The 144,179-nt window shown below is 42.5% G+C and overlaps 2 protein-coding genes across 6 annotated transcripts; one reads left to right on the forward strand and one right to left on the reverse strand.

The window, feature by feature from the left end:
- Window positions 1-42,808: 42,808 nt before the first annotated feature.
- POLD3 (DNA polymerase delta 3, accessory subunit) lies at window positions 42,809-103,831 on the reverse strand. Of its 5 annotated transcripts, none has more exons than XM_036324978.1 (12): window positions 103,692-103,831; window positions 102,043-102,098; window positions 90,597-90,699; window positions 85,107-85,146; window positions 83,459-83,591; window positions 78,415-78,670; window positions 77,737-77,809; window positions 72,817-72,982; window positions 70,341-70,447; window positions 50,056-50,162; window positions 48,853-48,931; window positions 42,809-43,623 (listed from the first exon to the last, which is right to left on the reverse strand). In XM_036324978.1, exons 1-12 carry the CDS (start codon window positions 103,749-103,751, stop codon window positions 43,421-43,423), a joined length of 1,383 nt encoding a protein of 460 aa, XP_036180871.1. In that variant the 5' UTR covers window positions 103,752-103,831; the 3' UTR covers window positions 42,809-43,420. The 5 variants fall into 5 exon arrangements, with proteins under 5 accessions (XP_036180871.1, XP_036180870.1, XP_036180872.1 ...); XM_036324977.1 differs by having other exon boundaries at window positions 78,406-78,670; XM_036324979.1 differs by lacking the exons at window positions 48,853-48,931; window positions 50,056-50,162 and having other exon boundaries at window positions 78,406-78,670.
- A 27,390-nt stretch (window positions 103,832-131,221) lies between these two features.
- LIPT2 (lipoyl(octanoyl) transferase 2) lies at window positions 131,222-132,882 on the forward strand. Its single transcript, XM_036321679.1, has 2 exons — window positions 131,222-131,705; window positions 132,181-132,882. Exons 1-2 carry the CDS (start codon window positions 131,240-131,242, stop codon window positions 132,408-132,410), a joined length of 696 nt encoding a protein of 231 aa, XP_036177572.1. The 5' UTR covers window positions 131,222-131,239; the 3' UTR covers window positions 132,411-132,882.
- The last annotated feature ends 11,297 nt before the right edge of the window (window positions 132,883-144,179 follow it).

The raw sequence follows: 144,179 nt of genomic DNA on the forward strand, positions 1-144,179 counted from the left end.
ACAGGCTAGAGTCCTCTCAGCACCCACCATTCGACCTCGGGAGTAGCTGTTGCAGTGGTAGTGATCTGTTCAAGGTTGGTGCCTCCCTGCCAGGCTTGGGCCTCTGTCTGGGTCTTGCTCACCTTTGCCACCAGTACCCTCTTGATGAATTGGGCGGGGAAGATGCATTGGGAAGTATTTCCTCTGGTTGGAATAGGCTCAGTTAAGGCCTGGCTGGGGGACTTGGGGTGAGGGTGGGCATCGTCACAGAGATACAGAACCTTGGTTGGGGACCCATTTCACTGCCTAAGGCAGTGACAGACCAGGCCCTCTCTCATCCAGTGACGTGAATGCTGAGATGTCTGTGCTGCATGTCCTGCCGCCCCTCTGACGCTGGGCCTCCAGCAACCTGCGCTCTCAGCCTCTCCAGCTTCCTCTGCCCCCACTCCCCACCCGCTATGTTCCCTGTCTGCAGGCTGATAGCTGGGAAGGGATCGGACCTGGATGGGATCTCCCACTAATCCCAGCCACCTGTGAGGAGAACTCGAAGGAGGAGAACAGGGAGGGAGCGTTTCTCAGACTCTCTCCCTCCCTAAGCCCTGAGAGCCAGAGCTTGGACAGAGACACTATTAACACAAAATTTGCAAACATGGCTTCTAAAAATAGCTCCGCTGGCAAGACCCACCTGGCACAGGCTGCACCTTTGCGGCTGCTGGCCTGGTCCCCTCAGAGCGCCGCCTCAGTCTGTCAGCAAGTGTGTCACCCTGCCTTCCCCCCACCCATCATGAGGGCGGTCACAGCCGTGAGTCCAGTCCAGAGGAGAGACCCAGAGAGAAGATGAGGATTGTCCCCATCCGAAGAGGGCCTGGGATGTACAGGCTGAGAGGGAAGATAGCATTGCCCATAGGGAACTCCCTAGATGGGGTAGGGGTGGGGGTAGGAGCCACATGTACAAAAAGACCAAAAGAGGGTTTAAACTCCTGAAAATGAAAATAGCCCAATCAGAGTAAAAAAAAAAAAAAAAAAAAACACCAAGAGAATGAAGAAAGAAAACATGAAGGGAGGGAGGCAGGCCAGGAGAGTGGGTCCATGGCCATCATGGACCCAGACGGGGGAGGGTACATCCTCCGGACCAGACAGCCAAGAAGCTAGCTGAGCTCTCCTCTCACCCAAGCCTGTCATTGAACAAATGATGAAGTGAGGCCCGACTGGCGATGACTTGCCCCAGGCACCCCAGCAAGCCAGTGGCCGGACGGGGCCGGGACTTGGGTCTGCTGGCCCAGTGCCCGTTCCAGCAGGCCCCTCGGTCTCCCTCGCTGCTGGCTGATGGAATGGTCGTCATTAATAATGAGTCTCAAAATGCCCCCAAATTGTTGGTTTCTTGAGAAAAGATTTACTGAGCATCTATTGTGTGCTAGATACTGGGTACACGAAAGTGAACTGGACAGACAGGCTTCTGATTTCTGGTACGTTCCATTACAATCGCATGTCAAGAACTGCTCAGGTGTGCACAGCGCTCTGCTGGCTAAACTCCCACAACAGAATATACACTGTGTTTCCCAGGTTACAGTCGAGGAAACTCGGGCTCAGGCTCAGCCAGTCACTTGTCCAAGGTCACCCAGTAATGCTGGGACTACAGCTTCCTCGTGTTGCCTCAGGGGTCTCGGGTTCCTGCTAAACCAGTGAGGACGGCTTGTAGGAGGCCAGCACTTGCTCCTGGAAGCCTCCTGCCCTGGATGCCCCCATGGATGAAGGTAAGAGGCACTGGGAGGCCCCGTGACCAGATCGCCACACAGATCGCTTCTGGTTGGATTCAGTGACTTCCCCTGGACACATTACATAGGTAGCTCCTGGCCCTCATAGAGCTCTTGGGAAGCCTGACTGCTCCCTACTAGGCAGCTGCTACCTGCTCTCCCAAGGCCTCCCCTGGATCAATCCAACCAGACACACATGCCCATTCCTGGGACGGGAAAGTGGAGTCAGAGCTGTAAGCTTCCTGGTCTTCACACAGGCCTCACTCGGGTTCTATGGTGGGCGGTCAGGAGATGTGAAGGCATGTGACCTCTCTGGCGGGGCGGGTGGTAGGGGGGGCGAGTGGGGAAGGGACTTGCTGTGCTGGGTCCTTCACTGGCCACTGCCCCCCTGTGGTCTCTAGATCCCTAGGCTCACCCGGGGTGGGGACCTGTGTACATTTCTTTCTCTTTTGATGCCACAGTGAATTCTATTCTGCAATGGGCTCATTCTGGGTGAGCTCATCTGAGGCCTGCCATTCACTCCAACCACTCCCCCCACCCACAGGGGCACATTCTTACATGTGCACCTTCCCACTTGCTGCCTAGAACTTTCCAGAACACCATGCTGCAGTGCTCTCCTTGGGTCTCCATCTATTACACACCTTGTGGGCTGACAGGGCCCTGACCATGGATGGACCCAGGTGATAACTGGCTGGGATCTGCTTACACTAGCGAGGCATCCCCTGCCTCAGAGAGTCTGCTACCCACACAGCATTGTCTGACCAAAATGGCTGCTCTAGACACATACATTGCCAGTTTTGAGTTCTATCCCCCCTTCCACCCCAGCCACACCTAGAACAAAGGCGCCCATCTCTGGGCTGGACCTAAGAGAGAGTGGTGCTCTATAGATGGCTTCGCTCTGGAATGCTGCCCCCTAGGGCACTCCAGGGTAAGTAGCGGCAAACCCAATCTGAAGGCACTAAGGATGTGCCTTCCCTGGCCAACATTTCATTCTGGCAACTATACTGCCATACCCTCTTTTTAAAAAAAAAAAAAATATATTTTTTATTGATTTCAGAGAGGAAGGGAGAGGGAGAGGGAGATAGAAACATCAATGATGCCCTTGCCGGTTTGGCTCAGTGGATGGAGCATCAGCCTGCGGACTGAGGGTGTCCAAGGTTCGATTTCAGTCAAAGGCACATGCTGGGGTTGCGGGCTCAATTCCCAGTGGGGAGTGTGCAGAAGACAGCCGATCAATGATTTTCTCTCATCATTGATGTTTCTATCCCTCCCTCTCCCTTCCTCTCTGAAATCAATAAAAAAATATATTTTTTTTAAAAAGAAACATCAGTGATGAGATAGAATCATTGATCAGGCACTTCCTGCATGCCCTCTACTGGGGATTGAGCCCACAACCCTGGCATATGCCCTGACTGGGAATTGAGCCGTGCCCTCCTGGTTCAAATGTTGACGCTCAACCACTGAGCCACGCCGGCTGGGCCCTCACCCTCTTTTAAGGAAGCAGTGATGGGCAGGTGCTCGCCCAGCAAAGGTCACTAATGGGACCAGAGGTAGGGAGAGCACCAGCTCACAGGTTCCCTAGACCCCCAAGGTGGCCTCTGGGCAGAGTCGGCACCGTGAGGTGATAAGCTCGCCAGTGGTGAATAGCTCAGCCTATCTGGACGCTCCCTCCAGGGGTCCGGACTGAGGCCCACCAAAGCAATGGGCAGGTGAAAGTGGAGGAGGGGAGAAACCAAGATGGTGGCATAGGTTAACGCCGGAGATTGCTGCCTCGAACAACCACTTCAAAAAACAACTAAAAGACGGAACGGACATCATCCAGAACTACAGGAAGGCTGGCTGAGTGGAAATTCTACAACTAGGAGGAAAGAGAATATCATACCCAGACTCAGAGGAGGCACAGTGCTGAAGTGAAATACTAAGGTGCGGAGTGCACGCGGAGCGGGCTGGAGGCGGAGGGTGTGGTTGTTGTTTTCAATCAGGAGGGAGTTTCAGACTCTGAGCTCCAGATCCGGGCGAGTCTCTAGGGACCCAGACTCAAACGGGAGAAGCAGGACTGTCTGGCTTCGGTCGGAACTCAAAGGCAGCTTTCTCTCCAAGGTTTGCAGCGGTTGCTGGGACTCTGTGAGGCAGAGCCCCTAGGGACGGAACTGAGAGCAGCCATAACTGCTCGCTCCGGCCCGCCCTGTAGATCCCCGGGGACCCGCTCTGCCCAAGCCCTGCACAGAGCCATTTGCCGGATAGCCTCAGGCAAACACTAGATTAGCACCGCCCTAGAGATCCAGCACAGAAGCTCTCCCACTGCAGACACAGCTGACTCTCATAGCCAGTTAGCCTGGAGGTCAAATCACCCCCGGTATTGCCGACAACAATCAAGGCTTAACTACAACAAGACTGCACACAAAGAACACTAGGGGGTGCACCAAGAAAGCATAAAAAATGCAGAGACAGACAGAAGCTCTCCCGCTGCAGACACAGCGGACTCTCATAGCCAGTTAGCCTGGAGGTCAAATCACCCCTGGTATTGCCGACAATCAAGGCTTAACTACAACAAGACTGCGCACAAAGACCACTAGGGGGTGCACCAAGAAAAGATAAAAAAATGCGGAGACAAAGAAACAGGACGCAAATGTCAGAAATGGAAGATATAGAGCTCAAAACCACACTTTTAAGGTCTCTCAAGAACTGTCTAGAAGCTGCCGATAAACTTAGTAAGGCCCTTGAAAAGACTGGTGAGACCGCCGATAAATGTAGTGAGATCCTGAAGAAATCTAATGAGACCCTTGATGTTGTGATAAAGAACCAACTAGAAATTAAGCATACACTGACTGAAATAAAGAATATTATACAGACACCCAACAGCAGACCAGAGGAGCGCAAGAATCAAGTCAAAGATTCGAAACGTGAAGAAGCAAAAAACACCCAACCAGAAAAGCAAAATGAAAAAAGAATCCGAAAATACGAAGATAGTGTAAGGAGCCTCTGGGACAGCTTCAAGCGTACCAACATCAGAATTATAGGGGTGCCAGAAGATGAGAGAGAACAAGATATTGAAAACCTATTTGAAGAAATAATGACAGAAAACTTCCCCCACCTGGTGAAAGAAATAGACTTACAAGTCCAGGAAGCGCAGAGAACCCCAAACAAAAGGAATCCAAAGAGGACCACACCAAGACACATCATAATTAAAATGCCAAGAGCAAAAGACAAAGAGAGAATCCTAAAAGCAGCAAGAGAAAGAAACCCAGTTACCTACAAGGGAATACCCATACGACTGTCAGCTGATTTCTCAACAAAAACTTTGCAGGCCAGGAGGGAGTGGCAAGAAATATTCAAAGTGATGAATACCAAGAACCTACAACCAAGATTACTTTATCCAGCAAAGCTATCATTCAGAACTGAAGGTCAGATAAAGAGCTTCACAGATAAGGAAAAGCTAAAGGAGTTCATCACCACCAAACCAGGATTATATGAAATGCTGAAAGGTATCCTTTAAGAGGAGGAAGAAGAAGAAAAAGGTAAAGATACAAATTACGAACAACAAACATGCATCTATCAACAAGTGAATCTAAGAATCAAGTGAATAAATAATCTGGTGATCATAATAGAATCAGGGACATAGAAAGGGAATGGACTGACTATTCTTGGGGGGGAAAGGGGTGTGGGAGATGCGGGAAGAGACTGGACAAAAATCGTGCACCTATGGATGAGGACAGTGGGTGGGGAGTGAGGGCGGAGAGTGGGGCGGGAACTGGGAGGAGGGGAGTTATGGGGGGAAAAAAGAGGAACAAATGTAATAATCTGAACAATAAAGATTTAATTAAAAAAAAAAAAAAAGAAAGTGGAGGAGGATGGAGTGTGTGGAGGGCTGTCTTGTTGTTTGAGCCCTTCCCAGTTTCAGACCATGTGCCCTCCCTCCCCCCAAAAAAGGATTCCTAAGATGGCCTGAGAGAGAGCCTGTGCTTCTTTCAACCAAAATGCTTGTCTAGCTGATAGATTCTGCCTCTCAGGAGGTTTAAATGGGAGGTCCAGAGCCATGGGACCAGGAGTGGCTAAGGCTGGAGCTGAGAATGCACCCCCGGAGGGCGCTGGAGGGGAGGCTGGGCCAGCTGAGCTGCATTTACATTCTGATATCAAAAAGGCTCTGCCACCAGAGAAGTCCTTCTGTGCTCCCTCGCCGTCCCCACGTGCCCTCACAGTGCCTCGGTGCGTCCCTGTTCCTTGCAACCTGAGCAATAGAAACGTACCCGAGGGACTCCTGCAAAAACCCCTGAGCTGGAAGGGAGGAGCCCCAACCATGGCATCAACTGCCCGGTGGCCCAGACAGGTCACCCAGCCTCTCCCAAGCTCAATTTTCTCATCTGGACATTGGGGAGACCAATCCCAGTCTGTCCATATCCTCCCACTAGACATGATGTTGGCAGGGGGAGGGGTTGTACGAATGAAATGAGATCACAAATTGGAAGCCACACCAAGACTCAGCATCCAGTTACATGTGATTCATCATTTATGACCTCACCAGCTTGAAAACACCAAATGGCAAATCCTCGCCTTCTCTCTCCCACCTTCCCCACCCCCACCCCCACCCCCGGCCTAGGTTGGCATATTATTCAGCCACTTGGTCCGTGAATACAGAAAAAGCCCCACTTGGGTGCCTGGCACCACTTGGGTCTGGGGAGCACAAGAGAAAAAGACTCCAAGGGCTCGCATCACAGTCTGTCTGGGAAGATGAGGTTCACACAGAGCATAATCGCTGCCATTCTCAGAAGCACCTGCTCTACAGTGCGGTGCAGCGTGCTCTCTGCATGACATGCCATTGAGTAGACATCCCATCAGGTGGGTGCTACTGGCCTCAGTGTAGACAGGAGGAACCTGAGGTTCAGTGAGCTGCTGGGGAGGCTGGTGCAGCGTCACACAGTGAGTGGCACTGGGCCGGAGCCCCGGAGGAGCGACCTCTGAGGCCGGGGTCTTTGCCGCATCCCTGGCTGCCTGGGGACGCTGTGGAGCGGGGTCTGGGTGCCCCGGGAAGGGCTGCCCACTGTCACTCCCGAAGTCTGCTCTTGCCTGGCCCTGAGCTGGGCACTGACATCTACAGCACAGCCTCGAGCTTTAACTCTGAAAAATACATGGTGTGGCCAGAACCGCCTCTCAGACCCTCACTTCCCAGTGTACCCACCCCTTCCCTAGCACGTCTGACCCTTCACCTGTAAGAATTGCAGCTCCTGTGTGCACACAGCCAGCTTCCAAGGAAAGACTGTGAGCGCTACGTTTGCAATGAATCCCCCTCACCTTTGTCTCTCTATGGCAGCGGTTCTCAACCTGTGGGTCGCGACCCCTTTGGCGGTCGAACGACCCTTTCACAGGGGTCGCCTAAGACCATCCTGCAGATCAGATATTTACATTACGATTCATAACAGTAGCAGCATTACAGTTATGAGGTAGCAACGAAAATAATTTTATGGTTGGGTCACAACATGAGGAACTGTATTTAAAGAGCCAGAAGGTTGAGAACCACTGCTCTATGGGATCAAGTCCTTGGTGGGGGCCTTAGCAAGGTCTAAGGAATTGCATGCAGTTCAAGGTCTTAGCAGCAGTGGTCCAGTATGAGCCCCGGGCGTCTGCGATAGTCATGCAGCTGCTATTTCCTGTAGCTAGATGTGCGCCAGGCTCTGTGCTGAATTATCTTATTTAATCTGCACATTAAATATTATTGTCCTCCAATTTTACAAATGCAGATATGGAGGCTCAGAGCAGTTTAGTGACTTGCCCAAGGTCATTCAGCTGGTAAATGATGGAGCTGAGCCTCCATCCTGTCTCTTGACTCCCTGCATCCCACAGCAGCCTTTGGGTAAAGATCAAATTCTTCACCTAGCATTCAAGACTTTTTGCGGGATGACCTCAGAACCATCAACCAGACAGGTCTCACTCCTTCCAGTGCCTAAGCAGGCCTGTTCCTTCCCACCCACACCTGTTCACACCCTTTGCCACCAGGATATCTCCCCCTGCTCCTCCCCATCCTGAGCACATAAAGGATGGGGAGTGGGCGCTGAGGAGGGGGAGAGCTGGGAGGGGAGGAAGAGAGCAAGGTGTCTCAGAAAACTAGAAACAGGGGAAACATGAGCAGGTGAGGGGAGGCCAGCTCTCCCCTGGCCCATGGCTTTCTTGCTCCCCCGCGGCATGCTGGTGTGGGCAGACACTGAGTCAGTCGACTGAAAGCCACAGACTGTGCGTGTTACCCTGGTCAAAGCCCAGTCTCTCTGAGCTCTACCTTCCTCCCGCCTGGAAGGAGTGGGCTCTGGATGATCGCTGAGACCTCACCAGCTCTGATCTCTCCTGAAAGGACACAGCTGCCAGGTCCTCACGCACCCTCTCGTATCCCTGCTCAGGCGCTCCTCGCTCCAGACAGGACAGTGGCAGTGAGCAGCAACACCCCACCAACCCGCCCAGCACACAACACACCAGTCCTCGGGAAGCAGGCTTCAGGAGGGGCCCAGCCCTGGTGGGTGCTCTCCAGTGGGAGGGGTCTCCAGAGCACGGTCATCACAGGATCTTAATAAAGTAAAGAGGGAAGTAGAAGAGGGAGTGTCAGAGTGGTTCCATGTAAGAAAGACCTGACCAGTCAGTGCTGGCTTTGAAGATGGCAGGGGGCCGTGAGCCGAGGAATGCAGGCAGCTTCTAGAAGCTGGAAAGAGTAAGAAATGGATTCTTTCCTGAAGTCTCCAGAAGGGAATTTCAGACCTGCTAATGTCTTGATTTCTGCCCAGTGAGATCCATTTTGAGCTTCTGCCCTCCTGGACTGTAAGATAATAAATATGCATTGTTTTAAGCCACCAAGTTTGTAGTGATTTGTCCTAGCAGCAATTGGAAACTAATACACCCATGTAGGCTCAGTGGGTCTTTTCAGCTGACTGCTCCATGAATGGTCTCCTTGGAGTGTAAGAGAACTCGTCTAAGCTCCAGGAGCGCTGGGTTCTAGTCCCTGCTCTGATACTAGCTCACCCTGGGACTTTGAACAGCTCAGGTGAATCCCCTCGGGCCTCAGTTTTCTCTCCGTAAAATGGGAGCCAACACTCCTTGCCTCATCTCTCTTTGTGGGGGGTGAGGAGGCTTGTCCAACATTCAATGATTCATTCTATGCTAGCTCTGCACTGAGGCTGGGAAACCAAGATGAACCCGGTATCTTAATTTTTTGGTGTGACGGTAAATGGGATTGCTTTTTTAGTCTCTCTTTCTGTAAGTTCACTATTGGTGTATAGAAATGCCATCGATTTCTTGGCATTCATTTTGTATCCTGCTACCTTGCCAAATTCATTTATTAAGTCTAACAATTTTTGATGGAGTCTTTAGGGTTTTCTATGTATAGTATCATCATCTGCAAATAAGGACAGTTTGACTTCTTCTTTTCCAATCTGGATGCCTTTTATTTCTTCTTCTTGTCTGATCGCAATGGCTAGCACTTCCAGTACTATGTCGAACAGGAGTGGTGAGAGTGGGCATCCCTGTCTTGTTCCTGTTCTTAGGGGAAATGCTTTTAGTTTTTGCCCATTGAGTATGATGTTGGCTGTAGGTTTGTCATACATGGCTTTTATTATGTTGAGGTATGATCCTTCTATTCCCACCTTGCTGAGAGTTTTGAAAGGGTGTTGGATTTTGTCAAATGCTTTTTCTACGTCAATTGATGTGACAGTGTGATTTTTAGACCTTGTCCCAACCCCTTCCCTGCTCTTGAGACGCTTCCATTCTGGATAGGGATACAGGCAGCCGTGTCAGCAGGTAATTTTAACTCAGGATGAACACAGAGATAGGTTATTATGAGTGTGCAGAGAGAAGTATAGGCCACATGCTGGGGGTGGGGAGATGGCCAGGTAAGGCTTCCTGGAAAAGGTGAACCAGAGCTGGGCCTTAAGGGATGAGTAGGAATCGCCAGGCAAAGCAGACAAGGCGACAGGGGGAAAGGAGGAAAGAACAATTCAGGCAGAGGACACAGCAGAAGCAAGACCCCAGAGGTGTAGGTCAGCACAGCGTGGGGACAGAGGGACAAGTAGCTTGGAGTGTTAATTGGAAAGCCTGAGTGTAAAGAGGATGCTGTGAGGATTAAGTGGGATGATAGGCAAAGGCATGATGTGAGCATAAGATCATGTTATCGGTCTGTGTATCTCTCAGACCAGCGATGGGTCAGGAGATGGTTCGTAATGTGCAAATCCTCTCAGGCTGGCTTAAAGTGATATCTTCTGGTTGTCTCATTTCCCCTACATGTGCCAAAGGCCTGGCAGCTTCCCCAGCCTACCAGGGGGGTAGGGTTGGGAGATGGGGCCGTGCAAAATTACAGCCACTGCAAAGAGGCCGGCATGACCTCAGGAGCGTGTTTCCTCATTCTGAAACCATGCTCCTGGCCTTAGTCAGAGGCTGAGCGGTGGGGAGGAGAGGGTGGGAAAACAGAGTGGGTGGCAGCAGGTTTGGGCAAGATGCCAAGGCTGGAGGACAAAGCAGCTGGGACCAGAAAGGGGTGAGAGTCCAGCTTGGATGCTGTGTGACCGCAGGCCAGGTCCTTGTCCATTCTGGGTCTCTCTGGGCAGCATGGGTTCTTGGTGCCATTCCTGAGAGCTGCTCCCACTGGAGCCTCTTTGTGGGGGGCAAGAACCTTGGGGCCCTTCTGGTCATTCCCTTGGATGAGGGTCCAACCTATAGAGATGTAACAGTTGGGAATTATAACCCACCCCACCATTCTTTTGCCATTGTTTCTGTAAAAGCTGCCTCTGACTAACAGGTAGCTTGCATGAGAATCCTAGGAACTAACTTTAGAAGATATAGACTCTGACCTGCCGTCATCCAGCTCTAGGAGAATTGCTGACCTTTAACCATAGAACCAGGATGACGAAGGCCAGGATGACCCACAGCAGGCTTGGCCAGTTTCAAGATCCTTATCAGAATGGACTGTGCTGGTCTGCACATAGAGAGCTTTACACACACACACACACACACACACACACACTTGATCTCTTTGTTCTGCTTTGCCTCTTCCTCCTTATAAAAACCTCTGCCTGCACTGAGATGGAGAGATGGGCTTTGGACAAGAGACCCCCATCTTCTCAGTGGCTGACTCTCCTTTTCCACCAGCACCGGTCTCGCCAGTTTTCGTGGCAGCAGGCAACAGAACCTTGGTTTCAGTTACAGAGATATCTTGAAACTTAGTATAACTGAGCTCACAAAGGCCAGATGTGCCTCCCTTTGCATTCTTCATCCTTTGCCAGTTCTTTTAAGCAGTAGTTACTGGGCGAGGCTGGGTGTACTAGTTTGCTAGGGTGACCATTATTGAGTACCATAGCCTGGGTGGCTTCAACAACAGTCACTTATTTTCTCACAGTTTTAGAGGATAGAAGTCTAAAATCAAAGTGTTGGCAAGGGTTGGTTTCCTCTGAGGCATCTCTTTTTGGCTTGTAGATGGCAGCCTTCTCCCTGTGTCTTCACCTGGTCTTGCCTCTGTGTCTGTGTCCTAATCTCTTCTTCTTCTTTTTTTAAGTTTTTTAAAAGATATATTTTATTGATTTTTTTTTTTTTACAGAGAGGACGGGAGAGGAATAGAGAGTTAGAAACATCGATGAGAGAGAAACATCGATCAGCTGCCTCCTGCACACCTCCTACTGGGGATGTGCTCGCAGCCAAGGTACATGCCCTTGACCGGAATTGAACCTGGGACCCTTCAGTCTGCAGGCTGACGCTCTATCCACTGAGCCAAATGGGTTAGGGCCTAACCCTAACCTCTTCTTCTTTTTTTTTTTTTTCTGCAAAAAGCTTTATTGTTTCATTTGGTTCAATGCATGGGAGAGGGCTTTAGGGTAGTTAAAAGAATGGCTAGTAGTTCAAGTAAAAGCCAGACCCAAGGGAATGCATAGGGGCCCCTCAAAGGCTCCACAGGCTCCTAGTCCACTTGAGGGTGAGCCTTTCGAAGAGATACCCGCCCAGCCCAGCCTGGGGGCTGCCAGCCTGCGGAGGTGAGTCAGGTGTCGCCCATTCTCTTGATGAGTTTCACCTCCTCACCCCGGAAGTTAACCTCTTCTTCTTATAAGAGCACCAGTCATAGTGGATTTGGCTCCCCCCTGACCTTGTTCAAATACAGTTACATTCTGAGGTCCGGTGGTGGGACTTCAATATATGAATTTTGAGGAGGACACAATTCAGCCCATAACATTGGGCTTTAAAATCACCAGGGGAGCTTTTCTAGATACAGATGTCTGGCTCCCAGAGCTTCTGAGTGTAAGCTCCAGGAGGGCAGGGTGAGGGCTTTGCCCAGTGCTGTATCCCTACTGCCTAGAACTGCGTGCAGCACATCGTGTGTGCTTGACACATATTTGTGGAATGAAAGGATGACTTAGGAAGGTGGGATGAGGCCCATGTATTTGTCATTTAGAAAGTTCCATGGCTGGATGGGAAGCGTAGGGCTCGGTAAGGAAACGAAATACCAGGCCTGGCACGCCACACAAAATTGCGGGCTCACTGGCCCTGATGGGCATCTCTCAGGAGGCCCAGGGCAAGAGGGAAAAGGGAGGGTTGGACCTGACATCACTCTTTGAACCTCTTTGTTTGTCTCTTCATCTGTTTCTTTTATAATATCCTTTATAATAAACAGGCAAATGTAAGTAAACGCTTCTCTGCATTCTGCGAGCCGCTCTAGCCAATTAATTGAGCCCAGGGAGGAGGTCATGGGACCCTCCAGTTTATTTCCAAACACACCTCATTAGCTTGTGCTTCACTTTATGCACTGCACAGGTGTTGCGTTTCTACAGATTGCAGGCCAGACCCTCCACCGGCAAAAATATTAAGACTCCCTTTAGGCGGGGCCTCAGGAACCAAAACCACAATGTCTGCAAGGTCAGAAGCACAGGTGGGGGCAGTGTTGTCGGACTGAGCCCTTAACCTGTGGCATCTGACGCTATTACAGCGTCAGCATTCCGTTAATTGCTCGGTGGTGGAAAACGCACTGGGACCTACCTTCAGCACCCTTCCCATGTGGCCTCCGCGACCCCCAGCCTCACCCGCCCTGACTCCTGCACAGCCTGTGGTTCAAACCACCCAACCTAGCACTGTCTCCTGGCTCTGTCATCCTTTTCCCCTTCTCCCTTCAGTGTGGGCTTCCCTGGACCCTTCCCCCACCTTGTTTGCCTAGGAAATGTCTTTTCAAGCTCTGCTTGAGCTCCAGGCCTGCTCTGAGCGGCCAAGGCTGGGGTAGAGAGGCGGGGCCTCTGGGCCCTGCGCTTCCTTCTATCATCTGCTGGTCACACCGGTTGCAAAGGCGCATGCTGCGGTCTCCTCCACCTGACTGGGTCCACCGAGGGCAGGACTGAGCTGGTAAGTGCTGTCTGAGTCCAGGTGCCCTGAGCTGTGCAGGGTGCTGAGTCCACGTTCCCAGCAAGGTTTCAGGGAATGAAGAATGAATGTTGAAGGGGAAAACGGATGCTCTGGGAGGTGGCTGAAGGAGGGATAGTTGAAGCTCCATCCAACACAGGGTCCTAATGGAAGAGTCGTTTTTCAAAGGGTGACATTCTTTCTCTGCCTGCTCATACTCGTTAGTGGCAGAGCCGGACCTGGTGTTCCAGTGCCTGACCTCACCTTGACCTCCCCTGTGCTCCAGCCCCCATGTCCCGGGAGCATCCCTGGGGCAGCTCAGGGCAGCAGTGAACTGGACAGGGCAGAGCAGATGCGGGAGGCAGAATCTGAGCCTCAGGTGGAGACCTTGGGTGGCAGGGCTGGCCAGGAAGCTCAGAGAGAGGTGAGAGGGCAGCGGCCCCAAGGGCCAGAGCCTGGAAAATACCAGTAATGGGGAAAGGAGGGAGGGCAGGGATGGACAGCTGGGAGGCCGGGGGCCTGATTTCTGCTCTCAGTGCCGTTGTTCGGCTTCAGAGAATCTCCCCTGATCTGACCTTTCAGTAAGTTCTTGACTCTCCGGGCCTCAGATTCTTTACCTGAAAATGGGGTGGGCGGGCTGGACTAGAAGGTCAAGGTCCTCTCTAGTCCTGGCCAAGCAGGTTTGAGAAGCGTGTGGCTGCCTCCGAGAGGCCTGTCTCCGGGCTGGCACACATTGCAGGGGCTCACATCTAGCCACGCATTGGGGGGATGTGTCTCTGGGCCTGGAAAGAACTAGAAGCAGCCTCCTGCGCTGGACCTTATCCCACAGTTTGGCAGGCCCATGTGGCCCTCAGGTCTACTGAGGCTGGCCACCTGAAGAGCCATAGAAACCCAGCCTGGCCTATTTTGAAACCACCAAACCCTGAGGTAATACTCCTGAACGTGGCCTGAGGGCTGGGCAGCACCCTTCATGGGCCACCTGGGACTCCAAGGAGTACATCTGGCTGGGGGCTGGGGAGGAAGCTCCAAGCTGCAGGGGTCCAAGGACAACCTCTGTTGGCCCCACACTCCCTGGGTCCCACCCTGCCAGGACAGGGCCTGCTGTCCTGGGCTTGTGCCTGCAGCCATTCCCCGGGTCATGATTTCAGATTCAATTGGTGAAGACAGGCCTCCCGGGATGAGCCAGTTGGCCCCGCTGTTATTTGCTTTTCAAAGTTGGAAAAACTACACTGTGCACCTGGCAGTACTTGCTGCTGCTGGGTTTTCTTTTCTTTCCTTTTTTTTATTTTTATTTTTTTAGAAACAGAAAGTAAGCCCTGTGCTTACTGCAACCAAATCCAGTTTATTGGCCTTCTGAATTTCCCACTGCAGTAATAATAATCCCGTACATTTGATGAGTCTTTACAGTTTACAAAGCACTTTCTTATGCATTCTCCCTTTGGTTCCATGTCACAGTTTGGGGAGGGAGGGCTTACATTATCACCCCTATTACAGGTGAGGACAGTAAGCCTCACTCACTCAGTAAGATCAGCTGCCCAAGGTGATGCAGCAGAATGAAGCTAAAGCAACGAACCTGGGCCATCCGACTCAAGGCCTCGGTTCTTTCCCCTGCCCCACACACCCCTCGTGTCACTTAAATGCCCAGGGTCTCGGGCGCCTTCTTCTAAAAACACGAAAGGGCAGAAGGCTCAGCTGGCCCTGACTCTGCTCTTTTCATTTCTGAACTTTTCCCCTTGGTGAACTGAAATCACCTCTAAGCCAATGACTTCAATCTGCGCTTCCCCCTGGGACCTGAGAGCTTTAGGTTCTACCCTGCTTCTCTAGGCCTCTTGAATGTTCCCTCCTGCCCTTCACTCATCCAGCTTGGAGAACTCAGCACTAACTCAGTTTTGTTTCTCTTACACCTTTGAAATCCAGTTGGCCAAGTCCTGGGCATTTTATTTAAGTCACTTACTCATCCAGCACATACTGATTGTATGCTCTACCGTACCGGTCTACTCTGCCTCCCACTGCAACATCATATGTAGTCTTGGATGTCTGGCTTCTTTTACTTAGTGTGATGTTTTAAGGTTCATTCATCTTGTAGCATGCACCGGTACTTCACCCCTTTTTATGGCTGAATAATATCCCATTGTATGGATATACCACATTTTATATATCTTCTCATCAGTTGATGGACATTGGGTTGTTTCTATTTTTTGGCTCTTATGCATAATGCTGTTATGGAAATTTGTGTACAGGTTTTTGAGTGGACATATGCTTTATTTCTTTTAAGTATATACCTAGGAGTAGACTATCTGGGCCCCATGGTAATTACAGATTTAACATTTTGAGGAACTTCCAAATAGTTTTCCAAATGGCTGCACCATTTTACATTCCCACCAGCAAGATATGAGGGTTCCAATTTATCCATGTCCTCCTCAGCACTTGTTATTGTCTGCCTTTTTTACTGTAGCCATTTTAGCAGGTAGAAAGGGGTTTCTCAATGTAATTTTGATTTGCATTTCCCTAATAACTAAGGATACTGAGCATTTTTTCATGTGTTTATTGGCCATTTGTGTGTGTGTGTGTTAATCCTCACCCGAGGATATTTTTCCCATTGATTTTTAGAGAGAGTAGAAGGGAGGGGTAGAAACAGGGAGAGAGAGACACACCTATGTGAGAGAGACACACCAAAGGGTTGCCTCCCGCATGCAGCATGCACTCCTATTGGGGCCAGGGTTCAAGCCTGCAACCCAGGTACATGACCTTAACTGTAATGGAACCTGGGACCCTTCAGTCCAAGGGTCACTGAGCCAAGCCGGCTAGGGCTGTATATATTATTTAGAGAAATGTCTGTTCAGATCCTTTGCCTGTTTCTCAGTTGGGCTGTAATAGTTCTTTATATATTCTGGATACAATTCCCTTGTTAGATAAATGATTTGTAAATATTTTCTCCCATTCTATAGGTGGTCTTTTCATTTTTGAGGCTGTCTTTGAAGTCCAGTTTAATTATTTTTCCTTTGGTCACTTATGATTTTGATGTTTAAGAAGGCTTTGTCTACCCCAACATCATAAAGATTTACCCCTGTTTTTTCCTATGATCCATTTTGAGTTAAATATTTTTATTAAAATTTTTAATTTATGGTAAAATATAACCTAAAATCCACCATCTTAACAATGTTAAAGTTCAGTAGTGTTAAGCACATTTATATTATTATGCAACCAATCTCCAGAACTTTTAATCTTGCGAAATTGAAACTGGATATTCGAAGAACTTCCCATTTCCTTTTACCCTCAGGCCCTGTTGAGCTAATTTTTATGTATAATATAAGAAAGGGGCCAACTTTATTCCCTTGAATGTGAAAATCCAGTTGTTCCACTACCATTATTGAAAAAACTATTCTTTTCCCATGAATTGTCTTGGCATTCTTGTTGAACAGTAATTGACTATAAATATGAGTTCAATTCTCGACTATCAACTCTGTCCCATTGATCTGTATGTCCATCCATATGCTGGTATCAGACTGTCTTGATCACTGTATCTTTGCAGTAAATTTTGAAAACGAAAAGTATAAGTACTCCGATTTTGTTCTTCCTTTTAAGATTGTTTTGACAAATTTTGTTCCTTTGCATATCAGTGGTTCTCAACCTTCTGGCCCTTTAAATACAGTTCCTCATGCTGTGACCCATCCATAAAATTATTTTCGTTGCTACTTTATAACTGTAATGTTGCTACTGTTATGAATCGTAATGTACATATCTGATCTGCAGGATGGTCTTAGGCAACCCCCGTGAAAGGGTCGTTCGACCACCAAATGGGCTGCGACCCACAGGTTGAGAACCGCTGGATCTGTATGAATTTCAGGATTAACTTGTCAATTTTTGCAAAAAAAAAAAAAAAAAAAAAAAAGCCAGTTGAGATTTTGATGGATATTGCATTGAATCTATAGTTCAATGTAGTAACTATCACCATATTAACAATACCATTAAGTTTTTTGATTCATGAACATGAGATGTCTTTTCATTTATTTAGGTCTTCTTTAATTTCTTTCAACAATGTTTTGTGTGTTTCAGCATATAATTTTTGTACTTTTATTAAATTTATTTCTGAGTAATTTTGTTCTTTTTGATACTATTCTAAATGGAACTGTTTTCTAATTTCATTCTCAAATTGTTCATTGCTAGTTTATAGAAATATAAGTGGATTTTGTATATTGACCTTGTATCCTAAATCATGCTGAACTTGTTTAGTAGGTCATATAGTTTTTTTAGTGGATTCCTTAGGATTTTCTATATAGATCATGTCATCTGACTATAGATATAGTTTTACCTTTTCCTTTCCAATATAGGTCCCTTTTATTGCTTTTTCTTGACTAATTGCCCTTCCTAGAACTTGCAGTACAATGTTAAATAGAAATGGTAAACACATATACCCTTTTCTTGTTCTTGAACATATGTGGAAAGCTTTCAGTTTTTTACCATTAAGTATGATGTTAGTTGTGGGTTTTCATAGATGCCCTTTATCAGGTTGAGAAAGTTCCCTCCCTCCTATTCTTAATTTTTTTAGTGGGTTCTTAAAAATCATAAAACGGTGTTGAATTTTGTCAAGTGCTTTTCCTGACTCTAATGAGCTGATCATATGGGTTTGTCCTTTGTTCTGTTGCTTAGGTGTGTTACATTAACTAATTTTCAGGTGTTAAACCAATCATACATTCCTAGGAATAAATTTTACTTGGCCATGGTGCATAATCCTTTTTATGTGTTGCTGGATTCAGTTTGGTAATATTGTGTTGATAATTTTTGCATCTATATTTACAAGAGATATTAATCTGTAGTTTTCTTCTGAAGTCTTTGTCTGGTATCTGGGTAACAACCTCATAAAATGAGTTAAAGTGTTTTTTCCTCTTATAATTTGTGGAAGAGTTTGTGAAGAATTGGTAGTAAATTTTCTTTAAGTGTTTGGTAGAGTTCATTTCTTTTTATTGCCGAGTTGTAGTCCAATATATGAATACTAGAGGCCTGGTGCACAGATTGTGCCCTCTCGCAATTCAGGACCCCTCAGGGGATGTTGGACTGCCAGTTTCGGCCCTATCCCCACAGGCCAGGCTGAGGAACCCCACCAGTGCACAAATCTTTGCACCAGGCCTCTAGTATGCACATAAGATCTTTGGTTAATCTCTTCCTGCCCTCCCCCTGCCCCCCATCCCTCTCAGATTCATCAGTCTGTTCCATGTTTCCATGCCTGTGCATTGAGCATTTGCCCCCTGGTGGTCAGTGCACATCATAGCTACCGGTCAAACAGTCAAATGGTTGCTTAGGCTTATATATATATAGACTAAAGGCCCAGTGCACGAAATTCATGCACTGGAGGTGGGGGCTGTCCCTCAGCCCAGCCTGAACCCTCTCCAATCTAGGGCCCCTTGGGGGATGTCTGACTGCCTGTGGGATCAGGCCTAAACTGGCAGTCAGGCATCCTTCTCACAATCTGGGACTGCTGGCTCCCAACCTCTTGCCTGCTTGCCTGCCTGCCTGCCTGCCTGCCTGATTGCCCCTAACTGCTTCTACCTGCCAGCCTGATCACTCCCTAACTACTCCCTTGCCAGCCTGATCAACGCCTAACTGCTCCCCTGCTGGCCTGATCGCTCCCAACTACCCTCCCCTGCTGGCCTGGTTGCCCCTAACTGCCCTCCCTTGCTGGCCTGATCACCCACAACTGCCCTCCCCTGCTGGCCATCTTGTGGCTGTGGGCGCCGCCATCTTTGAGGATGTGGCAGTTAATTAGTATATTCCCTCCTTATTGGCTGTGGGAGCCACTATCTTGAGGGTGGGGCAGTCAATTAGCATATTCCCTCCTTATTGGCTGTGGGTGCCGCCATCTTTGCGACAGCATGAAGGTCAATTAGCATATTCCCTCTATTAGAATAGGATAACACAATTTGTTTATTCATTCACCTGTTGATAGATATTTGGGCTGTTTACAGTTTTGGAATAAAGCTGCTATAAGCATCAGTGTACAAATCTTTATATGGACATATGTTTTCATTTTCTTGGGCAAATATTTCCAAGTGGAATTTCTGGGTCATTTGGTAGGTGCATGTTACTTTTACGAGAAAGTTCCAGAGTAATTATCAAAATGGTTGCATCACTACACTTCACACTCCCACTAGTAATAATTTTGCTTACTCCACATCCTCACCAAATTAGGTGTTGCCAGTCTTTAATTTTAGCCATTCTATGGGAACATTGTGATATTGCAGGGTTGTTTCATTTATATTTTGCTGATGAATAATGATACTAAACACATGTTCATGTGTTTACTGGCCATTTGTATATCTTTCTTTGTACAGAGTCTGTATCTTTTTTTAAAAAAAAAAGGACTTTAATTGTGTCTTCTTACACAAGTTGTCCAGTTTTAGGAGTTGTTAATAAATTCTGGATAGAAGTTCTTTGTCAAAAAGATAGATAGCTAGATAGGCAGGCAGATAGATTGATTGATTGATTGATGATAGATAGATAGAGAATATTTACTCTTTGACTTCCCTACTCATTTTCTTAAGTGTCTTTTGAGCAGCAGAAGCTTTAAATTAAATTTTGAATTTTGATTAATTCCATTTTATTGATTTTTATGGTTACTACACTCTGGGCCCTGGCCAAGAAATATTTGCCTATCCAAAGATCATGAAAATAATCTCTGTCATAGCCAGTGTTTTTAGAAATTTTTGTTGAACAAACTGTACTCTCCACACTAAGCTACTTTTGCCCCTTGGATGAAACTCAATTAACCACTCAATATTTCTAGGCTAACTACCCTATCCCGTTGATCTTTATTTTATTTTTTTTCTAGCTTTATGCCAGTACCACTGAAGAGGAAAATTAAAGCAACTTATTGTAAGCCTTGATATAAGGTAAGGTAAATTCTTCACCGTTGTCTTATTACAAGACTGCCTTATTCTAGATCTTTTATATTTTTTTATATTTTCATATAAATTTAGAACCAGTTGTAAATTTCTTTAAAAAGAACTCAAAATTTTATCAGTATTGCTTTGAACCTATTGATCAGTTTGGGGAACATTGACAACTTAACAATATTGCATTCATTTGATCCATGAACATGGTATATTTCTCTCTTAGTTTAAGTTGCTTTAATTTTTCTCTTCAGTGTTTTGTGGTTTTTAGTGTAGAGGCCTTGCAAATACTTTGTTTTCAGTGTTATTATAAATGGTATTTTAAATGTTTTATTTTCCAATTGATTTTTGCTAGTATTTTTAAATACAATTGATTCTTGAATGTTGACCTGGTATCCTGTCACTTTAGTAAATTTATTTATTGGTTTCAGGAATTTTTTTGTAGATTTTTAAAGATTTTCAATGTATATAATCAAGTTCTTAGAAAGTAAAAATAATTTTACTTCTTTTTCTATTTATATGCCTTGTACTCAATTTTCTTATTTTATTGCATTGGCTGGAAGCTCAGGGAATATAATATTGAACGAATTAATGATAAACGGATGTTATTGCTTTGTTTCTAAACTTAATGGAAAAGTCAATATTTCACCAAGAGTATCATACTTAGCATGGGTTTTTGTAGATTCTGCTTTAATGAGGATGTTTTGTTCTATTTTTTAGTTTTGGGAAAGTTGGCTTTTTTTCTTTATCAAGAATAGGTGTTGAGTTTTGTAAAAATACACATGGTTTCTCTTCCAAGTGCACTTGAAAAGAACAGGTATTCTGAAGTTGAGTGTAGTGTTCTGTAAGTGTCAATCAGATCAAATTGGTTGATAAGGTTTTTGAAGTCTTGTCTATTATTGTACTGACTGCTTTTTTTTTAACCAAATGTGGGTCACATGCCACACTTTCCCATTTCTTTGCATATCTTGTTTTTCAGTTTTGTTAGATGATATATTCTAGCTATTCTGATATCTGAAATCTACCCCCCCCCCCCCCCCCCCGTGAGGGGTGGTTGTTGCTTTTGCTTGTATAATAAATTTTCTGAACTAAATTTGTGGCACCTGTAGTGTGTAGCCACTGGTGTCTTTTTTTTCTTTCTTTTTTTTTTTTTTGGTTTACTTTAATTCTTGTCTTTATTTTTAAGCCTTTCTTCCTAGGGATTGCCTCTGTGTCAGTATTGCTACAGACTCAGTCAATGATTGGTCAGGGGTTGTGCTTAAACACATTGAGCCCATAATACTTCCACCTTCTTCGATGGCTCTGTGATAAATCTTTTGCATGGGTTACATAGTACATTCAAAACTTAGGTTGTTTACAAGTCTGCCCAAGGTTTTGCTTCCTCTTGGGCACTTCCATGTTCCCCTTACCTGTTTGCATGATCTCAAGTTACACCAGGAACATGTGATAGCCAGGGCACTCTTTGGTCTGTCCTGCTCGTGTGCTTTGCCAGAGATGTGGGAGCTTATCAAGGCCCACTATGGCTGTCTCGTTCCCTGTATATCCTGCTGAATTTCTGGTCCCTTGTTTGCCTGGACCAGGATCTCAACCTTAAGCTAGCTGAATTGTTGGCCTTCCTGGTTTTTTGTTTTATCCCTGAGATTGTTGCTGTTTCTTTCAATGTCCCTGGGCATGGTATTGTTTAAGCTCTGCTCCAAATCAAGTGATCCCCTCCTGAAGCAAAGCTGCCGTGTTTTTCATGGCTTGCCTCTCTCTGTAGAACCATTACCATGGTGACTGAGCTGGGGTGGTGGTGCGAGGGGAAAGGGCGAAGAGCAACCACAGGCTCAGATGTCACAGGCTGCCACTGTTCTTACAAGATATGCAGTCGTTTTTCATGAATAAATGCTTTTCAGTTTGTTATGAGCCTTTAATCACTTTTATTTTTGATAATTTTGTCCAGTTTTAACATTTTGGTTTTTCGTTTTTGTTTTTTTAATGAGGATTTTCTGAGCTCCTTACTCTGTCGTTCCAGAAGTCCTGCCTCCATCATTCCATATCCTTCTAAATTGTGAATGTATCTACTTTTTTTTTTTCAGTTCTGTTAGCTTTTACTTCATGTGTGACTAAAGCTGTCCCAAAAACCCATGCATAAGGTTTTGTATGTGGACATAAGTTTTCAACTCATTTATGTAAATATCAAAAAGCACAATCACTGGGTCAGAGGGTAAAACTGTTTAGTTTTGTAAGAAACTGCCAGACTGTCTTCTAAAGTGACTGTACATTCTGCATTCCCATCAATAAATGAGGGTTCTTATTGCTCCACAACCTTGTCAGCATTTGGTGCTGCCAGTGTTTTGGGTTTTGGCCTTTCTAATAGGTGTGTAGTGATATCTCAATGTTGTTTTCATCTGTAATTCCCAAGTAATATATGATATGGAGCCATGTGTCTATAGGAGGCCTTCGAATAACATCATTTTGTTCAATGTCACTTCATTATATTGTTGATAAGAAAACAAAAACAATTGCTGGCCAGGGCTATTGTCTGTGTGGAGTTTGCATGTTCTCATGTCTGCATCTCTGGGTATTTCCGTTCCTTCCCACATGCCAAAGACATGCATGTGAGGTTAATTGGCCTGTCTGAATTGTACTAGTCTGAGGGAGTGAGTGTGTGTGTGATTGTGAGCGGCCCTGCGATGGGATGGCGTTCTGTCCGGGGTTGATTCCTGCTGGGATAGGCTCAGCCACCTGCAACCCTGAACTGGAATAAGTGGGTGGGAAAATAATTATATTTGTTTTTCTTAATCTTTCTTAAGTGTATGTGTCACATTTATTTCTGTGTTTAATATTGGAAGTGTTTTGGGTCTTTATTTAGAAGTTTGGTGATGTTTTATGACTGGAAATATGCTGTAGGAACCTAATTCTTGTTTATATCAATTAGCCTATGGTAAAATTGGTTTTGCTATACATTATTTTGCTTAAAGTCATGTTTCTCAGAACCTATCAATGACTTACTGTGAGGATTTACTGTGTCTTCTAGATGACGTGTCTAAGTCTTCTGTCCCCCTTTTAAAATTGGGTTCTTTGTTCTCTTATTATGAGTTTTAAGAGTTCTTTGTATATTTCAGATAACAGTCTTATATCAGATATAGCAACTGCAAGTATTTTCTCCCAGTCTGTTCATTGTTTTTCATTCTCTTCATAGTATTTTTCATAGAAAAGAAACTTTTAATTTTGATAAATTAATTTTATATAAATTCTTTCTTTCATGGATCATGTTTTTGATGTTGTAGCTAATTAGTCATTGCCATATCCACAGTCATCTAGATTTTCTTATATGTTTGCTTCTAGTAGTTTCATAGTTTTATGCTTTATATTTAGGTCTATGATCCATTTTGAGTTCATTTTTTTTTCTGCGTGTGAATGTCCAGTTATTTCTGCACCATTTGTTGTCAAAGATCCGTTGATATATTTATATGAGTCAATTTCTGGGTTCTCTATTCTGTTACATTGATTTATTTATCTATTATTTCACTAACATCCCACTATCTTGATTACTATAATTTTATAGTAAGTCTTGAAGTCAGGCAGTCACTCTGAATTTTGTTCTTCTCCTTCAGTCATGTTTTGAATATTCTGGATCTTTTACCTCTCCATATAAACTTTATAATCAGTGTGTCCTTGTCCACAAGATAACTTCCTGGATTTTTATTGGGATTTCATTAAACCTATAGATCAAGCAGTACATTTTAAAGAACATTTTTGTATTTTTCAGTTCTGTAATTTCTATTTGATCCTTTTGAAAATAATTCACATGTCTACTAATATTTTATTTTCTGCTGGACAATGTGGATGCTACATTGTTGGGTGTCTGAATTTTCTTGTCTCCCTTAGTGGGATGTTGAGTTTTGCTCTGGCGGGCAGATAGTTTACTTGTGGATAAGCTTGATCTTTTTGAGGCTGGTTCTAAAGCTTTGTTAGGGTGCATCTAGAATAGCCTTTAGGACTAGATTAGCCATGGCCTTTCTGAGAGCTCTACTGATTGCTTGGAGTAATGAGATCTCAACCACCTGGCCAGTTTTAATTCAAATGTACCTCAGTTCTCTGCATGCAATGGTAATTGCTTATCTCCAGTAATTCTTCTCTGCCTGGCCTATGGAGTGTAGGGGACTACGAATGTATAGTGGGCTATGGATGTGTAGGGACTCCTCTGAATATTTCTCGAGCTCCTTTTCTGTGCAGCTCTGTTCTCTCTAAAATTCTGCCTTACAAATTTCAGCAGCCTCAGTAGCCCTGACCTCTGATTTGTCTCCTCATCTTAGCAAATGTCTTGTTTGGCTTCTCCTTCCCTGAATTCAGGTCTAGAAAATGCCTCTAAATTAGGTGATGATGAGGCATATTGCATCTGTTTCCTTTCTATTAGGGTTCACATTTTTATTCTGCCTGTTGTCTAATGTCTGAAAACAATTATTTCATATTTTGTATCCAGCATTAGAGTTGTTATGGTGGGAGGGCTAATTCAGTACCAGTGACTCTGCATGACCAGAAGCAGATATCCCTTTATCATTTTTTTAACTGTGTGATCTTGGGCAAGTCACTTAACTTCTCTTAGCATCAATTTTTTTCATGTCAAAATCAGGCTCATAATAGCTACCTCAGAATATTCCCGATGGTGCCTGAGCATGTGCAGAAGCTCCCACGTGAGCATTGTTTATTGCTGTGGCGATGTTACAGTGTGTTGAGATCTGTGCTGGGCCGATGCAAGTGAAAAGGCTAACCGGAGAGCAACACTGTCAGGTGAAGAATCACACCTGAAGCCACAGCCTCGCACCATCCTACCCAGCAAAACGTCAGCAGCAATGACACAGCCTGTGGGCTTTGGGTCATGCGAACCAGCTACTGACTTGCCTGGCTAAAGGATGGTGTTCTGTAGCCAAGGACCAGGTCAAGGCCATTGCCTACAACGAGGAATGAAAGTGAGAGCATCAGGCACGAGGGCTCCCTGGGATATAGTGGAAAGAATATACAGGCTTCGGAGTCAGGCCTGGAGTTCAATCCCAGATGTGTTATTTGATCTTAAATAAGCCACATCATTTCATGTATGAAATAGGGAATGATATGTACCTTTTAAAATAAATACTGTGTGTAAAGTCTCTGGTATATAACTGTCATGTAATAACTAACTACTGCTATTATCTTTATCGTCTGATTATATTACTTCCTATCTTAATAACTTCCTTAAGAAAAAAAAAAATCCAAACTCCTAAATATGGCTTATTAGACCCTCCATGACCTGATCCTCTTATTCCTCTTCAGCCTTGAATCTTGCCTCTCTGAGCTTCCTTGACTTCATTTCAGCCACATTAAATTACTTTCTTAATCTGTTCAGGCCTTCGCACTGCCTTTATCTCTCCGTGGAACGTTATCCCTATCCTCAACTTGGCTTACCATTTAGACATTACTTCCTTCCTGCACTCTTGTGTTCATTTATTCATCAAATATTTAGGGAGAACCCGTCATGTAGCAGGTGCTGGGATACAGGAGTGAACAGGGTATATACTGTCTGTGTCCTCGTTGGAATGCACCTTGTAGCCTAATCACATCATCCACGTCTGGACTCAGGGCTCCTTACTATGTGCTTTCATGGTTCCCTGTACTTCTCTCATAGCCCTTCTCTTGATATATTACAATTTCGTATTACCTGTCATTAACCCTCACTAGATTGTAAGCTCTATGGGGACATGAACCATGTTGTCCTAACTTTCACTTTACTTCCACTGTCTAGCACAGCGGTCGCCAACCGGTGGTCCGCGGACCACTGGTGGTTCGTGAGGTCTGAAAGATTGGCGACCGCTGGTCTAGCACATTAAATATTTGTTGAATTATTGGCAAATTACTGAAAGCTCACTGGGCTCTGAGTCATACCCAGAGCGCCTACTGTGTGCAAAACACTGGGAAATAAAGATATGGGCCCATCCCATTAGCCCAAGTAGGGGCAACATCACAGGTTTCTGAGTCTTGGGCCTGGGTTCCCACTTGCTGAGATAATCAGCCCATGCTGTTCCTCTCTCGGTTCTGCTGGCGGTGAAAGCTCACTGCTGCTTTCCCCGGGGCAGCTTCTGCTGGAAAAGAGTTTCCTTCCTCCTCAGTACTTTTAAGGCCCCACTTCAGAGTTCTGTCAGCTTCATAGACCCTGCTTACGTCTCCGGGAACCACACCAAGTTCTGAGCAGCAGCAGCATCTGCACATGCAAGTGCCTCCCTGTGAGTGAATGAGCAGACCCCTTCAGGCACCTCTGGCTTCCTCTGAGGCCTCAGGGAGTTTCTGCCTCACTTGGTTGGACACTACGTCCCTAGCTTCCTCTTCTCTCCTCAGTTAAAACTGTCAAAACCTAGTTGTGTTTCCTGACTCGAAGTGAACAAAATAAGTACGGCGGCTTTATTCCGTTTTGCTTAGGTTACATTACATTGGCCTCTGCTCCCTGGAGCAGAAAAAACGTCATTCGCATGCACTGATGATAAGCGTCAAAACTGGTGAAACCTGAGGGAGGGCGATTTGGCAATATGTGTCAAGAGTGTCTGAAAATGTATATCCTTTGACAAAGCAATTCTCTTCCTAGGACTCTATCCTAAGGATAAATTCAAAATACATCAACGATTTGGTGGTAGTTACCCAGAATGCAAGCATCACGTTCCGGAGAAATGTGTCTTTCTCAGATTTGCCTAAAAGTTGCTCACAAGACATTCAGTTTTCAGATGGGCGTTATTACTACAAGGTGTTCAGCTCCCAAATGTAGGCATTTGGAGGTTTTGAGGGGGAAACTCTCTCAGCTCTGCAGTGAGGTGTTGAGAGGCGTGGACCAACCTTTCAAAGACCAAGCTCCACCCTGTGCGGCGGTGGTAAGTCCTCTGACCTCGCTGGGCCTGTCTTCTCATCTGAAAAGGAGGTAAAATCTGGGCGACCTGCCTCGGACAGGCCCGTGAGGAGGGGCTCCCGCTTCCCCTCCTGTCTGTGCTGGTGAGCTCTCTGTAACAATAGGAGCTGCCTTGGTTGGCTTCCCGTTGCCTTTAGAATGACAGAATCCTAAGGTTCTCGACATGGTTGGTCCCCTTACTATACGCTCTCTCAGTGCCGTCTGCAGATCCCTGGTGAGGCCCATCGCAGTGGTCCTTACATACCTATTCACGCCATCATTTATTTGGTTGCCTCTCCCTTTCAAAGCCCCATGAGGGCAGGTTCTGTTTCTGACTTGTCCCTGCCTGTATTTTTAGGGCTTGGCAGAGTGTCCAGTGCAGAGACATGAGGTACTCTGTTAAATGACTGAAGGAGTATCAGAGATAAAGATGGAAAGCCTTCATTTCACAACTGACAAAAACTAAGGCTCAGAGTAGAGAAATGACTTTTCTGTGACCACATGGCCAGTTAGTAGAAGTAACTGTTTTAGAATTCATTCATTCATTCATTCATTCATTCACTTATTAAATATTTTCTAAGCATCTACTGTGCTCCAGGCACTGCCTGGAGATAGCTGCTGGAGCTCAAATGATGGCCAAGACAGCCCCTGACCTCCTAGAACTTACTCTGTGGTGGAGATGGCCAATGAGCACTTATCACCACCTCAGTACTGTATATCTGTGAAGAAAGAGGTGCTCTGAAGACAAGATCACACAACCAGTGAGTTCTCATACCCATGTTTTCTGCTTCAAAGTGCAAGGCTCTTTCCACTACACCACGCTCCTGCCCTGAGTAAACAAACAAAACCATAATTTATGAGCTTCCCTCAGCGGCCTGTGTGTGTGCCCGGTGGGGTGAAACCCTCATGCTGTTCATGAAAAAGGGCCAACATCAGCAGAAGCAGCAGCTGACTGGCTTCCCCGCGAAAGCAGGTGTCACAGTGTTCGCCAGCCTGGCCTCTGCTCTCTTGAAACTTCACATCTGGCGCCCAAAGAGAGACGGAGTGTTTAAATAAGAGGGCTATTGACCAAGCAAACCGAGGAGCGTTGGAGTTGGCCGGCCTCTGGGAATGATGCAAACCACAAGGGGACGGTACTCAGGAGGTGACCAGAGAAAACAGATGGGCTCCAACTGCAGGCGTGACTAGCGCCTGAGCACCCAGACATCACCGGGGGAGCGAGAGGAGGCTCCGCCGCTGGAGATCTGTTTGTTTGTTTTTGCATTTACAAAGGCGCCCTCTGATGCCTGTGCTTGGGGAAACAGAATGTCCACTCAGACCACTGGCTTACCTCTAAACTGTTTGAAGTAGGAACGTGGTTGAAACAAGAGTGTAGAACATGTGCAAAATGACACAGCAGCCCGCCCCAAAGGGATGGTGCTGGTGGATCAAAGGGGGCGGCATGCATTGGACAGGTGACCAGAAGCACAACGATGCCCACTGAGACGCTGGGCCGATCAGCACTCCCTCCTCACGTTGTCTTGGCATCCGTTTTAATAGCCTCGTGTGTTGTCTGTAACGTTAAGTGGACCCTCTAGTAAAGAATACTTGAAAAAAAATAAGTGAAGGCTGACAACTTGTTCTTCTCACATGGGTAAGGTTAAAGCCCAAGGAACTGCTTTGAAAATGATAATATTATTCACTGACCAGTCACTGTGCACCGGCACTTTGCATTTATTGTCTCGAATCCCCACAGAAATCTTCAGGGAGACACTGCCCTCATCTTCCAGGTGAGCAGCGGAGGCTGTTCCAAGGTGAGTGACTTTTTACAGGTCACACAGGCTGTCCGACTCTAACGCCCCAGGACTTGCTACAAAACCGAGAAGCGGCAACCCCGCGCCTGAGAGCAAAAAGCGCCTGCCGCTGGCTGCTCTCTGCTTCTAATATTTTACAGGCCGGAGGCCAGCCAACCCCCACTGAGAGCTACGCGCAGTTCTACGTAAGGGTTGGGGGCTTCATGCAGGAGATTCGGGACAGCGGTTCCCTTATTGTAGGGGCGAGCTTTTTGCAGCAGAAAACGTACTGCTTGAGAAGCGTGTCCTTATACAGTCCCAGGTATAATGGCTGTTTAGCGAGTGCACCCTGATGTGCACCCTGATGACGGCATGCAAGACTGTTTACTGCACTCCACACCAGTGGAAAAGAACCCACGTCAAGAACAGATGACGACAGGACACTCGCCGTCTGCCCCTTGAATCTGAGCTCTACCATGTGCTCCTTAGCTGGCAGCCTCTCTGCCAGCCAGCCTCCTTGTTCACAAAATTGGGCTGACAGCTACAGCTCACAAAATTGTTAAGATTAAGTGACATAAAGCACATGAGAGCACCTGGCATGGACGAGGTGGACAATAAATATGACTTGGGGTGAATTCAGTTGGCCAGTCTGGGACTCTGGGTCATTTTAGCCCAGAGAATTCCAGGGAGATGCAGTCAGCTCCAGGTCTAAATCAGAGTGTGTTTGTGCGTCAGAGAGTGGCCTGTACGTATCCTTAGTGGAGCTGTGGAACCAATCCCATCTCCATGGTTTAACCAGGACCATGGCTCAGGCAAGAGCCAGAGGATTTCCAAGCATGAGATGACCCAGCAGACATCCTGAGTTTCCGGGGGAATCAAAGGAATCGTTTGCCTCAAACTGAACTAAATCCAACTCCATATTATTTTCTTCTGCTTATTCTAGCTCAAGATGCAGGTACAATTGGACTCTTGGGGACTTATATCCTACGTCATACCCATCTCTCTTCAGGCTACAAAGGGTGATTTTTCAAATGTACAAATCTGACATTACAATTCTTCAGTGGCTTCCTAGCAAGCATGTCAAACTCACGGCCAGTGGGCCACATGCCTTGTTTATTTAAATGAGGCATATGGCCCGCTGGCCGGCTGCGAGTTTGACATGCTTGCTAAGCTGCTTAGCTAAGACCTCTGTGATCTGGGCCCTTCCTATTTATTTGGCCCCATAACCCACTATGCTACCTCTCACCAAACGGCTTATAACTCTAAACACTCCATGATTTTTCTTGTGCCTCTTATGTTGTATGTCCCATTCCTTCCGCCTGGGATTACCTTCAGTTTGCCATTTGGCAGATTCCTGTGCTCAAGACCTGCATTTAAGCATGTCCTCCTCTGTGAATCCTTCATCCCCAAGCAGTCGCAGACAACTCTTCCCTGGGCCCACATTGACTTGTGGGTCCAGACCTCCTCTAACAGAGAAGGAAGGGCATGGTACAATAGAGAAACACCAATATAGGCTTTAAGTCAGAAAGCCTAGCATTCAAATTCTGGCTCTCCCTCCAGGCCAGCAGGGACACCAGCCAGAGGAAAGTCTTATTCTCCAGCCTAATGTATAGCCACTGGCGTGGCTTCCTTTATGTCAGCGTTTCTCAACCTGTGGGTCGCGACCCCTTTGGCGGTCGAACGACCCTTTCACAGGGGTCGCCTAAGACCATCCTGCAGATCAGATATTTACATTACGATTCATAACAATAGCAACATTACAGTTATGAAGTAGCAACGAAAATAATTTTATGGTTGGGTCACAACATGAGGAACTGTATTTAAAGGGCCAGAAGGTTGAGAACCACTGCTTTATGTGAAGGTAGATGCGGGGGGTCACAGCCAAAAGATTCAGGATCTGAACCACTGGCAAGATCATCCCGATCTGGGATCGGCAATTTTAAATGTGTAATTCATTTTACTCCTTTTGTTCCAACTTCCATGCTTGATTACAAACCCATCAGACAGGGAGCCAGCTTCCTATACAGGTTTGCTAATCATAATCATTCCAGTATTCTAGTTCCTCCAATTTTTCATTATAAATGTATTATTAAAAATAAATACATCTCACCTCTGGGAAAATCATTTAAACTCTGTGACCCTCCCTGTTTTCATTTGTAAATGAAAAATGTGACGTTTAGAGAAAATGCATTTAGGTACCTAGCACACGTTTTGGCCCATGGTAAGCACCCATCAATATTATATTACTACTATAGCACATTATAATGATTTGTCTATGTCTTCCCTCCACCAGGCAGTAAATTCCTCAAGGACAAGAACTTCATCTCTGTATCCCCAGCGTCTAACACAACAGTGCTGAGTACATAGTAAACTTATCCAAAAAAATCTTTCGTATATGAACACGCACATGACAGTCCCTAGAAGGCGAGGACTTGTCATGTGCTTCTCTTATACCTTTCACAGCAGCCGCTGTGGTTCTTGGGCGAATCGGTAAGCATTCATTCAAAGCAGCTTTTGAGTGGACCAACATCTCTCTTTCTTGGGAGTTGCTAATCGGTGGAAAAGTCACATGGTGTCAATGAAATCTGAAGACCTAGGAGCTAGGCCCTGGCTCACTTCCTGACTGTGAGATGTTGGGTTAAACAACCTAGACTAGTGTTGTGCAAAATGGGTGACGGAAATTCTTATGGGATGAAATAAGATGAAGTAAAGCACCATGTAAGTAAAGGTAGGGCAGCCCTGGCCAGTGTGGCTCAGTTGGTTGGAGTGTCATCCCATACACCAAAAGGTAGTGGGTTCAATTCCTGGTCAGGGCACATACCCAGGTTGCAGATACGATCCCTGGTCGGGGTGCATGTGGGAGGCAACTGATCGATGTTTCTCTCTCATGTTGATGTTTTTCTCTCCCCTACCCCCCGCTTCCTCTCTCTAAAGTCAATTTAAAAATAAAATCAAAGCAAGGTATAACTACCTTTTGAAATATTCCTTATCTTGTGAGCCTGCAGCATGGCTTAAATAGGAAAAAGAAATGCCAAATTTCCTCTTGCTTTTCTTACAAAGGCTAAGTCAAAGACAAGAACAAGAACTCGAGAAGTTTTTCCAAGGAAAAACATTGTTCTTGATTTAAATTAAAACCAATTAAATGGATTACGTAGGAAACTATGCTCTATTTAGAAGCGTTTCCTGGTGATATAAAATTAATCAGAAAACTTTATTTTATTCTAGCCTCTCTTTAAATTCTTCTTAACATTTATTAGTCTACTTACCTAACTTTGTGATTTACTAAGTATGGTATACTGAACATAATTGAATCTTTGTTTATAGATTTCAAGACCACTTGGCAGGGAAACTGTAGAGAAGACAAGCAGATGAGTGGTTGAGTTAGATAAATATTAAGATTGCTTTAAAATCTGACAATCTGAGATCTGCACAGCTAGTTGTACTTGTGCTTATAAACACAGACATGAATCACCATTGAGCAATATGGAAGTGTGAAATAATACACAGCCAAGAGCACTATGGCAGGCACTGAGGCCAAATTGTCAAGATTTATATCTTCCTGGCTCTGCTGCTTGCTAACTCTATGACCTTGAACAAGTTACTTCTTGGCCTCAGTTTCCTCATGTGTAAAATGGGAATAAAAGAACCTATCTTATAGGATTGTTTTGAGGATTAAGAGTTAATACATCTAACAGACTTGGAACAGTGCCGGCTACATAGTTGGTGAGCAAAAAATGTGAGCTATTCTGCTCTGTTTTAGCTTAACATATGTCAAAATACTAGGGGCTGCCCATGCCGTGTTTCATTAAAGCCTTAAAACACCCCTTTAAGGTGGGTGCTAGCTCATTACAAAGGCGAAGAAACTGAGGTTCTCAGAGTACTTACAGGTTTGCATCCAGAGCTCCCTGAACCCCAAACCCTGTGTTGTTTCCATCCCCGCACCCTGCTTGCCCAGTATGCTATAGTTGTGGAGGGTGTACACATAGGAGTTGAATTTATGCTAATAAATCTTATAAGGTACCCTTTAGGATTTTCCTTGGTACCTGCTTGTTGTTTTGTTTTGGTTTTTGGTTTTTGGTCAATATTCTCATTCTTAAGGAAGGATGGACATCATTAAGGGTTCACTTAATCACGGTTTACTTACACCACAATTGTGTAAATGGTGAGTGACATTCAAACAGCTAATAAAACACACTCAAATGCTGGACCTTCCTCAGCCTGTGTCTTGCTTTAAATCCTTCGTTGCTCTTTGCACAGGACTATAAAGTTTTGCCCATTATTATTATCCCAGTTCTTCCCTGAAAAATTAAGTCCCTCGTCTACCCCTTACCTAAGCATCTTCTCAACTGCTCTTCAGTGTGTACGTCTTGTCGCTCCAAAACGGTAACCTCTGAGCTCTTGCAATCCCTCAAGTATCTTATCCGGGACTACACATAGCTAGCTTTCAGCAACTGCTTGACACTTTGGATTTGGATGATCCAAAGCAGATACTAAACGACGTGGTTTTTCCCTTCTTCAAGAGCATTCCAGTGAAAGATATAAAACAAGAATCTTGAGAAAGAAAGCCTAAAAGGCCAAGAAGGAAGTTAAAGAAGGACTAGCCATGAAAAACTTTAGTAAAAAAATATAAATAAATAAAAATAAAGGAGAAGGAGATGAAGCAGAAGAAGAGAAGTGAAGGTGAGGCCTCAAGAAACAAGGAGTCTGGCAAGAGCAAACGAGAAAAAAGAGGGGAGGGGGAGGGGAGCTAGGCAGTATTTAGCATTTGAAATGGAAGTGAAGTCCAGAGTTAAGGTGGGTTTGGATCAGAAGCCTGACCAAGCTTCTCTGGCTGAAGTGCCTGGGTGGCCATCTGTGGGTGGCCCACACTGAGGAAAAACAACAACAAAAAACACAGACTGGACACCGACACAAGTGGCGAGAAGTGTCGTGCCGCAGGGAGTGGCAAGCGTCCATCCGCAATGCAGTCATTGGGGTACAATGTGCCCTTCAGAGAGGGCATGGTGACAGCAGGGGCTAATTTACGGAGCTGCCAGGGCAATAACTCAGCGAGCAACACCGCCTCCTCACAACAAAACGAGGCAGCCCCAGAATGTCTCCCGGTGGTAAAAGCTGCATTGCAGCACAGCGAGATCCCGGAACCCATGAAAGGAGACAAGTTTACCAAAACGAGTCTTGACACAGAGTACGTTTCTGGCAAATGCATTATGCACTCATTCTACTCAGGTCCTGGGGAAAGTATTTCGTTTCCTTATATGGCCCTGCTCTTCAGCTCTCTCCTGTATAATCAGTAATGTCTTCTTAGAGAAACGAAGATAGAAAAGGAGGGGAGCTGTTCCACTTGCTCCCTCTCCCCCCGCCCCCACCGTTTATTCCAGGGAGGTGGGTAGGGGCTCCTATCACAGAGTGCAGAGAACGACTAGCTTTTAAAATCACTTTTTTAAAACAAATTATTTCTGCTGGAGAAATCTATGTTGATGGGGGGAAACAAAGCAAATACTGCAATTGTCTAAACTGGCTGCCAAGCAGCCTTATTTTAACCATGACATTTTGCTTTAATCCCATTTGAACTTTCATTTTAATACTACCAGAACTAAGATCCAGTGTGCATGTGTGGGTAAAACACTCACAATATAGCACACAAAGTCAAAATGCCAGCTGTCACTCTGTTAAAATATTTTTTTTTTTCCTTTTTACCCATTCTCCCACCCCCTCCCTTTGGGCAACCATCAGCTTGTCCTCTGTACCTATGGGTTTCTCTCTGTTTTGTATGTTCATTTGTTCTGTGTTTTGCTTTAGATTCCTCCTATAAGTGGTACGTGGTATTTGTCTTTCTTTATCTGACTTATTTCACTTAGCATAATATCCTTTAGGGCCACCATGTTGCAAATGGCAAAATCTCATTCTTTTGTATTGTTGAGTAGAATTCCGTTGTAGATATGTACCACATCTATTTATCCATTCATCTATCAATAGACACTTAGGTTGCTTCCAGATCTCAGCTATTGTGAATGATGCTGCAATGACCATAGGGGTGCACATATCTTTTCGAATTAATGTTTTTGCTTTCTTCCAGTGAATACCCAGAAGTGGAATTGGTGGATCACATGACAGCTCTAGTTTTAATTTTTTGAGGAATCTTTATATTGTTTCCCAAAGTGGCTGTACCAATTTACCATCCCTTTTCTCTATATCTTCACCAGTACTTGTTGATTTTTTTATTGTAGCCACTCTGTTAGCCATCTTGATGTTGAACATTTTTTCATCTGTCGGCCATCTGCATGTCCTCTTTGGAGAAATGTCTACTCAGGACCTCTACCCATTTTATAATTGGATTTTTTTTGGTGTTAAATTGCACGAGTTCCTTATATACTTTGGATATTAACCCCTTATCGAATTTTCATTGGAAAATATCTTCTTCCATTCAGTAGGTTGTCTTTTGTTTTGTTGATGGTTTCCTTTGTTGTGCAAAATTTTTTAGTTTGATGTAATCCCATTTGCTTATTTGTGCTTTTGTTTCCTTTGGAGGGAATGAGACATATCCAAAAAGATACTGCTAAGACCAACGTAAAAGAGTTACTGCCTATGTTTTCTTCTAGGAGTTTTATGGTTTCAGGTCTTATATTTAAGCCTTTAACCCATTTTGAGTTTATTTTTGTATATGGTGCAAGAAAATGGTCCACTTTTTTTTTTTTTTTTAACATGGATCTGTCCAGTTTCCCAACACCAGTTATTGAAGAGCCTGTCTTTACCCCATTGTATATCTTTACCTCTTTTGTCTTAGATTAACTGACCATATGGATTTTTTTCTGAGCTTTTGTTCCATGAAAAGGTTGTATATACAACGTGGCCCCCAAATGCTAACGGAGCCAAGAGACCAAAGAATGAGGCAGAGAAGTCCAGCTTGTTGGTTAATGAGTTTAATAGGAAATTTACTTACAGAAATGCAGTCCTGGGTAGCAGCAAGTCTTTCATATCTCCATGTCTTTTACCCCCTAGACCACCCATTTTTATTCCCACTCAGATATGAACCCATGAGCTAGGAAAGGAATATGTAGGTGATCAAGGGAAACAGAGAGTGGATAGTGGGAGGCTCCGGCACCAAGGTGAGCTAAGAGTTAGATAACTTCAGGGGCGTCTTGGCCCAGAGGAAGCATCAATGGAAATACCATGATTAACCCAAAGCCTCTGTACACAATCCAGAGTCCACCCAGGGGATGTGGAGGGGTTCAAAGAAACTGGTTCATTCACTCACAAATTAAGCTGGTGGATTAGCTTCAAGATGGCGTCAGTTCTGTCAGCATAGCTCTGTAGTCTATTCCATTGATCTATATGTCTGTTTTTATTCCAGTACCATACTGGATATGTTTTGATTATTGTAGCTTTATAATACAGTTTGGAATTGGGGAGCATGATACCTCCCAAGTTCTTTCTCAAGTTTTCTTTGCCTATACAGGGTCTTTTGTGGTTCTATGTACATTTTAATATTAGTTGTTCTAGTTATAAGAATGCCATTGGTATTTTAATAGGTATTGCATTGCATCTATACTTTGCTTTAGGTAATAAAAATATTTTAATATTAATCCTTCCTATCCATGAGCATGGTATATCCTTCCATTTATATGTATCCTCTTCAATTTCTTTTTCAATATCTTACGTCTTTCATCTCTTTGGTTAAATTTATTCCTAGGTATTTTATAATTTTTGATGATGCAGTTGTAAATGGGATTTTTAAAAATTTCTTCTTCTGATCATTGGTATTGATGTATAAAAATGTAACTGATTTCTGAATATTAATTTTGTATCCTGCTGCTTTACTGAATTATTAGTCCTAATAGTTTATTGGTGGAGTCTGTTGTATATATAGAATCATCTTATCTGCAAATTATGAGTTTTACTTCTTCCTTTCCAATTTGGATACTATTTACTTACTTCCTTATTTATTGTCTGATTGCTGTGGTTAGTAACATCCAAAACTATGTTAAATAGAAGTGGTGATAGTGGGTATACCTGGTTTGTTCCTGGCCTTAGAGAAGCTTTCAATTTTTCACCATTGAATATATTAGTTGTGTTTGTCATTTATAGCCTTTATTCTGTAATGTTCCTTCTATAACTACCTTTTTAAGAGTTTTTATCATAAAAGGATTTTGAATTATGTCACAAGTTTTTTCTGCATCTGTTAAGATTATATAATTTCTATCCTTGATTTTGTTGATTTGATGTATCATGTTAATTGATTTATATCAGATGTTGAGCCATCCTGTGTCCCTGGAATAAATTCCACTTGGGCATGGTATATAACCCTTTTAATGTATTGTTAAATCCAGTTTGCTAATATTTTGTTGAGAATTTATTCATCTATGTTCATTAAGAATTTTGGCCTGTAATTTTTTTTTATCATAATGCCTTCATCTGGTTTTGGAATCAGGGTAATAACTGGCCTCATAAAATGAGTTTGGTAGCCTTAGCACCCTTCAAGTTTTTGGAATAGTTTAGGAAGAATAGAAATTAAGTCTTCTTTGAATATTTGGTAAAATTTACCTGTGAAGCCATCTGGTCCAAGACTTTTGTTTGTTGAGAGTGTTGTGTGTGCGTTTTATTTTCACTAATTCAATTCCATTAGTAGCTATTGGTCTTTTCAGATTCTGTTTCTTCCTGAGTCAGTCTTGGAAGATTGTATGTGTTTAGGAATTCATTCATGTCCATTTCTTGTTGTCCTATTTGTTGGCATAATATTGTTCAAAGTATTTTCTTATCCTTTGTATTTCTGTGTGTCAGTTGTCATTTCTTCTCTTTCATTTCTGAGTTTATTTGGAACCCCCCCTTTTTTTTCTTGTTGAGTGTGGCTAAAGGTTTATCAATTTTGTTTCTCTTTTCAAAGAAGCAGCTCTTGGTTTTATTGATCCTTTCTATTGTTGTTGTTTTTTAAGACTCTATTTATTTCCACTTTTATATTTATTATTTCCTTCCTTATACTCACTTTGGGCTTTGTTCTTCTACTTTTAGTTCCTTTAAGGTTAGATTGTTTGAGGTTTTTGTTGTTATTGTTATTTCTTGAGGTAGGCCTGCTATGACTTTTCCTCTTAAACTGTTTTGGCCATGTCCCATAAATTTTGAGTCATTGTGTTTTTATTTTCATTTGTTTCAAGGTGTCTTTTGATTTCTTCCTTGATCTCATTGTTAACACATTCATTGTTTAGTAGCATGTTTTTTTAGCTTCCACATTGTTTTCTAATTTTCTGAAAAAATGATTTCTAGTTTTATATGATTATAATCAGAGAACATGCTTGATATCATTTCAATCTTCTTTACTAAGATTTGTTTTCTGTCCTAATATGTGGTCTATCCTGGAAAATGTTCCATGTGCACTTGAAAAGAATATATACTTATATACTCTGCTGCTTTGTGTGAAATGCTCTAAAAATATCAATTAAATTCATCTGGTCTAGTGTGTCATTTAAGGCTGCTCTTTCCTTGTTGATTTCTGTCTGGAAGATCTATCCATTGATGTCAATGGGTTGTTAAAGTCCCCTACTATTGTTGTCAATCCCTTCCTTTATGTCTATCAATATATGCTTTATATATTTAGGTGCTCCTACATTGTGTACATAAATGTTTACAAGAGTTATATCCTCTTGTTGATGTCTTTATCATTATGAAATGCTCTTCGTTGTCTCTTGTTACAGCTTGGTCTCCAGCAGCTCTCTATCTCACTCAGCCACAATCCCTGCTGGTTTCCACAGCCATTTTTGTGGGGACTTCTCTTCCTGGCATAGAGTTGTGGTCTAGGAAGACAGGTCTGGGACTGGGAAGCCTTGCTCCTCTCGGGGGATCTCCACAGCTGAGATATACCTCCTGCTTCTTAGCCACCACACCATAGGTATGGGACCTGCCTGTTTCATGTCTCTGCCCCTCCCACCAGTCTTTACATAGCCTTTTCCTTATATCCTTTGGTACAGAAATTCTGTTCAGCTAGTATTTAGGTAGTTCTCAATGGTGTTCTATAATTTAGTTGTAATTTTGATGTGGTCATTGGAGGAGACAACACAGCTTTTACCTACTCCACCACCGTCACCAGAAATTATCTATTTATCTTTAACTTTTACTACAGTATGTCTTGGTGTAATTTTGGATTCATCTATTTGGACCTCTCATGTTTCCTGGACCTGGATGACCATTTCCTTCCCCAGGTTAGAAAAGTTTCCAGCCATTATTTCTTCAAATCAACTTCCTGCTCCATTATCTTTCTTCTCCTTCTGGGAATCCCTATAAATGCAAGTGTTTGTGTGCTTGATGTTGTCCCAGAGCTTCCTTAAATTATCATTTTTTTGAAAAGAAAAAAAAAGTACTTATATTTTGCTGACTTAATTGGTTGATTTCCATTAGTCTGTCTTCCAGGTCACTGATTCTTTTATCTGTATTAGCTAATCTGTTGTTTATTCCTTCTAGAGTATTTTTCATTTCAGTTACTGCATTCTTTAGGTCTGCTTGGTTCTTTATTAACTCTGTTGTTTTCCCTAAATTCCTCTATTCCACTCTCAAATTTGGTGAGCATTCTCATAATCATTTAAGCCTTTGTCAAGCAAATTATTTCCATTTCATTAGGGTTTCCCTGCCCCCACTTCTCCTGCCCTGGGGATTTTTCCTCCTTTTTTTCACTTGAGAACTATTCTTCTATCTTCTCATTTTGACTTCCTATGTTAATTTCTGTCATTCAAACAAAATAGTTATCTTTCCCAGTCTTGAAAAACTGGCCTTGTGTAGAAGTGATCTCTATGTCAGTAGTTTTGACAGGCAGGTTGGAGCCAAGAGGGGACCTATGCAACTGGTGCACCAGCCTATTGGGCTGCAGTTCCTTCAGGTGGGGAGATTGGGTGCATGTAATAATGTATTGATCCTGCTAGTTCCCTTTGTTCAGAGACAAAATGTGTTTGGACAATGTGACTGGGAATGCACTGTGGCAGTCTTACAGGGCTACTGTACCTGGAGAGAGCTCCTGCTCACTCTATGAAAGTAGAAAGGAAGTAAGCAATGATGCTCACCAGCACTTCGGCTAATGGAGATTTTCCACAGATCCTGGAGAACTACATCTCCCCAGTCTTCTCTATAAGGCATCTCTCATTTGTTGTGAAGTGATCTTGTGTAGAAGCAATATCTGTGTGGACTGTGTGCCAGGTAGTTATGGCAGGCTGGTTGCAGCCAGGCAGATGCTTACTGTGCATGGGTGTTGGCTTGCCCAGCTGGAGCAGCTCTGGGCAGAGAGACCATGTGCATGTGGTTGATCCTGCTTGTTCCGTTTGGGCCAAATGGATTCTGAGCAGTGTGGTTGGGAACGTGCTACAGCTATCTTGCAGGTATGCCAGAGCACCTGGATAGAGTTCCTGCTCACTCTACCAAGGTGGAGGAGGTTGTCAACAATGGCGCTCACCAGCTCCTCCAATCGTGTAGAGCTCCAGTGGTTACGCAGCCTTCTCTACTTGGTTTCTTAATTCATTTTTTTGTGCAGAAGGTGTTCAATCAGTCTTTAGTTGTCTCTCAGGAGGAACTGCTCTCTATATAGGTATACATTTCAGGTACTCGTGAAGAGGGAGCAAGTTCAGTGTCCTCCTGTGCCACCGCCATCTTGTACCTGTCCCAGTTGTCACTCTTAAATGAGAATCAACTTGTTACTCCTTAAAATTCTTTACTTGGAATCATATTTTTCAAACAAAATCCAGACTCCTTAGCAGGAACCCCAACTTCATTTCTCAATAGGTTTTCTCCCTATTCCTAAATTCAACAGTCCATTTCCCCCGCAAAGCCATACTCCTCTGCCTGAGAAATCCTTTTAGAGCCTTTGCTTGGTAAAATCCTACTCATCTTTCAAAAAACTGCTTGGCTTCTCTCCCCTAGGAAGACTTCCTCCACACCTCCTCTCCTATGAGCTCTCAGAGGACCCTGTGCTAACTTGTCGCTGCACTCACCACATTATTTTATATTACTGGCTTATCTTTTCCACTAGTGAGGACAGGGGCAAATCTACGATTCTATTATATCCTCTAGTAACCAGGTCAGAGGCCTGACACAGAGTAGACACCCAATAAATGTTTTAATGAATAGTAAATACAGCCATCTATAAATCTCACTTTCTTTCAATTGGAATATATCCAATTTCTCTAAAACCTTTCCAAAATCAGACCATTGTGTTCCCCCTTTGACCACATTTATAGCCAGAATGATGACTCTGAAAGACTAACATCTGGGTCATATCCTTGATAACATTTCAGAGTTAGGAGCTAAATGCATCATTTATGACATCAGGAAGGAAGCCACCATTAGTAGAGCACCTATGTGCTGCCATTGTACACTAAGTGTATGCTGTACATTATTTCAGTCTTGACAATTCATGGTAAGTCTTTTTAGCTTTTCTGGTAAAGAACCTGAGGCTTAGGAATTTGCCCAAAGTCACACAGCTAGCAAGTAAGGAAGCCAAACTAATACAATGTGCAAGATCAGGACTAAATTTTCTTCTAAATGAACTTAAAAAAATGAGTTTGGCTGGAACTAAGATTTCCCACAGGGCTGAAAAAATGATGAAGGCAGCAAATAACTTGTCCATCTCAGACTATGGGTATGCAATTTTTAACAATATAAACTAAAAAACAGCCTTGTTCCTGTTCAGTTTAAATAACTGCACACTGTTGCCATCCTGTCAAATAACAGACTCATCAGACATTCAGTTTGAACTATTTTAAAACAACTTCTCAAATTTATTGAACTCATGGGATAATATGGTAGAGTTTTGTGTAAAAAAAAAAAAAGCCACCACTTACTAAATCTTGCAGACAGCTCAGAGGTTAGGCAGCATGTTGGGCACAGTAATCACAGGATCACTATCACAGAATCTGCATTTTCCTTTTAACCAGCACCAGAGGTTTCCAATTCTAAGTTTAGTTTACTACAGATCTCAGCATAACAACAACAACAAAAAAGACTGAGTTGATTTTTTCTTCACTTCAATTTAGAAAAATGACCAGAGGCAATGATAATCACAGGATCACTATCACAGAATCTGCATTTTCCTTTTAACCAGCACCAGAGGTTTCCAATTCTAAGTTTAGTTTACTACAGATCTCAGCATAACAACAACAACAAAAAAGACTGAGTTGATTTTTTCTTCACTTCAATTTAGAAAAATGACCAGAGGCAATGACAAAAATATCCATTTAAACGGGATCCCTCTCTAGAAACTTTTTGTAAAGGTCCAGGCTTTCCCTCTTTTTCTCCATCCTTCTGGATTTAAAAAAGGAGAGGTTGGAATATGTCATCCTTTACTCAGCTTGCTACACAAAGCCTCTGCCTTTACAAGTCCTAGGTGTAATGCCAGGACTCATCCCCCAAACCTCTGGGCTTAATCAAGTCCATGGGTGCCTGGCTAGAGAGCCCTGGTGACTCCTGCTCAAGAAACTGCTCTTAATCCAAGGTCCCTCACAATACTGACTTTAAACAGTAGATGGCTGACTGCTCACTTAGGACACACACCGGGCCAAGATGGAAAGAAGTCAGACATCCCTTGTCTCTTCGCAATGAATCACACCAGCAGCCACGCCTGTGCTTCCTTCCCAGAGCCCACTGCAGCCACTGCCACACCACCTCCATCCACTGAGCTCACTGTGCGGCCAGAATGGAAGTTGTTAAAAGCTATCACTGCAATAGATGACTTTCCTTAAGTAACAAATGAAAATATTTTATTTAATAGCAGTTTAGTCCTACTAACAACTCAGTCTCTCCATCTCTTTTGGGGGAACCTGGACTTTTAGGCAAACGGGAGGGTTAAACATACAGAGGAGCAACATCTGTATAATGTGTGCTTTTATCTCTTCCTCATGACCTTAGGAAATTCTTGTTTCTGAACATTCAGTTTCCTCAAGAAGAAATTTTACTTAACTGTTACATACTGCATGTGGGAAGGGACAGAGGGGAGGACACAAAAATCATAAGAACAGTGTAAAGTGCGCGCTGTGTCAGCAACAGGACCTTCCTCTAATGCTGTCAGTGCTGACTCTAAGTAATTTCTGGTGGAGTTGAATACATCGTTGTTTCTATTTGCGCTCCGCCTGAGGCTTTGCCCTAACCACTAATTGCGAATGAAGGTCTAGAGAGCTTTTGTGAAAGGGGTAAAACACAAGTAGTGAGCTGGTATGCAGCCAGGTGTCAGTGTACTTTATAATGGAGGAAAAGAGGATTACAGGGAGATTTCTGTTTCAGCCTCAGTCCAACCACGATTTAAAAGACTTACAGAACACGGCTTCACACAGAACTGTGTTAGTGGGGAAGGGATGATAAGGGGAGTGGTAAACACATCCAGTAAAATTCAGGGATAAAAAAAATACCCACACAAGTCCATGGAATACAAAGGAACACAGAGGAATACTCCCTGAGCCGTAAGTGCATCAGGGCACAAGGTAGGTCGGGTGCAGTGGATTAGCCACTAAATGGCTTCAGTGATAATGATAATTCTGAAACCTGTTCCTTTTTTTTTTTTTTTTGAGAAATTCTTCTCCTGGACAGGTCAAAGATTGTGCTTTAAAAATGTCATTAGAAGGTAACAGCTTTTTAAATATTCTTTTGCCTCTTGCTTCCAGGTGATTTCTTTTTGGTTAAAAGCCAGTAGTATAAACCTTTCAAGATGGAAGAACAGTCTTCTGACATAGGTGAGGTGAGGCGCTGGATGAACTTACACAGTAAGTGAGAGTCTGTATGTCTTGGTCGTCTCCCTGACCATCCACATCTCTGACCTACAGAGACAGCAGTTCATTTCCTCTGGAAGAAGCCAGTAATGGACACTTGTCTATTGGCTTTGCCCAGAGCAGCAGTCCCTTTCTTGGGGCCCTTTCGTTCCTCTTTGGGTTCTTTTTTCACAGTCATTGCTGGGGGTCTGTGTATGGAAGATGTCTTCATCTTAAGTTCTTCTTCACTATCTGTGCAGGATTCACTCTCGAAGACTTTTTCAGTCACTGGTAGAATAAGGGGAAAAAAATGAAACATGAGTGGGCTGAGTCATTTAGAATACTATTCTATCAAAAGAATGAGAAGTCTTGTTCACCCAGATCCCCCCCGGACACTCTGATCAAGGAAGGTGTGCTCATCTACCACCAAAGTTTCCTCCCACTGGGAGATCAGATCCAGCCTCAGGTAGCAAGTATGTGGCATCTTGAGATCACAGTCTCTAGTTGGGGTTCAGAATCAATACTCACCCTTATTCCCTCACTGCTATGTCCCATATCTTTATTTATTTAAATATATTTTTATTGATTTTAGAGAGGAAGGGAGAGAGAGAAACATCAATGAGAGAGATCATTGATTGCCTGCCTCCTGCACATCCCCCACTGGGGATCAAGCCCACAACCCAGGCATGTGCCCTGACCAGGAATCAAATGGCAGCCTCCTGGTTCATAGGCCTACTTTCAACACTGCGCCAGGCAGGGCTGTCCAAGGCCTTCATCATTTGACTGCCCCAGTCCTGCTTTTGGGTCTTGCTTGATTTCCTGAGCTTTCAGTGGTGCTTGCCTCTTTCCACTGATCATTTTCCTGGTCTTAATCTCTGCTCTATTTGCCAGTTTTGATCCTGTCTAGTCTCTGACTAGCTCTATCCTGATGTCACTCATTCTCTGCACATCCTAAGTACAGAGAATTGGAGATCAACTGTTCAGTTCTTGGTTTTGAATGACTACTAATTAACCCAAGATTTATGTGGTCTAAGTTTACATCATAAAGAGAACTGTCCCAAGCAAATTCTATCAGATGACAAACTTGATAGTTTTTTTTAAATATATTTTTTATTGGTTTTTTATAGAGAGGAAGGGAGAGGGATAGAGAGTTAGAAACATCGATGAGAGAGAAACACTGATCAGCCGCCTCCTGCACACCTCCTACTGGGTATGTGCCCGCAACCAAGGTACATGCCCTTGACCGGAATCGAACCTGGGACCTTTCAGTCCACAGGCTGACGCTCTATCCACTGAGCCAAACCGGTTAGGGCAAAACTTGATAGTTTTACGGAAGGACCATGATACAATGAGAACCATAGTTACCAATTCTCTTACTCCCTATCAGCCAAAGGCATATTTTACTTTTCCCCCTGCCAATAAAACTCAATGAAACCTGCCTAATGAAAAGCATTATACTAGTGAACAGACATTATAAGAAAGCCCCAAAGGGCACAGACCATATCGCAGAATTGATGAGGTGTCTCTCTAATATTATTGCAATGTATATACCAATACAAGAAACAGAACAATGCCACCTTCCTGTGACTTTAGAGAGCTGAAGCAGCTGTATAACCAATGTCATCTAAATTCTTCCTCAGCCTTCCTGGTTGCAGCAAATGGTAGAAAAACATTTTTTCTTAGCTGACTAGAATAACCCAATATACATAATAAAAGCTCAGGTGATTAAAGTGAAAGGTATTTTTTCCCATTTAAGAACAATGATCATTTCTAATAAAATATATTAGTCACATTGTTCTACAGGCATAAGCATTGGAATCAACATATCTATGTTCTAATTCCTAGTCTGGCATTTATACAATTTCAAACTTCAACGTGCATCAGAATCACCGGGAGGGCTGTTAAAACACAGGCTGCTGGACTCTGTTTCCAGAGTTTCACATTCAGCAGGTCTGGGGACCTCGTCTTGAGAGTCACTTCCCTTTCCTTCCATTAAGTGGGAATAACACTGCCTCAGAACGTACAGGTGCACGTAGTAATCTTTGGTAAGCTCCCTTCAATGCTATTTCCTCCCTCGCAGTGGGCTATGCTGGTGGTCAACTGGCTACTCCTTCACTTTATTCCCTCTCATGTCATTAAGGTTGCATAATTAACAGTCCCTTCCCCAAGAGTTGCCAAGATTTGTCATTACTTTCAAAAGCCCAGAATTTACTTTGCTGCCTCCTGCCAACTTAGAGGCTAAAAACACTGATAAGCGTTAAATACGTATTAAGTGTTCTCAAAGGCCTTCCTACTCAACTTTGTTCCACAGACAAGAGGGCATTAGAAACTCCCATGAGCTCATTAGAAATGCAGAATCTCAGGTTCTACTGAATCAGAATCTGAATTTTAGCAAGGTTTCAAGTCATGCATCTACTCAAAGTTTGAGAAATGTTGCTCTAAAATACTTAGGGAATTTCCTTGATAAACCTATTCAGCAATTACAATCCCATAACACCACCCCCATCTTGTACGCAACTTCAAAAGCATTATGTAACTAGGTTACTGGAACAAAATTAGAAGCTGTTATGTATTTACTCAGTATCTCAAAGTCTGAAGAGCATCTATACAGAGAGAAGAAACAACTTACTAATTGCTCCTTCATAAGCTATATTCTGTATTCAAATGGCAGCATGTCTACAATATTAAGCTCCAGCATCAATTAGCTCATTATTTCATTACTTATTAATGAAACCACTGGTTGTCTCATTGCCAATTTTGCACAAGAGATTGCTTGAGGGTGGGGGTTAAAAACCAGTCAGGGCAACACACTGAGTATACCTTATGAGCTAAAAGGAACATTTTCTATACTCAAAGCTGTAGCTACTTCAAACTACAGGACAAAAGGGATTTAAGTTAAAAATACAGGATCTTTATTTTAGCTGAATAACAGGCCATTTTTCTCAGATACCATTTAAAAAGTCCCGGTTTGAAAAAAATAAAAAGGCCCATTTTGCATGGGTTAAACATCACAATTCTTTTCAATCAACTGTTTTGCTTTAGAAATTCACCTTGTCCAGAAGTCCACTACAAACTTATCAGTCCCTGCACAAACCCAGAGACCAACCCTGATCAAGCACAGGACAGGGCAGGCCACTGTGCCGATACATCTGAAACAGTCTGAGCAGAGAGAGGAAAGCAGAACTCCTTTGTTGGTAACAGAAGCCAAGATTCATTAGGTTGAACTTGGACTAAAAACCTTAAAAAAAAAAAACACACCAAAAACAAACAAAAAACACCAAACTGCTATGTGAGCATAGTTTTCATTGTTGCATCCAAGGCTCTTAAAAGTCTTGTCTGGAGACAAGACTGCAAAAAGGTCCACATCCCATAACTGGCCAAAACTTGAGTACAGTTTTTGAACAAAACACAATAGGTAATTAGCCACAAATTCCCAATGAACACTCACAAAGATTTGACATTTTTATTTTGGAGTAGAAAAAGAAAGAAACTAGCACTGATGCTTTTGTCCTCTTATAGTTAAAAGAAATTTAACAGAAAATACCTATATTACCACTAACAGTCAAACTAAGAAGCTTGAAAATGCACTATTAGAAGACTCAAAACAAAAAAGACTACTACTCAAAGTTCAGAATTCATAGGCTCACAATAAATCTGGCACTGCAAAGACAGAATTTGCACATGTAAGGAATTTTATTCCCCAATCACATGCTACAATTAAAATGTCAGAGGTCTTTTCAAAGGAATGGGAGGTGGGACATAATGAAACCTGGTTCACAATTTATGTCCTCACTAGTTTTAACAACCACAATGCCTAGGAAAAACTGATTCTTCAGCCAATCAATATTTTTGAGACAAAAATTTGAACAAGAATAAAAGTAAAAAAAAAAAAAAAAAAAAAGGAAAAAATACTTCTCTAGGAGAACCAAGCTGTGGCAGGTGCCACAGAAGAGAAGAAACAACAATTATGGGCTAATCCAACTAACAACAGGTTTAAGAGGCTCACCCATAACTCTTTCAAGTATAGAAATATAGTACTAGGATCTGAGCATACCATCAGGCCAAATTCTAAAAGCCCCACAGAAGTCTGGTTCAATTGTGGAAAAGGTACAACAAGCTGAAACATGGCCGAAGGATAAGCCAATGACTCAAAGCCTGAATTCTTAAAATTGAAGTACACCACTGTATATTGTAAAATGATAACCACTGTAGGTTTAGTTAGTAGGTAGCATCCATTATCTCATATAGGTAAACAAAAAGAGAAAGCAAAAGTTATTTCTTTGTGAAGAAAACTTCAGGTACATTCTTAACTTTCATATACATCATACAACAGTGGTTAACAGTATCATCACACTGTACATACATCCCTAGTACTTACTTATCCTGTAAGTAGAAGTTTGTGCCTTTAACCACCTTTTTCCTATTCCCCCTGCCTCTGGTAACCACAAATCTGATTGCTTTGTCTGAGTTGTTTCTTTAGGTTCCACATGTAAAAGAGATCATACAGTATTTGTCTTTCTCTGTCTGATTTATGGTTAGCACAATACCCTCAAGGTCCATCCATGTTGTCACACATGGCAGGATTTCTTCATGTTTTTTTAATACACATATTTTTAATGATTTCAGAGAGGAAGGGAGAGACAGAAACATCAATGATGAATCATTGATCAGCCCCCTCCTACACACCCTGTGCTGGGGATCGAGCCCACAACCCTTGACTGTTCAGTCCACAGGCTGATGCTCTATCCACTGAGCCAAACAAGCTAGGGCTTCATGTTTTTTATATGGCTGAATAATATTCTGTACACACACACACATCCCAACTTCTTTCTTCATTCATTTATTCATTCATCTGTCAATGGATACTTAGGTTGTTTCAAAGCCTAAATTCTGTTCCCCTCTAGCCCTCCATAAAAAGCACATTCTTTTACCCAGCATGGCTTACAAATAGGAAATATTAAGGAAGTGAATTGGAAGAGTCAAACCTCTATGAAAAACAAATGGAACAAAATACCAAAGGCTCATGACACTCTCTTCAGTCTAATCATCTGTAGAAGCTTCTTTTCCAACTGTTCAAATGTATAAAACAACCATTCTAAAAAAACCAATGTTTCTCAACATCAATGATAACATCTTAAACTGGTATTGTAATTTCCATCTCGAAAGTGTTTTTAGATATATTACCTCACCTGAATCTTCACAATAACCCACATGTAGGCAAAATGGAAAATTTACCTCCATTCCATAGATCAAGAAATTCCCCACCAGAGGTGACAACTTTCATCCAAGATCTCAAAGCTTATTTTTATAGTGTATGGTCCAGACAAGACCAGGTGTTCTACCTTTACTTGTAGTGGTCTCATACCATGCTATTCCAAGTGTGGGCCACAGACAGGCAGCACCACCGGGGGTGAGTCACATGCACACTCAAGTCTGAGGCACGCTGCTCTATGAAGGATCATGGTGCCTATCCGTGGTAATAACTACCTGTGAATTTAAACCCAAAATGTTTCTTACCTATGCAGCCTTCCTCATCCACAAAGGTTTTAGATTTCATCACCCGCTTTCGTTTTCTTTTGTTTTCTCCACTTAAGCTCTGAAAGATCAGAGGTTATAACATTAAGGTGACCAATAAAACTACAAAGAAAAATAGAAGTTTAATTTATAACAAGCAACCTCCAATACTCCATGATGGTAAGCTGAATGAGGAATTCTACACATTTCCTGTTAGAGGGCCAGCCCTACCACACAGACAAGTTATGGTAATTGTATGTGCAGGCTTGATGTTTCATTGTTCATGAGAAGAAAAGTAACATATTGAGCAAAAATCTGAGTTCATTCAACAACATACTTTTGTTGAGCAGTACAGGCACCATGGGTTAAAAAGACCAATAATACAAGAACCTTAATGGAGAAGACAGACAGGAAAATAGACCATTTTGATAAAGGCATTACTGGAGGGCCAAGGCAGGTATTATGGGAGCACACAGGGAAGGCCCCTAAACAGACCAGAGATTTCCACGACATCTGTCCCTGCTGTAGATACTTGCTATTTCAGCCTTGACACTGTAACATAGGCCTGTCTAATTTAGTCTCAAACTGGTATTTTACTTTCCTTTATCTCCACTGGTCTTTAATCCCATATGCTCTTCAGCTAATGAAGAAATCAATGCAAAATTTAAATGACAGTCTTAATACAATGAATTCAGGAAAAATGATAGACATAAAGGAAAAAGAAACTTGACAGCACCCATCTTCTCAACTCTTCATTATTTACACTAACAGATACAGACAAGATGCGGCTAGAGATCACTATAAACTACATTTCCCCATTTGTTGCCGGCTTTTCTCATCCAGCCCTTTTCCGGAAGAGTAACCAACATGCATAAGCTGTTTGTTCTATCTTTCACACACTTTGCTCTGATGCAGGCAAGACCTCATTTTGCACAATTCCAACGGGAGTTGGGTAGCACAGCAGCCCTGATGCTGGAGGTCATGGAAAACAAAGAGCTCCCTCTGAAACTTTGACCGACAGCTGAAATCTCATGTCAAGTGAGAAGACATATTACCCTGTCTTCTTACAACCTATAGGAGAGAATGAGACAAGAGCCATCTACTGGCACTTGTGAAGTATACAGCAGAGAAGATTTAACACAGCAGTTTTAGGCCCTTGGGTGAAAAAGAACACATGGAAAGGTAGCCATCCCAGTAAAGCTGTACCTTGACAGAAGGAGGCTCTGGCTCAGTCGCTGGTTCAGGAGGTGGAGATGCAGGAGGTGGTGGGGATGGTGACTCAGCTTCATAAACCCCAGGAGAATCTGGTAGGACTGAAATTATGAAACAAGCTTAGGTAAGAGAACTACAGGCACTATCTGGTACGTCGCCTTCTCCACTGGCTCAGTTTCCATATCCAGCAAAGGACATTTTGCAGGCAGTAATTCATGACAACCAAGGACTTTGCAGTTACATATCTCTACACAAATATATCCTTAAAAAATACATATTTTATACAAAGAAAATTAGAGAATCAAGAATCATTAGAGCTGGAATGTACCTTAGAGATGACCTTAGCTAAATCTTATTTTACAGATATGTCAGGTATGAAGTTGTTTTATAAATATCCGCTGATCACCTCCTATGAGTCATGTATATCACATTGTTTCACTTTATCCTCACAACAATCCTGAGACAAATATTATTATTCACACATTAGAATTGAGTAAACAGAGGTTCAGAGAGGTTAGTTAGACAAGGTCACGAGCTTATAACTGAGGCAGAAGGTTTTAAAGCAAGTCCATCTGATTTCTCAACCTTACTACTCCAACTATCCCATGCTGCCTCACCATTCAGGACCAGACATTTTCTCTTAAGATCAAGTAAGTGGAGATCATCTCAGATCATACCCATGTCCCATGCCAGAATCTTTGTGACTGTGGTCTGAGGATTCTTTGCAATCACTTGAGATGTTTGTTAGACTAAAACTTTCCAGCTGATGTTAAGAGCATAAACTTGGGGGGCGGGGGAGGGGAGTCATCTTTGAAATGATTACAATTAGAGCTCTAACAACTAAGACCTGCTTATTATGCTGTATGGCAGGTGTGGGGAACATCTGACCCATGGCTATATAAGGCCTACGAAATTATTTGGTCTGGCCCCGCCAAGGTAATAGGGGTGAGTTAATTAAATGTTTGACCCAATATAGCAGGCTAATTTTTAAGTTGATAATTTTATATGGCCCACAAATTATGTTATAAATATCCAACTGGTCCTTGGCAAAAAAAAAAAAAAAAAAAAAAAAGTGCCCCACCCCTGCTGTATAGGAACTATTTCTAGTGATGGCCCCACTGATGAGGCCAGTTTTGCTATACTAAGAACACTTTTCTGAAAGAAACATTGCTAAAGAAGTGATATCACCGAGAGGAGAGCGCCACCAGGAGGATCCCATCATTTCCAAATAGTTCCAAAAATAGTGGTCTTAGAAGGTCCATGAGAGGGGAAGTGAAAATCCTCAGCTGACCTATTGCTTAATCACCACAAAGAAATTGCTGGTCAAGGGACTGGGTAGCTGCTTAGCCACACCTGCTCTCTGAATCTCCTGGCTGTATTCAAATTCTGAGCACAAGTCTTGGATCTGAAATCCTCCCAACTGATTAGCTCAGTGTTAAAAATTATGACTGGAGGGTTCAAGGCCAAATGACCTAAAGAGGTGAAGCAGAACGAGAGCCAGAACAAAACAATAAATATACACTTCAAGTAGTATGAAATGGGCCCCCAAACTTTATAGGCTCTGGGACACAAGAGAGAGACACAAAAAGAAAGTGGTCCAGCTATCAACCCGGCTCTGGGAGGCTAGAACCTGATGGGTGCTCAAGCAAGCAAAAGGCAAGTTAAACCACAGAACCAAGCACTCATTTTTTCTGACCTGTAACTATTAAGAAAGCTGTGTCCCAGTGTGTTAGAGTGGTAGGAGAAAAGTTTATGCAGTAAGGAAGCCAAAGAAAAGGAATTCTGAGTACCCACAGTAATAAACTCAGGAGTACTTACACTATTTACAATTCTGTTAAGTACCTGACTTAAGCAAGGAAAACACTAATGCTAGGGGCACCTTCTAAGACCCCGTTTTCACTTCAATGTATGAAACTGTTCATCTAGATTCCCCCTCCAGACTCTAAGCTCCATAGAGGTATAGGTACCATGATTTCACTGGCACTGAACACACAGTAACAGTAACTTCTTATTTTTAAATAAAAACAATTATTTTCTGAACTAAATCTGAGATGAGGGGCTTCTCTGTCAAGAAGATTCAGCATGCCGAAACTGGTTTGGCTCAGTGGATAGAGCGTTGGCCTGTGGACTGAAAGGTCCCAGGTTCGATTCCGGTCAAGGGCATGTACCTGGGTTGCGGGCACATCCCAGTAGGAGATGTGCAGGAGGCAGCTGATCGATGTTTCTCTCTCATTGATGTTTCTAACTATCTCTCTCCCTTCCTCTCTGTAAAAAAAATCAATAAAATATATTTAAAAAATAATAATAAATAAAAAAATAAATACACTCTTAGTTAAAAAAAAAAAAAAAAAAAAAGAAGATTCAGCATATACCTCCCTCTTCACTCACCCCAGAGAAAAACATTATAATGATAAAGGAATGAAATGTAAATACCCCACCCCACGCTAGGGAAGAGAACAAAAGAGAAGCCAAGCACTCTTAATGAGTAAGAAATTTCAACAAATCCCTGGAAGACAGAAGGCAGATGGCTGACTGAAGGTTAATAGAAGCACCAACCAGTTAGATGAGTCAGATGGAAGATGTTACTATCTATTATAAAACTTCCGTTTTATCTGATTTTTGAAATTGTATTAAGGTATTTTAAAAAAATTTTTAATGAAAATATTTTAAGGAAGAAATTATAGGGAAAACAACTAAAATTTTCTGGACTTTGCAATCATTCATTCTCATAATAACCCATTATTACTGGGTTAACTCAAAGTCATTATTATTTTAAACTGAGGTTTCATCCAAAGACATTAAAACAAAACAAAACAGAAACAACAAACAAACATGCCCTAGCTGGTTTGGCTCAGTAGATAGAGCGTCAATTGTGAATTTGGTTAACACTTCTATTATAGAGAAAGGGCGAATAGCGATATTAAAATATTTTTTCTAATTAATTTCCTTTCAGTGTGCACGAATTCATGCACCAGGCCACTAGTCAATGATGAGAGAGAATCACCGATTGGTAACCTCCTGCACACCCTACACTGAGTATCAAGCCTGCAGCCCAGGCATATAGCCTGACTGGGAATCCAACCGTGACCTCCTGGCTTCTAGGTCGACACTCAACCATTGAGCCACACAGGCCAGGCTGAGTTTATTCTTGTATTATTCATTAATTATTGTATTATTTTCTATACAAACAATTGTAAACCTACTTTTGCCCCGCCCTGTATAACTGTAAAAAATATGCAGTTTTTCAGTAGCGAGACATCACTTACAGTGCTCTCAACAAAAGAAAGCATCCTTTAATGAAGGCAGAACAAGACTGTAGCAAAACAAATTTTAGGGATCCAGCAAGGTAACCACTGTTGATCAGAATTTTCTGGCAGAGACTGGTAATTAGAATTCCTGGAAATCATAGCTTCCTAGGAAATTTTTTTTACTACCGATCTTAGCCTTCCAAAGGGGGTCATTTGCTTAACATTCTCCATAAGCAATCTGGAAGGACTGAAAATGTTTAGCAAAGACAACATATTGGTTAAAACTATTTCTTCCTAACAATGTAGTTCTTAATGTTACTTCTTTCTGGGTTCAGCCTTCTCTTACTTTATGAAGAGAGTAATTGTTAAAAGTGCTGACTGCCAGGGAGAGAAGAAAGGAATAGCCTCTTAAGTAGAGAGTTAAGGAAATGAAGGTGGGAACTTTCTGAGAGAAGGCAGGATGACTATCTTACTTATTACTACTGTTAATTACTGAGCACCTCAACAGGAAAAGTGGAGGGAGAAGAAGAAAACCTCGTCTGTGTCAAGCACTCTCCTGGCACTTTTTTTTTCCTTTTTTTTTTTTAATATGATTTTTGATTTTTTAGAGAGGAAGGGAGAGATTTAGAGATAGAAACAGCAATGAGAAACATCATTGATCAGCTGCCTTCTGCATGCTCCCTACTGGGAATCTAGTCCCGCAACCCGGGCATGTGCCCTGACAGGGAATCGACCAGGGCATCTCTTGGTTCCTGAGTCAACGCTCAACCGCTGAGCCACACCTGTCAGGCTCTCCTGGCACTTTTGACACATTATCTTATTTGATGTTCATAAAAAGCCTACAGTTTCCAATAATATCTCCATTGTAGAGCTGAGAAAACAAGGAATTGAAGTTGATAATATGTCTAAAGCAGTGGTTCTCAACCTTCCTAATGCTGCGACCCTTTAATATAGTTCCTCATGTTATGGTAACCCCCAACCATAAAATTATTTTCGTTGCTACTTCATAACTATAATTTTGCTACCGTAAACAATATGTAATTATATATGTTTTTCGATGGTCTTGGGCGACCCTTGTTAAAGTGTCATTGGACCCCCAAAGGGGTCGCGACCCACAGGTTGAGAAACCGCTGGTCTAAAGAGTCACACAGTAAGTGGTGGAGGTAAGATTTAAATGCAGACTGTCTGACTCCAAAGTCCCTGCCAGCAAGTCCACTCTTGCTGCTTATGTGCTAACTTTGAGCTCAAAACAGCATACTAAATGGCACATATTCAGTGTAACAGAAATAAAACAAGAATAGGTTAGAGACTGTGGAAAGGTTTAAAATAAAATCCCTCTGGCTTTGAGACAAAGAAATTTAGAAGTAAATTGGCCATGGTTTATAAATTTAGTCAGATGCCAAAAATTATTTTTGCCAGAGTAAAAATCTGAGAGCCTCTGCTTTACATCATCTGTTACTATAGGTTGTCCATTTCTATCACATTTCTTCTCACTCATTTCCAAACTAAATAACCCTACTCGTATTTCAAATCACCCATGGGTATAATTGTTGTGGGCTAAGGGTCAGAATCACAGAGATTATTTCAAAAGTATGTAATGAGTGCTCAATCAACCACAGTAATTCTTTGACTTAGAAGCTGACTCCTTTACTAATACTAGAGTATCTAGTTTCCCTTTCTAATATACATTAGGCTCATGGCTTCAAAGACTTTTCCAGAATCTTCCCCAAGTTCTTTTCCTGGTTGAAAATAGGGAAGACTGTTCCAATTAACATATATCCCTAAGTTACTTCCAAATTATTTTCCCATGTGTCTGCAGAGAGTTGCTTCTATTTTCTCAATTCTTAACTGGGCAGAATGTTTCTTGATGGTTGTTTCATCAGCACACTTGGGAGTGTTCCTTTAAGTAGTCGTGGTCAAAGCATTTTGATAAATGTCACAGAATGAGTATCTAGCAACTGCCCCTCTGGGATGCCCACAATGCATTCTCCCTACCCATTCCAAGGCTTCATTAAAAACCATGGCTCTGTTGGGCACTATACCTCTCACTTACATAAACTTGAACATGTAAGCATGACTTGGAGGATCTAAATCCATGGAAGAGTCAAAAGATGTACCTCCTGTCATAGCCAGATTCAACCTTTTGTACAGTTTCTTAGATCTATTTCTTTCTTTTGCATTACTGTCATCTATATATACTTTTTTTTTCCCACTCAACAACAGGAGTTATGCTTGAGCTCATACCCCCTTTTGGAGAACTTCTGTTATCATTTTCAGTTCTTATAGTAGTTTCTAAAAGTAGAATTAACAAGTTTAGTTTTGTCCTTCAACAGCATAGCAGGTTCTTTTTTTTATTTCCCCACTCATTTTTCTTCTTTAATATCGCTCAGCATCGATTTGTTTTTGTCTATGTATCTTTACATGATACTGAATTCCTTTGGACTAGCATTCCTCGCTCCCCTCCCATTACCTAAAATGTTTTATACCCATTATGTCAAGAACTCATGGAGAATCCTAGCTAATAAGAGGGAATATGCAAATTGACCATCACGCTGTAACACGATGGCAGCATCCAAAGCAGAGGCAGGGGATCCTGTAACACAAGATGGCGGCACACACAGCGGAGGCGGGGTTCCCGTAACACAAGGTGGCGGCACCCACAGCGGAGGCTGGGGATCCTGTAACACAAGATGGCGGCGCCCAAATCACACCGAAGAGAAGGTGCCTGTGTAAACTGTGAAATGCATGTCCTTAACGAAATTCAAGAGGCATTCACGTTGCATGGAATGAAATGTTCACATTTCAAACTTCCAGACTATCCTTCATTATGAATACAAATACATGTGATGAATCGTACGAGTGACAACAGGCACAGGTTTTGATAAATTCTCTGCATGATGAACAGTTGGCAGCCTTTCAGCCATCGAATATCAAACTCTACACCCCAAATGCTTTTTCTTGGATAGTCCAGGTGGTAGTGGAAAAACATATCTGTATAAAGTTTTAATACATTATATTAGAAGTTGTGATGGTACTGTTTTACCCACAGCGTCTACAGGAATTGCTGCACATTTACTTCTCGATGGAAGAACCTTTCATTCCCAATATAAATTACCAATTCCATTAAATGAAACTTCAATTTCTAGACTCGATATAAACAGTGAAGTTGCTCAAACCACAAAAAAGGCCAAATTCTCATTATTGATGAATGCACCTTGGCATCCAGTCATGCTATAAATGCCACAGACAGATTACTAAGAGAAATTATGAATTTGAATGTTACATTTGGTAGGAAAGTTCTCCTTCTCATAGGGGATTTTCGACAATGTCTCAGTGTTGGGCCACATGCTATGCGATCGGCCATAGTACAAACGAGTTTAAAGTACTGCAATGTTTGGGGATGTTTCAGAAAGTTGTCTCTTACAACAAATATGAGATCAGAGGATTCTGCTTATAGTGAATGGTTAGTAAAACTTGGAGATGGCAAACTGGATAGCAGTTTTCATTTAGGAATGGTTATTATTGAAATCCCCTGTGAAATGATTTGTAATGGATCTATTATTGAAGCTACCTTTGGAAATACTATATCTACAGATAATATTAAAAATATATCTAAACGTGCAATTCTTTGTCCAAAAAGTGAGCACGTTCAAAAATTAAATGAAGAAATTTTGGATATACTCAATGGAGATTTTCACACATATTTGAGTGATGATTCCATTGACTCAACAGATGATGTTGAAAAGGAAAATTTTCCCATCGAATTTCTTAATAGTATTACTCCTTCAGGAATGCTGTGTCATAAATTAAAATTGAAAGTCGGTGCAGTCATCATGCTATTTAGAAATCTTAATAGTAAATGGGGTCTTTGTAATGGTACTAGATTTATTATCAAAAGATTACGACCTAACATTATTGAAGCTGAATTATTAACAGGATCTGCGGAAGGAGAGATTCTTCTGATTCCAAGAATTTATTTGTCCCCATCTGGGCCTCCCATTTAAATTGATTAGAAGACTGTTTCCTGTGATGCCAGCATTTGCAACAACTATTAATAAATCACAAGGACAAACTCTAGACAGAGTAGGAATATTCCTACCTGAACCCGTTTTTGGACATGGTCAGTTATATGTTGCTTTCTCTCGAGTTCGAAGAGTGTGTGATGTTAAAGTTGTAAATACTTCAGCACAAGGGAAATTAGTCAAGCACTCTGAAAGTGTTTTCACTCTTAATGTGGTATACAGGGAGATATTAGAATAAGTTTAATCACTTTATCAGTCATTGTTTGCATCAATGTTATTTTTATATCATGTTTTTGTTTTCATATCATATGTTTGTTGTTTTATACCATGTTTTTGTTGTTAAATCATTTTGTTATTGTTTATTAATAAATTCATATATTATTTTCATATACATTTTACTCATTTCCTCTCATCTCTGACACTTCTATTATAGAGAAAGGGCAAATAGCAATATTAAAATATTTCCTCTAATTAATTCCCTTTTAATGTGCACGAATTTTGTGCACCAGGCCAATAGAATAAATATATTATAGCAACTCAAGCTTTTCACCATTGGTTCTCAAAGCAGGCTTTTGAGGGTAGAAGTCATCTGGCATATCAATTCAAACCAAGGGTCCTTCTCTTAAGCCTCTTTCTCTGCCTATACACTTTCATTAACACAACTTGGAAAGAGATTTTGGCTCTTAGACTACTTAATACAGTCAAACCTCCATTCTTGAATGTCTCCCATCTCAAACAATTTGGTTCTCAACCGAGTTGTTCATGGAAAAAAATGTCTCAGTTGTCCAACAAAACTTCAGTTCTCAACCTGACAACTCTTTCATGCTGGTACATCAGCATGACAAAAAGCATCTCAGACCACAAACAAAAGAAAGAATGCACCAGTATTAGTCAGTTTACAGCTAAACCTTGCCTTGTTAACATCTCAGGAAACTCTGCTGTGAATATATTTATGGTGAGGTTTTTTTGTTTTTGTTGTTGGCCAAATGGATGATTAGCACAATTTTAAATCATAAAGAGACCATTAAGAGTGCTAATGCTGCTAGGGTGTGACAGAAACAATTATCAAAGGCAATTGAAGAGGTAGAAAAACTACTGATTTGGATAAATGAAAAGCAATTAGCCAGTAACAACATTTTTTAGTCCATGATATATGAAAAAGTGAAGATGCTGCATAATGACCTCCTGAAAGACACCCCTGGAACAAGTGCTGAAAAGAATTCACTTAAGGCTAGTAGGGGTGGTTCAATCAATTTAAGAAAAGCAGTGTTTATAGAGTAAACAGTACATTAGACATACCCTATATCAGGGGTCCTCAAACTATGGCCCACGGGCCACATGCAAATACAAATATTGTATCTGTTCCTGTTTTGTTTTTTTACTTCAAAATAAGATGTGTGCAGTGTGCATAGGAATTTGTTCATAGTTTTTTTTAAAACTATAGTCTGGCCCTCCAACGGTCTGAGTGACAGAGAACTGGCCCCCTGTTTAAAAAGTTTGAGGACCCCTGCCCTATATAATAAAAGGCTAATACGTAAATAGACCGAATGGCAGAACAACCAAACAACCAGTTGCTATGACGTGCACTGACCACCAGGGGGTGCACGTAGAACATGGCAGATGTTGGCCGCAGCAGGATGGTAGAGCAGGTGAGCGGGGCGCCAGACGAAGGTGGGACGCTGGTCACTGTCATCAGGGTGAACCTCTGGTGGTTATTGAAAATTCTTTGCTCCTGTATGCCACGGTCCCACTGGGTGCTCACACCCGCTGCTGGCACCTGGCACCAGCCCCAATCACTCGGCGCCATCAGCAGGTGTGAGCAGCAGCTGCCAACCCCGACTGCCCCTCAGGGCTTCTCCACCTCCCCTGCTTCTGAGGGGCGATGAGGGCCAGCAGCCGCCTCTCGCACCTACTGCCAGTGACGGTCCCGCTCGCACACACTGCTGGTGCCAGCCTCAATTGCTCCACGGCGTCAACGGGTGCGAGCAGGGCCAGCCCCATCACCATGTGGGAGTGGCAGTGGCGGGAGCAGTGCTGCCAGCAGACAGGGGGCTGGAGGCCGCAGCGGGAGGGGCCAGGCGGGGGCATGGAGGATGGGCCAAGACCCGCCCCTATGCCAACCGCAGCCTCGCAGCCCACAGTTCCTTTCAAGGTGCATGAATTCGTGCACTGGGCCCCTAGTACTGTATATAAGAAAGATTAAAATGGAATCATTTGGGGGGTCTGGAATGAATTAATTCATTTTACACTAATTTTCTAGGTGAGAATCTCACCTTTATTCTGTTTATTATACAAGAGTGTCCATGGAAGGGCCCATGACATCATTCTCTTTCAATGATGACACTATAGATTCTTCATCTTAGCATGGTTTTACTTATATGGTGTGGAACACCACCAACACCCTTGATGCCTACAATATAACCTGTTTTTAAAGATTCACATGAATGGAACACCTCCAGTTTATTTTTTGAAAAAGGAAAGGTCTTCAGCTGGTCTTGGTGTACCCTGAGACTTCTGCTGAGTGGCCTCAGACCCACTGGTGTCAAGTCTGAATGTTTATATCATTCTGGTGTGAAAACTATGTGCCCCTACCTGGTGTGACTCACTGAGAACCTGCTTTAAGTAATTCATGTACCACTAGGCCAGTTCTCAACCTTCCTAATGCCACAACCCTTTAATACAGTTCCTCATGTTGTGGTGACCCCTAACCATAAAATTATTTTCGTTGCTACTTCATAACTGTAATTTTGCTACTATTATGAATCGTAATGTAAATATCTGATATGCAGGATGTATTTTCAGAGGTCGCAATCCACAGGTTGAGAACAGCTGCACTAGGGGCTCTTTTAGTGACTAAACCTGATAGATAGCCACCGTGTGGCGCTGGACCCAGGAGTACCTTGAGCCTCTTGATGACCTACCCCAGGCTGGGTACTGGTGGAAGCAGGCCTCAGTATGAAGCGTGGCCCTTCCCACATGCAGCTTGGCCCAGCAGAGGTAGCCACCAACTGTGGATCACTTTGTAGCTCCTAACAGGTAGCTCAGAGTCAGTCACAGGCAGTGTCTGACACTGACCTGCACCAGAGTCCTCTCCATGGAGTCAATGCTTCAGTGAGTGATAACTGCTGTTTTGGCATATGTAAAGATTTAAATTTCAAGATAAAGTGATCCAAAAAAGGTCTGACTTTGTAAAGATCGTCTGTTACATGCTGTTTGTCAATTGTCATTCAGATGGAAGAATATAAGTATATGCTCAAACCTCTAATAGGTTTTGGAAATATGGGTGATTCAAATAAAGGATAAGTTGACCAGTAATCTTTCCATTCTGGCTTCTTCATTAGTCCCATCAATAAAATTAAACCAAGAAACTTCTTTATATCCACATAAGTAATGTCCATCCATGGTGAAGTTTTAGTCGAGGTTTTGTGGTATATTTCCATTTGGTGATGGTATAAATTGGTTTGAGGAGTAAGGAGATTGAAAAAATCCTTATCAAAAATAAATTGGTTGCCCTAACTGGTTTGGCTCAGTGGATAGAGCGTTGGTCTGTGGACTGAAGGGTCCCAGGTTCGATTCCGGTCAAGGGCATGTACCTTAGTTGTGGGCACATCCCCAGTAGAGGGTGTGCTGGAGGCAGCTGATCGATGTTTCTCTCATTGATGTTTCTAGCTCTCTATCCCTCTCCCTTCTTCTCTGTAAAAAATCAATAAAATATATTTTTTTAAATAAATAAATTGGTTACTTCACTTATACTTCGTGGGTCTTCAAATTGAACAGTTATGCCTAAAATCCTATCTAATAATAGACAAACATGGTAATTGACCATACCTTCGCTACGCTTCCCATTGGCTAATCAGGGTGATATGCAAATTAACTGCCAACCAAGATGGCGGCCAGCAGACGGGCAGATGAAGCGAACATGAGGCTTGGCTGCCCGGGCGATGGAGGAAGCCAAGGTTCCCCGCCTGCTGCGGCCCAGCTCTGAGCTCCAGATGCAACAAAGTTTCAATTATAGAAGCTAAACAAACCCCAGGTACCTGCTTTCAGCCAGCTGGCCTTGGAGCTAGAGCCGCAACAAAGTTTCAATTACAGGAGGTAAATAAATCCCAGAATAAAAAAAAAGAAAAAAAGGAGAGACTGGGAGCTTCAGTTGCAGACTTGGTCTGTCTGAAAACAGCCTTCAGCCCCTCATCCAGACTGGCCAGGCACCCCAGTGGGGACTTCCACCCTAAACGGGGTGTGGCCAGCCTGAAAACAGCCCTCAGCCCCTCATCCAGACTGGCCAGGCACCCCAGTGGGGACCCCAACCCTGAAGGGGGTGCAGGCAGCCTGAAAACAGCGCTCAGCCCTTCATTCACACTGGCCAGGCACCCCAGTGGGAATACCCACCCTGAAGGCGGTGTGGCCAGCCTGAAAACGGCCATCAGCCCCCCATCCAGACTGGCCAGGCACCCCACTGGGGACCCCCACCCTAAAGGGAGTGCAGACAGCCTGAAAACAGCCATCAGCCCCTCATCCAGGCTGGCCAGGCACCCCAGTGGGGACCCCCACCCTGAAGGGGGTGCGGGCAGCCTGAAAACAGCCATCAGCCCCTCACCCAGGCTTGCCAGGCACCCAAGCAGGACCCCCACCCTGATCCGGGACACCATTCAGGGCAAACCAGCCGGCCCCCAATGGTGCACCAGGCCTCTATCCTATATAGTAAAAGGGTAATATGCAAACTGACCCTAACAGCAGAAAGACTGGGAATGACTGGTCACTATGACACACACTGACCACCAGGGGGCAGACGCTCAATGCAGGAGCTGCCCCCTGGTGGTCAGTGAGCTCCCACAGGGAGAGCTCTGCTCGGCCACAAGCCAGGCTGATGGCTGCCAGTACAACAGTGGTGGTGGGAGCCTCTCCTGCCTCCTCTGCAGCGCTAAGGATGTCTGACTGCAGCTTAGGTCTGCTCCCCGCTAGCAAGTAGACATCCCCCGAGGGCTGCCGGGCTGCCAGAGGAATGTCTGATTGCCAGCTTAGGCCCAATCCCCTGGGAGCAGGCCTCAGTCAGCAGATGATCATCCCCCGGGGGGTCCCAGACTGTGAGAGGGCACAGTCCAGGCTGAGGGACCACCACCTCCCCCCCCCACCCCGAGTGCACAAATTTTTGTGCACCAGGCCTCTAGTATTTATATAAACCTCTAAGGCTGGTAAATGTCTTTTTCTGCCCATACTTCTTCAGAATCACTTTTGCTGTCAGGTATTATCACATTTCTCTTTTGTCTTTGTGATGGTCTAATGTCAGACTCATTACTATCTTCCAACAAAATACTGCTATCTTCCAGTACATAATTCACTCAAAAGTTCTTCTCTGCCGCAACATGTCTTTTTTAAAACTTCTGCCATAATAAAAAATGGATAGAAAGAATTAGATGTATTGCTTGTCACATCTCTTGAAATACTGACGCACGAGTTGAGAAAAAGACACAAATAATGAAGAGGAAAAGTAGGGACAGCCAATAAAGTACCAAGTGGTGAAGTGGTTTATATCTTGCACCTCTTATAATCTGAGCCTAAACAAAGATAACTAAGAAAACAGTCTAGAGCTCTCTTTTAAAACTCTATATTGGTTTCAGATCTTAAAATTACTTAAATTAATGTAAGTGCAGACACGAGTTATCTGTGACCAGTCAATGCAATTTGGGAATGGAAACACAAGTTAACCCGTGACTGGTCAGCAACATTCAGACGCAGAAACATGAGTGTACTCATGATGGATCAGCAAGGTGCTGGGATGCTCAAGGAACTTAGGGGATGAATGGAGGAACTCAGTAAAACTGTAACAAAGAGATAGTAAGCATAAACAAATGATATAGAAACCACAAAAAAGAGCTAGTCAGAAATGAAGAATACAATACCTGAAATGAATAATGCACTAGAAGGAATGAACAGAAGATTAGATGAAGTAGTGAGTCAAATCAGCCATTTGGAAGACAACATAACAGAAGACACACATTCAGAACAGCAAAAAAAAAATAATAATTTTTAAAATGAGTTTAAGAGACCTCTGGGACAACATCAAGCATAACAACATCTGCATCATAGGGGTAATGGAGGAAAAGAGAGAGACAAAGGAATTGAGAACCTGTTTGAAGAAATAATAACTGAAAACTAGTTTCCTAACCTGATGAAGAAAAAAGGCACACACGTCCAGGAAGTACAGAGAATCTCAAACAAAAAGAACCAGAGAGGCCCACCCACATCAAGACACTTCATAATTAAATGGCAAAGGTTAAAGACAAGAGAATTATTATAAACAGCAAGAGAAAGACAGTTAATTACCTACAAGTAAGCTCCCATAAGTCTATCAGCTGATTTCTCAAAATGTAACACTAGAAGCTGGAGGGAATGGCACAAAGTATTCAAAGTAATGAAAAGCAAGAACCTGCATCCAAGACTACTCTATCTAACAAGGCTATCATTTAAAACTGAAGGTGAAGTAAAGAGCTCCCCAGACCAAAATAAAGGTTAAAGGAGTTCATTACCACCAAACCAGTATTACAAAAAATGTTAAAGGGACTTCTTTAAGAAAAAAAGAAAACATAAATATGAATAATAAAATAGCAATAACTACATACGTATAAATAATCATTTTAAATATAAATAGATTAAATGCTACAATCAAAAGACATAGGGTAACTGAGTGGATAAGAAAACAAGAGACTTCAGATAAAAGACACACAGACTGAAAGTAAGGGGATAGAAAAAGATATGTCATGGTAATGGAAATAAAAAAAGAGAGCTGGAGTAGCAATACTTATACCAAACAAAATAGACTTTAAAACAAAAGCTATAGTAAGAGACAAAGAGAAGGACATTACATAACGATAAAGGGAGCAATCCAACAAGAGTACATAACCCTTGTAAACATTTATGCACCCAACATAAGAGTGCCTAATATATAAACAAAGCAAATACTGGACATAAAGGGAGAGGTTGATAGCAATACAGTAATACTAGGATTTTAATACTCCATTGACATCAATGGATAGATCTTCCAGACAGAAAATCAACAAGAAAACATCAGCCTAAAATGACACAGTAGACCAGATGGACTTAATTTATACTTTCAGAGCATTTCATACCAAAGCAGCAGAGTATACATTCTTTTCAAGTGCACGCAGAGCATTTTCCAGTATAGACCACATATCAGGACACAAAACAAGTCTCAATAAATTTAAGAAGATTGAAATCATATCAAGTATCTTCTCCATGACTACAATGGTATGAAACTAGAAAGCAAGTATAAGAAAAAAACAACAACTGAAAAACACAAACACATAAAGGCTAAATAACATGCTACCAACCAATGAATGGGTTCATAATGAAATCAAGGAAGAAATCAAAGGATACCTTGAGGCAAATAAAAATGAAAACACAACAACCCTAAATCTATGAGACACAGTGAAAGCAGTCCTAAGAGGGAAATTCATAGAATTACAGTCCTACTTCAAGAAACATGAAAAATCTTGCCGACCCGATTTGGCTCAGTGAATAGAGCGTCAGCCTGTGAACTGAAGGGTCCTGGGTTCAATTCAGGTCAAGGGCACACACCTCAGTTTTAGGCTCAATCCCTGGCCCTGGTCGGGGTGTGGAAGGCAACCAATCGATGTTTCTCTCTCTGTCTCTCCCCCTCTCTTCCACACTCTCTAAAATTCAATGGAAAAATATCCTTGGGTGAGGATTAACAATAAAAGAAACATGAAAAATCTCAAATAAACAATCTTACCTTACACCTAGAGGAACCAGAAAAAGAACAAAGTCCAAAGTGAGTGGAAGGAAGGAAATAATAAAGATCAAGTGGAAATAAACAAAATAGAGTCTAAAAAAAAAAAGAAAGATTAATAAAACCAAGAGCTGCTTCTTTGTAAAGATAAACAAGACTGATAAATCTTTAACCAGACTCATTAAGAAAAAGAGAGGACCCAAATAAATAAAATCAGAAATGAAAGAAGTAACAACTGACACCACAAATAGACAAAGGATTATGAGAAATTATGAGTAACTATATGCCAACAAATTGGACAATATGGAAATGAATAAATTCCTAGAAAAATACAATCTTCCAAAAGTGAATCAAAAAGAAACAGAAAATCTGAACAGATTAATTGTAACTAATGAAATCAACGCAGTATTCAAAAAAATTCTCAGCAAACAAAAGTTCTGGACCAGTTGGCTTCACAGGTGAATTTTACCAAACATTTCAAGACTGACTAACACCTGTTCTTCTCAAATTATTCCAAAAAATTCAAGAGGAGGGAAAACTCCCAATCTCATTTTACAAGGCCAGCATTATCCTAATTTCAAAATCAGATAAAGACACTATAAAGAAAAAAAATTATAGGTCAATATCCCTGATAAACATAGATGCAAAAAATCATCTATAGCCGAAACCGGTTTGGCTCAGTGGATAGAGCGTCGGCCTGCGGACTGAAAGGTCCCAGGTTCGATTCTGGTCAAGGGCATGTACCTGGGTTGCGGGCATATCCCCAGTAGATGTGCAGGAGGCAGCTGATCGATGTTTCTCTCTCATCGATGTTTCTGACTCTCTATCTCCCTCCCTTCCTCTCTGTAAAAAATCAATAAAATATATTTTTAAAAAATCATCTATAAAATATTATCAAACTGAATTAAGTAAAACATTAAAAAGATCATACACCATGGTACACTGAGATTTCATCCTAGGATGCAAGGTTGGTACAATATCCACAAATAAATGTGATACACCATACAAACTAACTGAAAAATAAAAAAATATAATATCAATAATGCAGAAAAGGCTTTTGTCAAAATCCAGCATCCATTTATGATAAAAACTCTTAGCAAAGTGGGAACAGAGGAAACCTACTTCAACATAATAAAGGTCATATATACGATAAACCCACAACTAACATTGTACTCAGTGGGGAAAAACTAAAAGTGTTTCCCTTAAGATTAGGAACAAGATGAGGATATCCACTTTCACCACTCTTATTTAGCATAGTACTGGAAGTCCTAGCCATAGCAATCAGGCAAGAAGAAGAAATAAAAGACATCCAAATTGGAAAGGAAGAAATAAAACTGTCATTATTTGCAGACAACGTGATACTGTATATAGAGAACCCTAAAGATTCCACCATAAAACTAGAACTGATAAATGAATTCATTAAAGCAGCAGGACACAAAATAAATATTTAGAAATTGGTAGCATTTTTATATACCAACTAGAGGCCCGGTAAATGAAATTCATGCATGGGTAGGGTCCCTAGGCCTGGCTGGCAGTCAGGGCCGATCGGGGCCTTCCTTTCAGCTGTCAACCAGGGCCTTCCTTCGTTCCGTGCCACCCCCTGGTGGTCAGCACACGTCATAGCGAGCAATTGAACTCCTGGTTTAACTCCCAAGGGGACAATTTGCATATTAGGCTTTTATATAGAGAGATAATGAACTATCACAGCACTTTCAACCAGTATGCTGCAAGGATTTTTAAAACATGCAATACCTGACTAGTCAGGGGCAATGACCTCTTTTCCCTTAGATTGTCAAATAAAAAAATGACAACAGCCAACACAACAACAGCCCTCCAATTTGAATAAATCAAGATTAGATTTATTTTTTTGTTCAGATCAGCAAAAAATGTTTTTGGGGTGCCACAGAAATTTAGTAATTAGTTATGTGTGCCATGAGATGATAAAGACTGAAAATCCCTGAACTATCAGAAAGAGAAATTAAGAAAACAATCCCACTTACTATTGCATCAAAATAAAATAAAATACCTAGGAATAAATTTAACCAAGGTGGTAAAATACCGGTAATTTGGAAAATTTTAAGACACTGAAGAAAGAAATTGAAGAAGATACAAACAAATGGAAACATATACTGTGCTTATGGATATGAAGAATTAACATAATTAAAATGCCCATAATACCTAAAGCAATCTGTAGATTCCATGCAATCCCTATCAAAATACAAATGGAATTTTTACAGAACTAGAATAATTCAAAAATTTATATGAAACCACAAAAGACCCCGAATAGCCAGAGCAATCTTGAGAAAGAACAAGTTAGAGGTATCACACTCCTAATTTCAAACTATAAGACTATAATAAAATTGCATGGTTCTGGCATAAAAACAGACACACAGATCAATGGAACAGAGTAGAGAGGCCAGAAATAAACCCCCACCTATATGGCCAATTAATATAGCAAGAACATTCAATAGGGTAAAGACAGTCTAGTTAAGAAAACGTGCTGGAAAAAATAGATACATGCAATGAATGAAACTAGACCGCTTTCTTATACCATATATAAGAATAAACTCAAAATGGATTAAGGACTTAAATGTAAAACTTGAAACCTAAAACTCCTAGAAGAAAACAGGCAGTAAAATCTCTGACATTTCTCTTAGCAATACTTTTTTTCTAATATATCTCCTAAGGCAAGGAAACAAAAGAAAAAATAAACAAAATGGAACTACATCAAACTAAAAAGGTTTTTTAACAGTGAAAAAACCATCAACAAATGAAAAGACAACCTGCTAAATGGGAGAAGTTATTCACCAATGATATATCCAATGAGGGGTTAATATCCAAAATTTATAAAAAACTCATACCACTCAACACCCCCCCAAAAAAAAAACAAAAAAATAACCAATTCAATTTAAAAAATGGGTAGAGGACCTGAATAGACACTCCTCCCAAAAGGACATACAGATGGCCAAAAGAAATAGGAAAAGATGATCAACCTCATTAATCATCAGAGAGATGCAAATTAAAACCATGATGACATATCACCTCACACCTGTCAGAAACTGTGTCATCAACAAATCAACCAGCGTTGGAGAGGATGTAGAGAAAAGGGGACTTTCTTGCACTGTTGGTAGAAATACAGATTAGTGCAATCACTATGAAAAACAGTATGGAGGTTCTTCAAAAAATTAAAAATAGAACTGTCTCATGACCCAGCAATTCCACTCTGGGTATATACCCAAAGAAACCCAAAATACTAATATGAAAGAATATATGCACCCCTATGTTCACTGCAGCATTATTTACAACTATTGGCCTGGTGCACGGATTCATGCACATTGAAAGGAAATTAGAAGAAATATTTTAATATCGCTATTCGCCCTTTCTCTATAATACAAGTGTCAACCAAATTCACGATCAACAATGACAGATCGAAACACATGCATGCGATAGGCACCAGCGAGAGCTTTATATGTATAGCACATGCGCGAGTCAACTTAGCCTTTTATAGATATAGAATAAACTTGCTTAATTAGACCTACTTTCTGATGTAAACTTTTCCAGCCCAGTGAAGCAGCCCAACTTCTCTTTCAGGTAATTGTCAGCAACACAGCAGTAAACATCAACATGAAGCAGATTATTATTGTAGATCACACAGGGAGAACAAAGGGTAAAATATTTAACTGCAGCAGTGTTTGACTATATTCTGTGCAGTGAGAAAACCTGAAGTCATTTTCAAGGTCCACCATTTCTTACTTCTTTTCAGTCAGGTCAAGTTTCTAAGCTTTCTAAATCTCCGTCTTCTGGCTAATGAAAAGAAAATAGGATTCTACCAAGTCTCCTATCTACCTACTCCAGGACTTCTGTGAGGATCAAATGAAATGAGGCACGGGAAAATGCTTCACAGACATTTGGTTACAGTGTAACATGTTTCCACCTGGCTCTAAAGCAAGTCGTGTTCCTGGGCTGAAGAAACTCCAAAGAGGCTAGTCGTCACTAGGGAGAGGAAGCCGGGCGTTGCTTTGTGATGTTATTACCCGGACGGACACTTAGCATATTAGCCTTTTATATACACACATAGCCAAGATATGTGCTCATTAACAGATGAGTAGATAAAAAAAAGTGGTGGTACATATATACAATGGAGTATTATTTGGCCATAAAAAAGAATGAAATCCTACCATTTGCAACAGCATGGGTGGACCTGGAAGGTATTATGCTAAGTGAAATAAGTCAGACAGAGAAAGACAAGTACCATATGATTTCACTTATGTGTGGAATCTAAAGGGCAAAATAAATGAACAAACAAAATAGAAAAAGACAGATACAGAAAACAAACAGATGGGGGGACAGTGCCAGGTGGTGGTAGCAGTGGTGTTTGTGGGGCTGGGTGAAAAAGGTGAAGGTAGTTACAAAATGTCCTGTGGATATAAAGTACAGCACAGGGAACAAAGCATTATTGTAATAACTATGTACAATTCCAAGTGGGTACTTGAAATATCGGGGGACCACTTTGTAAAGTATATTATAATCTAACCACTATGCTGCACACCTAAAACTAATACAGAATAATACTGAATACAAACTGCAATTGAAAAATAAAATTTAAATTTAAAAATAAATAAAAAGAAAAGGTTTTTGATGATATATATGTTAATAATCCTTATTTTCTTTTCCTTTGTATTGTTATTTTGGCAAATTACAAGAAAATGATAGTTCTGGTCAAAAGGCTAAAGTAGATTTTAAACAGAAATAGGTGCTATATGTATCTGAATGCTAGGATTACTAGAGTAGTTGTGACCCATACTAAATTACTTTTTAGCTCTTTGGGCATCATAGTAAGAATTGACCCCTGCTGTGGACTGAATGTTTATGTTTCCCCAAAATTCCTATGTTGAAGCCCCAGTCCCTAATGTGATGGTCCCTGGAAGTGGGGATTTTGGGAAGTAACTGAATCAAGAGAATGGGGCCTAATGAATGAGATTAGTGCCTTTACTAGCAACATAAGAGGATTTCTCTTCCTGCCATGCGAGGACAGAGAGAAAAAGATGTTCTTCTGCTAACCAGGAAGAGCTCTCTCATTAGGAACTGAATCAGCCAGTATCCTCATTTTGGACTTCTCAGCCTACAAAATTGTGAGGAATAAATTTCCATTGTGTAAGCCACCCAGCCTATGGTATTTTTGTTATAACAGCCTGAACTGACAGACAATCCTACTAGCCAAAAATTAATAGCAATACCCACCTTCATCCTCACTGCTATCAGACTCAGGAAGTTTAAGTCTTCTCCTCTTTTTCTTCACGTTTACAGTTTCTTTTGTCTCATCATCAGAGAACTCTACTCGCTTCCCCCTGTGGCCATCCAGGAAAAATTGAAGCATGTTACACAAAATAAAATTATAAGTATTCATATGCTACTATGGGTCTTGCATCATAACTCATGGTCTTAATTCCAGAGGACAGAAAAATCAGTAAGAACTCTTTTTAAGGCTAACTGACCAGAACTAGGTTACTTCATGGGATGACCAGAATAAAAATTTCCTCTAGCTCTCTCTAGACCACTGGAAACTACTACCAGATTATTGAGCATGTTCCTAAATTCTTACTGCCCCTATTGGCCTTTTAATTAAACAAGCATTCAATAAGCAGCTACTAGCTACATATATGAGGCTCTTTGCTAAACAATGAGGATGTAAGGATCAAGAAAAAACTATTCTCAAGGAGCTTGAACTGGAAAAACAGGTATAAGCACTACTGTAATACAATGTGATCATTTTACCGGACAAATGTTATGGGACATGAGTCTTACTTGAAAACTTTAAAAGCTAAGTATAAGTTCATCAGATAGAAAAGGGGTACATATTTTATAGAGAAAAAAACAATATGAACAAAAGCATTAGACCTCAAGGTGTTTCTAATGACGTAATAAAAAACCTATCTTCCATCCCATCCTGACATTATTTCGCTCCTCTGGTTACTCCATCACATTGCTCATTCATTAAAGGGCCCACTGTATGTTAAAGACATAATTTATATCTACAAGTATTTTATTTCTTATATAACTTTAAGTATCAACTTATTTTTCTATCTTAAGGTATGAAAAGACAAATTAAACCCAAAATAAATAGAAGGAAATAATAAATATAAGAGCAGAAATCAATGAAGTAAAGAAAATTAACACAGCTAAAAGGCATTACTTTTGGGGGAAAAGATTAATAAAATTAAAAAGCCTTTTACAAGACTGATAAAAAAGACAAAAAATATAAAGAATGAAAGAATCTGCAGTGGTAACTACAGATACTCAAAGAATAAGGATATATTATGGACAACTTTACCCAATAAGCTCAACAACTTAGATGAAATAAATTCCTTTAAAAACACAACCTAACTGACTCAAAAAGAACAAAAGAATTTGAAGAGCTCTATTTAAAGATATAAAATTAATTTCTTAAAAAAAACTTCCCAAAAAGAAAACTCCAGGCCCAGATTCACTTGTGAATTTTATCAAACTTTGAAGAGAGAAATACATATCATATACAAATAGAAAACAGAGAAGTACTAAACTCTTCCCAATTTTAATAAGTCGGCATAACACTAATACTAAAATATGATTAATGTTACTAGAAAAGAAAAGATCCATAGACCTTGTAAATGTAGGGGCAAAAAATCCTTATAATATTAAGTAGAATCCAGCAACATGTAAAAAGGCTAATAGACCATGACCAAGTTGGGGTTTATCCCAAGAATGCAAGGTTGGTTTAACATTTGAAAACCAATCAATGTAATTCACTATATTAACAGAAACACTGCATGACCATTTCAATAAATGCAGAAAAACCATCTGTCAAAATTCAACACCCATTCATAATAAAACCCTCCCAGCAAACTAGGAACAGAATTTCTTCCATCTAATAAAGGGCACCTATTAAAAACATATAGTTAATGTTATACTTAGTGCTGAAATACTGAATGCAATCCTGTCGATAACCATCAAAAACAAATGTACCCATGTTGGGACGTTTTAATCCACACATATCACATGTTCCTAGGAGGTGAGGCCAGCTGGACAGAGCCTTGACCCTGAAACTTCAGCATTTTGTTGATGTTTTCTATCAGAGTATCCCCAACCTTGCCACAAAAGTAAAGCATTTCTGGGCCTATCAGTGCTGACAGTGTCCTTTAGAATTTCTTTCAACAAGACTAATTCCTACCAACTATGAGGTAGTGTCTCAAATTCCTGGATCCATTTTTAACAGCTTGTGTGCTTTTTATTTTCTTTTCTAATTACATTTTACCACTTGAAAAATAAACTCATTGATATAAAAAGAAAACAAAGAACTTTTTCTCTTAAATTTGACTGGAAAGAGTAACCTTTCATTTGCAATTTGAAGTGAAAAACAGACACACCATCAGGCACACTTATGCCATGTCCACAAATTCAAAATAAAGGAGAAAAAACAATTGATTTAGGTCAATGGAGTCCAAAAAATAGACTTTGGGCTTTAAATGTCCTAAAATGCAGATTCTAGGTCTACTTCACTAGACAACTAGACAAGATATTGAACTTCTCCCCTCACTTTGGTTATGTAGCCGTATCCTGACGGCTAAATCAAGTAGGATTTAGTGCTCAACTGAAAACTGCCTGCTGTCAATAAGCCCAGACAGACCTTCTCAACCCCAGAAGAAACACACTTTCCCCATAAGTGACAAAATTTTCCTACCTTTTTCTCTCCTTCTGCTGCATCTTAATAGGCTCTGCTTTTTTGCTGGGTTTCTTCAGACCTGCAGGGGCTGCCAGCTTTGGTTCAGTGACAGACAGTAGAGGTTGTTCCACTACTTTTTCTTCTTTCACTTCTTGTTCTGAATCCAAGTTGACTTTAAGTTTATCTACAAATCAAGTATAAAAGACAATGTACAATCCCATCAGGCAATATTAATCTATCATTCCTTTGACAGCCTACTAAGTGCCAGGTAATATGTTAAAAGCAGGGGCTAAGGGGGAAAAATACATTCCCTGTCCTAACAGAGCTCATGATCTAGTCAGAGAACATTTCTCCTTTCCAACTACCACTCTCGCTATTATTGTTTTCTTTTCTGCCTCCAGCTAATCCCTCTTAATATCACAGCCCCCACGGCAAGTGATAGTAAAAGCAAGGCTTAGGAAAGAAATATCACTGTTCTCATTAGCTAGATGAGGAAACTAGCTCAGAGGAATTGAAGAGTCAGAGGACTTAAAATGCTTCCCAAGAGTACACAGCTTACAAATAGTGACAAGAGAAATTTGTGCTAAAATCTTATTTTCTACTAGTAGCCCTGCGTACAAATCCGTGCGCCAGTAGCTCTCTGCCTGTTGCTCCGCCCTCCTATAGCCCCCCCAGCCCCCACACCCTTCATAGCTGGCTGCCCTGCCCCCTCCTGTAGCTCTCTGCCTGCTGCCCCGCCCTCCTGTAGCCCCCCCCAGCCCCCACTCTTCCCCACCCCCCTCATAGCTTGCTGCCATGCCCCCTCCTGCAGCTCTCCGCTGCCAGCTTGTGGCTCGCTGCCCCGCCCTCCTGCTGATCCATGATCCAGTGGTTACGCGATGGTCGTTATGCTTCACGGTGTAACAACCATTTGCATATACATCTTTATTATATGGGATTAGTCTATCCTTTTAAGCCTGCATACTTTTATATCCTACTACCTTAAATGATATAATTCAAAGACTACTTTGGAATCAGAAAAGTTTGGTTCAAATACTACTTCATTCTGGGCAAGTTAATTTAAAAGTCAATCTTCTCTGTAAAAACTGTAGTAATATTTAGAAGATTTTCATAAGGATTAAAAGAGATCAACATATGAGGTTAAGTGATTTACTTTAAGGTAACACTGATGGGAAAGGAAGAGCCAGTTTAACTGCTCAAAGTCTTTACCCCTTTTCCTACACCAAGCTGAAAAACACAAAAACAACTATGGTGTAGTGCAGAACACTAAGAAATTTAAGCAGGATGGGCCTTCCATCTGAGAAATTATAGAAGAAATATACAGAAACTATATGCTATATTCAGTAATAGTTGTTTTTTTTTTAAAGAAAATTCACACAATACTCTCAGAAAGTTGTAAACAGCCTCTTCAATAAGTAGTTTTGGTTATAAGTCATAAAATAGCTTAAACCATCCAAAGTTCAGGAAAAAATTATTGCTATCTTAGTTTTTGGCTGTTACACATAACTTAGTATAATAGTTTATAAATAAAGTACATTATTTGAAAAAATAGATGATGGATAAAAGTGTAACATGTAATCTGTTTATGCTTTCTTTTTTGAAAACTTAAATGAGGAATCTGTATGGTTGAATCTACCATGGTGTCATTCTTTATTGCATTTTTACTACTGCTGTTATAAAGTATCAGTACTTCTCAAACTTTCCCACCTAACCATATAGAAGAGTAAACATGACCCGAAAAATGTTCGCTGAAGTTGCATGTGCATCTTTAAAGTTTATGCAAATTCTGCATTCTATCATATAATTGACATTATTTTGTTAGTATCTATTTCAAAATTACATCATGAGGAGGAAAAGCCTCCAAATATTTCCTACCTACCCCATGGATTGAAGAAAAAGAGGCTATTAATTTCAGAAAACTGATCTAAACTAAAATACCTTTGATCAAATAGATTTAGCATCCAGAATTTTATTCTCTGTTTTGATTTCACCTCATTTTGGGAACTCCAATTTATACATATATAAAACTATAATTGGCCAATTAGCTGGTAAAGAGGCAGTTTATTTGTAACAATTTCAGGCAACTGTTAAGAAAAATTTAATCACATTTTCTCATTACCTGAATGGTCAAGTTACTTGTATCATCTGACTAATTAAAAGCATCTCATTTTTATATTCAAGAAAATATAAAACCACTTTTCAAGCAAAAAAAAGTAACACAATGACTTTAATTGTCATCAAAGCTGCAACTGTTTTAACATAAAAGGCATTAATTTTTTTGGTTATTGAGATATAATTCACACATCATAAAATTTACCCTTTATGTGTAAATTGTACAATTCAGTGTTTTTCATTTGTGCAACCATCACCAGTATCCAATTTTACAACATTTTCATCACTCCCAGACCTTGACAAGCACTAACCTACTTTCTCTATAGACTTGCCTATTCTGGACATTTTGTATAAATGGAATCAAACAATACATGGCCTTTTATTTTTGGCTCCTTTTATTTCTCATGTTTCAAGGTTCATCCATGTTGTAGCATGTATCAATACTTCATTCTTTTTTGACTGAATAATATTCCATCGTGTGGATATGCCACTGTAGTATATCCATTCATCAAAATATGGACCTTTGGGTTGTTTCCACTTTTTAGCTATTATGAATTCTGCTGCTATGAACATCTGTGTACAAGTTTTGTGTGGACATACAGTTTTAATTCTTGAGTAGATACCTGGCAGTGGAACTGCAGGATACCTCTGGATTTAACTTTTTTTTTTAGTATTGCCATACTTTTTTTTAAAGTGAGCACATCATTTTACATTCCCACAGCAATGTATGAGAGTTCAACTTCTCCACATCTCTGTCAATGCTTGTCCAGCATTAAGTTGTAAATGTTCAAGTTCCCACAGTCACCTCTCTTCACCTAGCTCTCAAGCTTCATTTTCATTGCAATGACCTTGTTATGTGTAAAATATAATAAAAATATTCAATTTAACTGTAAACATTCAGCCTTGAAAAAAACGTTAATCAACTTTGTAAGCCATTCTTTTTATCAGGTAAATATTGAATTATTTTATATTATTTAGGTTTTATTCCTCTATTACATTCCATCATAACACCCTTTACTCTCTGCCTAACAATTACAATCATTAACTATTTTATTGTTTTTATATTTATTTGTGTCTCTGCCATGAGAATGAATATAAGGGCCACGAGGGCAGGAATCTTGTTTGCATATGTTTTGATTCATGCATAATGGTGCCAAGCACATAGTAGGTGTCAGTAAATACTTGCTAAATAACACATGAATAAATAAATGTATACTTCTGTATAGTTTGATTTCCCCCACTTTCAGGCCCTTCCAAAGCAGCAGCGACATCTGCCATTTGGTATTGTCTCGGAGAAGAAGCTGATTTTATTTTATTTTTTTACAATTAGCAAATATTCACATCTTACGTATTTTAAAACTAATTTAAAAATTCACCCAGCCAGTGTGGCTCAGTGGATGAGCATCAACCTATAAACCAGGAGGTCAGGGTTCAATTCCTGGTCAGGGCACAGGCCTGGGTTTCAGGCTCAATCCCCAGAGGAGGGCGTGCAGGAGGCAGCCAATCAATGATTCTCTCTCATCATTGATGTTTCTCTCTTTCCCTCTCCCTTCCTCTCTAAAATAAATAAAAATAGCTATTTTTAAAATTCACTGGTTATTAAAGTTAAAACGCATAAAAAGCAAGCAAACAACATTACATGTGAACCTCATTGAGGCTGCCAAGAAACCACACAATCTAATTAGGTACAGTGGGCAGAGCAGTACCAGCCGCACCGGCTAGTGACATTAGCATGATGTGTCTTCATAGACGTAGGGAGCCTTTTGTTCACTGTACTTGCAAGAATACAATTGTGCTTCCCAATATTCTGAAAGTATCAAATTTTCCATATGCTTTCAGAACACAAAAATGTTCTTGGATAGCTTTTATGACAAATAAAAAACTATCACTCCAACCCCTCTCCCAACCACCAATTGGACCATCACGGAAAAGCAGAATTCTGACTAATTTTGCTTGCATACGGCCTTAATAAAATGCTTCCCCACAAAATCTTTATAAAACTGATGCTCAAAAAAAAATGCTATAATTATCCTGCGGCTCCTACATTCTTCCTGATATTCTGCCACGTACGCTCAGGGGATGTTAACTTGATATAAGAAGTATGAAAATATGTGACTATTGGTTCCTTCCATATGAAAGAAATCCTATTTTTAGAAATATTTTTAATAAAGGAGATATTTTTAAAAAGCCAGTTTAGATCCCTATCTGAGCATTTCTAATTCACACTGAGGTCTAATCTGCAAAAATAACTAAAGAAAGGCTAAAGCTTTGTTTTTGCCGCCCTTTGGGAGATAGGGATAGTAATGGTGACACCAGGCAAACTGTACCAGCATCCAAGATATTAACCTCAACACTGTACTGCTTAACCAGGCAGCCTCCCTTTTGTTTTAATTCCCATTTTCAAGAGCTCTATAAAACAAATATTTTTTTTTATTTTCAAGGCAGGAGGTAAAAATAGGAATAGTAAGTACACTACACTCCAAAGCAGCGGTCGCCAACCGGTGGTCCGTGAGGTCCAAAAGGTTGGCAACCGCTGGTTTAAGGAAACCTTTGGAGCAGTGGTCGCCAACCACTGGTGGTCCGCGAGGTCCTAAAGGTTGGCGGCCACTGCTCCAAAGGATCTAAACTGAACCAAACTCACCCATAAAATCCACGATTCCAGTTGGGTTAATTTCATCAATATACTGAAAACTAATGTTAAGATTCAGGAATGCTACATGGTAATGTCCCAGATGGGTAAAATAGGCTTTCACCTCAGATAGGTAATAAGTTGTTATAATAATATTCATATATTAGTATTCAAAAAGAAGGTAAGAACATGCTTACTCATAGCAGCTTTTCCAAAAAAATTGCTCATCACATTCCCTTTCCCTGGTGCCTTGTTGCCTACTGAAGATGCCTAAAAGTATAGAAAGAGAAAACACAATTTTTTTCTTAGTGTTTAGGCTGCTCTTCAAATATCAGTCTCAAAAACACTTTCTTCAACAGCAGAGCACACTGTCATGATGGTTCAGTCTTTATATAATCATGCCAAACGTGTATGCATTAGATATAAAAACAAATCCAGACCCACCCGTACCAGTATTAATCTCCAAAGCTTAGGTCCTCACAGTTCTTATAAAATTATTATCCATGAATGTGTCTTAAATTTTCTTGAGTGAATTTAAAACTACTTAGTTTGACAAAATTAAAATAGATCAGAGGCAGAATGGTATGCGAAGGGGAGAACCCTGCAAAACATTACATTTGTAATCATTAGAAGTGGATTTGATGCTGGTTCCACCACTTAGTAGCTCAAGGCTTAGTGAGAAGCATTATCAAAAGAAAAAGACTGTTTCATGTGAAAATATCAAGAATTAAAGGATTCAAACTGAAGTATAAAAAATAGAACTAAATATCAGAACCTTATATAATCAAACTACCACCACTGGAACTATTTGTGCTTTGCTAGTTACCCATTCTGAGCTGAAAGGTATACCTTTAAAGAAGACTTACATTTGTTACCTCTTTAGCTTCCGTTTTGGTTTCTTTGTTGGTATCTTGGTTTTTAGAAGCAGCTTTAGAGGCAAACATTCCCATAATTCCTTTAGGTTGGTGGGAAATCTGTTTGGAAGTAGGTGGGCCATGACCATTGGTGGTCAACTCACTATTGGCTTGTGTCTCACTTGATACCTGAAGATTTGACTGGTCAAATTTTTCAGAAGATGAGGTTTCAGCAGAAGCTCTAGGAACTGCAGCTGCACACTGTATGGCACTAAACCTGAGACAGAATGTTACATTAATGTCAATATCGAACCTTACTTTCAAACTCTTGCTTCTTCAATGTAATACTTTTTAAGCCTAACACTATTAAAGGAGAAAAATTTCAGAACTAGAATGAATTTTAGAAATTATTTTCTGCAAAGCACTCATTCGGATAAATATTAAAGAGAAGCCAGTGACTTGTCTTAGATTATATATCTAGCTAGTAACAAGACTAGGATTGGAATCAAAAGTAGGATAGGGGAGGATTTGAGATCTTGCTCCTCAGCATGTTGTCAATTTGGTTCAAATAAATTCTTATAAAAATCCAAACAAAACAAAAACCCTAGGATATGGAATCTATTATACCACATTAAATATTCTTGTTTTGAAAAAAAGCATCCTAATTCTAAATAGTAAGAATATACCAACCAATAATAAAAGATTAGTAATTTCACCATACTTGAGAAACCAAATAATCCTTTTTTTTTAATATTTTCATATTTACTCCATGTCATCCTAAAGGGCTAGACATGCAATAAATACTAACTAATTAAAAATTAAGAACTCTAAATATTAACACATTTCCTGGCAACTCTCCTGGCCAGAGTGGATCATGATTAAAACATGTAAGAAGGCCCTGGTCAGTTTGGTTCGGTGGATAGAGCATCAGCCTGCAGACTGAAGGGTCCCAGATTTGATTCCTGTCAAAGGCACATGCCAGGGTTGTGGACTCGATCCCCAGTAGGGGGCGTGCAGGAGGCAGCCAATCAATGATTCTCTCATCATTGATGTTTCTATCTCTCTCCATCTCCCTTCCTCTCTGAAACCAATCTATACTAATAATAGAGGAATATGCAAATTGTCTGGGACGCAGTAACAGTAACGACCAAACAACAGGCTGCATGGGGCAACAAGGCCAGGAGGGGGTTTAGTGAGGGATGACCAAATGACTGAACAGTAGGCTGCGTGGTGTGACCAGGCCAGCAGGGGGGCATTTGGGGGCGGCCAGACTGGCAGAGGGGGCAGTTAAGAGCTTAAATAAGAGGTGGTTAGGGGTGATCAGGCTGGCGGGGGGTGGGGGGGGCCAGTTAGAGGTGATCAGGCAGGCAGACAGGTGGGCAATTCGGAGCTAGCAATCCCAGATTGGGAGAGGGATCCCAGACTGGAGACGGTGCAGGCTGGGCTGAGGAGATCCCCCCACCCCCGCACGAATTTCATGCACTGGGCCTCTAGTAAAAATATATTAAGAAACAAACAAAACAAAAAACATGGAAGAAGCACCCTGCCCACATCATTCAGTTGGTTGGAGCATCATCCCGATTCGCTAATGTGGGGGTTTGATCTCTGGTCAGGGCACATATAAGAAGCAACCACAACCAATGAATGCATCAATAGATGGAACAACAAATACCCCCTTCCTTCCTCTCTCTCTCTAAAATTAATCAATAAAATTTTTAAAAAATAAAACATGGAAGAAGCTGGGAAAACAGCCATTGCCTCCTATAACCTGTGGTCCGTAAGAATCGTTTGTTAATAATTTCTAATAATACCAACTAACAGCACCAGAAAAGTATGCCCAAAACCAAGTGAAGAAATTTGGAACTGTTTGAATAGGTATTAAAGGGAACATTCATTATAGACATGCCTGTTTCACACAAATCCATAATGTAATATTCCACATTGTGAATGGATAACTGATCTAGCCTTCTCAAACGGCTATCCTTGAAAAGCAAAGTTCCCCAACTTTTCCTAACAAAGAACATTTTATTTCCCAGTCTTTTGCTTATTGCGGGTATGTAAGAGCTCCTTGAAGTTAGGGAAATGTACCATTCATCATTTGTATTTCAGGTACTCAGTATAAGACCTGGCATATAAAAGTGTCAGGAAATATATACTCAAAGAATGATTATTTAAGCCACTGAAAGTGAGGCTTCTGGCTTCTCTCCCGTCTTCACCTCAACTTGGGGTGGGAGAAGATGGAGGTTAAACTATGTGGTGAAAGCAATTATCTTAGAGATCAACCAGGCACAAAATCAAGATTAACTGCTAGAATAACTGGCGTAAGGGAAAAAAAAAACAACAACAAAAAAAACCCTGATAAATCATTTAATTTCAAAAGTAACTTCAGATTGAACAGCCCCAAAGCTAGAATTTACAGTTCCAAAAATCTTCCACTGATTTATTGTGGTCCATATTAGAAAACCCTACATTAACACAAATATTTTGTGCATCAGAATTATGAACAGACGGAAATCATTTCCTTTCACCCACAACTCTACATCTCTGGCCTTGCAGTGCTTCCATGTACAAGGAAAAGAGCAATGTTTTATTTCACCGTCAACATCTAAAGTTGGCCCCAAGACAACTCTTTCTCCATTTGGTCTACATTCCACACCTTAGGGTCAGGACCAGGAATTGGCAATGAGGAAGAGACCAAACTAAGCTGGGAACTTGTCCGAAGAGAGAAGAATCTGCTCAATCCTAAAATTTCAACTTTCTTCCTGTCACAGCACTTCTTAAAAACACATGAAACAATGAGTCAGATCTCAGTTGGCCCATAATTCTCAGGACCAAATACTAAACTTCTTTATTGGAGAGAAATTCTTCACATTTTTACCAAAGCTACTTCAAGTATTTAAGTAAAGTTTCATTAAAGTGCTTGCTATTACCACATTTCTACTTGCCATATTTATTTTAGAGGTCCCTGTGCAATTTTTTTGAACCTTTGAGTCACCTTTATTCTTGTTTGCTTACTTGCTAGATACAACAGAAGAAATAGTTTTTAGAGCTTGACATACCATGACTGGATTTTAATAGACTATTTTTGAAATCTAGTATAATTTACATAAATGTATCAGGTATTATTTCCTATAATCATTCCCTAGAAGACAAAGACTTATAAATTATTACTCTTCGGTTACATAATTATATTTAACACATATATGTATGCCTATTACACTGAAGGTTCTAAACTAAAGGAAAAGAACTAATGTTTAACATTAGTTCATTCAACAATTATTTATTGAACGCTTATCATCTGCCAGGCACCATTATGGGTAGAGAGTGGTTAACAAAATAGACACGATCCTTATTTTCATAGACCTTACAGAAATTGTGTTTGGCAATTCTATATCTATTTGACCTCTATCAGTTATCTCATCTCCCTAGTATTTTCAACCATTTCCTCTTTTATGGCTCTTTCCTAACAATACAAGTTAAAGGCACTCTCAACTTTAAAACTGTGTATGTCTTCCCTTAGTCTCAGTTCCTCCTTAGCTACCTCCCTCTTTCTCCCCCATTTTATAGTCATATTTTCTAGAAAGAGTTATCTATATTAACTCAGCTGACCAGAATCTGGTAACTCCACTGAAAATGCTCTTTCCAAGACCATCACTATATCCAATGGACATTTTTCAGTTCCTATTTTACTTAGCTTCTCAGCAAGGTTTGAAATTATCAACCAGTTCCTCCTTGAAACTCTTTCCTTAGCTTTCAGAATGCCACATACTCTTGTAATTTTCCTCTTGTCTCTAGCTGCTTCCTCTCAGGCCCCCTTTTTCTGACAATCCTTTAAAAATGGCTGTCACTTAAACAATGCTTACTATGTGCCAGGCACAGTACTAAGCATTGTACATACATTAATTCATTTAATGTTCTACAGCCCTGACAGGTTGGTTAGCTTCATTTTGCTGATGAGGAAACTGAAGCACAGAGAGGTTAATTTGCCTAAGGACCTAGAGTTTTATGATCTAGAGTTTTACTTTCTGTCTTTCTTTCATTCTATACATTCTCTCTGTATGACTATGTCTACCCAATTAATTACCTATTTTCTTTGATTCCAAAATCTGTATCTTCATCCCAGATAATCAGAATATTAAGCAGGCACTGGGCCATATTCACTCTATAGAGTGTAGCATTTTGTAGGTACACATCCGATCTTTGTTGTATGAATTTAAGTTATCCTTTTTTTTATTGTTTTACTGCTTAAAGTATTACAAAGGGTATTACATATGTGTCCTTTTTTTCCCCCCGCCCTTGACAATCCCCTGGCCTCCCCGACCCCCCAGTGTCTTATGTCCACTGGTTATGCTTATATGCATGCATACAAGTCAAGTTATCCTTCTTAGCATCTATCAAAGTAGTAGGCATTCAACATGTATCTGGGGAACTGACCTGAACCCTCAATATAACCCCACAAAGTAGGCATTACATATCTAATTTAAAGATGAAGAAACCAAATCTCAAAGTGTTTAAATAATTTGTCCAAAGCCATGGAGGAGTACTAAGCAGCAAAGCCATGACCAACGCTCAGGACCACCAATTCTCAAAACCCACATGCATTACAGTCCATCACTTCCCTGTGCTATCAAGGATATCAAAGATGAACAAGATCGATACTGACTATGGAGGATCAATTGCTCTTGGATGGAAGGTGGGGGTTATCAAATTAGGAATAGTTTTTTGAAGGAAAACATTTGAACTGGTTCTTAAGAGATGGGCAGAATTTAGACCAGCAGAGACTAGGGTAAAGGAGTAATGAGGGGGCACAACAAACATTTCTGGTGACAGTGACAGGATAAATACATGAGAAATAGATTTATGGGGAGTCCACTGGGGTTTTCAATATGGGTTGTGGCTGCTATTTTTCACCTTATGATGTACTAATAAAACCAGGCATGTGTCTTACTGCAAGATAAATGGGGTTTTACTAGACCTGGCATTCACTCTTAAGAGGCAGCCACTGTGTAAACATCTTACAAAATCAATTCGTAAAGAAGCCCACAAGGAACATTAAGGAGCTCACTTGCTGCAGTTCTGCAAGTTGCTTTTAAGGATGTCATAGTCGGTATTGAACAGAGGCCCACTGTCCTTTAGCATGGCTTTCTGGATGCTGTACACATGGACGCTGGCAGTCACAGCTAGCTTGGACTTCACTGCTACAAGTCAACAGGAAAAGCAGTCTGTTAACACACAACCTTCATAGCATGTGGGGACTTTAACAAGAAACCCTTCTGCATTAAAACCATTTACAACCTGTGGTGGTCCAAAAAGCTCTAAAAGGCCAAATAGCCACATACTGGTATACAGTATAACATCACCTCTTCTGTCTCCAACAGGGACGTTATGTATGACAAGGTAGGTGGTGGTGAGTCAGTTCTAAGCACAGCACCTGTGAGGGTATCACTCATCCAGTGGACACTTAGTAAATACTAATGAATGATTGATGATGACTGTGATTCTTTTTTTTCCAGTCAGGCAAGATTCTTACACTCTAATGAGAAAGCAACTCTATAACAAATACTACTAACCAGGTGAGTATGCAAAGGAAAACACAAATGAACATCAGAGGAACAAACTTTAGGTTCCATAAAGGAAAGGACTATGCCTAACTTGTTCCAAGTCTCTAGTGACTAGCCCAGAGCTTGACACAGAGTATATACCCACTATGTACTGGTTATCAACTGAATGAATCTTGCTTTACCTACCAATGTGGGAACTCAGAAAGAAAAAAGTAGACACCTCCACCCTCCTGAATACATCATATTAATTTGTAATAAAACTACCCCACCAGCAGGAGCCTTTCTTTATAAAGTATAATTGTGTAGCCCTGGCTGGTTTGGCTCAGTGGTTGGAGGATCAGCCCGTGGACCCAAGGGTTCAATTCCAGATCAAGGGCATGTACCTTTGTTGTGGGTTCCCTCCCCACCCCCCGATCTGGGTGCATGCGGGAGGCAACCAATCAATGTGTCTCTCTCACATTGATGTTTCTTTTTCTCTCTCTCTTTCCCTCCCTCTCTCCCTCCCTTCCTCTCCCCTCCTTTCCTCCCTCCCTCCTCCTTCACCCTCCCTTTCATTCTCTCTAAAAATCAACTGAAAAAATATTCTTGAGTAAAGATTTTTTAAAAATAATTTTTTTAAAAAGTACAATAATGCAAGTTTTGTCTTGAGGCATAAGTCCAAGATCATGTGGAGCCCACTGTCTGTTATACAATTCCTCTGAATTGAGTTTTTAAAAAATACAACAATAGCAGTTTGAAACCAATAAACAAATTTAATTTAGAAATTATATTGTCTTTCTGACTTTAGAAAAGATTCTTTTTCTATCTAAAAAAAACTGTTACAGAACACAACACATTTAGAGAATACTATCTTTTTACAGTTGATTAGATGCTCCATATGGCATTCATGATAGTTTTTTGTATGTCTGTCACGAGTTTTGAAATCCTGTGATTAAAGTGCTTTATAAATGTTAGCAGCTATTGACTTTAAAAATGGGAAGTTAGGCAGACGTAGTATATTTTAATGTTTCAGAAACTACTTATAAAAAGCATATACAGATTTTCAGTTAAATAGCTAACTATATTGTATGTAAATGTTAGGGGGCAGATTTTTTTTTCTAGTGTACCTACATTGATGCCATAAAAGTAAAATTTGCTAAATTGCTAACTTACCTTCCAATTTATCTTCTCTCACTACTGCAACCTTGTGGCACTGTAAGGAAATAACACTTCATTAATGTTAAGTGCAACTTGCGATTTTAAAGTTTCCTAGCCAATAATTCAACTGCACTTGGATATAAAATTAGGAACTTAAGTACCCCTGAAAATATGTTACAGTTTAATAGTTATACTCATTTTTAACTTGCTTATATTAAAACTTCTCAGTGAGGTTAAGTGATAGAATATAAATATCAATACAATTTTTTAAAAACCCACAGCATCTCAAATCAGTGCGAAGAAAGAGGACTTTTTAATAGATAATGTAATGAGAATTACTGTTTAATCACATGGAACTCAATAAAAATTGGACATGTCTCTCAAACCATAGAACAATAAATTCTTAATGGATCTGAGATCTAAATGTAAAGAATGAAACCAGCCCTAGCCAGTTTGGCTCAGTGGATAGAGCGTTGGCTTGCAGACTGAAGGGTCCCAGGTTCGATTCCGGTCAAGGGCATGTACTTCAGTTGCAGGCTCCTCCCCAGCCCGGGCCCTGGTCGGGGCACGTTCCAGAGGCAACTAATTGATGTGTTTCTCTCATATCAATATTTCTTTGTGTCTTTCCCTCTCTCTTCCACTCTCTCTAAAAAAAAATCAATGGAAAATATCGTTGGGTGAGGATTAAAAACAACAAACAAACAAACAAAAGAATGAAACCATATAAGCACTAAAAGAAAATATGGGTGAATTCTTTGATAAATTAATATGATCTGAAAATGGAGAAGTTTCCTAACTGTAATTCAAAAATAATAAATATAATCCATAAAAATTGACAACCAACTTTTAGATCACAAAAAAATAAAAAATAAAAACTTTAACCAAAATACAAAGACAAATGATAAAGCAGAAAAAAAGTCCGCAAGTTACATCACAAAGGGTTAATATATAGCTTCTAAAATAAAGAAAACAATGACTAGCAATCCTTTAAAAAATGAGCAAGATGTATGAACAGACAGTTCACAGAAAAAGAAATGCAAATAACCCTGAGACATATGACAAGTGCTGTGTGGAAACAGGCATTCACGTAACATTGCTGCTGAGAATGGAGAGGTATTTGGCAATACCCAACGAAGTACATAAACATCCTACTTCTAGGAATGTAACCTTTAAACACACTGGCAAAAATATAGAGAACACATATACGCTGAACTATTCACTGCAGCACTATTTGTAATAGCCAAAGATTATAAATAACTCAAATAACTGTCAATAAGTGACAGCTGAATAAACTAAGAAATATCTACTAGAGGCCCAGTGCACAAAATTCATGCACAGGTAGGGTCCCTAGTGGCCGCCTGCCGCCACTGCCACCAGCCCTGCTCCTTGGTTGAACTCCCGGTTGAGGGGACAATTTGCATATTGGGCTTTTATTATATAGGATGTAGGATCATGTGGCTGTAAAAAGAAGGCAGAATGTTTCTGTAACTACTATGGAGTAACGCTCAGGATCTACTATTAAGTAGAAGTAAAAAAAGCAAAGTGCAAAATAGAATGTAATGTATAAAAATTATCTAAAAAGGGGGGTTATATGAATATAACTAGTTGGTGGTTTAACTACAGAGGAATTATTTCAAGTGATTCTAAAACATAGACTGATTGTGCATCTCTAGTAGGATACAGCCTACAGACAAAAACAACTGCAAAGAAGTGAAACCATTTTCAGTAATTGTATTGTTTCTAAAAATATTGGTTTTGCTTTTCTAAATCTTATATGTTTGGCTAAAGCAGACACATATTTATGTTAATGTAGGAACCACCAAAATTCACATCATAAAAGAGCAATATAAAATCAAATAGCCTTTTTTTAAAAAATGTAATTGTAAATCTGAACAAAACAGGCATTCTTAAAAATGTCATATTCTGCAAAGCTGTATAATAAAAATTACAGAGCTTAAGAGAAAAAGAGCATTAGGAACTAACCACTCAAACCTATGCAACTTTGTATTAAGAGCCCTAAAAGTAATAATTTCTACCCTCAGGAAAAAACTTGGACAACCCAGAGAGCTCATGTGGCTATACGCTGCTTCATGGGATATTGAAAATGCATAAAAACAACTCAGTGGAAATGCCAGCTTGCAGGTGCTAAAACAACACACACCAGAGTAGAGCTCCAATTCAGTTGGTTCCTATTAAAAGGAGGACACAGGAGTAAGTTCAGTATTCACAAACCCAGAGTCTGGCTGAGGCTAAGCCCCCTTGCTTTTTAGCACTTAAAGAAAAAGGAAAAACATGGCTAGTTATTGAGAGCAAGTTCTTCTTTATAGAAAAATTCCAGTCAATAGCATGCAGAAAGAATGACAGAAGTAGAGCACCACCATTTTGTGAATTAATGATCTAGGCCAGTGGTCGGCAAACTCGTGAGTCAACAGAACCAAATATCAACAGTACAACGATTGGAATTCCTTTTGAGAGCCAAATTTTTTAAACTTAAATTATATAGGTAGGTACATTGTTATTAATTTAATTAGGGTACTCCTCAGCTGGCCTTTGCTAAAAACGTCCTCAATCTGATTGAGGTATGTTCGCTGAGGTCGACCCCTCCCAACTCTCCCCTCCACACTTGTCTTGTATTCTTGTTTCGTCTATCTCCTTTCCGTAAACCGACTTCTGCGCATGGGCCACGAAGTCTCAATTGCACTGTATGTGCACGCCCGCACGTGGTATTTTGTGAAAGAGCCACACTCAAGGGGCCAAAGAGCCGCATGTGGCTCGCGAGCCACGGTTTGCCAACCACTGATCTAGGCAATAATAAAAATCAATCTCAGCTAAAATCATTAGATGAAAAAAGATAGTAGGGAATTTCATAAAGGATGGGCCAAGCTGACAACCTCTAACGACACAAAAAGAACCAACCAAATGTCCCATTGAAATGTGCAAATAGTTCTTTAGGAGACTCTCTGGGATGAGATTAGAGGGAGGCTTTTACTTTCTATGTATTGTTAAACATTTTTTACAAGAATCACGATCACTGGAAAAATAAAAAGTCTAGTATTGTTAAACATCCATACAAAGTCTCTAATGTGTCTTTTTCTTTCTAGAAACACTTAAAACTTAAAGAAGAAATTAAAAAGAGCAAAACTTGAAATTATGCTTAATAGTCTGCCTTCCCATAAGAGGCCTCTCTTTAAGGAAAAAAACATGGGTAGCATCACCCACACTTGGTCAGTCATCCTAAGGGTCCCCAGAGCTGCCCTGGGGCTGTGAGGAGGTGAGTACAGAGCTTCAAAATCCTCACAATCACTTCAACTGTGGCAATCCTACTCTCAGTATGTTTTTTATATTAGGATTCTAAAGATTTCATTTGAAAGCATTCTACTGCTTAAAAAAATATTGGCAGCACTTAAATTTAAAAATAAAAGGCCTTTATAAGCAAGCCACAGCATAGAAGTTTTTAACTGATATCATTTACACATCATTTTGAAAAATGGTCTCAAAAAAATGCACGGAGGAACACAATCTAAATGCACTTTCAGGGGTTCTTCCAGGCATCTCCTGAATCCCAAAGACCATGCAAAGTTCCCAATTTAAGAACCTCTGCTTAAGTGGCTTAGAATAAAAATCTACAACTTGATCTTAAAACATAAATTCTTAACCTTAAGTCCTGCTCCAGAAGATATATGAACACTTACAATTTTATGAATTCTTTCAGATTCTCAAAAATAAATAAATAAATAAATAATCAGTGGCCAAAAAATAAAACCCACTGCTTTAAAGAAACACAATGATTCCCAGGTAAAGAATTGACTATTACTAGACTGGAGGCCGCCTTAAGAAAGACAGGAGAGAGCTAGTTAACCCTGGAAAGAAAGGGAAAGGAGACAGCCAAATGCACACTCTGGCAATCCTATCTAATAAAAGACAAAAAGGATAATTGACCATACCTTGGCTACGCTTCCCATTGGCTAATCGGGGTGATATGCAAATTAACCACCAACAAAGATGGCGGTTAACTTGCATACATAGGCTCCAAGCGGTGGAGCGAAGCCAAATGTACCCGAAGCCACTGAGCAGCAAGGCCTCACAGCCCCGGGATCAGCGGAGCCACGAGGCCTCACGGCCCCGGGAACAGCGGAGCTGTGGGGCCTGACGGCTGGGGGGGTTGGGGGGGGGGGGGTCCCTGGACGGAGCCCAGCCAGAGCAAAGGCCTGGGTCCCGGGTACCAGAGGAAAACTAGTGCCAGCAACCAAGGGAAGGGAAGGCCTATCGCACGAATCTCTTTGTGCAACAGGCCTCTAGTATCTATATAAGAGCCATACAAAGAGAGAACTCCGGTGCCAGTTTTATTTCTGAGTAAATGAGCCAGGTCTGCTTAATTTTGTGTTCAGGCCTATAATGACATCTGATTCTCCACTTGCAAATATCTTGATTATCACCTGGCTTGCCAACTTACCAACAAGGAAAGAAATTTGCTGGTCAGAGAATATAAGGATTTGATCACCCAACAATTTTGTTTCTCCTTGTAAATCACTAAATTGCCATTCTAGTCTTATAGCTCATGTGCTTGGGACTCTGTTGCTATAAAACAAATCCAGTCAGTATTTTGAGAAATCAAGCTTCTTAACGTATGAGTCTGAAGGAAAGTCAAAGGGAAGAGGAACATATATATTAGTGGATCTCTGAGGAGCCCTGGTCCTTGGGCTACGTTCTGTAGGGCTGATGGTAGTGGAAAAAGCAAAAGAACCTTCAGTTAGGAGGTTAGGGGAAGTGAGAACAGAAACAATGTGCCTTAGAGGAAGCCAAAGAGGAGGAATTATCAAATTTCCCAAGGATCAGTCTGGTGCAGAAGGAACAAGTTATTGCAGCAGAGCTTCCAAGTCATGGGTGTAGCAGAATGATCCCTTTGCCCCTCCGAGGGACATGGAAGTAGCTAAGAGAAAGTCAGTAGACCTGAGAAAGTTTTGTGGTCAGGATGATGAAAATGCAGCAGTGACCTGAGCTGAGGGGTGACCAGACATGAATGAGAATAAAGATGTTCCCAACTCACACCTCTGCATTCTTAGCCCCATCCTTCAGCCACTTAGACATAAGCCTGCTGAAATGAATGATCAAATTAATACCAATTTCATTTAAAAAATAATAAAATTATACTTTCTGAACACCTGCGCGTGTGACTTGACATTTGAACGGGATGGAAACTAACCATCATTTTCCCTAATACATCTTCAAGAGGAAGACAGAGAAGCAGCAGAAGCAGTCTCCTAATGTCTTGCTGCCGAGGAAAGCTGCTAATAATGTTATAGTCTCTGCATCACAGCCAAGATACTACCAAAACTTCTCAGAGTTTTAAGTTTAGTCTAAAATTCAAAACAATCACCTACAGGTAGCTTTCTAAAACTTCCATAATACTATTAAATCTTGTGTTCCCCTTCCCCCGACTCCGTGTTATTTGACAGTTGATAGCTCAAACATATTTAAGCTCATTGTAAGATTCTGAGAACTTACCAAATGTCCATTCTGAACAAGACTGCCAGACACTAAGTAGGTGACATGCAGTTGGGCTCCTGAATTTTCCTTTCGCTTCCTTTCAACATAATCATACAGCATCCTGTTCCAAACAAAAGGCACAATAAAGCCATTAGCAAGAGTTTTTTACCTCATCAACTTTTAATTTGCGACTTGCAAGTTAGGTATATTAAATCTGACAGTTCATCAAATTTTCTACAGAATTTTCGCTCAGTTTATGGACCCAGAGTTAGACTGGGGTCACTTACTGAATTGGCACAGTGACCCCGTTCATAACTGAAATAAAAGAAATCTAGTATTAGGCCCAGAGAGAGTGAACCTGCAATAAAACAGTAACATATAATGAATAGAACACTCAACCAAGAATAAGTTCAGTCACTATGTGATTCTGGATAAGTTAATTTTTCTAGGCCTCTTAGTATCCTGAGGTATAAACAGGAGGGTACTAGATAGATTAGTGACTCTTTTCCCTGGGATTCATTGGCCATCTATAACCCTCCACCCCTCAAATTGGGAGGTAAAATGTGTTTTTATGCAGGGAGACAGTTCAGGGTTCTCAAAAGTTTCTCAAAAGGGTTCCAAAACATTAAGAACCACTAAGTAAATGATCACAAACGTCCAGCTTTGAAATCCCAGTTTTATAATCACTCAGATGCAATGCTGTTTCAGAGCTGCAGAATGAACAGCCTATCCCAGTGCTCTGAGTGCCCACTAAACCGAGGCCGTCCAACACCTGATACAGAAATAATGCTGCTTTCAGGAACATCCCTAAATTCATTTTATCCTTATGATCCAGCAAGTATCAGAGGTTGGCTCCCCTCAATACCTCACAGATTAACAAAAACAACAAAAGAGATATATCATTTCTATCTTTTATTTCAAGAAATATATACAGAGTCTCTATAATATGTCAGACTTCTGCCAAGAACAGCTAGAAACTCAACTCAAAAATTCCAAGGGAAACTCAACCCTACACGGTTGACCACTCTCTTCTTGAAGCATCTGCTCTCTTAGCTTCCATGATCCTGTGCCCCCATGAGTCCCCTGCTACCCAACCCTCTAATTGCCCTGCTCCATTTCCTGCACAGACTTGATTACCTCCTCCTTTTCCATAATAGTTAGGGCTCGGTCTTTAGCTATCTTTCACTCTGTATATTAGTGACCAACCATCTGGGTTTGCCTGGATTTGAGAGGTTTCCTGAGGCATGGACTGCTGGTGCTAAAATCAACAGTCCTGGGCCAACCAGGATGGTTGGTCTATTTCATTCATCCCCATGGCTTCACTAATTCCTGACAACAACATCTGCCTAAGCCACCCAAGCCAGAAATCTGGGAGTCATTATCCTTCACTTCTCCCTTTCCAGTGAGTTGCCAAATCTAGTCAGTTCTCCTTCCCAAGTAATTCTTGATTCCATGCCCTTTAAATCTCTTGACTGGACTATTTCAATTCCAAGTGTCAATTCTGCACCCCCACCCCACCCCTTCATTATCCACAAGGCTGCCACAGGAAAATGCAAATCAAGTCATTAGGTCAACAAAACTTTACTGAGTAGCCAGTTCCTGTTCTATGCCTTAGGGCAAGGGTCCTCAAACTTTTTAAACAGGGGGCCAGTTCACTGTCCCTCAGACGGTTGGAGGGCCAGACTATAGTTTAAAAAAAAAAAACTATGAACAAATTCCTATGCACACTGCACATATCTTATTTTGAAGTAAAAAAAAACAAAACGGGAACAAATACAATATTTTTATTTGCATTTGCATGTGGCCCGCGGGCCGTAGTTTGAGGACCCCTGCCTTAGGGAGAGAGCAATAACAAAGCAAAGTTCCTAACCTTTTAGACCTTACACTGCAGAAAAGAGAGACAAATAAGTAAATGTATGTTGAATGGTAGCACATCTATAGAGGGAAAAGTAACAATAAGAGTGCCTGAGAAGAACTTTTGCTAGTTTATATAAGGTGATTAGGAAAGGCCCCATGAGCAGAGCCCTGCAGGAAGGGAGGAAGCCACCCCTGTGGATATCTTGGGGAACAATGTTCCAGGCAGAGAGAGCAGCGTATGCAAAGGTTCTGAGGCAAGAATGCAGGCAAGGTCGGAAGAAGAGAAAGGAGGCAAGTGTGCTGACACAGAATAAGGAAGGATAGTGGTGGCAGAGACAGCCAAGCGCCAGGGCTTTGTGGCCCTGTGTAGAACTGGAAGCAAGGAAGTCATCAGAAGGCTTAGAGCAGAAATACTGTGACCTCACTTTTAGAAGGGTCCACTCTGACTGCTGTGTGTAAAATACACTGCTGATGGGTAAGGAAGGAAGCAGGGAGACTAGTCAGGAGGCTACTGCAGTAACCCAGGCTAGAGATGATGGTGGCTCAGATGAGGGTGGTCACAATGGAAGTAGTAAATTAGTGGAAAAATTCTGGGAGAACATAAAGGGAAAAACAACAGTATTTCCTGATGGGTATAAGAGAAAAAGGAGTTATGAATGATTGAACTAACCAGCTCAAAGAATAAAGTTATCATTCACTGAGATGGAGAAAAGCAGAAGTAGGCGTTGGAGGCAGAAATCAGGAGTTAGCTTTTGGGGCTTGGTAAGTCTGAGATGGCAGTTAGTCATTAAGTGATGTTGAAAAGTAGTTGGTATTCTTGTCTTTAGTATTATACTTTCGTCAAAATTTTTCAGTAGCTCTCCATCCCCTAAGGATCAACTCCAACTCCCCAGTAATGACATGTAAGACGCTTCTTGTTCTGGACCCCCGTATCTCTCACACTCACACTATTTTCAGTCTTACTGAGGCAGGATAAGGAGCTAGGTAGATTCCTTGGCAAGTGGAGTGGGCAAACTGAGGCAGATAGCTGAACAAACGGGCCAAGCAATTTATAGCCAGATACAGAAGGTCACCTCCCTAGGGATAACATTTAGGCCTCAGTTGTGTTTCAGCTCCCAGACCAGAAAAGCCGCAAAACCAGGTGGACGACACCAGGACCAATTGCAATGACTAACAACAGCCTGCCCTGGCACCGACCAGTCAGGAAGACCATGATCCTGGTAAAGCACACCTGGAAAACTAGTGAATATTCTACTAAAACCCTCCCCTGAAACCTCTCCTAAGATTCCCGCCTACAAGAGAGAGAGAAAAACCCCCAAGACAAAGGACCCAGCTCATGCTTTTCCTTTAGGGAGCACCCCCTCCCCTTCCCCTTTCTCCTCTTCTTCCCCAAGAGGCACGCATCTCCTAAACTCTAAGGGTCCCCAAGAGACTTGCAACCAGGGGAGCAATGGGAAACGGCAGTTTGCCCTGGGCTAACCCCCTGAACCTGTCTCCAAAGCCCCCTTTTCTCTGACTTCCCAATGAGCTAAAGCAGCCCAGCCTGGGCTCTCCGGATGCGTTTCCTATGCTAAGATCTTCCTTAATTCACTTCTGTCAGCTTTAATAAATGTACCCTCATAGTCACCTGGACTCATGTTGTGAAATTTTTACTGCACAAAGTCAAGAACCCACACACTACGGGCTGGCCCTAGGCAGGCAGACATGTTCAGGGCCAGGTCCCCTGTCCCGTAACACCATGAAACATTCTCCAGTTCCCTTTGCTCCTTTGTATTCCCTTTCTTCTGCCTGGAATGCTCTGCCCAGACCTCATCTACCTAATTCCTTACACAGACAGCAGATCAGTTATCACCTCCTATGTGAAGCCTTCCCTAAAACCACAGGCCAGCAGGACACCCTGCCACCTAAGCGCTAACAGAGTCCATCCCATATCTGTTATTAGAGCACGCACCACGCTGTTTTCTAACTGCTTACACATCTGCCATGCCTAGTGGGCAATAAGCTCACTAAGGACAAAACTGTGCCGTGTTTAGCATTTTTACTGATCGCTCTGTCTTGTTCTCTTTAGTGTTTCCTTCCATGCATTAGGGAAAATAAAGTAACACAAATTCATGAACATTTTCGTTTACTTATGCTATTAGGACCATGCTAATAGAAGAAATGATAGGCAGGTACCATGCCCAAGATGCTCTCAAGCTTGCTGACTAAATCTTTTATCTACAAGTCTATCATCACAGACATCCTCTAAGTATTTATCTCTCCAAATCAACTCCGGTTCTTTTATATTAACAGGGAGGTCAAAACTGCACAAGCTCTTTTTGAAAAATGTCATTCTGCATGCCTTCTCTAAAACATGTTTATCTCATTTGATCACACAAAACATTTTACCAATAAAATATGCAAAATATTCTTAAATATGAATGAAAATATATATGAATTCTTATAAGATGCCCTTCCTACAGATACGATTAACTATATCGTCTCATTTTAATTTATTAATTTTCCCTCCTGATCAGATCCACCCATAATTTTTACCAGGACAAATACAGTGCATAGGGATACTGCCTGCCCTAACCCAATTTAATTCCTTCACAGTATTTTTACAACTTGAAATTATCTTGTATAAATCAATGATGGGAAGGACCTTGTCCATCAGGTTTGCTGTTTAATGACAGAGCCTAAAATAATACTAAATATATAGTAAGAACTGAAAAAAATACTTCTTTAATAAATCAAGCAAATCAATACCAATTAGGCCCAATCACTGCCCTCATGCCAGCAATGATACTTTACATGCTTCCACTATAGAAAAAGCCAATAGTAGAAAGACAAATATTGTATGATTTCACTCATATGTGGAATCTAATGAACCAAATAAAACAACAAGCAAAACAGAAACAGACTTATAGATACAAAGAATAGACTGACAGCTCAAAGAGGAGGGGAGTTGAGGGTTACGTGAAAAAACTGAAGGGATTAAGCAAAAAACAAAACACAAAAACCACAAAAAAATTAAAGACACAGACAACAGTATGATGATTACCATGGGGAAAGGGGGAGGTAGTAGAGGATAAAGGGGGTGGATAATGGTGATAGGAGACTTGACTTTGGGTGGTGAACACACAAAACAATGTACACCTGAAACCTATATAATTTTATTAATCGATGTAACTCCAATAAATTCAATAAAAATTTAAAAAATGAGACTATTTCAAATGTTAAAAATAAATAAGTGAACAAATACTTATACCATCTCTTGTATAAAAGGCCCATGGCCGTCACGCCACATCATGACCAAATGAGCAGCGGCTCTCGGCTCTCGCCGCGGGCAGAGCGCGAGCTACTAGCGGCGGAGGGCTACTAGCAGCGGAGGCCGGGGCAGCCAGCTGAGGCAAGCAGAAACGAGCTATTCGCGCACGATTTTGTGCACTGGGCCTCTAGTAGGTAAAATAAGAAAAGGTGACAGGACACTCAAGTCTCAATTTTCTCAACTGTTCAGAGATTGATAACACCCATTACATTGGATTGCTAACAAGATTATGTGAGATAAATGTTTGTGAAAATATCTACCATAGTACTTAGTATTCAACAAATATTCATTAGTACCTATTATGTGCCAAGCACTAAAGGTACAATGTGACATACTGTTTTTTCCAAAAATGTCTGCAACAATGTCAACCCATCCCACATGCTCTTCTATGTCCACCCAGAAAGAGGGACTCCATCCCCTCCTCTTGAATCTGGGAGGGCTAGTGACTCATTTAAACCAAAAGAATAAAGTAGACATGAAACTGCTTGACTTTTAAGGCAGACAGCGTCTGCCTTGTGCTGGAACACTAGCTTTTAAAGTCCCAGGTTGCTGTGTAAGAAGTCCGACTACCCAGAGACACCATACTCTGATGAAAGCCCGGACCATCCTAAACAGACCACATGCGATGTCTGGTCAACAGCCTCAGCCAAAGGCCAGCATCAACCGTAGGCACAAAGAAGCCTACAGATGATAAGGCTCCAGACACTGGGGATTCTCAGTTGAGGCACCAGACACCATGGAGCAGAGATAAGTTATTCTCACTGTACACCACCTAATTTGAAAATGATAGCCTTATGAGGGACTTTTAACATATTAACAAGCACCTGGTACACAGAAACCTTAAATATAGTGATAATTATTGGTGTAAGAACTAAAACTACAAAACTCTTTGAATAAAACAGAAGTAAATCTTCTTGACCTTATGTTAGGTAAAGCTTTCTTAGACACTATAGAAAAGCACAAGCAACAGAAAGAAAATAATATATTGGACTTCTTCAACAATAAAAACTTTTGTGTTTCAAAGGACACCATCAACAAAGTACAAAGACAAGAATGGAAGAAATTTTTTGCAAATCATGTATCTGATCAGGGTCTAGTGTCCAGAAAATATAAAAAACTCTTATAATTCAACAATAAAAAAGACAAATAACCCAATGAAAAAACGGGCAAAGGATCAGAATAAATATTTCTCCAAAGATATACAAATGGCTAAGAACATGAAAAGATGATCAGCACCATTAGTCATTAGGGAATTGCAAATCAAAACCATGATACCACTTCACACCCATTAGGATGGCTAAAATTAAAAAAAGACAGATAATCAAGAGTTGAAAAGAATATGGAGAAACTGGAACCCTCAAACATTGCTGGTGGGATTATTAAATAGCATAACCACTTTGAAAACAATTAGTCAGTTCTTCAAAATGTTAAATATAGATTTGTCATCTGATCCAGGAATTCCAATCCTAGGTATATACCCAAGAGAACTGAGAATGCATGTCTCCACAAAAACTTGTACTCAAATGTTTATGGTAGCATTATTTATAACACCCAAATGTGGAAACAGCCTAAATGCACATCATCTGATGAATGGATAAACAAAATATGGTTCATCCATATGTTCTGGGTTGAATTGTGTTCCCCAAAAAAGATATGTTGACCTCCTATTCACCAGTACCTCAAAATGTGACCTTACTTGGAAAAGGGATCTTCGCACATATAATCAGTTAAGATGAGGTCATACTAGAGGAGGGTGGTATCCTTATAAACTGGCCATGTGAATATACAAACACACAGGGACAACAAATGCCATGTGACAATAAAGGCAGAGATGGGGTCATGCAGCCGAGAATGCTAAAGATTGCTGGCAGGCGACCAAAAGCTAGAAAGAGACAAGGAAGGATCTTCTCTACAGGTTTCAGAGGGCGTGTGGCCCTGCTGACATCTTAATTTTGGAATTCTAGCCTCCAGGACTGTGGGACAACATAATTCTGTGATTTTAAACCACCAAGTTTGTAGTACTTTTGTTATAGCAGCCCTAAGAAACTAGTAACACCATATAATAGAATAATTCAGCCATAAAAAGGAATGAAGTACAGCAGGTCTTGAACTAAGGTCATTTAATTATCATACTGATGACATACTGTAGGAACTTAACTCTTGTTTATTATATCATTTAGCCTATGGTGAAACTGGTTTCATTAGAAGCCATTTCAGATGATGTTAAGTGAGGACTTACTGTCCTGATATGCTACATCATGGTCAAACCTTGAAAACATTATGCTATGTGAAAGAAACCAAGCATAAAGTTTATATACTACATGATTTCATTTATATGAAATGCAAATAAGCAAATCTACAGACAGAAATATATATCAGTAGTTGCCTAAGGCTGGGGGAAGAGGAGGCAGGCAAAATTGCAGGGAAATGGTGAGTGAATGCTAAATGGATACAGGATTCCTTTTGGAGCTGATGAAAATGTTTTAAATTAATTGGACAACTCTTTGGATCTACTAAAAGCCACTAAATTATACATTTTCAGTGGGTGAATTGTATAGCATGTGAATTCTCATTAACGTTTGTGTGTGCTTTTTAAAAAAAATACAAAATAGGGAAAAACCAAGATGGCGGCATAGGTAAACACCGGAAATTGCTGGCTCCCACAACAAATTCAAAAATACAACTGAAAGACAAAACGGACATCATCCAGAACCACAGGAAAGCTGGCTGAGTGGAAATTCTACAACTAGAAGGAAAGAGAAAAGCACACTGAGACTCAGAGAAGGTGTGGAAGTGCAGAGGTACGGAGGCGCGCGCGGCAAGGGCTGGCAACTGAGGACGCAGCTGTCTTTTTGAATCGGGAGGGAGTCACAAGCCCCTGACTGCTCTGAACTCCAGTTCCAGGTGAGTCTCTGAGGACCCAGACTCATACAGGGAGAAACTGGACTGTCTGGCAGTGGGCAGAACTCGGAACTCTCGGGCGGCTTTCTCTCAAAGGTGCTTGCAGCGATTACCAGGACACTGAGACGTGGGGCCCCTTAGGGCATGGCTGTGAATCAGCCATAGCTGCTTGCTCCGCCCTGTTGATTCCCTGAGTCCCCACCCCACCCAGGCTGCACCAGAGGCTTTTGCATATGAATGCCCTGGCCCTTTGAAATCTGAAAATTACCTAACAAACTGCAGCTGGGCCAGACAGACCCAGAACTTCCAAGAGAAGGCCCAAGGCCCCACAGCAGCTTGCATTGCTTCACAGCTGGGCCTCATTTGGGCACCTCCAAACCCCAAACAAGGAAGGGGAATTTGCAGATCTCCTTGTAGCTCCTGCTGGGTAGCCTCAGGCAGAGGCTAAATTAGCACCTCCTTAGATCCAAGAGCCAGTGTACCCAGTGGTCAGAGTGGGACCATCCAGATTACAACTCCTCAGATCCATAAGGGACACGCTCAGGGGGCAGACTCAGTGAGCACCAAAGCTCCACTGAAGCAAGTCTTGCCTCATAAGGGTGTCTTCAGCACAGAAGTTCTCCCACCATAGACACAGCTGATTCTCATAGCCAATTGGCCTGGAGGTCAATTCCTCCCAGTGATAACTACAACAATCAAGGCTTAACTACAACAAGACTGTGCACAAAGCCCACAAAGGGGTGCACCAAGAGTGTCCTCCTCAGGTAAGTGGGGAGGCTGAGCCACTGGGCCCTATAGGACACCCAGCACACAAAGCCACTCTACCAACACAGGAAAGCATAAAAAATGCGGAGACAAAGAAACAGGTCACAAATGACAGAAATGGAGGAAAGCAAACGACTAGATACAGAGTTCAAAACCACACTTTTAAGATTTTTCAAGAACTTTCTAGAAACCGCCGATAAATTTAGTAAGGTCCTCGAAAAGACTGGTGAGACCGCCGATATATGTAGTGAGACCCTCAAGAAATCTAGTGAGACCCTCAAGGTTATGAAAAAGGACCAACTAGAAATTAAGCATACACTGACTGAAAGAAAGAATATTATACAGACTCCCAACAGCAGACTAGAGGATCGTAAGAAGCAAGTCAAAGATTTGAAATACGAAGAAGCAAAAAACACCCAACCGGAAAAGCAAAATGAAAAAAGAATCCAAAAATACGAAGATAGTGTAAGAGCCTCTGGGACAGCTTCAAGCATACCAACATCCGAATTATGGGGGTGCCAGAAGAAGAGAGAGACCAAGATATTGAAAATCTATTTGAAGAAATAATGACAGAAAACTTCCCCTACCTGGTGAAAGAAATAGACTTACAAGTCCAGGAAGCGCAGAGAACCCCAAACAAAAGGAATCCAAAGAGGACCACACCAAGACACATCATCATTAAAATGCCAAGAGCAAAAGACAAAGAGAGAATCCTAAAAGCAGCAAGAGAAAGACAGTCAGTTACCTACAAAGGAATACCCATATGACTGTCAGCTGATTTCTCAACAGAAACTTTGCAGGCCAGAAGGGAGTGGCAAGAAATATTCAAAGTGATGAATACCAAGAACCTACAACCAAGATTACTTTATCCAGCAAAGCTATCCTTCAGAATTGAATGTCAGATAAAGAGCTTCACAGATAAGGAAAAGCTAAAGGAGTTCATCACCACCAAACCAGTATTATATGAAATGCTGAAAGGTATTCTCTAAGAAGAGGAAGAAGAAGAAAAAGGTAAAGATACAAATTATGAACAACAAATACACATCTATCAACAAGTGAATCTAAAAATCAAGTGAATAAATAATCTGATGAACAGAATAAACTGGTGATTATAATAGAATCAGGGGCATAGAAAGGAAGTGGACTGACTATTCTTGGGGGGGAAAGGGGTGTGGGGGATGCGGGAAGAGACTGGACAAAAATCGTGCACCTATGGATGAAGGGGGGTGAGGGCAGGGGGGGGGGCCGGGTGGAGGGGAGCTATGGAGGGGAAAAAGAAACAACTGTAATAATCTGAACAATAAAGATTTAATTAAAAAAATACAAAATAAATATATATGACAGAGTTGAGGCGGGGGGGGGGCGATACCTGAAATACAGCATCAGGGGAGAGCTGTTCCAAGAAGTAATATGTGAAATGTGACCTGAAACCTGAAGGATGATGGCAACTGGGAGAAGAACATTCCAGACAGAGGGAACGGTGTCCATGTCCTAGGGCAAGGATGGTGAACCTATGACACGCGTGTCATAGGTGACACGCGAACTCATTTTTTTGGTTGATTTTTCTTTGTTAAATGCCATTTAAATATATAAAATATCAAAAATATAAATCTTTGTTTTACTATGGTTACAAATATCAAAAAATTTCTATATGTGACACGGCACCAGAGTTAAGTTAGGGTTTTTCAAAATGCTGACACGCCAAGCTCAAAAGGTTCGCCATCACTGTCCTAGAGTGAGAATGGGCTTGGCATTTTTGAGCAGAAAGGCAAATATGGCTAGAGTATGAGATGTAGAGAGTGGTGTGGAATGAAGTGGGTCATAGACAACATCTGCACATTTGCAGGTCAAAAAATTTTGAAGTTAATTCAAAAGCTTGCTTTCTTCCTTTTCAGCAAGGAAAGGTGATACAGCAAAATTCAAGAAGGGCAATGCTCTGTGCCACTCTAAACATTTCTGTTCTAGTTTCCCTTACAAGGTTCTCCCTCGTCTTAAACTGTTATACAGCTTGTGTCAAACACCTGTTGACCTCATTCTGGAGGTATTTCAATAACATCTAGGAAGCATGTGTGAAATTGTAATGAAGATGTAAGATAACAGACATATAAATCTGAGATGTAAACAGAATTAGCTAGCCCATTTAATAAATCTAAAATAATGAAGTGACATTAACCAGAGAGCAAGACTACAAATAAATTCAGTAAATTTATTACTACACATTTGTATACAAGTATACCTATCTCCTAAATAATAGACAAAAGTAGTAAAAACAGTATTCTTTCCCATTTTCCAGGGAAAAAAATAGTTTTGACCTAGACTCTAGGTCAGTGGTCGGCAAACTCATTAGTCAACAGAGCCAAATATCAACAGTACTACGATTGAAATTTCTTTTGAGAGCCAAATTTTTTAAACTTAAACTATATAGGTAGGTACATTGTTATTAACTTAATTAGGGTACTCCTAAGGCTTAGGAAGAGCCACACTCAAGGGGCCAAAGAGCCGCATGTGGCTCTCGAGCCGCAGTTTGCCGACCACGGACCTAGAGGCTATCTATGAGGCTATAAACAAAGCAAAGCAACAAACAAACAAAAAACTCCAACGTGATGAAAATTAGTAGTTAACTGGACTTACTGTTTGGCCTGGTTAACATGAACTCCTAGTGTATAGCTCAGCCATTTGTATGTCACCTGCAAAAAGAAGAAATTTTTTAAACATTTAAGTAACTCCAGAGCGCTAAAGGCTCTTAAAGATTCCTAGTCTTAGATGATTATGCCTTATCAATTATAATTAATGACACCCCAGTTTGGCCCAGAACCATCCATCTGGGCAGGAAGGACTGAGATGTTTATCTTACCAATACTAGGAAGTTTGTTTCACAGACCAATTAACGCAAAGGATATAAAAAGAAAGGCTATACATCAAGGAAAAAGCTCTCATTTTCCTCGCGCTCCTTGCTTTATGAAGGCCTTTTCCATCTTCTGTCCTTTCTGAGGACCACCGCCGAAAACTCTACTAAAACTCACCCAGAAGCTAGATTACTTTGAAGTGCATGGCTCGGAAAAACTCCTAAGGACAGCTGCAGCCTTACAAACATTAAAGGGCACAGGTGGTGCAGGGGTCAGGGAGTGAAGGAGGCGGATGAATACTGTGTCAGAGGTTCGACGGGGAACTCCTGGCCTCAGGACGAGCTCTTCCCTCCACCCTTCCTTGATCCCTCCTGTTACTCTGCTCTCAAGGTCTCCCAGTTCTAAATAGTGAGTTTCCAATGACAAGTGTTACGCAGGTTAGGCAAAGGCAGTGTAAGGCATGAGAAAGCATTAGCCCAGTGGTTCTCAACCTTCCTAAAGCCGCGACCCTTTAATACAGTTCCTCATGTTGTGGTAACCCCCCCCCAGCCATAAAATTATTTTCGTTGCTACTTCATAACTGTAATTTGGCTACTGTTATGAATCGCAATGTAAATATCTGATATGCAGGATGTATTTTCATTGTTACAAACTGAACATAATTAAAGCATAGTGATTAATCACAAAAACAATACGTAATTATATATGTGTTTTCCGATGGTCTTAGGCGACCCCTGTGAAAGGGTCGTTCGACCCCCAAAGGGGTAGCGACCCACAGGTTGAGAACCGCTGCATTAGCCAGAGACAGACCTGGATTGGGAAGCTGCCCATCCTTTCCGAACCACAAAGAGAGGAGTTCTGGGGCCCCTCTGTCTGCTTCAGCTGCCTTTCCTACCGACCTCCGGGTGGGCCACTGCAAATAAGTGCAATGACGTGTCTCCTCCACAGGTGATGATCTGCAGGGCATTCACATACACTGTCTCCCTGGCTCTCTACGCCTCCCTGGGAGACAGGTCACGCCGGTATCAACACCGAATTTCCAGTAAGAGGAAGCCGACTGTCCGAAGGTTACACAGCTTACCACCCAGGCCCGGTTACAGCTTCCTCAGCTGTAGACGTGGGGCTTCACGCGCCCACCCCTTCTCAGACAGGTGTGGGGGCGCCTTAGAGATGGTACCCGCCAATGCCCCTCCCCCGCGGCCCCTCGGCGGTGCCCGGGGCGCAGCACGACCCCCGAGGGGCGAGGACTCGCGGGCGCGCCACCGCACCTCTCCCGCAGGCTCTCGCTCGCCTCGGGGCACCACCAGGCAGGGGGACCCGTCTCCCCCGTCCCGCCCCCACGAGGCCACACGCACAGGGGCCGGGGACCCCGCCACCCTCGCTGGGCCCAGGACCCCAGGCGCACGCCCGCATCCCCCAGGCCTAGCTGCTCACGATCTTGTTCTGGTCCGTGACGAACTCGTCTATATTTTCCAGGTAAAGCTGGTCCGCCATGGTCTGAGCTCCGCAAGCCGCCACAACCGCAGCTCCCGCCGGCGGGAAACGTCTTTCCTCCCACTCGGATCCCGGGTCGTTTCCCACGGCAACCGCGGCGACGCGCTACGGTGGCCGGCCGAGGGTCAAACTAGTCTAGGGGGCGGTGCAGGCGAAGTAGGCGGGGCCCGTGGGAGCGGGCGGGGGAGAGGAGCCCAGAAAACGGGCGTGGTCCGCAGGGTTGGTGTGTGGAGCCCTGATTTCCAGTCTCACCTCCGCCGCTTCGTGACTGACCCAGGGCAAAACACCAGACCTCTAGGAGCCACAGCCTCTCTACCTACAAATTGGCAAAAGAATCCTTGACCTTTCATATCTTTATTAAACAAGTATTTGTCTAGTTACCTATTCTATTCCAGGCACTTCTTAGGCACTGGGTTTCAGAGCGGTGAACAATAAAGAAATAAACAAGTAATTTTAGTAGAGTGATGCCAGCTGGGATAAAGCGCTGCTTGTTATAATCCCTAAACATTGAGAGATTAGGGAAGGTTTTTCCAGAGGGGGTGGGAGGGGCAGTGGTTCCTAGAGGCGGGAGCATTTGTTGGGAAGAGAAATGAGATCATTATGATTGAAATGTCGGCAGAAGAGACCAGTGAGGAGAGATGAGACTTGGGAGACGCCTGCGAGGCTGTGTGAAGGGGCACAGGAACTTTGTGCTAAGGAAGAGTCTTCAGGTTGAGGAGTTCCAACTAAAATTTCTCTGAACGTCAGCCAAATGTCCCTTAATAATTGACTTCAAAATAAGCCACTGTAGTTCCATAGGGCCGCACAGTGGATAATCAGGCAGGCTCCAGAATTAGTCCCTGGAATTGAAACTGACTTTGATATTTGTTGTGACCTTACCTAAGCTATTTAACCACTGCACGCCTATTTCCCTGTCTGTACGATGGAAATAATAATAGTACCCACTTCAGAAGTTTGTTGCATTCAAGACACACCAAAAGCCTAAGAGCCAGGCACTGTTTTAGGTACTGGGGTGCTGGGCATACAGCTGTGATCAATAATACAGGAAGCCTGGTCACGTGTAGCTTACATTCTTGTGAAGATACTTAACTGAGGTATGGTAGTAGCTTAAAATAGGAAAATGGTGGTAAAAACTGAGAGAATTTAGTGATTTGGGTTTTCTTTTTAGAAACCTGCTGATGAATTAGTTGAGTGGGATGTAGGAATGATAGGAATTAAGGAAAATGCCTAGATTTGGAACCTAAATTTTTAGGTAAATGATGATACCTTTGGCTGCTAAAATGAGGAAGACAGAGAGAAAGAGCAGATGAGAAAATAAGTCTATTTGGCCAGAGTTATAAACAAGGTAATATACATAAAACCTTCACATCATGACTGCACACAATAAAAATCGATAACCGTTGGCTATACATTGCTATAGCCATGCACACTGCACCAGGTGCTTTGAGGGTGAGATTTCACTTAATCCTCATAGCAACTCTGCAAATGGATTGTGTTTGCCCATATTTCATAAACTAGGTTGCCAAGGCTTAAAAAGGAGATGTGGATGTTTTAGGTCACAGCCTAATGTGGTAATTAATGCTGGGACTGAAACTCATTCCTTGTCATTGCTTCACAGGAGTGGGCTATAAGTCAAGTTAACTGACCAGAGTCTCTATACTGTCCCCACATCAACAGAAACAGGTAATACAGTATAGAGTACCTAGCCCAACTTGGTCCTAAATCGCCACTATTAAAAGATTGCATGATTTCTAGAGGCCAGATTAGTGGTTACCCTTGGGAGAGTAAACTGAAAGGCTTCAGAGAAAAGGATAACATTCTGGTTCTAGATCTGGGTGCTGGTCTCAGGGTATGTTGAGTTTGTGAAAATGATTTTAGTTGTACACTCTGACACCTATAGTTTTCTGTATGTATGTTCACACCAATAAGAAGTTTAAGGAAAGTTTAAGTAGTTAAATATCTTAACTACTATGCCAAGCCTTCTTAAACCAAGAAAATAGAAAATTGGTACATGTGTTAGAAAGTATGTGTTTAGACCGGCTGGTGTGGCCCAGTGAGTGGTTCAGCGTCAACCCATGAACCAGGAGGTCACAGTTCGATTCCTGGTCAGGGCACATGCCCAGGTTATGGGCTCAATCCCCAGTAGGAGCCATGCAGGAGGCAGCCGATTAATGATTCTCTCTCATCATTGATGTTTCTATCCCTCTCTCCTCTTCCTTCCTCTCTCTGAAATCAATAAAAACTTTAAAAAAAAAAAAAAAAGAACTAGAAGGCTGACATCCCAGAAGTAATTGATATGGGAGAGTCTAATCATTCTGACAGGGCATGGGGTGGAAAATATGGATGGAACTCAATATTGGGGAAAGAGTGAGATCAACCTCTATGTAGGCAGGATCTCCAGACTTTGAGTCAGGGAGAGCCAGGCCTCTGACCAGGAAAGGAGGCGTGCAGGAGCAGCTCAGGAGCTCCACAGGTCTCTGGGGATAATATTCCAGGCAGGGAGCAGGTCAGAGCTAAGGAGTACTAGATTAAGAATTATGACTTGGGAGCCGCATAACTGCCCAAGGGTCATTACAGAGTTTCAGGGTCCCCAGACTTGTTAAGTGGTGTTTAGCACTATATCATTCAGACATTCATTCATCAAACATTACTCAAGGTCTCTTGTCTACCAGACCCTACATGGCCGACTGTTGGGAGCACAGCATGGTTTTCATGCCTGGGAATTCTGTCTGTGTGGAGTAAACAGCAATACAGTGTGAGGGAAGCACAGAGTACATGGGAACCCAACAGGGGCAACCAGCCTGGGGATCAGAGGAAATGTGGGGGGAACTGAACTCAGGGTCTCCAGGATTAGGTTCCATGTATTCCCTTCTTTCGCTTTATGCAAAATATACAACAAAGTAAACAACACACGTGTCACCATTTCCTCTTCAAAAAAATATTTTTTTATTGATTTCAGAGAGGAAGGGAGAGGGAGAGAGAGATAGAAACATCAATGATGAAAGAGAAACATTGATTGGCTGCCTCCTGCACGCCCACCCTGGGGATCAAGCCCGCAACCCGGGCATGTGCCCTTGGCTGAAATCGAACCCAGGACCCTTCAGTCCGCAGGCCAACACTCTATCCACTGAGCCAAACCAGATAGGGCTCCTCTTTTTATTCTTATTATTATTATTATTTTTATTTTATTTAAGCTGTTGTATGAGAACACGTGTACCTTGTACAGACCTTGTAGACACAAGGTACACTGTCTTGTAGAATGTACAGCCACCAAGGCCAGGACATGTCAACCTTCCTGACAGCGGGAGAGGCAGGAGTCCAAGCAAAGTTGAGATAAGCCTCCAGGCACTGCTCTAAAACACGTTATCAATTCTATAAAAATCAGTATAAAACAGTTACCGAAACAAAGCGGGTGGGCCAAGAGAGCACTCAGACACCGCTCCCCCTGTTTCATACCCACTACCACCCACTGCAACCCACGCGCACACTCACACCGCAGCTGGTGTATTCCTCCGCGCAGTCACCAGAGGTTCACACTGCTACCTCCGTGGCCTTGGACACTCAGAAAAAGAGCAGTGACCTCCCCCATCTTGCAGGTGCTTTGTATATTGTTCTTCTTCCTCCATTCCCTTGGGGGCTGGAAGGGCGTTTTGGAGGGGGTGGGGGGGAAAAGTGAAGATAATTGGAAATTGGTCACGAGAACTTTTATCTGAAGCAAGCACACAACCTCTGAATTATTAAAATTGAGGGTTGGGGTTTGGGGTGCTGGCATTTGGTGCTGGCAAGCAGCATCCGGTTCTTTACTCAGAGACCGTTGCTCTCTGGCTGCCAGCACTGCTGGTCGGGAAGACTCCCGAGAAAATGCCATGTGGCCTCAGCGTTAGCATCCTGTAAGGAAGGGGCAGAGGCCCTTCCAGACACAGTCTTGATGGAGTGGGCTGCTCTTTTTGCCTCGTTCTCTTTCTCCTGGCATCACTGCAGCTCTAGGACTGTTCTGTTTTCTTCTGTCTGAATCCGAGTTCCAGATTCTTCATAATTTTAGTTTAAAAATAGTCGTAGGCTGCCTTGGCTCGTCTCTACCACCACCTCTGTCTTTTGCCCTGTCACTGCAGATTTTCTCAGTAATTCCTCATTTTGACATTCCTAAATGGTTTGTTTGGCTTATGTCAGGTTTTTGTTTTTTTAAATCTCAGACTATCAATACCTATCTATTTCAGCATACTGAGCAGCCAGTGGACAGGTTCCTCATAGATAGGTGCTCCTTCATTCATTCTTTAATTGTTCATGGAGTTCCTTCCACTAACTCACTATATATGTGAGACACAGGAAAATAGAAGATACATATGGTGCTGATTAGAAACAGGTAAGTTCACAGTTACAAGATCATGTTATAACAGGGTGCACCCACTAGAGATGTCCAGTAGGCTGTGGGAAATGTCTGTGCTCAGATGCAGAGTATGATTGGGTATCCACAGCATACAGACGGTAACTGAGGCCATCGGAGGGGAAGACTAGATCACTCAGGGACAGAGTTGAAGGCAGAACCCCAGGGAACATCACAAGTTAAGGGACAAGCACAAAAGGAAAGGCCTGTGCAGGGAACCGAGGGGAAGCAGCAGCACTGGGAGGGGCTGGTGTGGAAACCAAAGGAGAAGCGAGTTTCAAGGAGGGAGTTATGGAGAGTGTAAAATGCTTCCCCAAAATGGTGTTGGGTAGGGACTGGGAGAGATGCACTGAATTTGGCAATTGGGAGGCCTCTGGTGACACTGGCCTGAGGAGTGAGAGGCACAGAAACCAGACTGCAGTGAGTTACGGAGTAAGGAAGAGTGAGAAGAGGAACTGAAAATAGAGGGTAGAGCACACGCTGGCGAATTAAGTATGTGGAAATGGAGAAGTGGGTGGAGAGAGGGTGTTCATGAACTTCACAACATGTCTGCGTGAGTGATAGGGGTGGGAGGTGATGATGGGCGTTTGTTTTAGAAAACAGTATGACAGCCATTCTGGGGTCTTTTCCGTCTAGAATGTCCTTGATCGGGGATGCCTCAGACACTGCAGGCCAGAATCTGCAGGAGGAGGGCATGTAGCAGACCCTCAGTTCCCAGGGGATGGAAGTTCTTCAAAGACCTTTTCATCCTGGGTTCCCAACTCCCATTGTGGCCACAGCTGGCATGGATGGGTAGGCCCTTGGCAAATATTTTTGACTGAATAACTGAATGGCTGAATAAATTGAATGAATGGGTAGGTGAAATTGAATTAAATTTTGTTCTGCTCTATAATCCCTTTGGTTGATCTACAGCATAGTGTTTGTGGAAGGTGTTGTCTACCTTTCATTCCACCACTGAACTTATTACATAGTCTGTTATCAGCGTGAGCATTAATGATAAGCTAACCCGGGGAAATACAGCTTCCTTCAAAGGCCCAGTGATTAATGAGGGGGCGGGGGGACCTTTTATAGATAAAAGTTCAGACCAAGCCCAGGTCCTAAACAGCCTTGAGAGAGGCAAAGAACACTTGCTGGAGACTCCAAAGGGGGGCTTCAGACACCCCTACATGTATAACCTTCATACTCAGTGTTTTAGCTGTAAACACTCCATGCATTTGGGGTGGACTAATTTGAATTATCTTAACTTTGAATATTTTCTTCCAAGACTTTAGAGTAAAAGACAAAAGCAGATGGTAGACTTCCCCTAAACTAGTTCTTTTCACTTCCCCTTTTTCAGTCCCACAAAGAGATGCCTTCATCACACCACTGATCACTCTCTGCTTGCCCTATTTCAGATGCTCTGTGTTAGCAGTCTTTAAAAAAAAAAAAAACCTATAAAAAACAAAACAAAACATTTTTCTTCTTATAAAGGAGATTCATGCTCACCCTTGTCTTCTCTGTTCCAATCAGCTGCCGCCCTCCCCGCCCCCGCCCCCGCCCCATTCATCTGTAACACCAGTTCCAGGATGGTGTTTCTAAAAGATATGATGATGTTACCCTCCACTCCAACCACAGTCCGGCAGCTGCACTGAATAAAGACCTCTTACCCTGGTGCCAGCCAATCCATCACTAGAAACCACAACCCCGAATGGACACACCTGGAAAACTGCTGAATATTCTATTAAGATATTTCCCTGGGACCTCTCCTAAGATTTCCACCCTTAAAACCCTTAGGATGGAGGGCCCAGTGCTCTCTCCCTCCAGGGAGCACACCCATGCCTTTCCCTTCCCTCTCCATTTTCCTCTCCCGTCTCCCTCTCTCTCTCTCCCTCCCCGGGCACATTACGATTAGCTTCCTCACTCCCAAGCTCCCAGGGCCCTTCCTTTACGCTAGAACTTGTTCACTAAGCCCATTTTTTCTCGGAATTACTTTTTCTACCTCTGTGATTTACCCAATAAATGTCCTCAGAAATAAATAAAATCAAGTAGGTAGGTGTCTTTTCTGAGTTCAAGGACAGTTGAGGACTTTTTCTCTTCGCTCCCATAACCTTAAAGCTTCTCTCTATCAGATGAGATTGTAATGTCAGTTTGACTGTTTCCTTTACTAAGTGAAGCATTCTTAAGGGAAGGGATGGTGTGTTACTTATGACAAAGCTGGTGTTCAGTAAATGTGTTGAGCGCATAACTGAATGAATGGCTCAGTCATTTAATAAGTCTGAACTGAGTGCCCACCATGTGTTTGGTATAATGCTACCCACTACGGGGGCCACAAAAGAAATACAAGGTATGTACAAAGTGTTCAAGGAATTGTTAGTTAAGTTGGAGAAATAAGATCTACTCAGGAAAACTGATTAGAGGACAAAGTAACAAAGGATTAAGCTGCTGAAGAACACGGGACACGCGGATCTCTGTTCTGATTCTGGCTGTATGTCCTTGGGAAAGGTACCTGACCCTTCTGACTTTAGTTTCCACATCTGTAAAATGGAGATAACAGTCAGACATATGAAGTCCTAGTGGAAAATAGTGCTAATAACTAAACAACACCTCTCATCTGGACAGAAGTTTGTAAAGCTGATTTTCCATCCTTTTCTCCTCTGATCAACTCTGTGAGATACATAGACAGGGACTGTAGTGTAGCAGCTATGGCAGCTTGTGAAAACGACTAGAAATTATTCCCTTCCTTCTGTCTCCACCTTTTGAAAGTGTCCTTCCAAACTGACTCTGGTTGGGCTTGGACTAGAAGAAGCATGCCTGAGTGTGGGGACTTGCCTTCCCTTGTTGCACCTGGAATCCTGAGACCACTGAGTGAATAAACCTTAGCGAGGCTGCTGGAGGGCAAGAGGCCACATGGAGGGAACCAAGGTGCCCAGACAGCAGTCAGCCAGTGACTGCCCATCACTAAATACCGGAGGAAGGCCATGCTCGGTCATCCAGCCGCTACATAACTTGATAGCTGTCCGTAGACCCATGATGGACCCCAGAGTAGGTCAGCTGAGCTGGCCAAGATTGGACAACCTATAGAATTATAAGCTAAATAAAATGATCATTGTTTTAAGATACTATGTTTAAGGGTGAGTCATTTTACAGCAAAAGCTTACTGATACAGAGTCAGAGTAGTAAAGCTTTGTAGCTGAGCAGACTGGGTTTTAATTCCAGCTCTGCCACTTACTAGCTGTGTGGCTTTGGGCAAACTATTCCATCTTTCTGAACTTCAGTGTCCTCATCTCAATAACAGGGTTAACGGCAGTGCCCATCTCCTGGGGAGATGTTAGAAATTAGCTCATGTGCTGTTTGTCTCAGCAGAACTGCCTCATACGGGAAGCCATTGTTCCGAAGAGTAAACTAAACTCCCATAAGTTTAGTGACCCTCCGTCTCCCTGACCTCTCCCCCCACACCACAATACTACACATGTCAAGAAAAGGACTGAACCTGAGACTCTCACTTGGACTGCTTGACCCCTACTCAGTCTAAGATTCCTAATAGAATAGTAGGGGAGAGTGGCTATGGGTGGGGAAGGGCATTCAATGCCCGCCTGGTGACAGATTGCCTCATGTCTAGTCTCAGTATGAAGCCAAAATAGGCTGGAGTTAATAAATGATCAAACTGAAGTTTTATCAAGATTAATCTGGCAGCACAAAGTACAACTCATTGGCAGGCATTGGAAGGTCCACTCCTTCAATCTCTAGATCCCAGGTCTCCCCAATTCTGTTGTCTTTCTCTACTGTTTCCCACAACTTAGCTCACAATTCTGAAGGTTGTCTAATCTTGGCCAGTTCAGCTGATCTACTCTGGGTCCCTCATGAGTCTACGGTCAGCTATCAAGGTGAGTCGTGGCTGGATGGCCTAGCATGGCCTCACTCCCGTATTTAGTGATGGACAGTCTCTGGCTGACTCCTTTCTCTGCGTTTTCTTACCTTAGCACTTGCCACGCTCCTGGAGCTCTGCAACAGCCTCCAACCTCCTTTGGTGTCTCCCACGCCAATCCTTTCTCCTCTCCCCACACCCTTTTCCAGATACATTTTGGGCTTTGTGCCAGCACGTTTCTGATGCTCACCAGAAGACAGATTTGCTTGTGGGCTCTTCCCAGCAGCTGGCTAGATGGCTTCTGGGTATTGGGATGAAAGATTTCCATGTGTCCGACACCTCATCCATAAAATGAGGGGCCCACAACAAGGCCTTCCAGATCTGGCCCTTTCAGACAGAGGGTGGCGCCTGAACCCTAAGAAATGATTGGCAGGTATATACCGTCAATGAGCAGCAGAGGGCAGCGTCACCTCTCCTTTTGTCACCTCCCATTAGCTGCTGGTGCTCCTTCTCACAGGAAGAATAGCAATGAATGTAGGACCTCAACAACCGATAGAAAACACTTTGTGGACCCAGCATTAATTGACTTGATTGTCTGGATTTAAAGAATAGGGGGTTTCACATTAAAATCATGTTTCAGGCTTTACTTATTAACCCAACATCTAGCTGCTATGTTTTGCCAGGGCATGTGCTGTACTGTGGACTTTAGTCCTTATCATTCCCTATGGTCTCCCCAATACTTAGGCCACGATTCTTTTGCCACTGGTCAAAGTATTCATACTGTTATTTTTCTTAAACCTTCTTCTTATAGTTGAAATATTTCTTGACCTTGTCTTTAAAACAAAAAGGGGGGGGGGCCTAGATTGAGAGGACCACAAGTTTTTTAAAAAGGGAGGGAAGAAGAACCCATCTTTTGCAAAAATGAAGTGAGCACAGTGTGACTGTTGAAAGAACACAACCTAATAAGCCATTATGAAAATTAAGCACCGTAAGAACTAAGAAGACGACTATGGAAAAGATGTGAGATGAAAAAGCAACAACATGAAAGAAAGGATTAAAATCTCAACAGAAGGTATTCTTTTGAACACAAATCCTTCTGTTATAAACTATAATTAAATGGAATAAATTATAAGTGAATAGAATAGAATAGGTGAGATGGTGACACCCTACAGAGTAGGTGTTACTGTCTCACGCTATATCCTCTGCTTATCCATACACCCAGAGGCCATGGAGCTTGACAAGCATTAGTTCAGTTGATGAAAGGAAGTGTAGTGTAGGGGAAAGAATATCAAATTGTGATGGAGAGTCGTAGATTCTGGTCCCAGCTGTACCACTGACTGGCTGTGTGACCTTGGGCAAGTCACTTATCCTCTCTGGATCTCATTCTGAACATCAAAGAAGGGAGAAAGCAAAACTCAAGATTTTGAAGGTTAACTAGGAAGTTTCTCACATTAGCCAATATAGCCCTTTTGTTTTGGGGTGAAGAACTTGGCCCCAAGGGAAAGGTGAAAAGACCTCATGGTTATAAAGAACAGAAACCAATTTTGGCTGATTTGAATAAGAAATAAATTTGTTATCGTCTGTATCTCATGAAGTCACTAGAAAGCCCATTTTAAAGTGGGCAGGAAATGAAAGCATATACCCATACACTTATACACCAGTGTTATAACAGTATTATTCATAATAGCAAAAATGTGGAAGACACCCAAATATCCACCAACAGACAAATGGAGAAACAGAATTTGGTATACAATGGACTGTTACCTGGCCATAAAAAGGAATGAAGTACTGACACAAGCTACAATATAGATGAACCTTGAAAACATTATACAAAATGTAATAATCCAGTTACTAATGATTACATACTATATTAGAAGCCCAATGCGCAAAATTCATGCACTTTTAGGGTCCCTAGTGGCTGCCGACTGCTGGCCAAGTACTCCTTCCCTTCCCTCGGCCAGCCCAGTCCCCTGGCCGAACTCCTGGTCAAGGGAACAATTTGCATACTACACTTTTATTATATAGGATGATTCTAGTCAAATGTAAGTCCAGAACAGATAAATGTATAGCCAGAAGTGAAAGGGCCAGATATTTGCTTTCCCAGCCCTCCCTTGCAGCTAGGGTATGCACATAGGATCTATGCTCTATCAGTCAGGTACATTCTTCCAGAACTTAGAATATGACACTTGTGTTGCAAAGAAGCAGGGACAATGGAGAGAGTTTACCTTGGCAGTGGTAGGGCAGTGGTAGTAACACCTAGATTTCTTGGCAGCAATGCCAGCAAAGTGAGTGGTGTCCTCTGGGTCCAGTGTTCAGGGCAGGGGTAGAGGTGGCAGGGGTGCAATTATTGAATTGGTCCTGTAGCATGATGTGGGCAGAGCTTGTCGCTGCCTTGCCTCCCTTTGTTTCTGCCAATTTTTAAAACCGCTTTACACATTGAGATATAATTCACATTCCATACAAGGCACCCACTTAAAATAGACAATTCACTTTTTAGTATATTCATCAGTATGTGCAATCATCACCAGAGTCCATTTTAGAACATTTTTATTATCTTAAAAAGAAACCCTATACCTTTATTATTCCCCCACCTTCTTACTCCTCCCTAGTCCTGGGGAACAGCTAATCTTCTTTCTGGCTATAAATTTATCTGAGTGTATGTGTTTTTGAGAACCACCTACATGCACATTCACAGTCACACACACTTACACTCACACACACATACTTTCAGATAGTCACATCCACTCACACACTCCACTTAGCCCAGAGGCTGCCCTCAGAACCAGTTCAATTGCGTGTGTCATTACAGGCTTCTAGATAAGAGAGCCAACCCCACAAGCACCTTAGGGGAGCACCTAATCTGATCATCTGATTCCTTCGTTGGACAAATGAGAAAACTGAGGCTCAGAGAGGAAAGAGACTTGTCTAGGTCACGCCTTCATTAGTTGCATCCTTTCCCAGAGAGTCAGTCTTCATTCCTTTTACCCTTTTACGTCACCCAAGTCCTTCTGGGTTCCCTGGAAAGGAACTGAGGGCCTGGGGCCCGATGACAAGGAAGGAGTTGCTGAGGGAGGTCACTGTCCACTGGGCAGAAGGAATCCTCCAGACCAGAGTATTGCTGAACACTTGGAAGCTGGGAAGTCAGCCAGCGTTTCATCTTTTGTTTTTTCCTCCTGGGGCTTCCTGTCCCAGAGGTGGATGGAGAGAGGTCATGGGGGACTTCCTGACCTCAACAAATAAACCTTCCCGTTGTCGTTGGGGAGGCAGTACTTTCAGGCCTGGCAGACCAGGTTACTGGGCAGTAACAGAGAGAGACAGCAATACTGCCTGCAGAGGTGGCTCATCCCTAGTTCCATCAAAGGTCCCAGCAAGAAGAGGCTATGCACAGGGCTGGGGTCAAAAAGATGGTCATGTGGGAGGCCAGAACTGTCTATTGTAGGGGTGGGTGAGGTGAATGGTAACTGTGTGGGGGAGAAAACATCAGAGAATGTGAAGTTGGAAGGTACCTCAGAGTTCTTCTAGTTTGTTCTCTGCAGACTCCCAGTGCTCAGAACAGTTCCCGACACATAATAGAGGCTCAATAAACATTTACTCAATAAATGAATCTAGTCCAGCACTTTCATTCAACCGAGCCAGGGAAGAAAGGCCCAGAATGGAAAAGAGAGTGTCCCAAGGGCACACTGAGTTAGTATCAGAGCCCAGACTAGCGCTGAATTCCACACCAATGTTCTTTCTACTGGGTGACAATCAGTGCAAAGGAGATCAGGGGACTTCTAGAAAACGCTCAGAGAGCTTGACACGTCCCCTCGAAGTTTGGCGATCATAGACACAGAGTTTGACACATGTTGGAGGAACTTCAGGATGAGAGACTGATAAAACTTTGTTGGACAAAGAGAGAGATGATTGTGCTGAGAGCCAGCTGTTCTCCCACTGCCCTTAGAGCAAATATAAATGTGGCCTACAGACTGATGTGGGCCTACAAGAAGGGAGGTGACCTGGGATTTTAAGTCTGGGCATGACATTACACAACTCTCTGTCAGGGTCTCTCTAGGCTGGTCTGGGGCTCGGGGTCTTCTTTCAAGCTCACTGGTTATTGGCAGAATTCAGTTCCTTGTGGCTGTGGGATGGAGGACCCTATTTTCCAACTGGCTATCAGCTGAAGACCCCTCTCGGCTCCCATAGACCACTCACAATACTTGGCCATGTGGCCTCTTATTATAGACTGAATATTTGTGTCCCACCCTCTCCAAATTTATATGTTGAAGCCCTAACCCTCAATGTGAATGGAATTTGGAAATGGGTCCTTTGGAAGTTAAAATTAAGGTTAAGTGAGGTCATAAAGGTGGGGACCCTGGTCCAACAGGAGTAGTCTATAGATATAAAAGCCTAAGCAACCATTCGACTGTTCAGCCAGTACCTATGACATGCACTGACCACCAAGGGGCAGATGCTCAAAGCACAGGCATGGAAACATGGAACAGACTGATGAATCTCAGAGGGAAGGGTGGAGCAGGGAGGGAGGGAAGAGAATAACCAAAGACCTTATATGCTAGAGGCCCGGTGCACAGATGTTTGCACCAGTGGGGTCCCTCAGCCTGGCTTGCGGCGACCAGGACTCTAGTATCCTTATAAGAAGAGGTATCTTAGCATGCTCTGTGGGCCATGAGCATACAGAGAGAAAGTAGTCATCAAAAAGCCATGAAGAGAGCTCTTACCCAAAATTGACCATGCTGACACCCTGATCTCAGACTTCCAGCCTCCAAATCAATAAGGAAATAAATTTCTGTGTGTAAGCCCCTCAGCCTGTGGTATTTTTCTATGACAGCCTGAGCTAGGTACCTCCCCATTCAGCTCCTAACACAAATGTTTGCTTTCTTCCAGACCAGACAGAGTACATCTCTCTGACTTTACCTTCTTATTAATACTTAACAGGAATTGGAGAAATTTCATTAACTGAACAATAAAATAAACAAAATAAACAGACCAAAAACTTAGGGAATTTGCCCAAGACTTCATCTAGTGGCAAGGAAAGTCCTATTTAGTAACTTGAATTTTAGAAACTGGTAGGAAAAATAAGGTATCTACCTGCAACAGTATGAGCCCAGGTCATTCAACAAAATAGTCATGCTTAGATTGTAACAGAGAAGGTACAAATACAATAACATAAGTCCACAGCATAGTAACAAAAACATAATAGTTTAGGAATTAGCCCTAGGAGAGGAATTCCCAGACTGGAAGTTGGGAGATGGGATTGTAGTCCTGATTCTTCACTGACCACTTCAGTTGCAGTGTGGAATGTATACAAGACAAACTACCTACAGACAAAAATGGACAAATGATAATAATGTAAACAGGCAATTCATAGAAGAGGAAATGCAAATAAACAATAAACATATGAAAAAGTGATCGAACAATTATTTGTCAGGAAAATGCAAATTTTAAAAAATAGGATAGTTTGTCAACAATATGTCTGACAATAAAATAAATGTTTGACAATAGCCAGCCCTTGTTAACAAATAAGGAAATGGATATCATTACACATTGCTGGTAGAGGTATATCATTATACTTAAAGTGTCCAGTTTCAACAAAAAAATTATGAGACCTGCAAAGAAACAGGAAAGTATAGTTTATACACTGTTTTATTTTTAAAGCAGCCAACAGAAATTGCCTCTGAGAATGTCTACATGTCAGATATAACAAGGCTTCAAAGCAGCTATTATGGTTCAGAGACTCAATGTTCAGCATTCAAAATTCAAAGAACTCAAAAGAAACACGCTTAAAGAAGCAAAGGAGGAGTGATGACAAAGTTTCATCATATTGAAAATGCTAACAAAGAGACAGAAATTATAAAAAATAACCAAATGGGCCCTGGCCGGTTTGGCTCGGTGGATGGAGCGTCGGCCTGCGGACTGAAGGGTCCCAGGTTCGATTCCAGTCAAGGGAACATGCCCAGGTTGTGGGCTCGATCCCCAGTGGGGGGGCGTGCAGGAGACAGCCAATCAATGACTCTCTCTCATCATTGATGTTTCTCTCTCTCTCTCTCCCTCTTCCTTCCTCTCTGAAATCAATAAAAATATATTTAAAAAATAAAAAAAATAACCAAATGGAAATTCCTGGGTTGAAAAGTACAATAAATGAAATGAAAAATTCATGAGAGTGGCTCAACAGTAGATTTGACTGAACTTGAAGACAGATTTATAGGGATTATGCAATTTGAAGGACAGAGAAAAAGAAGAATAAGGAAAAGTGAACAAATCCTCAGAGAAATGTGGGACACTATTACGTACACCAACGTTTATGGAGTACCAGAAGGAGAGAAAAGAGTAAAAAAAATATTTGAAGAAATAATGGCTGAAAATATCACATATTAGATAAAAAACATTCATCTACACATCCAAATAGCCCAAGTGAATCCTAAGAAGAGCAAATAGAAAGAGATCCACACTCAGGTTTATCATAGAAAAAAAATGCTGAGAGACAGAAAGATCCTGGGAAGATTAACAGTTGACTCTTCGTAAGATTTAATGGAAGCCAGAAGTCAGTGGGATGGCATATTCAAAGGGCTAAAAGTAAAAAACTGTCAACCACGAACTTATATCCAGAAAAACTATCTTTTATAAATGAAGGCGAATAGAAACATTCCCAGAGAAATAAAAGCTGAGAGAAATTTTAGCTAGCAGAGCCACCTTACAAGAAATTCTCAAGTAAGTTCTTTAGCTTGAAAGCAACTCTCACCCAGATGGTAATTCAAATCCACATTTAAAAAAAAAAAAAGCACTACTAAAGATAATTGTTACCTCTTATAACTGATTTTAAAAGCAATTGTATCAAGCAATACTCATATTTCTTAGGTAAGACATGAAAGCTAAAGCAACAAAAGAAAAAATAAACTGCCCATCATCAAAATTAAAAATGCCTGTACTTCAAAGGACATCCTCAAGGAAGTGAAAACCCAACACACAGAATGGAGACATCAAATAGTTCCTTCCACTCCTATGATTTTCTAATGTGAGTACTATTCTTATTTATTATTGTTTTGTTTTTTCTTTATATACTAGAGGCCCGGTGCATGAATTCGTGCACCAGTGGGGTTCCTCAGCCTGGCCTGCAGGATCAGGCTGAAACTGGCTCTCCAACATCCCCCTAGGGATTCCGGATTGCGAGATGGTGCAGGTCAGGCCACAGGACCCCACTGGTGCATGATCGGGGCGGGGGGGGGGGGGGGCGGGCAGGGATGTCAGCTGTTGGCCAGCCAGGGAGGGACTGCAGGAGGCCTCCAGGGCGTGTCCAGCCTGTCTTGCTCGGCCCCAATCTGCTGGACCCCAGCAGCAGGCTAACTTACCAGTCAGAGCATCTGCCCCCTGGTGATCAGTGCACATCATAGTGAGCAGTTGAGTGGCCTTAGCATATCATTAGCATATTACGCTTTGATTGGTTGAATGGCCGACCAGACACTTAGCATATTAGGGTTTTATTATATAGGATTTATGAGCAGGTTCTGACTCTCCTCAAGGGCAGGAAATGGGTCTCAGTCATTTTAGCATGGTTCAGTGAGGACTTTGATAAATAATTGTTGATAGTGAAGATAGTCTGAACACACCACTGCAGGGAAAGAAAACTTCTAATAGGGGGATGGTTATACATGGACTTACTAGAGGACTTGGGAAACTTTGCCAGCATCTATTGTAATTTCCTGTGGGAGTCAGACAGGAGTTACCCTGGAGCCAGCTATGACTCCATCGATGTTAATAAATTATTATTATTTTAAAAACAATCTCACAGCCTAAGGAATCTTTCTTTCCTGATAACAATCTGCCTACTTTAGTTCCTAATAAAATGCTCTGCACAGTCCAGACAAGAAAAAGGGCATTGGCCGTGGACTCCTGGGAGTAGCTGAAAGCAGATGCAATGATTTTTTGGTGGTGTCATATCTAAATAACTCAGCACAAGGGTGGCACCGTATAGACAGGTTTGTGAAACGAATGGATGCGTGACACTTTCAGGGAAAATAATTCAAGGCCTGAAACAGAATATGTAAGAGAAACCTTTAAAATAGAAAGTCTTCAGCCTCTATGAGAGAACATCAGGAAAAGATATAATAGTCGTCTTCAGGTCTTTCTATCCTGGGACCAGTGGTACTGGTTAAAGTTTAACTGATCGAAGAAAAAAAGCCCTCGTTTGTAGTTTAGCTGATTTCAATGGTACACGTACTCCTTCAACGGCCAGTTTCAAACTACTAGCACGCACACAGTCAGCTTTGAGAGTCAGTTCACTTCTGCCTGCTTCATAAAGTATTTCAACACTGGGGCACATGTGTGTGGCCACATGATGTTTACTTTCTTAGTTTATACCTCCCCTGGCTTTCTCAGTACTTTGCATTTTAAGCTCCATGATCTTATTAGCCTCCAGCCTTTTCCCAATGCTTAACTCTCCATGCCTTTAAAGATAAGACACTCACTGAGGGGTAGGGGAGGCTAGGGGACTGTCAAGGGCGGGGGGAAAAAAGGACACATATGTAATACCCTTTGTAATACTTTAAGCAATAAAAAAAAAAAAAAAGACTCAGTTCAAGAATCACCTCCTTTGGCCCAGCCAGTGTGGCTCAGTGGTCATGGTTCGATTCCCAGTCAGGGCACATGTCCGGATTGTGGGATCGATCCTCAGTGGGGGGCGTGCAGGAGTCAGCTGATTGATGATTCTCTCTCTCCCTCTCCCTTCCTCTCTCTGAAATCAATAAAACCTTTTTTTTTTTTTAAAGAATCACCTCCTTTGAAAGAAGTCATGTTTTGACTATCCCAACTGGATTAGGTATCTCCTTTACACTCCCACAGTCCCCAGATGTTCCCTATGTCACAGCACTGATCACCCTATATTGCTTTATTTGGTTGCCTCTCTTTTCTGCCCACCATGTAGTTCTGGTGGGAGCTGCCCATTACAATACACCTTCCCCTTAGTCCTGCCATAGGAGTGAAAGAAGCCATACAAAAATCATACGTACTACATGAATCCGTCTATATACAATTCTTGAAAATGCAAACTAATCTATAGAAAGCTGATTAGTGTCTGCTTGGGAATGATTGAAGGGGTCAGAGGAAGGGATTCCCAAGGGGCATAAGGACACTTTTTGGGGTAACAGAAATGTTCACTATCATGATTGCAATGATGGTTTCACAGGTGTATTCACAGTTTATTGTATGTCAATTATTCCTCAACAAAGCATTAAAGAATAAAAAGCTCAATTCTGAGCCCTCCCCAAGGGTTAGAAGGTATTTTACCTACTTTGAGCCAATGCAGGTTGCACTGAATTGTTGCAGCAGCTCTGCTGTGTCCCGTTTCTGACCATTGCCTTGGCCCTGCTGTACTTACTCTGTTTCTGGCCCACTTTGCTCCTCACTGGACATCACACCCAGCTCCCCACCGCCCACCGCCCACCGCCCATCTCTAGCCTCCTTTTTCCCAAAGTGGCACTAACACAGGCTATAACTGAAGAGTGGCAGGTGAGGGAGAGTGATTACATCACAGACAAGAAAGAAATGGAATGTCAAATATTACTTTCCTAAAGATTTATTAGCCATCTCCTGTCAGAAAGATCTCCCCCACTGGCTACATCTTTCTCCCTCTTTAAAATGTATACAACTCTCCCCTCTCTGTTCTTAAGCTTCTTACCTTCGAGTCGCTGGAGCTCCCGTGAAGGGTACCTAGACTCTCATTATCCTCTTATACAATGTGTACCTTTCTTTGTTTTGCCCTCCCCCTCCAGATCATGCCCATTCAAGGGGTAAGAAAGAAAGATTCATCTTTCACATCCAAAAAGGCTGATCGTGGTATTTGTCTAGACAACTAAAATCTTGTCTCTAATGATGAGTATAGCAGTCACTAGAAGGCAAACATGACTATGGTAAGTTTTGTCTTCAATGTCCATATTTTCCCTTCTTGCTTTAATTCATGAAGATATGCTACAATAAATGTTATCTCAGGAAATGCCTTGCTCCGAGAAGCTTAATCCAGCCACAGGTCTCATGTCAATATTCCGGCTACAACTATATGTGAAAGATAGGTAGGAGTTCACCAAGCACCATTCCACACATCTCCACCCCATTTTACAGTGTGAGGCCCATATAGCTCAAACGACTTGTCCAAATAGGACTCTGTCGTGGTAGGACAGGGGCTGGAGCCCAGCTCTCCTGACTCCATTCAATTCCATTCAATGGACAAACACTTCAGTGAGGCCCTGGGAACCCGGCCAAGGAAAAGGAGTGGTGGGGTTTTCTAGGAAGGGGCTCTGGATGGAGGTGACTTCACTGGGTGTGAGCTGAGAGCCAGAGAACATGTGATTGTTCCCCGACCCCAGATAATCTGTCCCCATCTCCCACCCCCCGCGGGTGTGTCCTGGTTAAACTGACCCTGTATGATACAAAGCTAGATTAAATTCCTGCAATCCATGAGGCCAAGCAAAGGTGGCCAAACACTCAGGAGGAGAGTTTAATTCTGGTAAGAATTGTTAAAAGGCAGGCAGGATTTCCATAGGTGGAGCTGTCAGGGTGTGAGTATTTGGGGTAATGGTCACAAGCAAAGGCCATTTGCATGGTTGAGAGTTAGGTTTAAATCCCAACTTAGTCATCTGAGTAAATTCCATTCACCTCTCTGAGCTTCTTTTTCTTTTCTTTTTTCTTTCTTTCTTTCTTTCTTTCTTTCTTTCTTTCTTTCTTTCTTTCTTTCTCTCTCTCTCTCTCTCTCTCTCTCTCTCTCTCTCTCTCTCTCTCTCTCTCTCTTTCTTTCTTTCTTTCTTTCTTTTTCTTCCAACAAGCATTTCTCCCAGCTTTACTGAGGTATAATTGATACATAACATTGTAAGTTTAAGGTGCACACATGACTTGATATATGTATGGATTGCAAAATGATTACCACAATAAGTTTAGTTAACACCTCCATCATTACCTTTTATTTCTAATTGTGGTGAGGACATTTAAGATTTACTCTCTTAGAAACTTTCAAGTATATAATGCAATGTTGTTAAGTATAGTCACTGTGCTGTGTCAATTATCTCAATAAAGCACTAAAGAATAACGCTTACTCATCTTATAGTTAAAGAATAACTTACTCATCTTATAACTAGAAGTTTGTACCCTTTGACCAACATTTTCCCATTTCCTCAACCCCCTAGCCTCTGGAACCACAATCCTTCTCTGTTTCTATGAATTCAGCCTTTTTAGATTCCACATATAAATGATCCTTGAGCTATAAAATTGAGGTAAACTATCTTCATGCAGGCTTGTTGGGAAGACTGAGATAAAACAGGAAATGTGTTTAGCATTAATGGTGGCTATTAGAACTATTATTATTGTATTCCAGGCCCTTGTCCAATTAATCCTCACAATAGCCCTGAGATGTAAAGTTTTATTAGCATGAATGTATTTCAGATCAGGGACCTTAAGCTTGGAGAAACTAAGGTCTTTACCCAAATTACTTAGTAAATACTACTAGGTTGTCAACCTCTGTGGCATGGCTACAGCAGAAGGTACACATTGGGGGACAGCAGAAAATAGTCAAGTAAATGTTATATGTACCTCATAGAACCCTGTGCACCTTTTTCTGAACTAAATAACAATACATTATGGTTCATCTTTTTGGAGGTCATTTTGATCTCAGGTGGCCAGACTCCCCTTAGACCCAAAGAAAAAATTCTTTTTTGGGGGGGAGGGTTGAGTTTTTAATTTTATTGCAAATAACTTGCAGAACTGGAAATAATTAAACTGTCACACATTTCAACGTTAATAAATACCATGCAGAAGGTTCAGTTACAACATAGTAATTTACTAAGATTATAAAGAGTATATCATTTTTAAGAGCTCATGTTTTATTTTTTTAATGGGATCATCCTGAATTTTATTTTTTTATTTATTTTTCTTTATTGATTAAGGTATTACATATGTGTCCTCATTGCCCCATTACCCACCTACACTCAAAGGAGAAATTCTTAGTGAGAATGGTTCCAAGTAGCTAACAGAATGTTTCTCAAACTCAAGTAATAGATGGGCCCCTGTTTAAAATTCCCACAGACCCACACCAAAGTTGACTTGAATTATTTTAATTTTTAATACCATTTACGTATTTATAAGCGCAAAACTGAGCATATATATTCCTGTGCTTACAGCTCTTCTACAACTCTAAGCCAAGACAAACAGAAAGTAAGCAAAACCACTACACCTATAAATTCCAATAAAACTTCAATTTAATGTGACAAAAGGTCACATCTGAAACCTGACCAGGGCACAGCTCTTTCGAGTCCTGCATGCCCACAGCACTGCGTACAGCAGGCAGTCCCATCATGCTTCTCTGGTCACACTCCTGGAAAATCATGTTGACAGAGCATCAAGGCTCCATTTGACTTCCACTTGGCACAGGAACATCATCTCCTTGGATTGGAATGACTGGGTCACACATTTGTGCATATGCTGCTCTTCTGTTTCCCCCTCCGTCTGCCTGGTGGCTTTCTACTTGTCCTTTGAGTGAATTCTTCCTCTGAAAGCCCTTACTGGCCTCCACAAGCTAAGCATGTCTCATCTACTTTGCACCCCTACTATGCCCTATGCCAGCCGTGGGCAAACTACGGCCCGCGGGCCGGATCCGGCCCGTTTGAAATGAATAAAACTAAAAAAAAAAAAAAAAGACCGTACCCTTTTATGTAATGATGTTTACTTTGAATTTATATTAGTTCACACAAACACTCCATCCATGCTTTTGTTCTGGCCCTCCGATCCAGTTTAAGAACCCATTGTGGCCCTCGAGTCAAAAAGTTTGCCCACCCCTGCCCTATGCACTCAGTCCCAGCCCTGTAGCCCCTGGAGAGTAAAATGACTCATTTACTCTCTTGTCTCACTCCAGATTATCCCCTCTGTTCCTTAGACTGCAAGCTCAGGGAAGGTAGGAACTGAGTCTGATCCATTTCTGGTCCTCACTTCCCAACACAAGGCCAGGCACAAGGTATTTGCTCAAAGAAGAATAATGAATGAATGAATGAAGTTAGGTAGCCTCTCTTCTAGGTCTGGGATATTCAGCTCCACCGTCCAGATCAGCATTTTCTTGCCTCTCTCAAACTCCCACTGTTGTTCTCTACAAGGGCTTGAAAAAAGTGTAGCCTAGACTCATAAAATATTAGAGATAGAAGAGCCCTATGTGATGACTACAATTAACATTCAGAGATGGGAACTGACTTGCCCCAGGGTACCCAGCTAGGATGTGAAAACACCAGACCAGAGGCCATGTGCTCTGATTCCCATTTCAGGGTTTCTTCTAAGACATTATTTACCATTTCTTCATTTTTGGCTAGGGCTGCCTTGGGGGAAAGCAAGTTCCCCGTGACCTCCCCTCCCCATGGCAGTGTTTTGGGAACAAACTGGATTCTCACGGTTCTCCCAATGGTGGCAGAGTGCCCATGTCAGGCAAGATATTTTTGATAATGAAAAAGAAACAGAGATAGCATCAGACCTCATTTGTAATTTCCCCATAGCAGCCGGAATCTAAAATCTCTTTGTCTCCCTTCTCAGCTTATTATGCTGCCCTTGTCCTTAGTAAAGTGGACCAAGAAAGTGGACCTGAGGCCTTTAAAAAAAAATGGTACTTATTTATTTACGTATGTATTTACTTCCAGAAGCATTTATTTTTGCAACATAGGCCAATATGGACATCCTGCAACTCCCACCCGCCTTTCCTCACTTCTTTCCCGTGGCCAAGACCACTACTGTCATCCCTGACCCCGGACATCCTTCTTCCTTCCAGACAGGCAGGCAGGCCACCTCCTCATGCCTGGCCTTCCCAGCCGGCTGGCCTGGCTTTGACCCCACAACCACCAGATCATCGTTCAACATTTAATCACTTCTCCTTTCGACACCCATCCTGTTCTCCCTCATCCTGCCTCTTGGCCAAGGCTCTGGACCTCAGGTAAAGAGAGATCTAGAAGGAAGAAACTCAGTCCTGTGGCTCATCAACTGTGTACCTGGGACCAGGCTTTTTTGTGTGGGGGGAGAGGGGCCTGTTTTTTTTTAATCCGAATATTTATTTTTACTGTGGTAAATATATACATAACAAATTTTACCTTTTTGCCAATTTTTAAGTGTACAGTTCAGTGGCATTAAGGACATGTAAACTGTTGCACAAACATCACCGCTATCCAAGGTTACCTAACGGATATGTACCAAACAACAGAGCTGCAAAATATGCGAAGCAAAAACTGATAGAACTTAAAGGAGAAACAGCTAAATCCACATTTAGAAGGGACCTCGACACGCTCCCTTCTCTGAACAATTGGTAGAACAACTAGAGAGAAAGTCAGCAAGTATGCAGACCTCACCAACACCACCAACTGACGTATTCTAATGAACATTTCTTGAACACTGCACCAAACAGCAGCAGATTACACATTCTTTTAAAGTGTTCACAGCTCGGCCAGTATGGCTCAGTGGTTGAGCATTGACCCATGAACCAAGAGGTCCTCCGTTTGAGTCCCAGTCAGGGCACATGCCCAGGTTGGGGGCTCGATCGCCACCGGGGGCGTGCAGGAGGCAACTGATCAAAGTTTCTCTCTCATCCATGTTTCTAGCTCTCTATCCCTCTCCCTTCTCTCTGAAATCAATAAAAGAACATTTAAAAAGTAAATAAAGTATTCGCAGTACATATACGAAGATGAACCATATACTGAGCCATTAAAAAAAAATTTAAGAGAATTGAAATCAAACAGAGTGTATTTTCAAACTAGAAACCAGTTTGAAATAAAAAATATAACATACTTAAAAAAATAACCCAAGGGTCAAAGAGGAAATCTTGAGGGAAATAAAAAATACATTAATTAAATGTAAACTCAGAACATATCAAACTTTGTGGTATATAGATAAAGTCATACTGAGCGGGAAATTTTTATGGCACTAAATACATACACTAGCAAAGAGGAAATATTGCAAATCAACTATCTAAGCTCCCACCTAGAAAACATAGATAAAGAAAAACAAAAGAAACTCAAAGCAAGCAGAAGGAAGGAAATAATAAAGATAGGAGCAGAAATCAATGAAATTAAAAACATTAAAACAAGAGGAACAATGAAACAAAGAACTGATTCTTTAAAGAAAATTAATAAAATTGACAAACCTCTAGCAAGACTGACAGAGAGAGAGAGAAAAATTAGCAACATCAGGAATAACAAAAAGGACAGCTACAGACCATGTAAACATCAAGAGAATAATAAGTGAATACTACAAACAGCTCTATTTTATTTTTTTTTAGTTTGGTGATGACTTTTTAAAAATTTCTTTAAATGAATCTTTATTGTTGTTGACTAGAGGCCCACTGCATCATGCACTCGGTGTAGGGGTCCCTCAGCTCGGCCTGCACCCTCTCAGTTCGGGACCCCTCGGGGGATGTCCACCTGCTAGTTTAGGCCCACTCTCCAGGGGATCGGACCTAAGCTGGAGTCAGACATCCCTCTGGCAGCCCAGGAGCCCTTGGGGGATGTCCCACTGACAGTGGGCCTAAGCCACAATCAGACATCCTTAGCGCTGCAGAGGAAGCTGGAGAGGCTCCCGCCATGGCCGCTGCACTTGTAGCCCTCAGCCCGGCTTGTGGCTGAGCAGAGCTCCCCCTATGGGAGTGCAGTGACCACCAGGGGGCAGCTCCTGCATTGAGCATCTGACCCCTGGTGGTCAGTGTGCGTCATAGCGACCGGTCTTTCCCGGTCATTCCACCATTACAGTCAATTTGCATATTACCCTTTTATTATATAGGACTAGAGGCTCAGTGCACAAAAATTTGTGCACTCGGCAGGGGAGGGGGTTTCCTCAGCCCGGCCTGTGCCCTCTCGCAGTCTGGAACTCCTCAGGGGATGACCACCTGCTAGCTTAGGCCCGCTCCCCAGGGGATTGGGCCTAAGATGGCAATCAGACATCCCTCTGGCAGCCCAGCAGCCCTCGAGGGATGTCCACTTGCCAGCGGGGAGCAGGCCTAAACTGCAGTCGGACATCCTTAGTGCTGCTGAGGAGGCAGGAGAGGCTCCCACCACCACCGCTGTACTGGCAGCCATCAGCCTGGCTTGTGACTGAGCAGAGCTCCTCCCATGTGAGAGCGCTCTGACCACCAGAGGGCAGCTCCTGCATTGAGCGTCTGCCCCCTGGTGGTCAGTGTGTGTCATAGTGACCAGTCATTCCCAGTCCTGCTGTTAGGGTCAGTTTGCATATTACCCTTTTACTATATAGGATAGAGGCCTGGTTCACGGATGGGGGCCGGCTGGTTTGCCCTGAAGGGTGTCCCGGATCAGGGTGGGGGGTCCTGCTTGGGTGCCTGGCCAGCCTGAATGAGGGGATGATGGCTGTTTGCAGCTGGTCACACACCCTTCAGGGTGGGGGTCCCCACTGGGGTGCCTGGCCAGTCTAGGTGAGGGGCTGAGGGCCATTTTCAGGCTGGCAGGTGACTGAAACTCCCAACCTCTCCTTTTTTTCTTTTTCTTTTTTTATTCTGGGATTTATTTATCTTCTATGGCTGTCACTGGAGCTGAGAGCCGGCTTTAGCTCTGATGCTCGGCTCCAGCTCTGAGACCTCGGTTTGTTTGGCTTCTATAATTGAAACACTGTTGCAATTCCAGCTCTGAGGCCTGGCTGGCTGAAAGCAGGTATCTGGGGTTTGTTTAGCTTCTATAATTGCAACATTGTTTCTTAGACTGCAGCTCAGAGGCCGGCAGCGGCAGGTGGGGAACCTTGGCTTCCTCCATCACTGGAGCAAGCAAGCCTCCTGTTCGCTTCAGCTGCCTGGCTGTTGGCTGCCATCTTGGTTGGCATTTAATTTGCATATCGCCCTGATTAGCCAATGGGAAGCGTGTCGGAGGTATGGTTAATTACCATGTTTGTCTATTATTAGATAGGATAGTATTATAGATGTCGCCTCTGTTTTTGTTTTTTCCCCATTGATACCTTCCACCCTGTACCCGCCCCTCCCAGACCTTCGCCTGACAGTTGTCTGTGTCCCTGGGCTATGCATATCTATATATATAAAAGGCTAAGTGACCGACTGTACAGCCGTCTGACTGACTGACCAGCTGGTACATACGATGTGCACTGGCAATTTCAAAATAAACACTGACTCGTGCATGCATGATACATATAGGCTATGTGACCAACCATATACACGTCCAACCATCCAACCAACTGATTGGCCGGTACATATGATGCACACTGGCAATTTAAAAATAAATGTTGACTTGTGCATGTGCAATACATATAAAGCTCTTACTGGTGCCAATTGCAAATATACAGAGAGATATTAGAATAAGTTTAATCAATTTATCAGTCATTGTTTTTATCAATGTTTTTATATCATGTTTTTGTTTTTATATCATGTATTTGTTGTTGTTATATCGTGTTGTTATTGTTTATTTATTAATCAATTTATATATTATTTTCATATACATTTTACTAATTTTCTTTCATCTCTGACACTACTATTATAGAGAAAGGGTGAATAGCGATATTAAAATATTTCTTCTAATTAATTTCCTTTCAATGTGCACAAATCCATGCACTGGGCCACTAGTATGCCTATAAATCTCTCCCTCGCATCTCCCCACCCCGCTTTTCCTCTGAAATTCATCAGTCTGTTTCATACTTTATACACATAAACTTGACAATTTAGACATAATGAACCAATTCCTTGAAAAACACAAACTACTGCACCTCATCCAATATGAAATGATTTGGATAGCCCTATAATTGTTAAGAAAATTAAATATATAATTTTAAAACTCCAGAGAAAGAAATCTCTAGGCCCAGATGATTTCACGAAGAATTCTACCAAATGTTTTAAAGAAGAATGAAAACAATCAACACAATCTCTTCCAGAAAATAGAAGACAAATACTTCCTAATTCAATTTATGAAGGTAGTATTACCCTATACCAGAACTAAAGAACCACACAAAAAGAAAACTACAAAACAATATCTCTCATAAACTTAGATCCTCAACAAAATTTAGCAAATCAAATACAACAGTGTATAAAAAGAATTATATACCATAACCAAGTGGGATTTATCCAATTCTACTATGCAAGGCTAGTCAACATTTAAAAATTAATTAATGTAATCTACCACATTAACAGGCTAAAGAAAAAAAATCACATGATCGTATCAACGACTGCAAAAAAACAACAACCCACGTTTTTGACAAGATTCAATACCCTTCATGATAAAAACTCTCAGGAAAACAGGAATAGAGGGAAACTTCTTCAACTTGATAAAACTCATCTACAAAAACCTACAACATTACACCTAACAGTGAAAGACTGAAAGCTCTCCTCCTAAGATTGGAAAAAGACCAGGATGTCTGCTCTTACTGTTATTCCACACAGCTTTGGAAGTTCTATTCAGTGTAATAACACAAAACAAGGGAATTAAATGCATACCTATCAGAAAGGAAGAAAACAGAATTATCTCTCTTTGCAGAAGACAAGATGGCCTGTGTAGAAAATTCTAAGGAATCAGCAAAAACACTCCCAGAACTAGGAAATGAATTTAACAAGGTACATTATAGGATGCAAGATGAATATGCAAATATCAGTTCCATTTCTATATATTTGCAATGAACATATGGAACAGAAATTAAAAATGCAATACCATTTACAATCACTCAAAAAGAACCCTGACCTCTTGGTTCCTGCGTCGAGGCTCAACCACTGAGAACACCCGCTGGGCCCCTGCTGAGATTGTTTAGCTTCTCCCTGGGCCTAATTCTGCTTCTATGCCGCTCTTCACAGGCGTGGTCTTGAAAGTATCTCTCCCCCGCCACACACACACCCCGCACCCAAAAACACCTCCTGTACATTAATCTCCTTTTGAGACTCTTTCTCGGGAATGACACATTACCCTACTTGTTTTTCTTTCATGCTTTAATGCTTGCTTATTGTCTGCTGTAAAAATGTAAGCTTCCCAAGACGACCTTTTCTTTTCTCCTCGTACACTGTGCACCACTGTATCCAGCGCCTACTGCACACGCGGGCCCTAAATACAGGTTTCTGGAATGAATGAATGAATGAATGAATGAATGAATGAATGAATGAATGAATGAATGGAAGAGACACACCTCATTGGGTCTTGGGATCACAGCCTCCCAAGAGCCTGTTACAAGCACTTTGGAGCTGCAGCTCAACTTGCTCCCTAGGCCCCGCCCCTCCCGGCACGCCCCCCAACCCAGGCAGGAGGCGGGGCCGCGCGGGCGCCGGCGGGCACCATGCTACTCCCCGCAGTGAGGCTGGTGCGCCTGGGTCGGGTGCCGTATTCCGAGCTCCTGGCGCTGCAGGAGCGCTGGCTGCGGCGGCTGCAGGCGGAGCCAGGCACCGAGGACCCGCCGAGGACGGAGGCGGGTGCGCTCCTGCTCTGCGAGCCTGCGGGGCCCGTGTACACGGCCGGGCTGCGCGGCGGCCTGACGCCCGAGGAGGCGGCGCGCCTGCGAGCCTTGGGCGCCGAGGTGCACACTACAGGCCGCGGCGGCCTGGCCACCTTCCACGGGCCGGGCCAGCTGCTCTGCCACCCGGTGCTCGACCTGCGGCGCCTGCGCCTGCGCCTGCGCACCCACGTGGCGGCGCTGGAGGCGTGCGCCGTGCGCCTGTGCGGGCTCCAGGGCCTGCGGGGCGCCCGCGCGCGGCCGCCGCCCTACACCGGCGTCTGGCTCGGGGAGCGCAAGATCTGCGCGATCGGTGAGCGTCGCGGGGCCGGGCCTGGCGGGGCCAGTGGAGGCGTATGTGGCGCTGGCTTTGAATCAGAACTACCCCCGTGGCTGGAGTTTTTCAGCCTCTTCACTGATGTATTGTATTCAGAGCCAGAAGGGCCCTTAGAAGTCACCTTGTACAGCTTTCCAAATGGAGAGACACGAGCAGTGAATTGCCAGGTTACTTCACTGTGTCAGGACAATAAGGGCACTTAAGTAGTTCTCACGCTTTTTTTTTAAAGCAACAATCTCTGTGTTGAAGACATTTCCTGTAATCGCCATAGTAAGTGCAGCATACACTTCCCGCACTTCGTACCCCTCTCCGATCTGTGCGCAACCCCTTGGGTGCTCCAGGCACAGTTGGAAAATCAGTGATCCGGCCCAGCTACCTAAACACACTGAGTGGGATCCTGACGCCCGGGGAGGGAGTGTGTCGCCTCTAACACCCTTTGGCTTTCTTGCAGGAGTGCGCTGTGGAAGGCACATCACATCCCATGGCCTGGCCCTGAACTGTTGCACAGATCTCACGTGGTTTGAGCACATTGTGCCCTGCGGGCTGGTTGGGACAGGCGTCACTTCCCTGAGTCAGGAGCTCCAGAGGCACCTCACCGTGGATGAAGTTACACCGCCTTTCCTGGAGGCCTTTAAGGAGACCTACAAGTGCACCTTGATCTCAGAGGACAGTTCTAACTGAAAGGCAGTCATGTCAACAGCCAGGAGGTCCTACCTTGGAAAGCACCAGGCCTCACTTGGCGTCACTGAAACCCAGATTCTGGATTTGGTCCTGTCATTCACTCACCACGAGACTGTGGGCACATCAGGAGCTCTGGCCATTGTTTCCATATGTAACCTGGTTTATTTATATCTTCCCCACCTACCTCAGATATAGAAGTGAAAACTTGAAAAGTAACACATGCTTATTCAATACAATGTATTAGCCCAGCCTGCGTGGCTCAGTGATTGAGGGTCGACCTATGAACCAGGAGGTGATGGTTCGATTCCTGGCCAGGGCATATGCCCAGGTTGCCGGCTCCATCCCCAGTGTGGGGCATGCGGGAGACAGCTGATCAATGATTCTCATCATTGATGTTTCTATCTCTCTCCCTCTTCATTCCTCTCTGAAATAAAAATATATTTAAAAAATAAATACAGTGCATTAGCACTACTATTAATACCACTTTCTAAGCTTACAGCGTCATTTCTCAATTATTACTTCCTCAGTACTGTATTTAATTGGGCAATTTTGGGCTTCCAGTTCCTTTGATTTTGTAGGAGTCATCTCTCTGGTTGACCCAGGAGGTGATGTGATGTGGTGTTTTCTGCAATAAAGGGAAGTCTCTAAAGCAGCGGTTCTCAACCTGTGGGTCGCAACCCCTTTGGGGGTCAAACAACCCTTTCACAGGGGTCGCCTAAATACACTCTGCATATCAGATATTTACATTACGATTCATAACAGTAGCAAAATTACAGTTATGAAGTAGCAACGAAAATAATTTTATGGTTGGGGGTCACCACAACATGAGGAACTATATTAAAGGGTCGTGGTATTAGGAAGGTTGAGAACCACTGCCCTAAAGAATACGATCCTGTCTTCCTGGGTTAGACTCCCCAAGCCTGATAGCTACTTTTAGTTAGGTAACCTAAACTAGGCCAAAGCCTGGGGGAAGGTAAGAGCATTTCCCAAAGATAGAAGATTGTCTATATGAGATCTCTTAAGAATACAGAGCTGTGTATTAGTTATTTATTGCTGCATAACAAATCACTCCAAAACATAAACTTAAATCCTTAAACATTTATTATCTCATATATAGTCTATGGGTCAGGAATTTGGGGGAAACTTAGCTGGGTGATTCTGGATCAAGGTCTCCCATGAGTTGTAGTTAAGATGTCATCTGGGGCCGCTGTCATCTGAAGGCTTGACGGGCGAGGATCAGCTTCCAAGATGGTTCACTCACATGCTTGGTTGTTGAGAGGAAGCCTCAGTTATTCACCATGTGGGCCACTCCATACGGCCACTTAAATATCCTCATGACCCAACAACAACTGGCTTCTCCCAGGAATTACACGGTAGCTACTAAGGTAATTCACCAAATATTTCAGGTACGCGGCAGGATTGTGCTTTGTGGCCCCCTTGTGGCCAGGTAACTTGTTCTGGTCAATGAGTTAGGAATGGAGGTGACATGTCACCTCTGAACTGGAACAGTGAATTGCTGGTATCAGACCCCTTATAGTTTCTCTCTGAAACAGTGACCAGCAACATTCAAGATGGTGGCTACTTTTTGAGGGACTGCAATGAGCAGAGCCACATGCAGCTGACGGATATGTAGTGGAATTAAGCCACCGAAATGTGGGGGTTGTTCATCACCACAGCATAACCTAGCCTATTCTGATTGACAATGTTTAGATTAGTTAGGACTCTCGCATTTGCACGTGTAGAAACCCAACTCCAACTAACTTAAGCAAAGACTCAAGAACAGAATTAGAGCATGTAGCCTTTTATGAACCCTGATCATCTTTTCTCTCCTAATCGCTGCCAGGCTTCTTGGTGTGTTTGCTTCATTTTTTCTTGCTTCCATTGGTTTGCTGTTTCCCAGGCCACCTGGTGGAAGATGGGTGCTGCTGCTGTTACCCATTGAGTGCTGGCGTAGAGACAAGGAATATCCCTAGGTTGCTGGCTTGAACAATTGGGTGGATGCTAGAAGCATTGCTGGGATGGAGAACACTGGATGAGGACCAAGTTTGGAGAGGAAGAGAGTTCAAGTTGAGATAAGTTTGAGATGCCTGTGGGAGTTACCAGTGGAGAGGGTCAGTTGGGTGTGTGTGGATCTGGAGCATGGGTGCATGTGATGATGGGTTAGGTCTGGGAGCCCAAGGAGAGAGGAGGGCAGAGGACTGATAAATGTGATGCTCAGGCTGAGGAGCAGGCCAAGGAGACTGAGAAGCAGTAGGCAGAAAAATAATGTGGGGCCTGGAAGGAAACAACATGACAATCTCAGATACTCTCTGGCAGCATGGTGAGATAGGTAGGATTATTTTATGGATGAGATAACTGGGGCTCAGGGAGGCTCAGTGACTTGTATGAGGTCATGCACTTCGGGGCAGAGTCAATCCCTGACCCCCAATCTGGGTCTCTCCACTCTCCCACAGCTGCCTCTGAAGGGTGAGCGGGGCAGGCATCCTGGAAGAGACATGCCTCCAAGAACAGGTGGACCCTGGGTTGGCAGGGCTGGGAGGATGCAGAGCAGAAGGCCGGAGTTTGGCTGACTCTTCTTCCTGCCTGGATAGAGCCCCCTCCGGTTTCCCACGGGGGCCCTTGCTCAAGGAAGGAAGCTGAGCGGATGAAGGAGGATATTTAACACTCTGGCTTTCCCGCCTCCAGAAAGCCTCTTGTTTGTGCAGAGCCTTGTCTCCATAAATAGACAGATTGTCCAGGGTCAGGTGAACCAGGGCTGAGTGTGAGGACGTAACCAACTGCAGTGACTGATCCAGTATCTTGTTCCTCTGGTGAGGCTAGCAGGAAACCAAACAGAACCAGCTCTGGCAGTGTGACCAGGTGCACCTCGCTTCGTGGGAAAAGCCTCTCTCTGAAAACCCTAAGGAAATTAGATTTTTGTGATCTAAATCTGGTTTTCTTTTTACTACATTGTAATTTACCACATGTACTAACATACCCTATTATAACATCTATAAAGTTTTTTTACAAAACAGCATTTGCACTCCCAACTAACAATATATCCCTTTCATTTGTGTGTGTTTCTAGTTGTTGATCATGAACAGACATATTTTATGTATATTTAATTATCATATGGGTAAAATTTTGTATATTCTTTAAAGCATACATATCTTCCCATATAGTCTTTATATTTTTAATATGTTAATTTTTTATTCCTTTTAAAATTTAGATTGTGTGTTTTTTAATATAGGTAATGCATGTACATGGAATAAAATTAAGAAGATCCAAAATGGTAGCATTGAAATGTAAGTCCTGTTCCTATCCCTTTCCCCTGTAAACCTACTTCCCTTTCCTGGAGGCCTAAATGATAGTAAATGTCTTTTCCATATACTTTAGAGATAGTTTATGCATAAATAAGCATACATGAATATATATCATGAATATATATATATATATATATATATATATATATGAATATATATCATGAATATATATATATATACTAGGGGCCCAGTGCACGAAATTCGTGCACTGGGTGGGGGTGGGGGGAGTGTCCCTCAGCCCAGCCTGCCCCCTCTCACCTACTGGGAGTCCTCAGGCGTCGACCCCCATCACCCTCCGATCACCTGATCAACCCCTTGCCCAGGCCTGATGCCTCCCCCCATCACTGGCTCTGACCCCCGCCCAGGCCTGATGCCTCTGGCCCAGGAATCATGCCTGGGCAGGGGACCCCCATCTCCCTCTGATCACTTGCTCCACCCCCCCGCCCAAGCCTGACGCCTCTGACCCAGGCTTCAGGCCTGGGCAGGGGGACCATCATATCCCCCCAATCCCCGGCTCCGCCCCCCACCCAGGCCTGATGCCTCTGGCCCAGGCATTAGGCCTGGGCAGGGGACCCCCAGCCCCCTCCGATTGCTGGCTCCGCCCCCCGCCCAGGCCTGATGCCTCGGCCAGAGGAGTTGACCCTCATCACTCTCCAATCGCCGATCACCGGATCGGCCCCTTGCCCAGGCCTGAGGCCTCTGGCAGAGGCATTAGGCCTGGGCAGGGCACCCCCAGCTTCCCGCGGTTGCAGGCTCCGCCCCTGCCCAGGCCTAACGCCTCTGGCCAAGGCATTAGGCCTGGGCAGGGGACTCCCAGCTCCCTGCGATCTCCCGCTCTGCCCCTGCCCAGGCCTAACGCCTCTGGCCGAGGCGTCCGGCCTGGGCAGCGGGGACCCGCAGCGGCAGTGGCGCCGCAATCGCTGGCTCCGCTTTAGGCCCAGGCAAGGGACCCCTAGCTCCCGGGACTGCCAGCTTTGACCATGCCCAGCTCCCATCGCTGGCTCCACCCCTACTTCCTGCTATCACTGGCCAGGGTGGCAAAGGCGCCCGATTCTCTGATCATGGCTGGGGGGCAGGGCAAAGGCGGCCCCCAGGGCCGCCTTTGCCCTGCCCCCCGACTCTTAGCTCCCCCCTGGGTTTCCGATCACTGTCAGTGGCAGGGGGCTTCTTCCTGCTTTCCCTTTCACCTCCCTGCATTGTGCCTACATATGCAAATTAGCTGCCATCTTTGTTGGCAGTTAATTTGCATATTGCCCTGATTAGCCAATGAAAAGGGTAGCGGTCGTACACCAATTACCATGTTTCTCTTTTATTAGTGTAGATATATATATATATATATATATATATATATATATATATATATTAATCCTCACTGAGGATATTTTTTTCATTGGCTTCTAGAGAAAGTGGAAGGGAGGCAAGAGGGGAAGAGAAAGATGGAAGGGAGGGAGGAAGGGGAGAGAGAGAAGCATCACCGTGAGAGAGATACATGTATTGGTTGCCTCCGGCATGTGTCCCTACTGGGGCTGGGGAACCTTCAACCCAGGAATGTGCCCTTGACCAGGACTTGAACCCATCACCCTTCAGTCCATGCTCTAACCAGCCAGGGCTATATATTCTTTTTCATATAGCAGCATACAATACACACAGCACTGCACTTTGCAGACTGTTTCCGATCAGTATGTAAAGAGCATCCTCATTTTATAAAATGACTATGGAGTATTCCATTCAGTGGATTTACCCCGACTTATTTATCTAGTACCCTACTGAGGACATTTAGGTTACTACTACTACTGTTTTCCTTTTACAAACAAGGCTGCAATGAGGATTCATATATGGATATATGTGTATGTGCATGTGTGTGTGTATTCTATGACACACGGTGAGTACAGAGATTGCATTTCTAGAAGTGATTTTCTGAGTTAAAGGATATGTGCATTTTTATTTAGATAGTGTCACATTGCCTACCATAAAAGTTATACCAATTTATACACCCATCAGCAGTCTACAGGGAAGATGCCTGGGTTTTAATATTCGCACATCTTGGTGTTGTTGTTGTTTTTTCATTTTAAAAGTTTTTTTATTATAAATGTTTTTAACTTTAATGAAACTTTATTTTTTTATTAAATTTATTGGAGTGACATTGGTCAACATGAATATGTAGAGTTCAGGTGTGGGTTTCTATGTTATAAGTCTGTATATTGCACCCTGTGCCCACCACTCAAAGTCAAATCTTCTCCTGTCACCATATATTAGGACCCCCTCTCTCCCCACCCCCTTCTGTCTGGCAACCACCACACTGCTGTTTGTGTTCATGAGTTTCAGGTTTATATCCCACTTATGAGTGAAATCATATAGTTCTTAGCTTTTTCTGACTTATTTCACTTAGCATAATGTTCTCAAGGTAAAATCTTTTAACCGTATAACAATGAACCCCTATGTATAATCATGTGGCTAAAACAATCATCAACTCACGATCAATCTTCATTTATCTAAACTGGTACCCACTTCCTACTTCCTCTCTGGACTATTGTGAGGCAAATCACAGATACCACATTATTTCATTGATAAGTATTTCAATATGTATTCCCAAAAGATAAGGACTATTTATTTTATTTTATTATTTTTGTTAATCTTCACCAGAGGATATTTTTCCCATTACTTTTCAGAGAGAGTGGAAGAAAGGGAGGAGAGAGAGAGAGAAAGAGAGAGAGAGAGAGAGACACTTTGATAGGTTGCCTCCTGCATGCCCCCTGACCAGGGATCAAACCTGCAACCCAGATGCATGCCCTTGACCTGGAATCAAACCCACCAGCCTTCAGTGCATGGGCCAATGCTCTAACCACTGTACACACTGGCCAGGGCTAGTTGTTTTTTAAAATAGTCTTTATCTTGCCCAAGTCATGTGGCTCAGTTGGTTAAAGCATCCTCCCATACACCAAAAGATTGCGGATCCAATTCCCAGTCAGAGCACATACCTCAGTGTGGGTGCTTATGGGAGACAACCGGTCAATGCTTCTCTCTCACATCAATACTTCTCTCTCTCTCTCTCCTTTCTCTTTCTGTCTTTCTCTGTCTCTCTCTCTCTCTGTCTTTCTCTGTCTCTCTCTCTCTCTCTCTCTCTCTTTCTCTTTCTGTCTTTCTCTCTCTCTCTCTCTGTCTTTCTCTGTCTCTCTCTCTCTCTCTTTCTCTTTCTGTCTTTCTCTCTCTCTCTCTCTCTCTGTCTTTCTCTGTCTCTCTCTCTCTCTCTCTCTCTCTCTCTCTTTCTTTTTCTATCTCTCTCTGTCTCTCTCTCTCTTCTTAACCTCCCTCCCTCTCTTACACTCTCTCTTAAAAAAATCAATGGGAAAAATACCCTTTGGGTAAGAATTAATAAAAAATAAAAAAGCATAACCATAATCATAATATCATTATCACACAGAAAAAATGTTTATTTGATATCAACAAATATTCAGTTAATATTCATAGTCCTCCATTTTTTTTTAACAGTTGGTTTACTTAAATCAGGATTCAAACCAGGCCTGCACACTGCATTTGGCTCATGTGTCTTAGAAATGTCTCATAGACTCTTTCATCTATAGGTTCCCTCTTCATCTTTTTAAAGATCGTCTTCTCCTATATTTCCTGTAGATTGAAAGCTAGATTCCTATGCTTGGTCTGACCCGGCAATGATTTTTTTGGAGGTTGGAGGGGGTGGAGATGAAGAGGGGAATAGGACTAAAAGTTCTAACCTTCTAACCACATGGTTGGCTCCCCAGGCAGCCAAGTCTCAGGTGGGTGCTTTCCAAAAGTCACCTCTTTAAGATAGTAAAAGACACCTTTGTCACTTAGGAAATTCCAAAGGTTTCAGGAGCTCTGTGCCAGGAACAGGTCAAGAAAAAAAAAATACACACACACACACACACACACACACACACACACACACACACACACACTAGAGGCCCGGTGCACAAAAATTTGTGCACTGGCAGGGAAGGGGGCTGTGGGGGGTTGTCCCTCAGCCCCACTTGTGCCCTCTCACAGTCTGGGACCCCTCGGGAGATAACCACCTGCTGGCTTAGGCCCACTACCCAGGTGGCAGATGGCAGGCTCAATCCCTCGGTGCCTGCCCTGCCTCCCCGGGTCGCGCACATGGCAGGGCCGATCCGGGGGTTGGGGCGCTGCCCCAGGTCGGGTCGCACACGGACACCCGCCGCCTCAGGTCGCAAATAGCAGGCCCAAATGGCAGCGGGGCAGGCAGGATGGCGCTGTCCCGCCCTGCCTGTAGTATGCAAATTAGCTGCCATCTTTGTTTGTGCTTAAGTTGCATATCGTGCTGATTAGCCCATGGGAGGCGTAGCAAAGGTATGGTAAATTACCATGTTTGTCTATTATTAGATAGGAGATATATATATATATATATATATTTCTTATTATAAATTGTAACATCACACCACTTCAGTGCTATAAACCTACTTCCAGCTACCAGCATCTGTACCTTTTAACCGAGGACTTTATGTGGGGGTAAGGGGTGGGAACTGTTCACCCATTTATCAGGCTGGTTGTGCTGGGGGAGTAATGTCGCTGGGGAACAGCCTTGACCAATGACTGGCTCTACTAGGGTCCTTGCCTCTCCTGGGTTCCAGAATAACTGCTTCGCCCCTCGCCCTCCCAGCCTCGCAGTACTTTCCCTCCCCACTGATGCCAGCCTGGCATACCTACACTTTTCCTTGTTGGTTTCCCAAACCCTTCTCCACACTTTCTCCAAATTACCCAGTTTCAAGGTGCCACCTGCTCCAGTCAGAACCATGACTGACACAAGGCCCTAATCTTCAGGCAGAGGCTGGACTGGGGTGTGCTATGCCCTGTGAAATCTACGCCCTGTGAAATGCAGGGTGCTTGCTGGGAGCTATTCCTTTTTTCTTTTCTTTTTTTAATTGATTTTTTACAGAGAGGAAGGGAGAGGGATAGAGAGTTAGCAACATCGATGAGAGAGAAACATTGATCAGCTGCCTCCAGCACACCCCCTACTGGGGATGTGCCCGCAACCAAGGTACATGCCTTTGACTGGAATCAAACCTGGGACCCTTCAGTCCGCAGGCCGACGCTCTATCCATTGAGCCAAACTGGTCAGGGCGCTGGGAGCTATTCTTATTAAGCTTAGCTCAACTCCACCACACTCACCCCTCTCCAGCCCAGTTCACGAGGGTGCACGGCGGTTCTAAGTGCTTTGCATACGTTATTTAATCTTCACAGCTAATAACAAACCTGCAAGGTTGAATTACTGACTATATTTTCAGAAGAGGGAAGCAGCTCAGGTGAAGATCTGCCGAAGTTCATGTAGTTAGAGGCAGGTCCATGGCTGTGAACTTGAGCCTGGACTCAAAGCCTTGTGCCTTAAACAGCACCCCACAAAGCTGTGCATTAAACAGACTCCCACTCTGCTTTCCTCACGGGCCAGGCGAAAGGCTCAGATGAGGCAGCAGGCGTGAAGGTGCTTTGGAGACCGTGAAGAGCCAACACACCTGGGTGGCCTGAGGACTTTGGTGAGCCCTATCCCTCCCCGGGAGTCTTTGGCAGCGCTGGCAGGGGCCCCAGAGAGGATAAGGTCCCACATTTGCTGTAGGAGCCAGGATTACAATCCAGACGGTCCCAGACCCACAAACATATCGGTGAGAAAGATGTGGCATCCCCCTTAGAGAAGAGTATAAGAGAGAGAGAGGGTGGGGACCAGGATGGGATGGAGAGAGCTGATTTCCTGGCTATAGAATTTCAGATTTGGGGAATGCACAGGGTCCCATCTAGACTGCTTCTCTGATAGTCACTCCGACAAAGAAGCTGTGCTCCCACCTCCAGCAGTAAGAAGCCCATTCCCACCAGAGACAGCCTGTGAGCGGAGATCTGGATCCTGTGACTCCCCCATCCCCAACCCACTTGGTCCCAGGTCTTCTCTCCAGGACTGCACAGAACAAGCCTGCTCCCTCCACCTCCAAGGTGTGAGTCCTGCTCACAGCACATTACTCCCCTCTCCTCCCTTTAGCTTGGCAGGGAATCTCCGGGGGGACTCCCTCCCTCCTCTCTGTCCGCCCAAATCATATCTGTTTTCCAAGGCACTCTTAGAGGATACTTGTTTCAGTCTGCATGGCTATTCACCCTATTTCTACAATAGCATCCAAATTTTCCTTAGGGGATCTTGTCCCCCACCACCCATTTCAAGTTTGTGCGTTCGTTTGTTTTTAATTGAGGTATAATTGATATATAACATTATATGAATTTCAGGTGTATAACATAATGATTCGATATTTGTATATATTGCAAAGTGGTTACCATAGTAAGTCCAGTTAACATCAGTCACCATACACACACACAAAGTTTTTTTTCCTTGTGATGAGAACTTTTAAGATCTCTCTTAGCAACTTGCAAATTTGCAATACAGTATCATTAACTATAGTCGCCTAGTCACTATGTTGTACATTATCTCCCCATGACTTTTTTTTTTAAACTGGAAGTTTGACCACCTTCACCCATTTCTCTGACTCAAGTCTATGTGGTTTGAATAGAGACAGTGTCCTGCCATCTTCCCCCCTGACTTCTGTGCAGGAACAGGCACTGGGCCTATTTCAGGACAAGAGTCCGACCAGGACTTCTGTTGGGAGGGTTGTGGGGAAAGAAGTTCTTTCTATTGGTTTTACTAACAGAAGAGTGTATACCTAGAACTCAGCAGTCTTGTCACCACAAGCTGGAATCCTGCCTGAGAACGGAGCATCAGTCTGAAAAGCAAAGCCCAGAGATGAAAAAAAAAAAACACCCTCTGAAGACACCCTCTGAGCTCCTGGACCCAGCCATGCCAGAAGCCAATACCTCTGGATTTTGTAATTACATGAGCCAATAAATTCTTTTTTCTACTTAAGTCAGTTTGAGTTGGGTTTTCTTCTGTTGCAACTAAGATTCCTGACTGATGGAATCTAAGTGCACCCACCTCTTCTGCAAACCCTGGTCTTCTCTGACCCCACTTTCTTCTGCATTCCCATAGCCCTTATTGTTCAAACCATAAGAATCAAAAGTCCATATTTACACAACCGTGAACGCACATGCCCTCATTAATAGTTACTCTTTATGGAGCACCAGCTATGTGCCAGTCACCAAGAGAAGCACTTTACATATATCTTACTGTAATCCACACAACCAGAAAATGTAGGTATTTTTATCCCTATTCTACACATAAAGAAACTAAGACTCAGAGAGGTTAAGCTCTCACAGCCAATAAGTGGCAGGGCTAGGATTCAAGCACAGCTCTGTGGGACCCAAGAGGCCGTGTTCTGGACCATTGTGCCACCTTGTCTCCCAGGACACAACATGTGTGATTGTGAAGTGAGGAGAAGAGGCCACCAAGATCTTGTCCCCTGACACCACATCGTCCCACCCTTGGTCCACCTCCCCCAGTGCTCTTTGCACTGTTCTGTGCTGCCTGCAGGGCAGGAGAAGGGTGAAGCACAGAATGAAATGCTAAGACAAAGCGTCCTGAGGGTCACAACTGACAGACCAACAGGAGACAAGATCACGGAAGCACAAACTCGATCTCCTGATGAGTAATGGAATAAAATAACTTGATGTGATCGTTAAACTTCCTCTGTGATTCATGCTGTATTTCCCCTAGTGGCCCAAGCTTCTGAGACTCTTGACAGACACCATCCATGCTCACCCTATCTCCCAATCCTCTCCCCCACCTAGACAGACATTGGGTTATTCTATGGTGAAAAGACACACCTGGTTCTCATAGTGCTTACAGTGTAATGGGAAAGGCAGACCCTAAGTCCGTACACAGAGAAGTAGATGACTGGGTTGAGTTCTATGAAGAAATCAGAACTGGGCGGATGATGGTTCCATTTACTGAGAGAAGGCTGAGGGGAGCCAGGGAAGGAAGTCAAGAGTTTCAGCCCCAATACATTATCCCAACAGAGATGGAAAGTATGTAATTAGATATGGGAGTCTAGTGCTCACAGGAGAGGTCTGGTCTAGAGCCTAAAAAAGCATCCTACTATCCTTTCAGGCTTTTTCAGATCTCTCTCTTCTTGGAAGCTTTCCCAAGTGATCTTTTCATTCATTCATTCATTCATTCATTCATTCACTCATTCATTCATTCTGAAGGGACAGAACGGACCTGATAGCTGTGTCTCTAACTCCTCTCCCAGGAAAGCCACAGAATGTATCAGTTACTCAGCCTGCCCTTATCTCAGCCAATGGGAAAGCGGGGGAAACTAGCCCAAGGCCAAGAGTATGCTAGCCACCCCCGCCCCCCCCCGCCCCCCCCCGTCTTTGTGTAACCAGACCCTAGCTGCACCCTGCCCTTGCGTCACTAGCCCCCCAGCCCTCACTCAACCAACCAGAATCGGCCAAATCAGTGGTCAGAGTGTGCACCCACCCCCGACCCCAAGCCCTATAAATTCTTTGTTCCCTTGGGACTCGGGGCTCTCTCTTGCATCCAGTA

The sequence above is a fragment of the Myotis myotis genome, unplaced genomic scaffold (genome assembly GCF_014108235.1).
Source record: "Myotis myotis isolate mMyoMyo1 unplaced genomic scaffold, mMyoMyo1.p scaffold_m19_p_10, whole genome shotgun sequence".
In the NCBI taxonomy this organism is placed as follows: Eukaryota; Metazoa; Chordata; class Mammalia; order Chiroptera; family Vespertilionidae; genus Myotis; species Myotis myotis.

Excerpts from the sequence above, each read along its gene's own strand:
- POLD3 (XM_036324977.1), bottom strand. The coding sequence starts at position 103,751 with ATGGCGGACCAGCTTTACCTGGAAAATATAGACGAGTTCGTCACGGAC. Across the intron at positions 102,099-103,691 it reads TCACGGACCAGAACAAGATC|GTGACATACAAATGGCTGAG; the intron begins GTGAGCAGCTAG and ends TTCTTTTTGCAG. Across the intron at positions 78,671-83,458 it reads AACTTGCAGAACTGCAGCAA|GTTTAGTGCCATACAGTGTG; the intron begins GTGAGCTCCTTA and ends ATTCTGTCTCAG.
- LIPT2 (XM_036321679.1), top strand. The coding sequence starts at position 131,240 with ATGCTACTCCCCGCAGTGAGGCTGGTGCGCCTGGGTCGGGTGCCGTAT. Across the intron at positions 131,706-132,180 it reads GCGCAAGATCTGCGCGATCG|GAGTGCGCTGTGGAAGGCAC; the intron begins GTGAGCGTCGCG and ends GCTTTCTTGCAG.